Source organism: Mya arenaria, chromosome 8 (genome assembly GCF_026914265.1).
Source record: "Mya arenaria isolate MELC-2E11 chromosome 8, ASM2691426v1".
Taxonomy (NCBI): Eukaryota; Metazoa; Mollusca; class Bivalvia; order Myida; family Myidae; genus Mya; species Mya arenaria.
In genome coordinates this window covers 20263254-20407432 of record NC_069129.1, presented here as the reverse complement: position 1 = coordinate 20407432, position 144179 = coordinate 20263254, and the positions used below count along the sequence as shown (strand labels likewise).

The 144179-nt window shown below is 35.2% G+C and overlaps 7 protein-coding genes and 1 pseudogene across 9 annotated transcripts in view; 4 read left to right on the top strand and 4 right to left on the bottom strand.

Moving 5' to 3' along the window:
• LOC128243557 (centromere protein L-like) overlaps positions 1-8761 on the bottom strand; it is a 13000-nt gene extending 4239 nt beyond the window's left edge. The window contains exons 1-7 of one of the 3 annotated variants that reach the window (XM_052961400.1): positions 8708-8761; positions 5052-5211; positions 4442-4648; positions 4014-4126; positions 2338-2422; positions 1393-1440; positions 284-441 (exon numbers count right to left, since the gene is read on the bottom strand). In XM_052961400.1, coding sequence (XP_052817360.1) covers positions 284-441; positions 1393-1440; positions 2338-2422; positions 4014-4126; positions 4442-4648; positions 5052-5181 — 741 coding nt within the window. In that variant the 5' untranslated portion in view covers positions 5182-5211; positions 8708-8761. Of the gene's footprint in view, positions 1-283; positions 442-1392; positions 1441-2337; positions 2423-4013; positions 4127-4441; positions 4649-5051; positions 5212-6082; positions 6241-8473; positions 8554-8707 lie in introns of those variants that run through there. The other 2 variants (XM_052961402.1, XM_052961399.1) reach the window with 2 other exon arrangements.
• A 30785-nt stretch (positions 8762-39546) lies between these two features.
• LOC128244919 (RNA polymerase II subunit A C-terminal domain phosphatase-like) lies at positions 39547-52781 on the top strand. Its single transcript, XM_052963062.1, has 6 exons — positions 39547-39752; positions 43634-43717; positions 44372-44462; positions 45235-45360; positions 45656-45903; positions 47248-52781. The coding sequence occupies exons 1-6, from the start codon at positions 39547-39549 to the stop codon at positions 49235-49237; spliced, it is 2745 nt and encodes a 914-aa protein (XP_052819022.1). The 3' UTR covers positions 49238-52781.
• A 5616-nt stretch (positions 52782-58397) lies between these two features.
• On the top strand, positions 58398-67569 carry LOC128244047 (uncharacterized). The gene is made up of 2 exons (XM_052962064.1): positions 58398-58735; positions 66177-67569. The coding sequence occupies exons 1-2, from the start codon at positions 58398-58400 to the stop codon at positions 67567-67569; spliced, it is 1731 nt and encodes a 576-aa protein (XP_052818024.1).
• A 4524-nt stretch (positions 67570-72093) lies between these two features.
• LOC128244046 (ribosome biogenesis protein bop1-B-like) lies at positions 72094-80443 on the bottom strand. The gene is made up of 14 exons (XM_052962063.1): positions 80436-80443; positions 79792-79936; positions 79379-79501; positions 78852-78962; positions 78194-78355; positions 77909-77989; positions 76392-76600; positions 75994-76094; positions 75531-75613; positions 74852-75037; positions 74239-74341; positions 73885-73969; positions 73141-73248; positions 72094-72882 (listed from the first exon to the last, which is right to left on the bottom strand). The coding sequence occupies exons 1-14, from the start codon at positions 80441-80443 to the stop codon at positions 72729-72731; spliced, it is 1659 nt and encodes a 552-aa protein (XP_052818023.1). The 3' UTR covers positions 72094-72728.
• Positions 80444-80783: 340 nt separating this feature from the next.
• LOC128242256 (uncharacterized) lies at positions 80784-85303 on the top strand. The gene is made up of 2 exons (XM_052959348.1): positions 80784-81211; positions 83652-85303. Exons 1-2 carry the CDS (start codon positions 80874-80876, stop codon positions 85051-85053), a joined length of 1740 nt encoding a protein of 579 aa, XP_052815308.1. The 5' UTR covers positions 80784-80873; the 3' UTR covers positions 85054-85303.
• Positions 85304-93378: 8075 nt separating this feature from the next.
• On the bottom strand, positions 93379-111726 carry LOC128244045 (ribosome biogenesis protein bop1-like; annotated as a pseudogene).
• On the bottom strand, positions 110755-143077 carry LOC128243713 (ribosome biogenesis protein bop1-like). The gene is made up of 18 exons (XM_052961632.1): positions 142958-143077; positions 140220-140372; positions 137980-138207; positions 136260-136411; positions 132698-132818; positions 121639-121740; positions 121226-121348; positions 120685-120795; positions 120028-120189; positions 119484-119564; positions 117137-117345; positions 116737-116837; positions 116176-116258; positions 115411-115596; positions 115081-115183; positions 114741-114825; positions 113279-113386; positions 110755-113011 (listed from the first exon to the last, which is right to left on the bottom strand). Exons 1-18 carry the CDS (start codon positions 143015-143017, stop codon positions 112858-112860), a joined length of 2322 nt encoding a protein of 773 aa, XP_052817592.1. The 5' UTR covers positions 143018-143077; the 3' UTR covers positions 110755-112857.
• Positions 122726-131209, top strand: LOC128243714 (uncharacterized). The gene is made up of 2 exons (XM_052961633.1): positions 122726-123153; positions 127903-131209. Exons 1-2 carry the CDS (start codon positions 122816-122818, stop codon positions 129302-129304), a joined length of 1740 nt encoding a protein of 579 aa, XP_052817593.1. The 5' UTR covers positions 122726-122815; the 3' UTR covers positions 129305-131209.
• Positions 143078-144179: the final 1102 nt, after the last annotated feature.

Genomic DNA, 144179 nt, shown 5'->3' with positions numbered 1-144179 from the left:
TTATGTAATGCAAAAAAGAAGATACTGACATCTGACACTAGGCATTAAAGTGTTTAATAGATATATGCAATAGTAATGCTTTGAAATGTTCACTCAATTTATCATTAGCAGTAGATTATCCTGATGGCTCTTTTAACCAATCGACTTTAAACTTGATGTTTGGCCTTTATCAAGAGGAAAATAAGCTGAACGGCCAAACTTTTGTTTAACAGCAATTCAGGCTTTTTCTTTCAAAAAGTGTAATTTTGTTCAATAATTTAAGATGTCAGAAAGCCAAACAAACCTCTAGCCAGTTCTGCAAAGTTTCTGACAACACAACAGGCCCATGTATCAAGGCTGTAGAGAAGTATGTAAACTCTGACTGCTGCTCCTGCTTTAGTGGGTTATATTCCAGGTCCGTGCTGAACAAAACTGCTTCACACAGGACCTTCTCTTCAGTTTCTGAAGAGGATAAAGTCAAATAATTATACATCAGGTAGTGTTCAATAAATTTTCAATGCTTTAAGATCTTTTTTTAATGTAGCTTGAAGTTATTTTTCATGACACTTGTGAGAGCAAGATTTTTAATACAATTAACATATTTTGTTCTTTCTAGTACTACATGTAGATGCCAATTAACTACATGCCGAACCCACTCAATGAGCGTTTTACACAAAGATAATGCCCTTCCATGCAGTTGTTATACAGGATAGTGTAGAGTTGAGCAATACATGGAGCCTGTTATTCATAAGTAACTTTAATGTTTATTGCAAAATTTTGATACATTTAATAAAAAAACAACATATACCAGTAATATTAAACATGACTATTATTAACAAGTATGTACATGTAACATGTAGTCAGTCATCCAAATTAGAGTTTTGAAACAACACTGCCAAATTTTACATAAAAGATAATATGTCAACAAGCCCTTTTATATAAAATCCAGAAATTGAGCAAGCACGAAAAGCACTTTCATTAGGGCAGGGCTGGTGGTGTTAGTAGTTTATACTCCAGGTCCCGGCATGAGCACATTGAAGAGTCCCGGAGTGACAGTTCAACCACTGCACACCTATCCTGGGCAGACTATGTGGCGGTTAACCAGTACTAAGTGCCTTCACCTCTGCAAGGAACTGACAACTTCTGTACATGCCAGGGGCAGTGGTACAGTGTGAATGGTCATAGTTCTAAGGATTTCATAACCAATCACAACAGAAGTGACCTGGTCCGCCCGGGAATCGAACCCGGGTTGTCCGATTCAGAGTCCAATGCTCTACCGATTGAGCTAACCAGGGCAGGGCTGGTGGACTTGAGCTTATTTCAACCATAGACTTTAGTTTTACCTTTGAAGTTGTTATGGACAACTGTGTGTATTATTGAATATTTAACATACAAAATGTGAAGGTCACTTACTGTATCTTTTCTTCCCTTTAATTTGTATCAATAATGCTTTGGAGTCATCTGTAAATAAAATATTGAGATAAAATAAAGGCTTGATTCTAATTTGACAGGCTGTTATGTATAAATTCGCTCTTGGTTTTTTCAAACATTATTTTGAGATCCAATTTGTATGAATTTAAGGCAAAAACCATAATAATTTTAACCCAAGCAATTTAGAAACAGTCAGTCCCTAATTTAAAAAAAACACTTTTAAATTCAAAGTTTGAATTATACAAGGGAGTCACAGAGAGCTGCAGGCAGACACACACACTGGTATATTTATGAGTCTCATTCATACAAGGCTCATAACTTGACAATTATTGGAGCAAGAATTACATGGCTTGCTTTACATGTTGTAGGGATTTAGCTGAAGGGTTATAGAAGGGTGCTGCACCCTGTCCTTTTTCAGTAACATCCTTCTGTCCTTATAGAGACCAGCATGGGCACCCTTCTGTCCTTATATAGAGACCAGCATGGGCACCCTTCTGCCTTCATAGAATTAAATGCTCAAGACTGTCAAATATTTTGTATGGTTCAAAACTTATAAGATTATGAATACATACACACTTTACATATCTGGCTGTTGAAACCTATATTACTTCAATTAAACACATCTTTTAACATTTCTTGCCAAATTCAAAATGTTCAACTTCTTCATAGCCTGATTTAATGTGCCCTTTCTACCCTAAGCATCCTGTCCCTTTTCTGCAGCACCTGTCCTTTTTAAATCCTAGCTAAAACCCTATATTGTGTGTCTGGCAACAGGAGAGCCAAGTTTCAGCTGAATATCTTGAATGTGTTTTGAGTTATGTATAGCCAAATGTTTGCACAATGATGGTAACAAAAATGATAAAAACCTTGATTTTTTTCTAAAGTAACAGGCAAGCTAAAAATAAAACAAGGCAAGTTTATCCTTACCGATTCCTGTATCGAGTCCAGAAAACAGCCCTATTTTTGCATCTCCCGGCTCACTGACATCAATATACACACCTTTCTTTGTTTCCTGAAGAAAATAAGGGCATTGAGCACCAACCGACATTGAAAAGTCCAGGTGCAATATTCAATATCATTCTTATCCTTAGATATGCCTGAGTGATTCCATTCAGTCTATTGGCCATCTATTTATACAGTCCAATTAAACCGCTCAGACTCTACTCTCAAACCTAAGTTAGATCTGAGATGGTAATTGATTACAGCCCCAGGCCCTAATTCCTCGAACAATCTTTTTAGTCAATTACAACAGGAACAAGGTATAAAAAAGTTATTTTTGTTCCAGTATAATTAGTGTAGTATTACTCTATTGAGACTTTTAAAGGAAATTATCTAATCGAATGATAATCATGATTAACGTTTTTTTTTGTAAAATCTATGTGAAGTAAGTAATTTTCCAAAATGAAACTAGATATTTAAGCTCGTTAAGCTCAAGATTTTTCAAATAATTTGGGCCAGCATATAACTTTTTAGATAAAAATTAACTTACAATTATTGTAAGTTTATTTTTATACTACCGGTATTATTCCATTCGGAAATTGTACCGGTAATACACAGTGGCATAGTCTTTTTTTTGCACTTAAATAAAATTAAAGGAATTATTTAGTGAAGTATCTGTTTTATATTACCTCATCTGCACGCACATGTATAAGGGCTTTATTTCATTTTTCATAATGGAATTAAAGCTGCACTCTCACAGATTGACCATTTTAACAACTTCTTTATTTTTGGCTTGGAATGAGGCAATTGTTGTGCAAACATCTGGGACCCAGTTATATAAGACTGCTGATTAAAGATCAGATCACAGGTTTTCATAATAGTGTTAATTTTTTTAATTTTGATGGCAGTTTTACAAACAATTTAGATCTGTTCTACAGTGTGTGTATACCACGTGAAAAATTGCGTCATAAATGCTACGGCGGAAGGCAATATTTTGCTTCCAATAAGACTTTAAACAAAGATAACTTTAATAACTATTTCTTCACCATTTTAAATGAAACATAGCACAGTCTACGCCGCTTACGGAGCACTACCTCTGGTCTTTTACCAGAGTTTGATTGAGAGTTTAGTTTCTTAAAACACTTCGACAAACCTTTTCACAATACGGCCGTCTGACGGAGCACTGTCAAAACATTATTTTGGAAACAGGTTTGTCGGGGTGTTTGATGAAACTAATCACCTTATCAAACTTCGGTAATAAAACGAAGGCGGGGCTATTTAAGCGGCATAGACTGCCCTTTGTTTTATTTAAAATGGTGTAGTAAAAGAAAAGTTATCATGTCCAGTCTTTATTTTAAGCAAAATGTTGCCTTCTGACGTAATGTAGCATATATGACGTAATTTATCATGTGGTATACACACACTGTTCTATGACAAGCTAGCTTATATAACTGAATTGAAGGCATTGATGTTTAATTCAGTGGAATCAGACAAAAAATGTCAAAACTGTCCATTTGTGAGTGTGCAGCTTTATGGGGTATGGTAGTTAAAAAAACACATAAAAAACAACAACATACCTACATGACTGTATCCACCCTTCAAAATCTTAAGGTATTCAGTTTGCAATTTAAAGATTATAGTTCAAACAAGAGTTGCAAACTCACAGCAGATATGTGAGAAGAGAGTGTTCTTGAGAAGTGAGAGAGATCTGATGCTGCTGTCTTGAAATTGTACAGGGGTGTAAGTCGAAACACTTGCCACAGTTTGCCCATCAACTCTGTAAAAGAAAAACGATCAAAGTCAGTTGACACAATTAATATAAGGCCATAAGCCAATGAGCCTGTCACTGTTAATATATTTCCCCTAACAAAAGTTGACTTGTTATGATTGCAAAACCAGAAATGCCAAGAATTAATGTAAGAATTTGAGCTCATTGATTCAAGTCTGATTTTGATGACTGCAAAAATAATGACATCAATTTCTCTTTAATTTATGCTTAAGTATTCAAAAACAATTTTGTATTCCATTATTTACGGCAAGAACTTCTCATAATCATACTGAATTCTTCATTCTTTAAACAGCAGGATTTTACGTTTAATATTATTCTCCTCTATCTCTGTGCGTGATGTGATCTGCGAAAAGGTTTCATCTTCAGAACGCTTTGCTCTAGGATTTAAAGGTGTACTGGTTAAGGCTGAATCTCGCTGTCCCTTTGTTCTGGTATTCAGAGGCGTACTTGTTCGTCGAGCAGAGAGCTGAGTAGTTTTACTGTGTGCAGCTGAGGTCCTCCACGTGGCTCCTTACATGAAAATTTGAAATAAGTCGTGTTAAAAAAATAAATATAAAAAATGAAATGATTGAATAATGAAACAGGGTATTGAGCGATGAATTCCAACAATTTACCAACAATGATTTTTATACATCTATATTATATAACAAATATCAGACTGCAAAATTTAATGTTAACCTAAATGAATGTCTTTCATGTCAATTTTGTTTACCTTTAAAAAAACTCCCCAAAATCTTATATTGCTCCTGGAATGTATTTCCCCATAGTGAAAGTTTACATCAAATGGTCTGCTAAATCCTATCAATTTTCTCAAGTGTCAAAAAGACACTTGTCTTCCATTCATTTTTCAGAGTTAAAATTCCACAAAGCACTCCACTTTCAGTCTCTTTTATAACATAATGGTAATATTTACCTGTTGGTCCAAATCTCCTGACATTTGGGGTCCTGTATGGTGTTCCAAATCTTGAAGTGCGAAGAATGCTTTCTCGCCGAGTAGAAAGCACCAAATCAGGAGCCCCTCTGTTAATGGGTGTTTCAGTCATCGTTATGTTCTGGAGTCTCCATGTTCAAACCTGAATGATACAAGATAGCAGCAACTGACCAGCAGGTGAAAACATCTCAGTACTTTTTTAAGGAGTTTTTTGAGACGTTCACTTGAATTTAGAGGGTAAGTGAATAACTGTTCAAATAATGCGAAAGTTACTGGAGTTATATAACTTAATTTTTTATCTTTGGATCTAAATCATTTAAAGTAGAGGAAGATATTGGGTGATTTTGAGTTTATTTATATTCGCACTCCGGCATTTCTTGAGTGCTCCGATAAGACTGTAAGTCATACAAGTTTTTTTGGAGCATATACTGATAAAATTGTCTCAAGTATTTCAGTTTTCACAGCTTCATACTAGTCTAAAATAATAGACGTGTATTACAGGATTCTTCTTATCCCTAACGTCTAAACAGTTGTGCAAAAACAGTTTGTTTTTTAAAAAATACTGAAATTGTATTTAGAGAAGTATTTTATGTTTCTAATAGATAATTAAGGTTTATATAAATACATGGGTGAAAGTTGCAAATTTTCAAAATACTGAAAAATTAAGCGGGGGCCAGGACCCCTGGTGGGTCCAGGGCAAAGCCCTGGCCAGGGGTTCAGGGGGCCGGAGGCTCCAGGAAGCTCCAGGAATTAAGCATTTTAAAACACATTTCAAAGCCTTTCCTGTCTTTTAATCAATCAAATATATGTTGTATATTTATATTTCTGGCAGCTTTTGTCAAAATACATGTACATAAGGCCCCTGACAGAAACATCCCTCAATACTTGAATTCTTGCTCATTAATCAAGAATTCATTTAACTCTGTAACTCATTCAATAAAAGTTAAAAAATGAAAAACAGAATACAATTAAAGATTTATATTTAATAGTGTTTTGTATTTTTATCAAGTTACCAATCAGACCATTTCACACCCTTCGAATCGACTTTTGACAGCCTTTGCCACCTCCATTTGTTTTTCGCAGGCTGTTCAAGCTCTTTAGTATTATACCCTGGGGCTACAAACTTCATGTTCAATTTTGACAGCAGTATTTTGATTTATTTCATTGTTTATTTTTGCCTCTAATTTGCGGTAAGTCGTAAATGATACTGATCTTAAATATTCGGCAAAAAACGGCTTATTCCGCCATCGAAGTTTTTGTTGGCGCGGAAACTGCCGAGGTTATTCGGAGATCATTGGAATGACGGTGCTTTTTTAGGAAAAAAAACGACTATTTATGGAAACGTTCGGCTGATATCGCCGACAGAATTTACCGCTTATGGCAACGCTATTTATAGAACGAAATTGGGAAACCAGAAAATTTAACTTTGTTTTATCTACCTACGATTTTGAGTAGATCGCGATGTTGATGATGGGGTTTGGGGGTACCCTCCCCCCCGGATTTACACGATTTAAAAAAAAGGCATACATGTGATAACGTCCCGGACGTCCGGGATTGTCCCGGAAATCGTATCTCTGTCACGGAGTCACGGAGGGTGCATGTTTGTCCCGGAAAGTCATAAAAAAAAACGAAAAAAATAATAATCTCGGAATCGATTATCTTAATTTTACCAATGTAAGTCAGCTATTTTGCCTGTCCGGGACACTGGTCGTAAAACACAGGACATGTTGACACTAATCCGTTACGGTACGTGTGTCGTCGAGGTCATCGTCAATCACCCGATAATTGATCTATCGGCCTATTGTTGTGCTTAACGAGTGGGGGAGGGTTCTTGTATACAAATTCATTGTTTTCATATGGATTTGTTTGGTCTTATGAATGATAGCTTTTAATTGATGAATTGATATTTTTCACACATTTTACCAACAAACGAGCATGAAGGTAAGTTCAAAGAAAGTGACAAAATGAGTAAAAAAACAAAATTAAAACACGGAAAACATCCCATATTCCTTTCAAATTTCAAAGTCGATACGTCGTCATACTTTTAACAACTTATGCGTCCATAAGGAATTTTAGTGTTTTGACCTTTTTTCCGAACTATCGTGTGTATTTTTACGCCGAAATAAAACTGACGATATGGGGTTTACAGGTGGTTATATAGAGTGCTTTAATCACGTGACCATGGTAAGTCATGGATCGCTTTATACAGCCGATTGTTGACACGTCTCTATCAAAATTATATGCATCTCCAAACGGAAAAAAGCTCATCGACTGGAAAATCTTCTTTATCGTCTGAAAAATATTGTGTGTCATAAATTGCAAACGTTTTAAATGTGATGAAAAAATAAATATTTTGTAACGCATGTTCTCAAAAGCGCGGGAAAACAGGTGCCCGTATAGTTGTTTATTTCCTGTTTTGATGAAACCGAAAGTAGACTGCATATCCTCCTGGTTAGCACTTCATTTAAAGCCTGGGAAAATATCTGGTGGTTTTATTTTTTCAAGAAAATGCAGAAAAAAACAACCATGTCAAGTAAAAAATACGTCTTGGCAGTCAAAATAGGTACATTTTCCCGACGTTAAAAACGACTAAAATAGCCCCAGATATGCTATAGAATGCACCACAGACGTTCCCCATTTAAAAAAAAATCCGGGGGGGGCATGCCCCCCCCGGACCCCCCTAGTGTGCGTTGACATTACGATGGGTGTCCCGGAATCGACCCAAGAAATTATCACATGTATGCCCTGAGAAAACCGAAAATACGGAATTCCGTATTAATACGGAAAACTTTCACCCATGTAAATATGAATATAAACTTTATATTCATATTTAACCATGTAAGTGCAAATACATTTTGCACAAAACAAGCCTTAAATGCATTAAAACACAGGATTTACCTATCCACTAAAACGAAACTTGACTGACACGGACAACAAGTATACCAATCGCAACAACTCAGCCCTCGCCGGCAAGCTTCGAGATAGACCTCATAAAAACAATCATAACAACTCGGCCATCTCTGAGGTGTTCCGATTGTTGTAAAACTGTTAACACAGCCTTGCAGTTGCCCTTCATGTATATATATCAGAGACAGTATGAAGTGATAAAAACACATCATACTCATAATAATTTGTTAGATTTTTATTTGTTTGTGTCAGAACTAATATAAAATAAAATTATCTGGTTATATTTGTTGTTTTTATAGACGCAATATGCTTTAGCCTGGAATCCTGATCAGAATAACTACCCACTTTTGGTACAAAACATGTGAAGGATTTGCCATATCAAAAGTCGTAAAAAAATCAATGTCACGGTACATAAGCTTGCCATTCTCCACCCAGGACTTTCTGTTTGTGGTAGCCATGGTTGGAACAACCCCAGGGATCATCGGTAGTATACTTACATCTGAGACCCTAACATTAAAATTACTCGCCAACTTGTTTTAATGTCCAAATCAAGTTACTTTACACATCACAACCGATGGAACGAATGAAAAGGGTACGAATAAAACCTGTTAAAAGATCATTGTATACATGCGACCAATCTTATCTAAAACGAACGTTAAACTTATTAAATTATATTCAATTTTCTGGATTACAATTTTTCTTAGCAATGAATAACATGCTGATATACTTACGTTAGAAGTTCATTTTTAAGTTTATGTTTACATTTCGCGCAGTCGTGAAAATAGTCAAAACGGCCAATTTACTACGGTATGTGGCGACACAACTGCAGAAGTCCAGTGGATTTCGCCAGAAATCCAATTAAAAAGGGAAATCCACTCGCAACTCTTTTATTTTTAAAAATCTATTTTTCTTTACTATTGAACTATGCTTCATGAACGGTCTATATTTCAAATCTTAATGAATTTGATAAAAAAGTGAACAATTTATGGAAACTTTTTGAAAAAAGTACGGAAATCGTACTGTAGTGAAATCAAATTTAGGAGAAGTGAAATCCACTTAGAACTAATTTATTTTAAACATTTTTATTGAAATGTGCTTCATTATGCGTTTATATTTCAAATTTGAATGAATTTGATAAAAAAGTGACCGAATTTATGGAATCTTTGAATATATACGAACGTCGAAGTGAAATCCAACTTTGGAGAACAGGAACCAACTAATAACTCATTTTTGTATTGATTTTTCATTGTTTATATGTAAATACTGGTAATTACTTCACAAGGGGTATATATTTCAAATTTCAAATTGATAAAAAAAAATAAAGTTATAGAAAGTATAAAAATACTAATGAACGAATATAGAAGTGAAATCAAATTTCGGATGACATATTTCTACTATAATAGTTCCGTTATTTTTCTACTTTATAAATTGCAAATAACGTGTTTAATTTTAATTTAATTCTTTGAGGGTGTTCTGTTGTGGGTATAATTATTTTCAGCTCATCTATGTAACATAAGTGCGCAAACTCTCTTAATTAAAGGAAAAAGAATCAACAACACAAAATGATAGTCAATATGTATTGTTCACTTGTCGTGCCATAAAATGAATGTAACTTAAACATTTTTTCAACAAATAACCAGAAACATATAAATCCGCAATCCACAGATAACAAATATGTCCATAGGAATTAAAAACAGTGTAACAGCTAATACAACTTTAACTACTACATGTAACATGATGTCTAATTATAATCCACGGTAAATATTAACTTATCCAAAAAATGCAAAACGTCAGTAAGCATAGCGCAACACATGCATATGAAGTTAAACAGCAGTTATGTAGCTTTAACAAGATAATTCAAACACAGTACATTGCAAAATAAAACTAGGATTGGGAGGGTGTTTTTTCTTACTACTTATTTTAAAAGGCAACTGTCAGGCACGAATTAACAAAGATCGGTTGAAAATTTTAGCGCGGAAATATTTGCTACAGAACTATCACCAGATGAGGCAACCAATCAGAATTCATACAATATTAATTACTATCGGAAGTGACTACATGTAAACAAAGTCTTTAGCCATGACCTTTTCTAAGTATGAATTTAAGCCATGAATAGCGTTTTTAGGCTTAGCATCATCAACCGGTCGAAGGAGCACTGACGACACTATGACACGAATATATGGATAACGTGATCTAATTCCCCTTATTAGATCGGCAAAGGCTCTGCACATAAATGGAATGTTCTCGCCATTCGCCACATTATTGGTACCTGACACCACGGACCTATAAACCATGGTATATAGTCCGTGCTGACATGAATCAAAATAAAGCTAAATTATAGCAAACTAATTCCAGCGATTTGTCGTGCCAGCCTTGAAATAATTGTCCCCGGAAATGGATATACGTCTACTTCCTCAATCGGTGACAAATGTTTGATAATGGAATCTCCAACAATTATGCCTCTATGCACTTCTGAAAAACACATACTAGAACATATGATCTATATAATGATATAAATTAAATAATTATTGTTGCAGTATAAACATTTACATATAAACATATAAAAGCAGCACATTTTTACCAATTCAATCAAATCATAATCCCACAATTATCAATGTAAAACAGAAAAACAAGAATTTAAACCTATCTCAAATTTACTGACCAAATACAAAAAAATCCCCGAAGGCATTTGAATACCATATCTTGTCCAGTGAGTGTAACCATCCCACTGAAAACAAAGCCCCCTTTCCGTTAGGACACAAAGGATAAAAGCCATTCAGAAATCACCCTAATACTCACTAACTTCCGGATCTTCCAGTTTTTGAGATTTAAATTTTCCTATTCTTACTTAATCATACAATGAATAATGAAGATATGACTTGCATGCATCTGACCGCCAATCCCCCATTAGTTGAATAACATCGGCCGTCAGTCCTAAATGAAAAGCATAAGTAGCCATACCTCGTCTAAATGAATGAGACGAAAAGTTTTCCGCATTCAAACCAACTAACTTAATCTTGTTTTAAATACACTTAAAATTGACGTTAAAATACTGGTTTCCCAGACAGCAACAAAAACAAAGGCTTATCGGGCTTTCTCCTAATTACATCAATCCTATTAGAGTAAGCTTTAATTGGACACAAACAAGAAATATTCATTGCTTTTATAGAAACCATCAAAACACGCTCTCTTGTCTGTATGGTCTTGGTCCATCTAAAGTGAACTAACAAGCCATAATCTGTAACCACCACATCTTTTTATAATGGAAACTTAGGATCTTTTAAATCTTTATTATAAATAGGAACTAAATTTGATTTCCTTACCATTCGAAAAAGGCAAATAAAAATAAATACCAAACAACTACATCACCTGGCTTCCGACACATTAATCACATAAAACAATTTTTAAAGAATTTCAGGAGTCATAGGCTCCCCTCTCTTAACCAAATGTAATTTATCTCTATATAGTTAAACCTTTTAAGGACAAATTCAAAAGAAAATTATCAATATGATCTATGTTAGCACCTAACAAAAGATGCATGGTTTTAACACCACGTATGCAATTTCTTATGGATTCAACTGACTTATTAAAAGTGCGACACAAAAAAATTGAGAGTATAATTGTAATGTTTCTGTAGAAACTGGTAAAATGAAAAACCATAATAAATACAGAACGTTAAAAAAGACTGACACTGAATCCTTAAATTACTTCTAATGCCTGCTGCGTAAGCCTTTTTATTATAGCTGGTCAAATCCCTTCGCAGCTGCTTCCATTCAAGCTCTGTAATAAAATACATACACTAAATATGACACATGAGAACCACACATCACTTTTAAAAAATAATGTGAAGAATCAGAATATCTACCAATGATTCCAAAAACTAAAGTCTTTATCTGAAACATCATACCTCAGTAGTAGCTCCAAGTCCTTAGTGAACTTTGCAAATTTGACTACATTGTCTATTGACTAATCCCATCTGGAGAGAATGTCAGCAATCCTATTGTCACTCGAAGACAGATGTTCTCCTGAATCTCAAACTCATTTACCGAAGCAATAAAACAATTTTCACTTAAACAGTCCTGTAAGAAAGGACATCTAGCATTCCCTAAGTTTAATGCAATACAAATTGCCTGATTATCACATACAACTTTTAAAACAAACCTTTAATGATAGCATTTCTACAGCTCCAATTTGCATTTTTTTATCACAATAAATTCTGGAAATTTAGAATGAAAATAACTACCTTTCCGAAAAACTCAACAACCAGCCATACAACTATCTGAATTAAACTCTTCAACAGCCCCTGACCAAGGCACTCCTGACATCATTGAAATTCCATCATAAATTGGTAAAAAATTATCCCACCAATGTAAATCTTTTTTCACTTGCAATGGACTTTACAAACAACAACTGTTTTCCATCCGTCTCACTATATTCATGTATAATAATATACGAAAATAGAAGTGAAATCCAATTTCGGATGACATGATTCAACTATAATAGTTCCGTTATTTTATTCTAATTTAAAAATGCAAATAACGTGTTTAATTTTAATGTAATTCTTTGAGGGCGTTCTGTTGTGGGCATAATTGCTTCTTTTTTTTCTTTTTCAGAAACACACAATATCCATACACACACCAAGCCTTGCCACGTGGGAGTGCCCTCATTCATTTTCCCTCTTTAATTTTGATAGGATTCAAATAAAAACAAATTCCGTTTGTTTTCTGCTTATATGTTCACGGACCTATAATGGTTGGTAGGTTCATGATATGCTGTTGTTTTTTGTTTTGTTTTTATCTCTTTACTTTTGCTGTATGATTACATTTACATGTACATTTATTGAAATTCATAATAATGCAGTTACACCACGTTGAATCATGGGTAAGACGTTACTAATGTTGTAAGAATTTGTAACTAACCCATTCGATTTTTTGTATACTCTGTATTATTGTTGTAGAAATTGATCATTTTGAAAGAAAAGGGCAGTAAAAAATTTAAAATCAAGTTGAATCATTTGTTGTCGGTAAACAAAAATTAATAATTTCAGATTTCGATTCAAATAATGATACCAATTATTTACATGTACAATGAAAAAAATGTGTTCTTATTGACATTATTGTTGGACAATGTTTTAACTTGATTAACAACAATTAAAACGTTTATACACAAAAAATACATATTTTGATTTTAATTAGATGAATATTCAACGAGGTTCTTCAAATCCAAAACTATTTTTTTGGAAATTGGTTAGGCATGTTAAACACAGTAACATTCGGTGGTGGTTGAAGGTACTCACTCATGTTTTTGTAATGTGCACTTTTTTGTATGACAAAATAAAGTGTGGCAAATCATTAAGAGTGTTAAAACTAAGCCACCAAAAGCCCGAACCCTTCAGCAAATGTTAATATTTGCCCACATATCATTTTTGAAGACCACAACTTACTGTAAAAAGAGCGACTGATAATGAATTATTAAACTTAAAGTCACAGTGTTGAGTTATCTATTAAACTGTAATTTATCATATTGTATATGGTATTCTAGGGGAATGAAGTTGTATTGCCGTTTGCTGAGGGAAATAATTTATAATTAGTAGGCTGGCTAAACGTTGCTAATATTTTACCATAAGTACTTTTTATCCAAGTCAAGCTTAATCTTACCAATAATCTTTCCTTTCTAAATGTTTTGCGCCATGTAACGACTGTCAGTCCTTTGATTCTGTTGTTGCTGGTGTTGTTTTTGATTTCCGTTTAAAGTGACACACTTATTAAATATCAACACATACACATGTATAACAAACATGAACTTCGAGTGATGCATCTTAAACTTCTTATTGAATAATGCGTTTATGAAAAATATTATTTACCGAAAACAAGATTGTAACTGTGTATTTAATAGCTGAAAACGCAAAATATTAAATGATTGGTGAGTGCTAAAGGTTAACTGTGATCTTCTTTCGTCGCATAAGGTTGAGATACTGTGTTTGCTGCACCCTTTTTCCTTTTAAACTCGGTAACATTCATAAGAACCAGTGTTTTTGACATGTATTCATCCGTTTTGGTATATTCAAATAATTGTATTGTATAATTATATTGTATTTTGTGGTGAATCTTGTTTGGGAGTAAGAGTGCATCTTTCAAACCAATGCAATACTCCAGAAACCATTTACGGCATACGCGTACTTTAAGTATAAAACAAAATCCTCTAAGTTATGGTAATCTTATAATATCATATAACAATAAATCAATCTGAACGGTGATAAAACACAGCTTTCAGGTTACTCATACACCAGCCGACATTTTGCAACAGCTTAATCTTCGAACGAAAGACGATTTTGATATGAAACTAAGATATTGCAAAAATACAATGCAAGTTTGTGAAAACAGCATATCGAGGTTAGAGCAGGACGGACGTTACGCCTTCTGTTATACATGGTGTAACGTCTGTGATGAGTAAAGTCCTCGATCAAGTATACACATGACGGCTGTTAGCTATTGGTTTGCCTTCCAATAGGCGTCTGGTAATATATAAGCCAAGTAAAGGGTAATTACATAAATTGCAGCAATTTTGATTTTTTAGAATTGTTTAATCCCGATATCTATTAGTGTACTATATATACACCCTCAAACGCATTATTAGCAATAATTATACCAGTAATTCTGCCGTTTGGCTTACATTCGAAACGGTTCTAAACATACTACAAGGTCATAAGAAAGTCTGCCACTATGTCACTCCTGGCAGGTTTGAAATCCCTTTATATTATACGCAACATTTCAAATCTTATGCAAGACAGTGAAAATGCCAAGACAGTGAACTCCGTAGGAAAGCATAAACTAAAACAAATTAACTCACCAGAACCGAGAATGGCCCTTCATGATATAATCTAACTTTATTACTAGTATATAAAATATATAAAATATGCACGTGTTCATACTAAGTTAAAATAATTGACAAAAATCAATTACGATTAGTCGTAACATAATTAATGGTCTGATTCCCGTAACACGACCGTCCCTAAGTCCCGATCCTTAATTGTCTTTACTTATATTATGTTACATTCTTTGCATCTCTGATGTCTGAATGTGTACGTATGTAAACAATACAACGTTATACATATTCAGGGCACAAAAGAGTGATTTTCTAAAATTAAATGCGTTCTTTTCTTATCCGCATGTAACAGGAATTGCAGAATTATTTTCGTTTGACCTAAGTGTAGCGACATGCCAACATATGGCATTATTTCTCTGCAAACTCTTGCTCTACTTCACAAACCGCCATACGCATAACCATGTCCATGAATCATTTGTCGGTTTTGAGAATGTTAATGCTGTTTTTGGTGGCTTTGATTGTTCTAGTCTTTACTTTATGCATGCTGTTTTTCGTGGACAAAAACCACCCGCGCAATCCTCTTGCTGTTGTTATACCTGACACTGGACCCACTTTACGCGATATAGCTAACTTGGATGTAAACTGTTCTAATCTGGACGAATTGTACGTTGAAAGACGCATTGGGACAGGCACATCGAGACGAACTTTTGTTGCAAGTTTTCGGGATCAGAAAGTTGTTGTTAAATCTGTAAATGGAAATCCAGACCAAGAATGTATCAAGATATTCAAGCAATATCAGGACAAACATGTGAAAGAACTTCTACAGGCCATTCGAACTAATTGTGAAGATAAAGACACCAGGCATATGCTTTTGGAAATTGTGTATCATGCTATCCTGCCGTATCCAAGTATAATAAGAAACCTAGGATTTTGTATCCGCGATCCAGTGGACAGGATTTCTGGTGAATCGCAAAGCGACACTCAAATTAATGAGAAAGAAAAACTTGAAAAACTATTACCGGTATTAGACCGAACTATGGTTAGTGTTTATGAATATGGTATAGAACTGACACCAGACGACGCGGAAAAAATGTCAATGGCTGATAAACTGAGGTACTCCAAAGAATTACTTAACTTATTGGATCAAATGAATAAGACATTGGTTGGGCCGGTCGCTATGGTAGATTTTCGAATGCGACATGTTGTAATGATTGACAGTAGAATGAAAATGTTCGATCTTGGTTTATTCGAATCTGGAGACATACAATGTGGTTCGCATAAGAGCAACAACCCCATCTTCTATAGTATGCTATGGCTTCGTAAACTAAAACAAGATCAGTGCCCGCATGGTGTTCCATGTGTAAATGGTTTTTGTAGCGGTCTACATGAAAAACTGAATATTATCATTTTATATAAATTTTTCTGTGAACTACTAGGGAATAATTTTTTCGATAAAAGTCAGAAATATTACACTACTATGACAGCAGAAGAGTTTATCAAATTTATCAATGACCAAGTTGACACTGTTCAGAGCAGGACATTAAGTATTGCTAGTACTGTCCCTTCCACCCCTTCTGCTGTTGAGAGATTAAACTTTAATTAAAATGCTGTTTGTGTTAAGAGAAATGTCAATATGGATACATCAGTAACCTTTGAACTTTAGCTAGCTTAATTAGCTAGCTGATATGGATTCTTACTGCAGGACAAGGATATTGTGAAAGGTCCACAAGATGCTGTTTTGATGAAACAAAATGGGATTTTCTTCTTCATATGTTTGTAAAAAAACAACATTTATGGTTATAAATTAATAAATGAAATTCATTATATTAATGTATTGAAAAGAAATTAGAAAAATAAATTAGTATATATATAAATTATAGAAGGTATTTGTTCATTTTTCAGTGTAAGATCTATTTTATTTCACGAGTGTCATAGAAAAACTACATTTTCACGCGTGGCTCTGTATGGTTTATGTTATGATTAGTTTTGGAGATTTATGGGTATTTAAAACTATTTTTCTTAATACTTTTTTTGAAACACCCATTTGCTACCCGCTACCGTTTGGACGCCCCTCATGTACAGTTTTGATCGCCGATGACGTAGCCTTTCTTTCCTATGCCAGCTTGTGGAAAAATAGTTCTTCCAAATTATTCTTTTTTAATGTTTATTATTTTCTCGTATTTAGGTGCAAACATTTAAATAAATATTCATTAATGAACATTTATTTATGAATTTATGTTCCTAATAATAACAACAGTTACTAACTGAATTATATTTAAACTGAACTGAAAATCGAAAGTGTATACAATTAACCGATTAGCAATAGATTAAAACAGTTTTATTTATTTTTAGAGTTTGTTTTGATGATACATTGATATAAAATTACCCTCACTGTCAGAGATGAGTATGTTTTGATTGTAGACGGATTCCAAGATGGAGCTTCAACCACGCTTCGTTGTTAACTTCGACGTGTGGTGTGATATTTTACTTTTTAGTTAATCAGTTAAATGTTGTTGTTTTTTTTAATTTTCCGGGCAGTTCAAGAAGTCAGACAGTTTAAAAATATATTTAATACATGAATATAAAAGTACATCGAGTAAAGTTCTAGCATTTGTGTTCGTCTAAAATATTGTTCAAAAGCAAATGTTAGAGCACCCAGCTTAAAATTACAATTCCTTTATTAATGGTAAGTTGTGTGAATTTTCAAATAAACTTTATTCAAACATATCCATTTTTTAAAATATCAATTTATTGTTTTTGACATAATTTACTGATTCACATGTGAGGACTCGGATTTAATCAAAGGGAGGCAACTACAATTGAAAGAAGATCTTAAAACACTTTTTTCGATCCTTAGTTTTTGAGTAAATCGAAAAGCATGACATAAATAAACCATATACTATACCTTATTTCCGAATTCATGTTACCGGATATGACGTGTCATGTAACAGAAAGCAAAATTCGATTAAAGTATAATGTTTTTCTTGTAATTCTTACTGGGTATTATCTAAGAATGCATACTACATATACACAAAAATAAAACGATCGGGTGTATCTGTGGTTTTACATTATCCAAGTACTTTAATCCTACAATACTTGAAGCGCGGGAAATTGCTTGATATTTGGCTCAAGCATGTGAAACTGGTAGATCGTTTTTGCTATATTTATACTGGAAATGTATGTGATTAAAACAGTCTGACAGTCATCATGAAATAATACACACTTTTTTAAATCGTCGAGGAATTATGTTAGTAAAATCGGCAAAGTTGTATGATATCTGATCACCAAATGATTATATAACATATTATATGTTATAATCATTCTTGAAACATACTAGAGCTATCAATTAATCTGATTCATATACTCCTTATAAGTTATGGCAATTCTGAACTTACCTTAGATATAAAACCACAATGTTGTACGGCTGGGAGGCTAACAATTATTAAGGAAGGAAGGTAGTTATTACCTATCATTTGCTATCGCCTTGTTGTTTTGATTTCGCGTAATACGGTAAGATACTTTGAATGCATCAAGCCGACCATGACGTCACAATGACAACATAATTTGGGACTTCGGCCTCAAACCAGTAGAACCGCATGATGTCTATTTATTGTATTGCGTACCTGGACTTTGAAGTCACCACCACGAAGGCTTGCCACACACTGAGTTGTTCCGCCAATGTAATCTGGGTCGGAAGTGTGGTTGCTTGTGGCGGTTGGGAGAGTCGGTCTGCTAATTTCATCCGCAGACACTGATTCATGGTTTCGTTACTCCGAACATAACCGTAGATATCTAAGAACCTGGTTCTGCAGGATTTGGATATGCCAACATCCCGGTAAAACTATGCATGTGTATGAACTGGTTCATGTACATACTCACCCCATCGTGCATATAAAAATAAGTCCCCCGAATATCCATGGCGGACTTTTCGTGTCGCACGTGGAAAACCATTACATTGTCCTTGAGGACCAGAGATAGAATGTGCTGTAAAGCCAGCACTTGTTTGGCCCACGATTCGTATAGCTTTGTTTGGTCGGAGCCCACCTTTCCTAGGTTGACCACGCAATGGACTTTCTTGTCAAGCAGTATATGCTCATGCAGTGGTTGTCGAACAGGTTCGCGTGGAGTGCAGTTCTACACACATATTCACCGATTGTATCTTCAAATGATCGATGTACTCACATGACGGATTCGTTTCTAAATCACAGAAACATAACTCGCCACCATACCCATTAAAGTAACCGGTAAGGCAGGCATTTGCCTTACACTGGCCAGAAGTATCCTGGAATCCACGGTACACGCTGCGAAGAATGCAGTCGGTTCAGGAGACGATGCGAATCCATGCCCTCTGGTGAAAGAGGTCCTGACCAATCACTTATTTACTTTAATAAGACCTCTAAAATGGAACCGCTGTTACGGAAGACATTGGTCACGGCCTGTAGACATGACAGCTTACGACAGGTTAGTTCATGTGGCAATTAAGTTGAAAACATGTATATCAGGCAGTTGGTCCTAGGCTTGTGCTAAGATTATCTTCTGAGATCATCCAAATGGGTATGTTATCTTATTTGAGCTTCTCAAGCCGTGTTATCGACTCATTATTATGTCCGCATACCAGTATCCTGTCTTATCCGTTATGTTTCTATATAGACAATCCATACATTCATCGTCTATCCATGCACATGTTCATGCAAACTGTTCATTTCTTTGACAAAACGTTAGTCAATTACGTTTGCCGACAAAGAACTTACGTATGATCTATTTATGCCATCTCCTTATGGGGCTTAATACTTACTAACCGGCATACTTTCACCCTTGGACTGTGCCCTCCTAGCGGGAATACCGAGGTAGGCAGTTACATTTTTGCTCGTCACTATAGAACCCCATGTAGTCATGTTAGTAACAAAACGAACCTGGGATCACTGTACCTTTACTTACCGGTTCTGTCAATAGAACCTTAGCCTACTAAGCAGGATCACCCGCAGCTGTTCCATCACGCTTAACACAGGTTCGTCCTCATGAGCTGAATCAGCACCAATATTTGTTACACTGTCAGCAGAGTCATTCTGACTCATAGTGTTCTAGTGTAGCTAAGGCTAGTTTGGAAGAGTATGATGCATTCCACAAAATGATTGTTATATCACTTGAATAAGAAGACATATGTCAGGGATCATACTGGTTTGTAAACTGGTCATTGATGACGCAACATCGGGTTATGGCTGTAACGTTTCTGTTAATGCGTGCGTGCGTGTGTGCGTGTATGTGTGGGTGTGTGCACTTTAAAGTTATGATATATTTGCCTTGTTCAAAATCAAAGAGTCTAACTCAAAAGTCAGGACTTCATGTAGAATTTCGTGTCTAATGAAAACCGGCGGAAATGCAAAAACATGTCAGAATTCTATCTTTTAAAGAATCTCACCCCATAGAAGGTGCAATTATAAATGGCATGTATTTAATAGTGATGTGTCACACACAGAGACGTAAGTGTACGTTTGCTTACCACATGAAAGTTGAACTGTTAAATGTCATATGTTAATTAATTATGTGGCAAGCACACAGGGAAACGTCTATGAACCTTTGCTTACCACATGACATGTCATTTGTTTAATTGTGATATATAATTTCTCGGAGGTCAACAACAAGTTTGATTCCACAACCAAATTTAACCGAGAAGTTCTCCTATCATACAGGTGCTCGTTTCAGCATGGGTACGTTATATTTTGTTTACGAATATCTAGTCGTTCAATTCCGGCCAAACTGTCTCAATATGCGATTAAATTTAATCGGACACACCGAATCGCAATCCGTCAAATGAGATGAGATAAACAAATAAGAGCATTAACTGTAAACGTCATGGTCAGTCTTCTGAAACGATTCTTTTGATTAGTTTGCTTGATTCTACCGCCCAATAAAAAAACGTGTCTTTTATTACGTTGGAAACGCTCTTAATGATGTCCGACACTATTATTATTGTCGATTAAAATCGTTTGATCAGAACACAACACAGTTGTGAAAATAAAGTTTTTGTCTGCGGGCTATAACCCGGAGGACTTAGAAGAAATGCTGAATACAAGTCGAGGTTGGAATGGTTGTCTGAACTTGACAAAACAGTGATGTATGGGGAAGTTGGTTTAAAACAACCCCAATTTTGCAGGGGTTGCTTGAATTAAGTACCTCTGCATCTCATTGTACGACATTTATAATTTTACTTATCTATCATTAAGTCATATTTTAGGAAAAAATAAGACAGGCTTGATTATTGTTACAAAGTCAATTTATTCTCAGGAAAGGCGGTGGAATAAAGATCATGCTGAATACTGGTGCGTACGAACTTTTAAAAGTGTCGGCGGAACATTTTTACGCATCTGAAAACGACACGTTCCAGTTTCAAAAGATTCCAGTGACAGATAAAAAAGGAAACATTGTGGAAACGAAGTTTAAAGTTAGCAGTGGTAAGTCTCATATCTATACCTTAAATATGTACCACACGAAGTCAAGTTGCCTTGTGAACGGTAAGCAGGTGGCTCAGTTCATAGATGCCGACTTCCCAAACCTGATTCAAGGAATAGAAAGCTGCTTAGAAGTTAGCAACTCGTCTATAGAAGATGTTAACTCACAATTGAAATCCCTCCTTCATCAGTATAAAGCGATCAGTGTCCCCGAAACCCCTACAGAAGACCTGTCTATACAAGTGCGTGATTCACTCCCATCGGCAACTGCAGCCAGTAATGTTATATTACTGTCCGATCACTCCAGTTTAGATTCACAAAATGATGAAGGCAGCTCTAATGAAAATGGCCCCGATCACTGTGACGCCAATTATGACAAGTACATCGGCCTACTCCAATCAATTGCCGAGTCCGTCAAAAATCTGCACCATAGCCTTGAAAGCCATATACAAATGACGGATATAAATTTTGGCCAGATCCGGGATGAGATCCAAAGTGTGAAAAAGCAGATTATTTGTGAAAACTAGCACAACGTGTTACAAATTGATGATGTAAATACCACAGCAAATGACATTAGACAAAATGTAGTCAAAAACTTCGACAGCCTAACTAAAAGACTGCAACAAATAACAGACTTGATTAAAACTATGCCGGTCAAAAATCTCTCTACTGCCGGAAAACCAACTTCACTTAACACAGTTCCAACAGAGCGACCAGCTCAGAGTTCAATTACTAAAATACTGGAAAGGACAAAGACTCTATTAATAGGTAGCTCAATTGTGAAAGGGATACAGCCCCCTGGTTTATCTACAAACGTAGAACTCGTCAAGATCAGCGGCGCGAAAATTAGGGACGTGGCTCAGAGGCTGAATGAAATTGACACACGTCACTATAACGACGTCATCATACACGTTGGCGGAAATGACGTCAGTGACGGAAAACAGCCCGACGCGTCTTACCGCGAAATTTTGAACGTCACACAGAAACTACAGGAGCAGCGTTGTAAAGTCCACCTCTGTACCGTCTGTCCACGCAGAGACGCCGACGTTTCGGAGTTTAACAGCAGGGTGCGACAAGTAAGCCGGGAAACAGGAGCCGATCTCATCGACTGCTACCAGGCGTTCGTCTACGGAAACGGAGATACAGTGATACCATACTTTACCCGCGACGGAATTCATCTCACTGAGCAGGGATCGAGAACACTAGTTGCGACTGTAAACAGTCGAGTTCATATTATTCGTGATAGAGACGGTAACCAGAAGACACACAGAACACAGAGACACTTTAACACACCTCCAACGCAGACGTGGGGCACGTTTCCCAGACAATCTAGGAATAACTTTCATTTCAGAATGGTAAAAAATGGAAGATATTCCCAATAGGATAAGCATGACAGACACTCTATTGATTTAACTCGTTCTTGCAATAGATATCATCATTTAGCTAATATATGCCAGGAATGTAATGAGGTAATATGTTCATGCAGTTTTTTTAGGCAAGTTATGTGTGTTGACCAAATTGAAACGTGTAAAAACATCGAAAGTATACATTCTGAGTTAACATACGACGTCTGGCAAAATGAGAATAGATCTAGCACAAATTGTATCGAAAATAATGTTGCGTTATACGGTCACGTCAACTCGCTAGGAACCGATATTAAATCTGATAAAATTATTACCGATACCGATAACAACGTAAGCACCATAATAAGCCAAAAATGCTGTCAACTAAATTGCACGAGTGTGTTGGGCGGTAGTCATAATTCGCAGTGTATTAATACAAATATGGAAACAAATGGAAACACATATACTCCAGCAGCCTCTTCTCAAGGTGACACTGTGTTCATGTTTGATAAGAAGGGTGTTCGGTGTGCACACTTAAACGTATGTCATTTGCCTCCGAAACTTGAGGAAATTAAATACCACCTTTGTCAATCGTATTCGCCAAATATATTAGGTTTATGTGAAACTTTTTTACACGCAGATATCAATGACAATATGCTGCAAGTTAAGAATTACACGTTTGAAAGGAAAGACCGAGAACATAAAAAGGGAGGGGGTATTCTTGTTTACGTGAACAATAATATACAGTACCGTAGACGTCTAGATCTCGAGGTAAATCACATTGAATCGATTTGGCTTGAAATTAATGGTCTATATTGCAAATCGTTCTTAATCAATTTCATATATCGACCTCCGAACTCCCAACCAAAAATGGATTGACTTATATGATAAGCAGTTAGAAATAGCTGATAGTTCTAATATTGGGTTTCATTTAATTGGAGATTTTAATATCAATTATTCGCCGGAAAGTGGCAAATATAACAACACTAAATGGGCAGATCTTACCACGAAGTATGGCTTGGAACAATTAATCAAATCACCAACAAGAATTTCAAAAAATAACTCTACTATAATAGATCATTTATATACGAATATGAGTAATCATGTAACTGAATGGTGTGTGTCTCACTTATCACTAAGTGACCACTTTCCCGTTTGTTTCACACATTCTATTACAGACAAATTACCAAAATTGGCCCCTAATAGCCATACAGTTATACAATATAGATCTTTTAAGAAATTTGAAAAAGAAGCTTTTCAGGCAGAATTGATGTTTTCAGGACTGGATGAAATAGACTCATTGTCAAATTCCAATGATGCACTGAAAAGATTTTATGAAATTCTAAATGGCATTTTATCTAAACATGCCCCAGTCAAAGATAAACGTGTGAAACGCGAGAATCAGCCTGATTGGTTTACTGAGGAAATTATATCTATAATAAATCACAGGGATAAATGCCGAAAAACTGGCAACATAGACCAGTATAAAATACTTAGAAATAAAGTAACTTCTATGATAAAGAAAAGTAAAAAGAATTTTTTCAACAATGCAATAAAAGACAATAAAAATCCGACATATTTATGGAAAAATCTAAAAGATATTTCACATTTGAATCAATCAACTGTGACAGCATTACCTCATAAAATGACATTTAATGAAATTCCGGTTGAAGATCCGTCAAATATTGTAAACGAATTAAACAGTCATTTTGTAAGCATCTCAAACATTATAAATAAAACAAAGTTTTTGAATACAAATTTTAGAAACTTAAAACATATTCTAGATACAAAACTAGGTACAAATAGGTTTGAGATTAAACATATTACCCCTTATGAAGTCCATACTATTATTGATAAATTAAATGTTGGAAAGGCCACAGGCATAGATGGAGTAGGCCCCAAAATTTTGAAGCAATGTGGTGATACTATTACACCTTGTATAGCATCAATTATCAACAGTAGTATAGCGCATGGAGTTTTCCCTGATAAACTGAAAGAAGCACGAGTAATACCAATTTTCAAGTCGGGCAACAAAGAGGACCCCAATAATTACCGCCCCATTTCAATACTCCCAACTATATCAACAATCTTTGAAAGGCATATAGCGACACAGGTACAGTTGTACTTTGAGAAAACCGATGTCATACACAAAACACAATCTGGATTTAGAAAACACCATTCATGTAACACTGCTCTAATAAGACTTATAGATACTTGGCTTAAAGATGTTGACAGTGGTAAACTAGTTGGTGCGATATTTTTGGATTTGAGAAAAGCTTTCGATTTAGTTGATCATGAAATTCTTCTTTATAAATTGAAACTGTATCATTTTTCTGAAATAGCATTGAATTTGTTTAAATCATATCTTGAAAATAGAAACCAAATTGTAAAGATTGGCAAAATTAAATCGCAAAAACTCACTGTTACATCTGGGGTACCCCAGGGTTCCATACTGGGACCCTTGCTTTTTATTTTATACATAAATGATATTGCAGTTATGCATCCAACATTAAATATAGATCTATATGCAGATGACTCAACACTTTATGAATCTGGATATCAGTTGACGGATATTCAAAATAAATTACAACATCATTTAAATTATGTTAATAAGTGGTGTCAACTAAATAATATGTCATTGCATCCTTCCAAGACTAAATGCATGTTAATAGGGTCTGCAAATAAATTAAAAAACACTGGTAATCTTGAACTTTGTATTAATGATGTTCAAATAGTTAATGTTGTTGTGCAAAAGTTATTAGGGTTGTATATAGATAATACACTAAACTGGCATGTGCAAATCGATTATGTTTGTAAAAATCTGAATAAGAAAATTGCACTTCTAAAAAATATAATATATTTCCTCACACCTGATACAAAACGAATGTTTTACAATGCATATATTCTGCCAAATTTTGATTACGGCTGCTTGGTCTGGGGCAAGGGAACCAATTCATATGTGAATAAAATAAATAACTTACAAAAACGAATTGCAAAAATCATACTTGGTAAATCTAAACGAGATTCATCAACAAATCTATTTAAAGAACTAAAATGGCTAAACTTCTCGGATAGATGTAAATACCACGCAGCAGTATTAGTTTACAAGACGTTGAATAGCATGGCTCCATCATATATGTCAGAATTAGTAACAGTTTCAGACAATAATGTATATATGCTAAGATCAATGGCACACAAAGATATTGTTTTACAAACTAGACCTCGTACTAATTATATGAAAGCATCGTTTACATATTACAGCAGAAATGTTTGGAATAATATACCTTTGGAAATACGAGAATCAAAAAACTTTAATACGTATAAAATAAAGGTCAAACAGTACCTCATAGGAAACTTGTGATTATACAAATTGTGATGTTTTATTCATAATTATATTTAACTGAGAGTATCTGTCTAATATTGATTCAACATCATCATCATGTCATCATATGCATCATTATCGTCAGCATCAACAGCATACTTATAATCATCATCATCATCGTCATCGTTGTTAGCATCGTCTTCATGTTTGTCTTATGATTATTTGCCATATTTTCATTCTGTTTCAGAGGGCCATATCGAAAATAAGATTCTGTAGTTTTGTACATGATCTTAATATGTCACCTTCTTAAAATAAAGATATTATTATTATTATTATTATTATTATTATTATTATTATACTCACATCCACAGATAGGTCTAGTTTCCAGTGCTGTTAATTTTCAATTTGATACTAAAATATAGATTAAAATTACAATGAATGAATTCTTATACATTTCGTTTAAACTGTTTTTTGCCTCAAATCTGCAATGCATTTATCAAATTGAGGTGGACTCACTTGGAGTAAGAATGTCGGCTCTGAGCTCTGATTTCAGAATAAGAGAAACTATGCCCATAAATAGGAACAATCAATCTATTGTATTATCTTTGAGTCTAAGCTGTTTATTTTTTGTTCAGGGTCATTTAAAATCACTGGCATTAACACTAAATAATCTTGAAGCCTTATTACGATACATCAACACACTGGTCGACATATCAGAAGAGGGAACAGTTCTAGAACGGGATGCAGCTGCAGTTCTTATCCCTCCTCTACGTTGCACACATGCTTCTGTCCTGGCGTCAATATGCATAAATCAGGGTCAACCAATTACACAGGATATTCTACACTTTCATCGGATGTCTTTTGATTCAGACCTACTGTCCAGTAAACTAAAGTTTGCCTCCATGTTGTACTGCACTGGGCAGTATTATGAGGCAGCGGAAAATTGCCTGACCTTCTGTCGGCGGCTGCTTGGACCTGAGGTGTGGCAGTTATGCAAATGCAGTGAAAGAAACTGTTTAAACCCAACTGACTCGTTCCTGGAATATGCTTTGAGCCAATGCTTACAAAGCACACTGCCGTTTGTGTTAATTTTACAATGCAAGAATTATGTTTTATTCCCCAGTTTGAAATGTTTAGAACAATAAGTGAGAAGGACAGACAACAGAGATACATGTATCCACCTTTTCATTATGGTCGGACGGACCCGGCCGTAGTCGACAGTATACCTTAGCTCTACTACCTTCAGTTTCTCACATACACACAGCTCAACCAGCATGACCGAGCACAAGAGACAACGTATAAGCTTACTAGGTACATGTGGAATAACATAGGCCATGGCCACTTTGACAATACCCTAAACATAATTGGTCACTGTTGTGAACTAAAGAATTGGTTGGATAGAGCCTGGACAATCTACGGGAGATCACTGCAACTATACCCCCAAAGAACCGCCAGATGGCATTCTCGGTCTATGATATCGCTGGGGTACATCACCTGTAACTCTGGTTGTGGAATATCGTGCCTCACTCTTTGTAGCCAGCAATGCTGGGGTGGGGACTCCTCTGTCTGTAATAAACTAATAATAGAATCCTCGACCCTTCACTCCAGTCAAGTATAACAGGAAATGTATTTATACACCACAGTACATCAGTATCTGCATGCCAGGGGTCGTTGTCCCCGCACTCTGGCTGCCAAAATGATAAATTCTTATATCTGCGCCAAGAGCTGCGTTCTTGGTTGTCGTTAATGTTTGCATTTCAAGTCTCGTCCTCCTCCTTTTGGCAATCGTACACCTGTTGACCCTGATGTCCCCAAAAACCCGCGACAAACGCATGGACATCACCCTAATATCTTCACTGTCCATCTCCTGTTCAACAAAAAGTTCCTTATTATAGTATTTTTACATGAATATTAAAACAATTTACATAACGTCTTTTAAATAATGTAATTATTGTAAAATCTATTTGGTTGCAACAAAATATTGATTTAGAAAGTAGAAATACCTCTTTAATGCTTTACAAGTGTATGTTAAAATTGTCCAACTTTTATTCGAAATGTTCAGCAGTACCTTTGTGAAAATGTACAGAGAAACAAAATATTAAGATATCGTGAATTTGGTTTTTATACTTTTGGATTTTCTTCTTGTTTTTACTGCTTGGATTTACTTCCTTTTCTAAATAATGACATGGATAGTAGTTGCATTTAGGTAAAAAGTAGTTGATCTTACTGATGATATCTATTTACTACCATCAATTCACAATGTTCCAATTTACTATTTTTGCAATAATAAATTCATTGTTTTTATCAAATTTGAGCATTGTTGCCCAGGAAAACTGGCAGTCAAGACAACGTGTGAAGGCCGATCCGGTAAACCCTTAATTGGCATCGTCATTTAAATGTACCGAAAATAATTTGAATTTGTTTGATGTCACCTGTTTAATAGCCACTTTTTGTATAATTACGGGGACTGTTTATAGTTCCCGACGATATACACGTCCCATATGACGCATGTAAAGTGTATTTTCATCAAGTTCACGCCTCTGCTATTAGGGGCAAATCGTTGTTAAAACAGGATAAATGAACTTTATATACAACAAGACAGTTGAAGGCAAAAGGTTTATTGTTTAATTTATTCAACAAACAACATTGACTATTCAAATACCGATTTTGACATCCGAATACCAAACGTTTGATCTAATATTCTAATATTCATTTGCATCCCTTTGATAAAAAAATAATTTCATTACATTGTTATTCACCAAACATTTGTAACCATGGCCCCCACAGGTCCGGGGAATAGCGGGGATTTTGACTTTCGGTCCAGCCATGCCCGGGTAAAATCCTCGCCCTGCGGGGACGAACTGCTGGTAAAATCCCTGCCAAATGCCCCCGCACTCGAGAGACCCTAGGTAAGGTCCATTCCCCTCTATTTTTGGCGCTAAGACAAAACCACCGCATCCACCCGTCACTCCGGGGCCACCTGGAAAGTAAGAACACGGCTCATTTCCCCGGCTATCTCCGGTATCTCCCCGGACCTTGGGGCAGTGGTTACATATGAATGGTGCATTACATTTTGAATATAGTGGTTTTAAGTATATTTTATTGTATCTCTTAATAGTTCAAAGAAGCTCTTAGTAGCTCTAAGTGGGTTTCAGCAGGATCGTTTCTAACGGTATGAGTTTCAAATTACACATCTGTTTCTACTTTCTTTTTCATTAGTTAAGCTGATTGTCTTTATAGACTCTACCAGCGAAGTTTCTGTGAAATTGAAGTACGTCAGCTATTCTTTTACAAGAAACCTTTAACCAGACCAACCTCTGTTTATGTGTGAGACATAAAGTAACTGCCCGTAAATCAAATGCGCACTTGTGGAACTAAATTTACTTTGGGCTGCAGCTTGGGTTTTACCCTCAAACAGGAAAATATATTAATTCTACTTCCTTTTTGGCAAATTGTGTGAGCCTGAAATTATTAGAATTGTTTATTTGTATACATATAGTTTCCTGAACAGTTTAGTCACGACACGGGAATTATATCTCGCGTAACGAGTTTAACTGGTTCATAATTCCACCTCAAACGACACGTTTACCTACCACACCATATAAGTCACCACATCGGGTAAACTCGTTAACTTGTTTAAAATACTCGCAAAGTCGGTCAAAACAATTGACACAAGATCCGTTTTCCGGCAAGGACTTGTATTCACAAGAATAAAGTAGGCGGAGTACCAACTCCTGGCTCTGGTAGGGGACACGCTCGACTACCATTCCATATAGGTGTGGCACTTTCAATTTCATACGTTTATTAGACAAAGGCCACCGGCCCATAACAAAATATGTGTACATCAAAGGGCAAATATAGCATTAATGTAGCGTAGTAGTTTGCTATTAATACATAAATTATATTTCACTGAATTTTATAAAAGGTTATTTCTGGATTGCATATATCTTTTACATGTTATCATGATAAACAATAGTCCTGTTAAAACAATACTTCCACAGAATATATTTTCCTGGATTTCATGTGCAGTTACCTCAATTTCTATTATATGAGGTGATCGCCTCTTAACATAAAAGCATAATATACAAACAATGACAGATTTCGTAACAGGCTTTCTGATTTTGTACTAAGCAAATCGTAAAGTTTATGTATACTTGGGTTTTCGAAATAATTAGCCGGTAAATACTTCTTTCGTAAATCAGAATAGGCAGGGCATTTAATTACAAAATGATACTCTGATTCAACGTCCCCAAAACATAGTTTACATAGTCTTTCAGTCGACGGAGTATTTGAATATCTGCCGTATTCAATTTCTAATTTATGTGAAGAACATCTTAATTTAGCTAGTGGACTTCTAAACCTTCTAATTGTTAATTTGTCTAAAAAGTACTCATGCTCAATATTTTTTTATGTGAACATACATTTTGAGTTTAGAACTATCCGAAGTGAGAGCTATCCATTCTTGCATGTATTGGTCCTTAACACTCTGTACCACTGCTGCTATGAAACGATTCTCATTGTAAACCTTTTGCTCAATCCATACATGCCCGTAACCTCAATGGTTTAAAATGCTTTTCACACGAGATGCCCAATTATTTTGGCCCGCGTCATGAAACGTTATAAGTATCTGACCAACTTTGACCATATTTGTCATTTGGCATACTGAGAAATTTAACCCAATATTTTAACACCCGTTTTACAGCATATATGTGTAGGGGGAATCGTCCACAGTCTCCAAGAACAGCCAGGTTGTTAGTTTTCTGTGGCACACACATGTATCCCTTACAGGCATAATTTTGGATAATTTCAATAGAAGCCTGTCATTCCGTTCCCCATATTTCACTGCCGTACAAGAGAATAGGCATAATTTTTGTGTCAAATATTTTGAAATACGCTGAATTGGATTGTTGGCCGAATTTGTGTAATTTCGATAGTAATGCAATCAATACACGTTTTCCTTTAAGTTCTTGTTGACTAGCCATTTTATATAGGGAAAGCTGGCTTGCGAAGTAAACACTCACGTATTCAAATCCATTAACAGTCTCCAGATGATGTGTCCCTGAATACCATTTTTCATGCCTAGACAGAATGCCGCCGTTTTTATATACCATCACTTTAGTTTTTTGTGTGTTGACTTTAAGATTAAAATCTTCAGTAAATTATTTTAGTAAATTCTCTGTAATCCGACAATTATATCTGAGGTTAAGGCCAAATCATCCGCAAATAGAAACGATTTCTCTCCAATCCGGAAAAAGTTGTATTCCCCTTGCTCCATTCTTTTCCAACATTTTGACGAATTCATTCACGAAGAAAACAAAGAGCATCGGTGAACATAAACAGCATTGTTTAAGCCCTAGTGGGCAATCAAATTCTGCCGAATAATTATTTTAATACACTTTAATACTGTTAGTTTTTGTTTTTAACGTGAATATAGAACACCTGAAGCTTTTTGTGTATTTATATACATAAAAATAGGCACACATAACCATTCATCTAGCTCAATGTTCGTAAAGTGGTAATTTGATATGACAATGTTTATATTAAAGAACTTGCTTTAAAGATGCACTCTTACTCCCAAATAAGATTTACCAAAATTAATCATTTAGTTGTAAAATTCCAAAAAGGATGATTAAATGTTGAAACCAATGGTTCTTATAAAGGATACCGAGTTTAATATGAAAGAAATGAGCATAAAACACGGTATTTCTACGTTATGAGACTAGAGTAGACCCCAATAAATATTTTAGCATTCATCAATCAGTTAATATTTTTGCGCTTTCTTTTATTGAATACACGTTTACACTCTTGTTATCAGTTATTAATATTTTCCATAAATGCATTATTGAGTAAGCAGTTAAAGCTTTATCAGTCAAAATTTATGTTTGTTATACATGCGGTTGTATTGATCCTGGAGCGCGCCGGGTCTTGTGTATGTAAGCTTATTTATACTTATATTATAAGATTGTTAGTCATTTAAGGTTTTTTGAAGCATAGTGCACGGACAATATGTAACAGTGAATAGAGTATTTTTTAGATATGCGACGGGGAATCGAACCTGCGACCCCTGGATTGATAGTCAAGTATGTTACCACTAGACCACGGATCCGCCGGGTCCAAAGTGGGCGCTTCTTAAATAGTCCCAGTGTTTTGGGTGTGGAGACAGGTTCGTCTTGCAGCTAAACAGTATATCCCGGCCAATTTAATTGGTTTTACAGTCAAGTGTTTCAGTAAATATATGTATTCTTATATAAGATAAATAGTTTCGCTTGGTCAACACTTGGTCACGATTTGAAATATGCTGACCTAAACAATGTACTTGTTTGTATTTCTGCACTCATGACAGGATTAAATTCAATAAAGCGAAATCAGCAGTGACCATATAGTGTCACATAGGTAACCTGCAAGGGAAAACTCATTTACTTATTCAAAGTTGCAGGAGATATACACACCTACCACCCCATAAAGATCACCTGATTCGTGGAAAACGCGTTAACTTTAAAGCACTCTCAAAATTTGCCACAAAATGGCCAAAACTCGATGCCGTTTTCCGGCTGTGTCTGGTACTCACTAGAGTCAAGCAGGGCTGGATACCACCTATAAGGTGTTGTAGGAGACCTACTAACCTACCTCATATATAGGCAAGCATTCTAAGAAACTCGTTTAATCGTTTAAAGTACTCGCAAAATTGACCCAGAAAAGGTTGCTCAAGTCGTTTTCCGGCTGGGTGTGGTTCCTTAAACGAACGGTCTTTCGGCATTTGCGATTATTATCTCATGAACGCAAAAATTTCGGATATGTTCCGATCGTGTATAGATATACATTTACATTGAAAATGACTAGCTTGGTATTGTTTTAATTGTGTCAGCAGGCCATGAAAAACTTACTGACCGTTCCAAGGCGGTATCCAACAATTCTTGATAAACACATCTAGAGTTTTTATAAAGTATGTATGCACTGTCTTGTTTGTGGATTTTTGTACTGTTGTTCCATGTTTCTTGTGATTTGTTTTGTTTTTGTGTTCTATGTCTTTGGCGTTTACACTGTGCCATTAAGCGGGGTTTATGTTTAAACTATTGGCTAATGAGCTTATTCCTGTAGTTTTTCATATAAATATTGTTATAATAGTGTTGTCACTTGCATTTCAATTTTACATTTAAAACCAACTACGAAGATTTTACTGCGTTGTAATGACGTCATATGACAAACTGCTTCCGGTTACGATCGGGTCGTTTTATTTACAGAATGGGTGAGGAGGAATTACTTTAAAATTTTCTTAAATGCAATGAAGTATTTTTTTAACAATTCTTTTGGTGTTAATATAAGTAATAAATTGCGTAATTGATGTCATTATCGGGGATATGAACGCAGTTGGGCTGGTTTAAGTACGTGTTGATTCGGACTACATACACTTAAATCAGCCCAACTGCGTTCATACCCCTATACATTGATCCCGCAATTCTGTTCTTAATTAAATCATCAAACTATTATAATGGCGACAAAAGCGTTACGCAGGGTTGGTATTCAATGTGCAACTTAAGTCAATTTAAATGTCATGCATTATTGGCCCCTTTCACCGTATAGGTCCTTTATTTATAGCAAGTAATCCGATTAGCTACATCGTTCTTAGATCAAATTATTGAGACCAGTATTGATAACTTGTACCGTATATTTGTATTGGATTGTACCAGTCCTCACTCCACCATGCATGTTGGTAAGACACATATTTAGTCTTAAAATTTAAGAGTCTCCCCAGCTTATAATAAATTATACATGTTTTGTTGTTAGAGTCTTCATACATTGGTTTACCCGCGCATTCATTGACTGTAATATTGCCTTTGATTGTATTTGAAATAAATATGTTATATTGTTCTCTAACTTGTAAACTAACACAAATGGTCACATATATGATACCAAATCCAGAAGTATTAGATTTGTAACCTCTGACAGAAACTAGGACCAGTTGGAGCAGATGTTCATAGAATCAATGAATAGAAAACATTAACCAACAATTAATTCCATTGGGTCATTATTTCGTATTACACCGGAAATACAACGTGCTGCCTTCTCATTGTCCTTGTTATTCGAGAGTTTGTTTGTGTAGTTGATTAATCAAAAACTTTGTCAATGTATTATTTATTCGTTCAAGTTCTATCGCTGAACTAAATGTGAAACACCATGGTCAGGTTAGTTACTAGTACTTGGTCAATTCGAAATGCAACCGACCAGATTGACCCCACACTTCCCAATGTGCATCTCAACATTAAAATGCTAAATACCAATATAAATGCAAAAAGCTACAGAAACAAGCTCAGTAGCAAAAAGTTTAAACATAAACCCGGTTTAGTGACACTGGACAACCGCCAAAGACACATCACAAACAAGGAACATAGAAGAACTGCACAAAACTCCACAAACAGCACAGTGCATAAATACTATATATATAAGAAATAGGTATGTCTATCAAGGATTGTTAGGTACCGCCTTGGAATGAAGTTTCATTGCCATGTGCCACGCCTTCATATTTGTAAACTATTCAAAAGAAGAAAATAGTGGCATAATTGGCAATTCCTACAAATCATGACGGTATTTTTTCCTTTAGTTTTTATATGAATGTATTATTAATTTCTTAATCGAAAACATTTAAAATATGTTTATCACTTTCACATTTCTTTAATTATGACGTCATGACGTCATACAAAACAATGTGACGTCATGTTAAACTGAAAGGAAATTGAATCAATATATTCGGATAAAGTATTAATTTTAAATAATTCCGGGTACTGCATTTCGGCAATGCATGCATCGCGAGAAAATGACATTCCACTCAGCAACGGTACATTCATCCTTAATGGCATTAACCTACCATCTGACTATCGTTTATTTTTTTTAACATGCACAGATTCTTTTTTCGTCTGTATATGATATGATTTAGATGTCCCAAAAACATATACTACTTAGTGGAAACAGGATATCGAGTTTAGAGCAAGACGGACGCTTTCCTTTCCGGTACATATCAAGTTACGATTGTATTGCGCTGAGCCCTCAACAATATATACATATGCATGAAGGCTAAAAATTGTTTTAAACCTTTTAATAGGCATATACCATAATAAAAACCAAGTTAAGGGCATTTACACAATTGCACAAATTGTATGTATGTATCCATTTCTTTAGACCTTGAAATCAAGGAAAACCCGTGAAAGTGCAAGCACTTATTTCCAACGGGTACTTTGTTTTTGCTGTTCAAAGCGGATGAGACACTGGTGGGATACAAGGAGGTCCGGGTGCGATACACTAGCTCTTTTTCGAAGACACCCCTTGGTTCTTTTACCTGCTCGGTATAAAGCACCGATACACGAGGTACAACCATCCTAGGTTAAACCAGTACTGAGTACACCACTTTTCCAAGCACTACCCTTTAAATGCCGAGCGCCGGCCAAGGAAGCTACTTGTACCAACTTTTAACGTCTTACGGTTTGACGCGGCCAGGGATCGAACCCAAGACCTACCGCTCTGTAGGAGCACGCCTTAACCACAAGGCCTCGGATACACTATAAATAAATAGATGCATTAAAAATGTTTTATCCGAATGCAAACGCCTTTACAAGCGATAATTACACTTGGCCGTTTGTCAAGCGTTTGGCACAATTTCAGGTCGCATCAAGCGCTACATTGTCCTCCTTGACAATTGACGTCTTGGCAGTTTTTATGTCACATATTGAGTTTCATTTAGATAACTTTACACTAGTAATTCACTTGCGAGATGAAAGCAATGTTTATATATCCCATTAAATATAAGAAACTGTAATATAACTAGCTAACATTATTCAAAATTCATCAGTTTACATTACATATTCTTAGGTAATGACAGACACTTATCTGTTACAGCTTGGGACCACTGAAAATAATTTGATTTGATTTTTTTTATTTCGATTGTAATTGCCTGTAAATAAGTTTGCAAAGAAGGTAAAAGCACGCTTATCGCGCCTATATATAGCCTTTCAACGCTTTAAGCGCTTTTATTGTTTTGGTCAGCATGTTACATGAACCATTATTTATATGAAAACTCTTTTGAAAAAAATACCATACGCATAACCATGTATCTATCGTTGAGATCGTTCATGCTCTTTTTGGTGGTTGTGATGGTTCTGGTCCATACATTATGCACGTTGTTATTCTTGGATAAAAACAACGTGTACAATGCTCTTGTTCCATCCGAAAGTGGACCCAATTTACATGATTTAGCTAACTTGGATGTTAAGTGTTCTAAATTAGACGAATTGCATGTACAAAGACACATTGGGTCAGGCACATCAAGAAGAACTTTTCTCGCAAGTTTTCGGGATCAGAAAGTTGTTGTTAAAACAATACATGGAAATCCAGACCAAGAATGTATCAAGATATTCAAGTAATATCAGGACAAACATGTGAGAGAACTTCTACAAGCCATCAGAATTAATTGTGAAGATAAAGACACCAGGCATATGCTTTTAAAAATTGTGTATCATGCTATCCTGCCGTATCCAAGTATAATAAGAAACCTAGGATTTTGTATCCGTGATCCAGTGGACAGGATTTCTGGTGAATCGCAAAGCGACACTCAAATTTATGAGAAAGAAAAACTTGTAAAACGATTACCGATATTAAACCGAACTATGGTTAGTGTTTATGAATATGGTATACAACTTACTAAAGACACCGCGGAGAAAATTGCAATGGCAGATAAACTGAGGTACTCCAAAGAAATATTTTCATATCTTTTATGTAAAAAAAGGTTATTTAAAAACCACTTATTAATTGTTTACATCGGCTGTGACACGTGGTAACCAATGCGATTAACCCTTTAGGTCACGTGATTACTCACCCTGAGTTCAGTGATGTTCTTGATTGTTTCAGCATTAAAAATATTACAGATAAGGTTGTTACTGTTGAATGAACCAAAACTTTATCAGTCTGAGAGTATGGTTGTTGGTGTTTAATGATTCAATAGTTAATAAAAGTAAAAATTGTGTCAGCTTTCAACTTTCTTTCAAATCAATGCAGGAAACATCAACCAGCTTGCCCCAATTTCACGAAACTTCTTAAGCCTTACGGGCTTAGGTAGCTTATTTCAATCAGCAAAAATACATTCTTAAATTGAAATTCGATAAATGAAAAATGGTATGTTGTGATTATCATGAAGATAGTTTCTATTTAAAGCTGCACTCTCACAGATTGAATGTTTTGAGAACTTTTATAAAAAAAAATTGTCTTGGAACGAGCCAAGTTTTGCGAAAATCCATTTAAACCAGTTATATACGACTGCTGATAAAAATCATATCGTAGATTTTTATATTTAAGTTAAAAAAATGATGTTTAATGCATTTTTCTTAAACCGTTGGTAACGGTTTAAGCCAACGTATATTAATTTTCAAACGGATATATGAAAATCTACGATCTGATTTTTTTGTCAGCAATCTTATATCATTGGTTTGCAGATATTTACGCAAAAAGTTGCAATGTCCAGGACAAAATATGAAAAAGTTGTTTAAATGACCAATCTGTGAGAGTGCAGCTTTAATGTATAAAAACTCTAAATGAAGTAAATATTACGCAAACTATAGAAAAAAAACAGTGAGCTTAGCTTAATCCTGTTATAAGAGACTTAAGGGCATTCGAGAAATTGGGGTCAGACACATATAATTCAGACAGGTGGCCTATCATTTGAAAAATTAAACAATAACTGAGACAAATCATTTTATTTGTGAAATGATTGAGGTTTGTTATGAATTAATAAATCAATTCAAATTGTTTTCGGTTAAGGTTGGGTTGTTCTATTTACAGAATGGGTGAGAAAGAATTACTGAAATGAAATTAAGTATTTTTTTAACGTTATTTTGGAAATACATAATGAACTATTGGTGTAAATATAGGTAATGAATTGCGGTATTGTTAAAGGGATATACTAACAAGTGATCTGCAGTATTTCTACCAAGATTTGAGACAACTGCTTCTACTGTACTTGTTTATATTCAAATATGTGAGCTCATCAAACCCATCTGAGACCATTATTTTTACTATTGTATTGTGCGTAGTTCGAACACGACTACAAACTCACTATATTTACCCAATCGTAACTACATGTATGCTCGGATATCTCCGGGCAGGTCGGAATATTTCTTTAGATTATAGCCGAGTGTGTTATAATTGAATATGCACCATGATATGAGAAGGGTCTTACAACAGTTTTTTTTAGATTTTGAGCTTGACCTTTAATATATAGGGACTCGCGTCGTCTATATTCACATGATTTTACACAACCTCACAAATCCAAATGCAGCAAAACAGCCTATGCAAATGACATACTTAAGAAAAATCACATATTGCCAAACGGTTATTGATAGTCATGGCTGACGATGTACAGTGTATCGCTTATAGATAAGTCGTATTAAACTCGACGCATGCATGCACGCTGTGCAATGTGTCTTAATTTTGTATGAAATGTGGGACAGGCGTGTCCCTGGTGAATACAGAATAATGACAAGTGGTGAGATTGAAGGGCACGGTTGTGTCTTTCTCGACGAATGGAAGTAGACGATAAGATAGATCCTTGCCCAGAATAAGTGATCAATGAACACGAAGAGCCGGCGTCCTCTCTATCAGCAACAGTCGCCAGCCCCGCAGCTACGGTCTTAGAATAGTCAGTTTTATTGCTGGGTTTGTGCCTATCCCGGAGCGACAGGCAGCGCCCATTGGAGATTAATATCAATCATCAATAAATTTTTACTTGTTATATGGCATGCATGTGTACTATTTTTTTTATCACCATGCAGTGCAATTTCTGGTTAATATTATTATTATTATAATATTTGTTTGTACAATGCCTGTTTGATAAAAAAAATCAGTTTTGTTTATTTTTTCATGCATGATAAATGATTGAATGTTTAAATTATTACGTTGATTTATGTTGTATACTTTTGATCACCAGTGCTTGTAAATATTTTTTTGTAAATAATGGGAAGCCTACTTTACTTCATTTCCCAACCCATTGCCATCAATAGAATAGGTAATTACCGTCATGTTCTATTATTTCCCCGCCGATAACCATTTTACACCTTGATCACATCTTAACGCCTACATAGTTTCAATAGTTTATTTGAGTCTCATCAATACACCTTACAACAACATAATAGATATAGCTTTTTTTTAAAAAGGAAGAATTGCCACTCATTACATGAGTTATAGGAGACTATAGCACTAAACATACATATATATACACACACAACATTCAGGATCGATCATAAAAATAAAGACTAAAGAGTTATAAGAAGCCCACATATGTGGGGCGACTTCTTCGTATATGGAACGACTACGTAGTGGTGAGAGTTTGTATTGGTACGACTTCTCAAATCAATAGTGTATATTTTTAACCAATAAGTTTTTTTTATAATTAAACTGCATAAATGCATTTTTGTAGTACAGTTACACTAGCCCGAATTTGTAATAATCGTACACTACCCCTCCCCCCTCCAACGCCCATGCCCGTTGCGCCCTCTTGTTTTGTCATACGCAAATTTGCCCCGTTTCTTGTTCGCCGTTTTTTCTACAATAAATGAGTGCTATACGGCAACTGTTTCTAGATTCAAACAAACATGGCTGCGCCCGCGATGATTCGCGTTTCGGCGCAGAATTTTATGCAAATTACTAAAATTAAGATGAAATCTGGACAAAAAATATCTAAAGGAGCATTGGTTGCCATTTACAAGGACAAGAATTCCACCGTCCAGCGATTGAAAACGAATGACAATGGTGTTGTTAAGGATATTTTCGTAAAAGAAGGTGATTCGGTTGAAGCAGGGTAAGTCCAGGCTATCATTGGACGTGGAGAAATTGATTACATTTTTTAAAATAACAAAGCTATTACGTTCAAACTATTTGTTATTACAACTAGTTCATTTGTTCCTCTTGGATTTCACTGACAATGTAAATCAACCACACAAAAACCTTGTTTCTGGTCACACGGCTGACCATACTTTTGTAGTGCGAGTGCACTATTTAACCTGTTTACACATAAGGTGCTGACGTCACTGGTCTGTGAGCATATCTCGGGGATTTCTAGATCAGCTGTTGAAGAAGCAAAACGTTCTTTGATAAACTGCTTAATTAAGACCTCACGTGTTCTTTCCCTAAAGTTAATAGGGAATACTTTACTTTTTACCACGGACTGTACTTATTTGCCCCAAATTAAATTTTGCAACCCTTTATTCTGATTAAGCGTGTAATGTGTTTCAGTATTAAGAATGTATGGTACTTAAATGATATCACACTCTTAAACCTCAAACACTTCTATCAGGATAGTCAAATAACTCTCAACAGTTTTAATCTGTCAACCCAAACTTTTATCCAAGATTGCAGTCTTCATCTTGCCTTAAAACATCCTGCAAGCCCGAAATGTAGCAGACAACGGATTTGTATCACATGATACAACACTTTTCCCAACAATATTCGAAAAGCTTTTAAAAAGGTGAAATAGGAAAAATTCATCTTGCTGGAAAACTCATTTTCTCTAACTGTTTCTCCAGGAAGATAACAAGACAAGCCATCTGTGGACAGAATACAGTGTAAGCTGTCTTCAAGCATACATGCCATATCCCCCGGCGGGGGGAAAAATCCCCCGGAATTTCGACCCATCCCCTAGTCCCCCGCCGGGGGATCCATATCCCCTGGGATTTAATTTTTTTATTTTTTTTTCAAAACTTGCTTGACAGTGGAAAGCATCAATAATATTATGAGTGTGAATTTCCATGAAGGACCATGCTGACTAAGTCCAAATTTTTTTGTAATTTGAGTGTATTTCTGTATTTATTCTTATACTGTGAAATCATTAATGTTCGTGGGGCATTAATGTTCGTGGTTTTCGTGGGTTGGGTGATCCACGAATTCAAGATCCCACGAAATATAAACCCTTTATTCACTTTTCCAATTGCCTTGTTACGTACATACTCTAGTATATTCTTTACAGAGGTCGCAGTATACAGTGTTAAAACCTGTCTCACTGTATAACTTACGATCATTATTCTGTTAATATATTATAACTGCCTTTAACAAATAATCAACCAAATCAATTAAATGTGTTTTATGCAGCAAATGACAGTTATAAGCACGTGTTTAAACGTGTGCTGTTAATGAAAATCTCCAAGTTTACAAGATGTGCGTGATGAGTGTCCATACTCGATTTTTTTATTTAATAAAATAATAAATCGATTACTAGTATATTGAAGGTTACTAAGCACCGAACGTGACAATATACGCACCTTTTCGGTGTTTTCACAGTTTGCAAAATTCTTAATTGGCATTCAATGGCTTCCCCTATCTGTATTTATGATCAGGGTACATCTTCTTTTATTACCTTTAGTCCCAATTAAATCGATAAGTGACATGGGTATATGCACTAATTGGCATGTCGTACCACATTAGCGAGTGTCATAAACCGAGAGACGTAGAAGACGGAAATCACGGGCCAGCGCGTGGATATTATGCAGACGATCTGGGACGATAGCATCTTCGATTTTTTTTTTCAAAAATGAAAATCCACGAATTCAAGTACCCACGAAATTGTTTTTTTTCGGCAAACCACGAAATTTCATGCCCACGAACATTAATGATTTCACAGTATTATAAATGCAGTTATTGCGCAAATTTTCGTCCCGTAAAAATCCCCTGGTGTAATATCAAAATCCCCTGGAATTCAGACCGAAATCCCCTGGGAAGCCTCTCAGAAATATGGCATGTAAGTTCAAGCGAATACAGCATAAGCTGTCTTCCAATGAATATAGCGTAAGCTGTCTCCAAGCGAATACAGCATTAGCTGTCTTTAAATGTATACAGCATAAGCTATCCTTCCAGCAATCTGCAGCCTTTGTACTACACCCTGCTGTGCCCTTTTGTTTGACAGATTCAATTTTTAAAAATAAGTATAAAGAAATATACATATTTTTCACACTAAAGTAAAGAAAACAGTTAAGGTGTTTGTAACAATGTATGTTTTGAAAGTAGTTACAACACATGCACAATACTAATTGAACATTGGTCCTAAAAGCAAGTGCCCAATTAAGGCTCATTCAATGCGCATCAAAAGTGCCCTTTCTGACCTTAAGCACATTGCCATTTTCAAAAGTTTGCTGGAGCACTGGACTGTCCAAGTGATAAGAAATGTTTCTTGAATGCCCATAATTTGGGCTAGGATAACTTTATCAATGGTCTTATAACTTTATCAATGGTCTTATCATCATATCAGGTGTTATTTTTTACCCATGATTATTTTTGCTGTTGGGCCTAAAAAAAGGTTTGGTTGGGGTTTAATCCTTTTCAAAAATAGGTAGGGTAGGTAGGGTTTTTAATTTATTTTTTATTTTTATCTCAACTGTTCGAAGAAAAGGTGGGCTATACTACTCCCCCCAGCGTCAGCGTCGGCGTCCGGTTAAAGTTTTAGGGCAAGTTGGGATTTTCACTTATAAGTCCAATACCTTTCATTCAATTGAGTTAATACTTCACACAGTTGTTCAGGGCCATCACATGATGAGGTTGGATAACTCCATATTATTCTTTACACAGATTATGGCCCCTGATTGACTATGAAACTTAGGTTAAAATTTTAGGGCAGGTTGGGATATTTATAAATAACTTCTATACCCTTTGTTCAATTGACTTAATACTTCACACAGTTTTTCAGGACCATCACACAATGAGGTTACATAACTCCATATTGTCCTTAATACAAGTTATGGCCCCTGATTGACTTAGGTTAGGTAAAGTTTTAGGGCAGGTTAAAGTTTTAGGGCAAGTTGGGATTTTAATAAAAAATCTTCTTTACCTTTCATTCAATGCACTTAATAAAATTCAAAATTATTTACGACCATCTTACAACAAGAAACATAACTCCATTTTAATCCTTGAATTTTTTTTTTTTTTTTTTTTTTTTTTAATTTCTTTTGACAGGCACATTTTTACTTTGAATCTTAACCAGTTTTTTACCAAGGGAAAACAAGGAGGGCCATGCTATATGGCCCTTGAATTATTTTTATTATTATTTTTTTTAAAATTTTATTTTAATTTCTTTTGAAAGGCATATTTGTATATATTCGTTACCACATTTTCATAATGGGAAATCAAGTTATTTGAATGACTTGCGTCATTTTTCAGGTGGTGGGAGGGCAGCATCAAAGTCACCTTATGTATTGAATAATTTTAGTTAGGTTTGACATAAACAGACCAAACTTGGTAATATTACATTGTTATTGTATTCACTTCTAAACTTGCTGTCAAAGCGGCGAAGTCGAGCGCGCTGTCTTACGACAGCTCTTGTTTTTATTGGGCTTTATATAAGAATCTCATTTTCATCATAAGTGAATTGTGTTTAAGTAGTATTCTGTATAAAGCATTAAAGGTTTTAAACTACATATTGAAAAGCAATAAAAAAAAAAATATATAAAAAAAAATATTTTTTTTTTTTTTTCAGTTTTTCATTTTTTTTTCAAACGGACTATAAAAATGTTAGGGACAGCGCCTATTTCGTAGGTAGGGTCAGGTAACCCGAACCAAATGTTTTTTTTTTAGGCCTTGACAAAAGTATTATTCACATGAAGAGTTAACTTGAATACACAATGTACTTAAAGAACAATGAGTATAATTTCTATTGCTGAAATATTGAGGTATTTTAGGGTTGTTTATTGCTTGTAGGTTTGTGCTGTATTCAGTGGAAGGATGCCGCCATCCAACTGTCATGAAAGATATGTGTGCCGAGTGTGGTGAAGATCTGAGAGTGTAAGTTTTTACTTGTTAGAGTGAAATAATGTTACTGAACAAAGTCTTGCATAAATGTTAGAGTCAAATACACTTTTCTTTCATTTGTATACATATAACACTTAAGGCCTGCATGTAGTAAGTACACTTATTACAACATGTAGGTGTTAACAATCCATTATTTTGCATTTTTTTTGCTAAATTTTATTAAAGTGACACTCTTATTCAAAATCAATACATACACAAGTATTACAAACATCAATTTCAACTGATTAATATTTAACTACTAACGAATTTATGCATTTATGGAAAATATTTATTACGGTACTGATCAAGATTATAACCGTATATTTCATAGCAGAAAACACAAAAATATTAAATGATTGGTGAATGCTAAAAGATTTAATGTCGTCTACTTGAGTATAGTCTCATAAGGTAGAAATACTGTGTTTTATGCTCATTTCTTTCAAATTAAAATTAGTATCCTTTTATCTATAAGAAAACCTTTGATTTTGACTATTATTTTTCCGTTTTGGAATATTAATACAATATTATTTATTGTGGTAAATCTTCCCTGGGAGTAAGTGTGCATCTTTGAAACTTGTGTTATTTTAACTCTGTCACATATTGAATAAATTTATCTATACAGACTTATGAAACATTGCATTCATTCAGGGAGAACTCTACAGCTGGAGACCGGAAGGAACAGTCCAGTGCTACGGTTGCCATGGTACACAGTATCCCTGAACTGATTGTCAGTGAAGAGGTAAGCTGGCTAAGAGTTTTTGTAACTTATTCAGTGTAGTGGTCAGTTGGCTAAGAGTTTCTGTTACTTGTTTGGTGCAGTGGTCATTTGGTGTTTCTGTGACTAATTCAGTGAAGAGGTCAAATGGTTAAAAATTTCTGCAACTTATTTGGTGCAGAGGTCAGTTGGCTAAGAGTTTCTGTAACTAATTCAGTGAAGTGGTCAGTTTGCCAAGAGTTTCTGTAACTTATTCAGTGAAGTGGTCAGTTTGCCAAGAGTTTCTGTAACTAATTCAGTGAAGTGGTCAGTTTGCCAAGAGTTTTTGTAACTAATTCAGTGAAGTGGTCAGTTTGCCAAGAGTTTCTGTAACTAATTTAGTGAAGTGGTCAGTTTGCTAAGAGTTTCTGTAACTTATTCAGTGAAGTGGTCAGTTGGCTTAGAGTTTCTGTAACTGAATCAGGAAAGAGGTCAGTTGGCTAAGAGTTTCTGTTACGAATTCAGTGAAGAGGTCAGTTGGCTAAGAGTTTCTGTTACTAATTCAGTGAAGTGGTCAGTTGGCTAAGAGTTTCTGTATCTAAGTTAACTTTCAGTTAGTTTGGTAAAATGGAAATAATTGATAAATTCCAAGAAGCATCAAGGAAAACATCGTTGGAACATACAGCATGTTTGTGGAATAGCCAAAATCATTGCAAAAATGTTTACTATGACTAATAGTGATGATTGTGTAAATATATTACTAGTACATTGTATTACATTAATTATATATGTACAAAACAGACATGATGTCTTTCAGCAAGCTAAGGAGATTGGACAAGCTGATGAAGATAGGCTTTTGAAGACCAGGAAACTTGTGCTACTTGTTGACCTCGATCAGACCCTTGTGCACACCACCAATGATAACATTCCTGCAAATTTGAAGGTACGTAGGGCTGTCTCTCACCTCTAGGAGAAACTGGCATTTGGAATTAACACAAATAATAATTACAGAAAAATAAGTGTGAGTGTTATGTCATACATACAAACTTTGTAATTTAATGAACTGGAATCTGTCAGATGGGCTTAAAAGTTTTGTAATAGATTTTCGGCTCGTTTACATCATATCTCAAAACATGATAATGCAATGAACAAACGACTTCACCCTATTGTTCAAGGCCACAACATAAAAATGATCCTTGCTACAATATGTAAGTGAAAAGTCTTATAACCATTTTCAGGATGTCAACCATTTTCAACTTCCACATGCAAACCAAATGCTCTGGTACCATACAAGACTGCGACCTGGAACCAAAACTTTCTTGGAGAGAATCTCAAAGCTGTATGAGTTACATATCTGCACGTTCGGGGTCCGCTTGTATGCGCATACCATTGCTACGATTCTGGACCCCAAGTTAAGCCTCTTCTCTCATCGTATTTTGTCGAGGGACGAATGCTTCAGTCCACAGTCAAAGACTGCTAATCTCAAGTATGGCTTTCGTTTGTTCAACTTCATACACAGATTCTGGCTTATTTAAATTTGGCAGAATATTATTACATTCACACATTTTCTTTAGGACTTTTTGATTATTTTTTATATTAGATCAGATAAGATTATTACCTTATACTTATTTTTTGAAATTTGCTTTCGAGTCACTTTTTGTGTCTCCTTACAAGCCGACATATAAGGGTTACTTTTGTCGGCGGCGGCAGCATTGGCATCCGCGTCATGTTGTCGCTTGTCCAGGGCATATCTCGTAAACTATTAGTGGTATCAGCTTGAAATTTCATATGTATATAGATCTCATTGAGGGCAAGTGCAGTGCACAAGAACTGTTACTGCTCCATGTTTTTAAAGGTATTTCCCTTAATTAATTTTCATGCTTAAAGTTTTGTCCGGGACATATCTTTTAGAATATAAGAGTTATCAACTTGAAATTTCATATGAAGATAATTCTCATGGAGGGCAAGTGCAGTGCACAATAACAGTAACTCTTGCTTTCTTAGTTTTAGAGTAATTGCCCTTTAATTTTCATGCTTAAAGTTTTGTCCAGGGCTTATCTTGAAGAATATAAGTGGTATCAAATTGAAACTTCATAGGTAGATAGATCTCATTAAGGGCAAGTGCAGTGCACAAGAACTGTAACTCTTGCATCTATATTTTTAGAGTTATTGCTGTTTGTTAATTTTCAAGCTTAAATTTTGTCAGGGGCATATATCGTAAACTATTAGAGGTATAAACCTGAAACTTAATAAGTAGAAAGATCTCATTGAGGGCAAGTGCAGTGCATACGAACCGTAACTCTTGCATCTATATGTTTAAGAGTTGTTGCCCTTTGTTAATTTTCAAGCTTACATTTTTATTCCAGAGCATAATTCGAAAACTTTAAGAGTTATCAACTTGAAACTTTATAGGTAGATAGATCTTACTGATGGGGAGTGCAGTGCACAAAAACTGTATCTCTTGCTTACATATTAGAGTTATTGCCCTTTGTTAATTTTCATGTCATTGATTTCAGTATTTATTGTGCAAGTTTTTGCTTATATAACCAATTGCTTGGTCCTGGTTTAACATTGTTACCTTCAGTTCAAATGCCACCTACACTTGAAAGCTAAATGGCAACATCATTGTCTATAAATGAATAAAATGCCAATCTAACAGCTATAATGTCTACAGTAAATAATTCGTCAGGCGACACATCCGGCTCGCTGAGTTCTAGTCTGTTTCAAGTGTGAATCCTGCTAAATCTCAAGTATTGGCTTTTGTTGTTTGTATTGAATGTAATTGTCATAAATTTCATTATTAAGATGACTTATATCTTTCTTTTTATAGGGCGCTTTTCCCATGTGGAGATTCCATGGTGTGCATCATTGATGACCGCGAAGATGTTTGGCATTTCTCCCCCAATCTTGTCCACGTAAAACCATACAGGTTTTTCCAGGGAACAGCAGATATAAATGCCCCTCCTGGTCTTTCTAAGACTGAAGATGATAGTAAACCAATTGTGCACAGGGTGAGAAGAGTTTCACAGTCCTCCACTGGCAGTTTTGAGGAAGAGCACTCAGGGGAGAAAACTACTGTTGGTAAGGGAGATGATGAGAAAACTGTTGAAAACTCAGCCAAGGGCGTGAAGGAGGGAACTGCTTGTGAGGGAGGTAATCCAAAAACTGATGAAGAGATGGCCATGGGAGATAAAAGTGATGGGAAAACAGAAAATGGTAAAAAATTGGATGAAGAGATTAAGGGTGAAAAAACCGAAGATAAAGAGGAAAAAAAGGAAAACGTTAAAAGTAATACAACTAAGGGTGTTGAAGTAAATGAAGGAGCAGGTGATGAGGAAATTGCTATGGAAGTAGACAGCAGGAAAGGAGAACGTGAGTCAGATTACAAAACTGTTGAAGATTTTGATAACAAAGGCACACCAATAAAAGCAGATGAGATTAAAACTGAAGACAATAAAGCAGGGAATGGAAATGAAGCCAAACAAGATGACAAACTAGATACAGAAAAAAAAGGTAAAAGTAACCCTGAATTGGGAGATGGTGAACAGTCATTAGATCAGGACGGAAACAAAGTTGAAAAAGTTAAGGACGGAAATAAAGATGAAAACAAACCTCAAGACGAGAAAAACGAAGAAGAACTCATAGAATGGGATGACGGTGATGATTATCTGTTATATTTGGAAGAGATTCTAAAAACGATTCATGCCACTTTCTTTGAATTCCATGATCACTTGAATGAGAAAGACAAAGGTGATAGTCTTGAAATTCCGAAAATGGAAAAGCCAAGTTTGAAAAACATTATTCCATATATTAAGAAAAAAGTTCTGAAGGGGTGCAATATTGTATTTAGTGGAATAATACCTACAAATATGAGCCAGGAAAAAAGTAGGGCCTATCTTGTGGCAAGGGCGTTAGGTGCAAATATTCAGCAGGACTTGAGGCATAAGGGAAATGAAACTGATCGTAAAAACTTCACAACTCATTTAGTTGCTGCTAAGCAGGGTACAAATAAGTACAGAACTGCCCTGATGATGAAGCATGTTAAGATTGTGAATGCGGATTGGCTATGGTGTTGCTCGGAAAGGTGGGAAAAGGTCGAAGAAATGTTGTTCCCTCTTACTGAAAAGCAGGATGATAGTGGGCGGGACAGTCCTGATCCTGCAAAGCTTAAAAAGGATCTCAAACGGAAGATGGGTAAAGGATCAAATATTCGAAGTTCTAAAAGACAAAAACGAAGTGCAGGTGACAAAGACAAGGATGGAAATGGTGATGATGATGATGGTGATATGAAGGATGATGAACAGCCATCTGGTTCAAAAGATGAAAAGGCTGATAAAGAAAACAAACCGGGTACTTTCTCAATGTCATATAATCCTATGTTTGCTTTCTCAGATGATGATCTTGCTTTCATGGACAAGGAAGTTGATGATGAGATGGATGAAAATAATGATGAAAGTTCGGAAGATGAAAATTCTAGGGATGTTAGATTAAGACATCAGGTACTTAAAACTGAAGAGTTTAAGAATTTACAGGTCTCAGAAAGTGAGGACAGTTTGAGTGGAGAAACACCAAGAGGTTGGGGACTAAAGAAGATGTCGCCAAGACATTCATCAGATGATGAAATAAGCAAGTCTACAAGTTCACCGGAAAAAGAAGAGCTTGGTCCAGAATATGAAAGTGAAACAGACCAAGACAAGTTTGATAAGATCATGGATGCATTCGGACCAGAGACTGAAAATTCGGACGACGAATACCAGGAGTCCATTGGTTCAGTAGATGATGAGATCGCTGATGCAGTTATGAAGGAGTTTTTGTCATAAACTGGCAGAGTTTGGCAACAATTAATAAAAAGTTTTTTTGACCTTACCCAAAAGACAAGGGATGACAATGATACTCGATTGTCCATGTATTCCTGATAAAAACATAAGTATTATTTCAAATTTCACTAAATGCATGATATTCAGACGACATTCAGTCAATGTAACAGTACTTGCGCATTGCCAATAAGACCCTCTAATCCCTGCTACATGTAGGTACATTACTGACCCTATCAAGTTTAATGAAAGTTGTTGTGAGATTATACAAACCTTCCATCTAAGGCCACAATTTGCAATAATCACTGATGTCAATTGGCGAAGTTCTGATAGCATTATATCTCCTACATAATTCTAATGTTTAATTAGTGACTTTTCAACAACTGTTACACTCATTGACGTGCATTTATGAAGATTGATTAAATAATTGGCATATATTTGCAATGATCATCACTATTACCGGTAATTGATGGGTGTCAGTGATTTTTTTTGGTGCAATTTTCTGCCTTATAAAGGCCATTTCCCTTGCGATAAAATGTCCATTTTTCCCAAAATTTTATATTTTTTCCCCAATTTGATTACCGTAGATTATGTTAATGAATAAAAAAAGCAATGAATTTCTGGAAATATTAACAAAATCCTGACAAAACTTATTCTTTCACAGCATAACGTACGCATAAAAAAAGTTAAAACGTATATTTACCATTATATTAGCTATGTTGGCCTGATTTTGTACTTTTCCCAAAGTCAACTTTTTTCCCAATTTGCAAGGCACAGGCGGTAAAAAAAATTCCAAAAAAAATCACTGGGTGTCTTTAAATGAGAATTATCAATAAACCAATTAAGGATTTTCTGAGTCCTTGATCGGAAAATTATTTGAGTACTAGAGTACTGATTTAACTACTCATTGCCATCCCTCCAAAGGCTCACAATAATAACCCTAAACCAGATTTTTTTGTTTTTTGTTTTTCATTACGAGTTAAGGGGTAAAGAATTGATATTTTTTTACCTACTCTCACCTAATAATGTGGGTCCAATATGACCAAACAAGGTGTTTTAATTGTCGCCTATGATTACCATTATTGAAAACAATCACTGAACAAGTTCATTTATTATTGGCATTTGTATGTTATATGTAAACACTGCTCAGGGGCTGTATTCACAAATCATCTAAGTGAATATTTACAACTTAGTGAATATTTTCGTAACTTTTGACAACGATAATTATAAAGCTGTACTTTCACAGATTGACTGTTTGGACAACTTTTTTATCTTTGGCTTGGAATAAACCAATTTTTGCTTCAATGTCTGTATTAAGAGACTACTGACAACAGATCAGATTGCATTTTATATTTATGTTCAGGAAATGATGTTTATGCCGAAAAATTCATTTTGCTATAAGCGTTTGTCTTATATCACCGGTTTCCAGACCTTTCTGCAAGAATTGGCTTATTTCAAGACAAAAAATAAAAAAAAAATCTGTGAGAGTGCAGCTTTAAATAGTTACTCTGTACTTTTCAAGAGATATATCTATATGCGTATATTGTTTAGACCATTTTCTTGCTTATTTCCATTTTTTTTTGTATACAAACATTCTTCATTTTCTTGAAATTGCATCTAGAAAAAAAGCAATTTTTCACATGTTGAACATGCTTAATGAATAAGGCCCCTGTTGTTATCCCCCGTCGATTCGAAGATTTCGGGAGGGGGATATTGTTTTGGCTTTGTCCGTCCGTCATTCCGTCCGTCCGGTACTATATCGTCCGTACTATATCTTGGTAGGCATTGATCAGAAAATGTTCAAACTTGGTCAGAATTTTCCCCTTGATCACATCTCGACCTATTTTAAAAGTGGGTCACATGGGGTCAAAAACTAGGTCACTGTATCAAATCTTAGAAAATTCATTTGAACATACTAGAGGCATTATACATGGTCAAATATTCTTGAAACTTTATCAGAATGTTTTCCTTGATGAACTCTTGGTTGTAAATAAAACTGGGTCACATATGATCAAAATTAGGTCACTAGGTCAAATTTTAGAAAAATCTTGTCCAGAACCATATCATGGTAATATTAGTCATGATGTACCCCTTGAAGAAATATGGACCACTTAAAAAAGTGGTTCACATGGGGTCAAAAATTAGGTCACTAGGTCACATCTTAGAAAAATCATTGAAACACATTAGAGGCAATATGTATGGTCTTAAATTCATTCAACTTGATCAGAATGTTTTCATTGATGAACTCTTCGACATATTTTAAACTGGGTCACATGTGATAAGAAATTAGGTCACTAGGTCAAATCTTTTAAAAATCTTGTCAGAAACTATTTTATGGTGGTGATTGGTCTGATTAAGTTCAAACATGGTCGGAATGTTCTCTTGGGTTAAATTTCGACTGTGTTTTATAAGTGGGTCATATGGGTCAAAAAATAAGTCACTAGGTCATATCTTACAGAAAACTTGGGAACACTCTAGAGGCAATACATCTGCTCTAATTTCTATGAAACTGTATCAAAATGCCTCCATGAAATCTTGGAATAGTTTGAAACTAGTAGGTCATGTGGGGTCAAAAATGATGTCACTAAGTCAAAACCTTGTGGACACTCTAGAGGCTATATTTTTTGCAATATATCTGGACCAATCTTCATTAAACTTGATCAGAATGTTTGCCTTGATGAAATCTTAGATAATTTTGGAACTGGGTAACATGAAGTCATAAACTAGGTTTCTTGGTCAATTCTAAATGTTACATTATATACATTTTTTTTTTAATTTCAAACAGTTGCAATCAAACTCAAACTCATATATATATATATTCATCAACAATTGATTTCCATTCCTTGATTTAGCTTAATCAGGCAGGGGATATCAATTCAACGAATTTGCTTGTTATACATTATATTTGGTGCAGCTATTACCATATTGTTATTTGGTTCATTTCGATTTATTAGTTCATGTTTTTGTTTCACATTGAAATGTATGACTTCATTATATCAGTATAGTGAAATAAAATGTTCACTGGTTGGTAGTTTTACTCAACACATTTATAATAGATGACTTAGAAAAGAGTAACAGCTCTTTATGTACAGTCGAACCCCATTTGCTCGAACTCACAGGGACCGACGAAAATACCTCGAGCCAAGCGGGAAAACTTACCTTTAGTATAAAGAAATCGGTCATTAACATCCAGTTGGACCAGCATGGAAATCCTGCCAAGCGAGTTTGAGCCAATGGGGTTCGACTGAATAAGAATTACAGACTTGTCTGAGTTTCGGAGGTATGGTCACATCTTTAGTGTTATGCAAAATTAAGCTTTATTATTGACCATACCACAACAAGAGTGCCAATAAGTGATGGGCAATTGGCTGGATTTTCATCATTGATTAATAAGACAGCCTGACTAATTAATCGGAGAAATCCATAATTATTAGAAAATTTTAAAGATACATTTTGTGTCACTTAACAACTATTTAGTAGTACTGGTTAATAAAATCACAATTTTTGCATGGCTTAAGAATAAAATAAAATAACGTCTATTATTGATGTAGTTTGTTACTTTGTATCTTTTTAGCTCACCAGAGCACAAAGTGCTGCTCAAGGTGAGCTATTGTGATCGGTCTTTGTCCGTCGTCCATCCGTCGGTAGTCCGTCCGTCCGTCAATTGCTTAAAAAACATCTCTGAAACTACCTGGCCAAATTCAATGAAACTTCACTGGAAGTTCATTTGGTGACCCTCTACAAATATACAACAAGGGGTCACGATTGATTAACAACAACAACAAAATGGCCGACATCCTGTTTTGCTTTAAAAGCCATCTCCTCTGAAACTACCAGTCCAAATTCAATGAAACTTTACAGGAAGCTTCATTGGGTGACCCTCTACAAAAATACAACAAGGGGTCACGATTGATCAACAACAACAGCAACAGCAACACAATGGCTGACTTCCTATTTTGCTTTAAAAAACATCTCTTCTAAAACTACCGTTCCAAATTCAATGAAAGTTTACCGTAAGCTTCATTGGGTAACCCTCTACAAAAATACAGCAAGGGGTCACGATTGATCAACAACATCAACAAAATGGCTGACTTCCTGTTTTGCTTTTAAAAAAACATCTCTGAAACAACTACTCCAAATTCAATTAAACTTTATAGAAAGCTTCCCTGGGTAACCCTCTACAAAAATAATACAAGGGGTCACGATTGATCAACAACAACAACAACAAAATGGCAAACTTCCTGTTTTGCTTAAAAAAACAACATCTCTAAAACTACCAGTCCAAATTCAATGAAACTTTACAGGAAGCTTCCTTGGGTTACCTTCTACAAAAATACAACAAGGGGTCGTGATTGATCAACAACAACAACAATCTGGCCAGCTTCCTGTTTTGCAAACAACATCTCCTCTGAAACTACTAGGCCAAATTCATTGAAACTTTACAGGAAGCTTCATTGCATGACCCTCTACAAAAATATATCAAGGCATTGATATTGATCAACAACAACAACAAAATGGCCGACTTACTGTTTTGCTTTAAAAAAAATCTCTGAAACTACCAGCCCAAAGTCAATGAATCTTTACAGGTAGCTTCATTGCATGACCCTTTACAAATATAAAACCAGGCATCGTCATCAGTAAAGATATGTTTAAATTGCAACATTTTTATTAATGCTTTATCACAGAGTTGTGGCCCTTTGCTTAGGTGAGCGTTTTAGGGCCATCATGGCCCTCTTGTTTCAACAAACTCTCGAGCACATATATGTCAAATTGTCAACAAAACAATCCTAAACAAACATTAGATAAACTCTGTGTGAACTTGATGTAAAGTCACAAAACTGGTTGATCTTTACATCATGACGACCTACTGTCAGTCCCAGACTTGAATACAATGATTACAAATTCATAAAATCATAAGCGCATTTACGCTCTTAGCAATTATGACTGAACATGTATTCTAATAGTAATAACCAATGGAATTGCAGATAGGCAATCATTAAGTACTAACCTAATCTTCAGGAATTTGCGGGTGTTTACAGGTCCGCCTACTGCCATTCATCCGTTCGTCTGATACACACTCCCTGCGTCAGATTTTTGGTTGACATGTATCAGCCAATTATGTTGTATTCTTAGTCAGTTAGATGTCTTGAAGTAATATCTTAATGATTAAGAAGGGCTCATTCACTACTTTCACTCCACCCCTTCTTAATCATTAAGAATCTACAACATGTTATCTAACTATAACGCAGTACTAAGGACTAGAAGTTAAACAACATAATCTCAAGAAAATCTCAAGGAAATGAAATAATCACTGACAAATTGTCAAATACTTTTAATTACTAGATAATATATTATTTAAAAATCACAACTGAGCGCTCATTCTGCCTCATTTTCCAGAGTAATGGAATATAACTTCATTAATTTTGTAATCATCCGCTTGCTATTTCGGCGTCCAATGCTTTTTCTAGTCAATTAAAATGATTTTCCTTGTGAATTAGGTAAAATATATTTGAGTGGGAAGAAAAAAAAGAATAAGAAAAAAATGAAAAGATATTGCAGATTCTGCTGTCAGACTACATGACATCAATTTTTCGATAAATAGATAATAGCTAAACATCGTTGCGGTTTGTTGACCTTGAGCCTGCAGTGAAAAACAATCAACTATTGCCGACAATCCGTCCACCACTAGCGCCAACTATTGCAAAGTATGCCTGTGCTCATCCAGTTTGGTCAGTGTGTGTATACCACGAGATAAATTACGTCATATAATTATGCTACGTCGGAAGGAAGACTTAAAACAAAGATATTTTTTTCTTTTCCTACACTATTTCAAATGAAAACAAAGGGCAGTCTTTGTCGCTGAAAGAGCCCCGCCTTCATTTTATTACCGGATTTTGTTAAGTGGATTAGTTTCATGAAACACTTCGACCAATCTGTTTCCAAAATAATGTTTTTGACGGTGCTCTGTTTAGGTGGCGAAATCCAAATGATCTGGTGAATATGCTACTGCTTTAACACGTATCGTTTGATTCCCAACTTGGAATGCTTTAGTTTTCAAATAAGTGCATTGCCTTTTAGACCACAGAATTGCAAGAGTCCTGTTTACAGCTAAGTAGTATATGGCAGTTCTTATAATATACTACTCAAAATTTGATAGTGATCATGTTTTTTAATATAAAGTACATACGTAGTTCAAGAAACCGATATATCAACACTAATTGTTATCAATTGGCATTGTTTCAGGTTTCAAATGTCATAAGATAACAGTACCAAACCAATTATGTTCAAGCGCAACGGACTCCTAAACATGATAGGGGTCAAAAGCAGGCGTATATCAGGTTGTCAACACCTTTGGAAAGTCAACAGAATATCTTTGAACTTTTCTTAAACCAATGTTAGTAGCGTGTGTGATGTCCACGAGCGTCAATAACAGCTTGACATCGCTTCCGCATGTTGCTGATAAGCCTCCGGAGCTGTTGCTGAGGGAGTCTGGCCCATTCCTTCTGAAGCGCTGTTCTAAGCTGAGGAACCGTTGTTGGCTGGACCGGAAGAGCAGAAACAGCTTTCTGAAGCATGTCCCAGGCATGCTCGGTCGGGGGAATGAGCCGGCCAGTCCATTCTCTCGATGGTAGCATTTTCCAGAAATTGGTTTGTGATGTTTGCTCTGTGTGGGCGCGCATAATCATCCATGAGAATGAAATCGGAACCGATTGCACCTGCATACGGACGAACATAAACGTCCAGGATCTCGTTACAATAACGAACAGCCGTCAACGTACCGTTTTCAATTACGTGTGACTGTTTTCCCGTCCATGCTGATTCCGGCCCATATCATAACTGAGCCCTTGCCATAACGGTCATGTTCGGCGACACAAACTGGAGCAAAACGTTCATTACGTCCCCTCCACACTCTGGAACGTTGATCTGTAAAGTCAATACAAAACTTTGACTCGTCTGTAAAAAGCACTGTGGTCCATGCGTTTAACGTCCATCCTACGTGTTGATGTGCCCAGTCCAAACGCTCCTGGATGTGGTATCGGGTCAATGTGATGCGAATTGCCACATGTTTAAGTTGTTACATGTATGCCAAAACGCCTTATTTCGTGGGTATGCATTTTTCCGTGCCGGCCGTGCACGCGCTGGTAGCAATACAATCAATATCATCGAACATTCTAGAGGCCTACGAAGGGATAACACTAATGCTTTGAAATTAAATAAGCGTGCTTATTTGGTTAAGTTTTTACAAATAACTAATCAAGTGATCCTTATCAAATTTTGAGTAGAATACTAATTTTATTGCGTTGCTGTGCGTAATTTGTGCAAAAGTTTCGCTTTGTTGAATATTCACGTTGTGATATAGAACAGCAATACTTAATATATAGATGCTTGTTATAGCGCACGCAAACGTATTATAAATGTAAATGACCAGGATGGTAACTGCAGCTGCCACTCAATGCATGACCAATCCAATGACATCACACTCGACCCACTGCAGTAAATACACCAGTGCTAGCAGATTGTATGTGTTGACTGTAAAAAGATATCGAAACTTAGCACAATATTTAGCAGATACATTTTTAATGTAATATTTAAGGCAGATATATAGAGGATATTTATTGATTTCACAAGGGCAATGCAAACATATCCAAACAAGCCTTATTTTATGGTAATAAATCACATCAAAACATACATCACCAACTATAAACGTATAATTTACTTTCAAGGGTCCGAGCTGTCAGATCACTAGGCTGTAGCTGATAGAAAAGTATGTTCAAAACGAGTACACTTGAGGTAGTCATTGAAACTGTGTTCCAACTCTAAATCTGTGAAAGCAGTTTGTTAGACAACTTTTTGTAAATTTACCCATATCTTCCTCTCATCATAGGTAGTCATTTAGAGAAGAGATGATGATTTTTTTTTATAATTGAATTTTACATTTCTACCATGTTTACCCTTCAAGGCAAGTGATGTTATGACGTTATTACTTGAACATGTCAGACAGGTTTTTTTGGAGGAAAGGACCAAAACATTTGTTGAGACCTTTTAACCTATATGAATATGTCGTGTATATGATTATATAAGTTTTGATATAATCTTTGCTTCAAAAAGCCTAGATTTTTTTAAATATAAACTAGAGCTGTTACTGGAGTACCCCCGAATACCCCCAAATGTCGCCTGGACACAGGAACGGCAAAGTATTTCATTGAGAAGAAGCCACAACTTCGAGGTTATTGAACACTGTATTTGCACTTGTCATGCTTAACAAAAGTGTATTGTTTAATTTAAATCTGTTGAGTAATTAAGAAGTTATAGTCCTGACAAAATAATTGAAGGTTTTTTATTGTGGTGAAATGCATAAGCTTACTTGGCAATCATTTAACGGTTAAGTTATTCATTTATGTTGAGTGACAAAAGTAGAGAAGTAATTAAAAGAGCAGTATGTATGTCCATTAAATGCTATTATACCTTCTTTGCTTGAATTTTAGGTAATGTGAAATCGTTATCGTACTAAAAATCGAGAATTAAATACCCTGAAATTTGTAATAATTGAAGAGTTATGGTTCTTTGTACACTGCACAATTGTCATTGTGCTTCAAGTTTTCAAGTTATGCTCCGGACAAGATAAAGTTACATAGGACAATGACTTTGTGTTTAGCTGAATTATAGTTACGGTCATTGTACACTACACTTTCTCTTATTGTGCTTCATCATTGTACGAAGTTTAATTAAATTCCGTAGTTTTCAAACTTTGCTCCGGACAAGAAATTTAAATTTAAATTACAGGAGTATCTTAAGAAATTTTTATGATCTCATGAAACAGTCATGCAAATTGTTGAATTTAGAAGAAGGTACAATTTTAAATTAAGATGCTTCTGTAGAGCCCTGTTGGGTCAAAAGATTTTGAATCTAGGTAACATTTTTAAACGCAGTAAATGGCCTGTTTGAATCAATATTCTTATCTCCGAACCTTTGGTAGGTTTAAATTTACGGTGATAAACATTCAATATTAAATAACTCAACTTCAAGGTGATGTTCACAGCTAACAGATATCAACGAAGATATTTTACTTCAATCCTAAGCATTGTTGATGCAAAGACTATTGGAATCTTGCTTAAAGTTGTGACATTTAAATATTTCATGAAATACTCAAACTTTCTAGTTTGAAATGGCTTCAAAGCTCACAGGGTCCGTGAAAGACCCAATGTCAATGGCATCTGATTTGATCCATGAGTTTGTTTGCTCGCCGTGTGAAGAGGACAAGCTTAATACTGAGGCCAAGTATTTCTGTGGGGAATGCTCGAAGTACTACTGTGACCAATGCCTGACATTTCACTCCAAAATCCTTAAACAGCATGCTGTTGTGGGCTGTGATGATGTGGACAAGTGGGTGGGGCAGGGCAACACTCTCATTTCATGTGACCTTCACCCTCGTAAGGTCATTGAACTTCTGTGTGAGGACCACGATGAGATGTGCTGCCACCTCTGTGTGAGCTTGAATCACAGGTTTGTGATTTACTTAATATGATCAAAGAATTCAGACAAAGTAATATTAACAAGTTATTAAATCTTTGATAATTATAGGATTTCAGCCGTTCTCCCATCAGTTACGCACATTTGGGGCATTTTTTTTTTCTGACTTTCTTATATAACGATGTCTTTACTTTGTTATTAAAGTTAAATACCTCTGACAAATTGTGTAGAAATTTAACCCACACAATTCACTCCGTTTGTCTACAGAAACCTTATGAAGTTACCCACTAAAATGCGTCGTTACGGAACATATATTAATCATCGGAATATCTTTGGAAATACTATTTTACTAACACATTAGATTGAATGATTTGATACAAAGGTATTGGGAAGATAAAGACAAATGGTTAACTTTAATAACAATAGTATATACCATATCTCTTTCTGAAACTTGTATATCCGGGATGTAAAAAGCTTGTATTATAAGCAAAGATTTAAAAAAAAAAATATTGCCATTGTTTAGATGTAATGCACAAACAAGAAATGTCGTCATTAAGGTGGTCAATTAATATTTTAGATAGAAGCAGAACACAAATAAAGCATAACTTTTAATTAATGTAACGTTGCCAAACAAATGTTGCTTCACAAATGTTAAACCAACAATAATCACATTCTGTTACGGAACATAAGTTACTGTAAATGTTGCAAATGTGTGAACAATGCATTCAAAAAATTATAATGTTTTTGATTAGCCGTTTAAGCTTCATTGAAGCATCATTGTCACAATTTCACATAATCTAAGAAACCATAAGTAACTGATAACAACAACAACAGGGGTATATATATATCTTCGCTGATCTTGTTGTTGCAGCTGTACTTCGTCAATATCTGGGCTAATATTTGAAAATGAATGTCTTTCTTTGATTTCTTCTTTCTAGCCCTTTCCCTGATTGCATGTTTCTAGTAGTCCTCTCTACATTTTTGTCGCTGTTGCTCTTTCTTTTCACCAGATAACTCATAAGTGGGGACATACTTTTTCTGTTTTCTTCTTCTCTCTTTTCTAAAGTATGATTCGTAGTTTTCCTCTCTCTGCTTTTGTCTCCATTTTCAATGTCTTTCGGCATTTGATAGTGCCATTCTGAAATAGAAAACCAGTGCAATTTATAAACTTAGTATTAATAATCATCTTAAACTTTTTAATCATGATTCATCATCATGATTATTAACTTCAATATAATGATCATTATAACTATTATCATTATCATTATTATCATAAACAAACTGTTAAATAATTTAAAGGACATTACGATTTAATTTTGGGATTATACAATTAAAAAAATCATTCTAAACAGAGCATTTATTAGTACTATGTTCCGTAACAAATTTGCCATGTTCCGTAACGGAAAGCTGCAACTTTACAATGCACAATGCAAAACATGTTAGATTTCCAGGTCATATTGAACAACATTTGCATACATCTTACTCTTGAAAAACTCATTTGAACCTGTTTAATAAACATTCTGAATATTAGTTTTACGGTGCACAAAAAAGCTAGTAAAATGCTATGCTTCCGTAACATTTTTTTTGTGGCTGTTTGTTTATCGGGGCTTTCTTTTGTCATTAAAATATTTATTCCATGTCTAAAACCAATAATATATTTCAAATTGTCAACTGCCTATGGATAAAATGCATATATCACATCAACTTATGATGTCACAATAATAACCTATGTTCCGTTACGGATATTTAAAACGGGTAAAATTCTATATAAACATCGTCATCTTACGACTTTCAACCCTTTTCTTTTCTGCAAATAATGTTTGCAATCGAATTCACCAGTTAAACTGCTTATACAAGTAAAATATATTTCAACTTATCATAATACAAAAAGTACAGTGATTTTCACTTACCTTTATTTACGGAATTTTATCACAAAAAGTCGATTAACAATTTTTTTGCAGACAAAATTATGACGTGTCAGCGGAGGCGATGAAGAGGTAAACAGTCACGCGGTTATTTGAACCATATACTGTACCGCATTTAGGATAATCGATTCGTTGCGGAAAATAGTCGTTACGGAAACATAGTGAAATAAGGCTTCTGCGGGAAACACTGGTCACTTTTCTATGCCGATAGCATTTATTTTACTCTGTTTTATTTCAAGAAATACAAATCAATATTTTTCAATCTTTATTTGATTTATATAAAGTACATTGGAGTATATGCGGCTGTTACGGAGGCATAGCATTTTAAACGCGACATTCGTATTTTCTAAAATAAAATCGTTTGTGTTAAATTGTTTTACCGTAGGAGTTTTATTTATTAATTTTAAACCAAATATAGTATTTGGACATTATATTGGATACGGATTTAAAAGAATATAACACACTTTAGCATTGTTGTATCATGATTCATCATCATGATTATTAACTTCAATATAATGATCATTATAACTATTATCATTATCATTATTATCATAAACAAACTGTTAAATAATTTAAAGGACATTACGATTTAATTTTGGGATTATACAATTAAAAAAATCATTCTAAGCAGAGCATTTATTAGTACTATGTTCCGTAACAAATTTGCCATGTTCCGTAACGGAAAGCTGCAACTTTACAATGCACAATGCAAAACATATTAGATTTCCAGGTCATATTGAACAACATGTGCATACATCTTACTCTTGAAAAACTCATTTGAACCTGTTTAATAAACATTCTGAATATTAGTTTTACGGTGCACAAAAAAGCTAGTAAAATGCTATGCTTCCGTAACATTTTTTTTGTGGCTGTTTGTTTATCGGGGCTTTCTTTTGTCATTAAAATATTTATTCCATGTCTAAAACCAATAATATATTTCAAATTGTCAACTGCCTATGGATAAAATGCATATATCACATCAACTTATGATGTCACAATAATAACCTATGTTCCGTTACGGATATTTAAAACGGGTAAAATTCTATATAAACATCGTCATCTTACGACTTTCAACCCTTTTCTTTTCTGCAAATAATAGTTGCAATCGAATTCACCAGTTAAACTGCTTATACAAGTAAAATATATTTCAACTTATCATAATAAAAAAGTACAGTGATTTTCACTTACCTTTATTTACGGAATTTTATCACAAAAAGTCGATTAACAATTTTTTTGCAGACATAATTATGACGTGTCAGCGGAGGCGATGAAGAGGTAAACAGTCACGCGGTTATTTGAACCATATACTGTACCGCATTTAGGATAATCGATTCGTTGCGGAAAATAGTCGTTACGGAAACATAGTGAAATAAGGCTTCTGCGGGACACACTGGTCACTTTTCTATGCCGATAGCATTTATTTTACTCTGTTTCATTTCAAGAAATACAAATCAATATTTTTCAATCTTTATTTGATTTATATACAAGTACATTGGAGTATATACGGCTGTTTACGGAGGCATAGCATTTTAAACGCGACATTCGTATTTTCTAAAATAAAATCGTTTGTGTTAAATTGTTTTACCGTAGGAGTTTTATTTATTAATTTTAGACCAAATATAGTATTTGGACATTATATTTGATACGGATTCAAAAGAATATAACACACTTTAGCATTGTTGTGTTCTAGTTTAAAATCGTTACGGTAGCATAGTCACATTTCGGCGACAGCCGTATTTGATAAGATTTGCGGACAATATTGATCTCTTACTTAAACTTCTGCTGCAATCCTTATCATGTATGGGTACTTTATTGATTATATACGAAAATCGTCTAAAAACACTATAATAGTTTTTTTTATTAAAAAATCTCAAGCGACAGGTTTTTGTGGTTATAATCGTTTTTCAGATAAATTTGAAAGAAAATCGTCGAGTATTTAAACTACAAAATTTAGGCTAAGCAGCTAAAAACATCTCAAAGTACTTATTTAACTCTTAATTAGATATGTTTAAGCTTTTTTGTACATTTTATAGCTCTTGAAATGTTGGAGACAGGAATTTTTCAAAATTGCGTCAATTAATTGAGAATCGCTGTTATGTGGCTAAGATTAAGAGAAAAGCAAGTTGTAACTTCTGCAAACATAACTGAATGTTAAAAACCTTTGTGATGAGTCTAATCTTGTTTTATTTTCATTGTTTATAACTTGAAGAAATCATAAATCAAATTAAATCTAAAGCAGGTCCTCGCCAACAACCAAATCTAATCTACACAAGCTCTAACTTAAAGTTCACAGAAATACAGATTGTGATCAAAATGAAAAGCAATAAGCGGGTGAAATAAGAATATACATATAGTTTTCCATATTTGAGCATAAAGAATGATAACCTTGAATCATTATAACTTAATTAATTGTCCCTTGCAAGTGTGTTATAAAGGAAATACCACAAAGATAATTCATTTTATACAACTGTGTCAGTCTCTCAGAAGTGTTTAGACATAAATAGACGTCATATGATACACAATTGAACTCAAAGAGTTCAGGAAAAAATGTGAGTAAGCGAGCCTTTGGTAAACTAACTAACACATTTCATGGATGAGTTGAATACAATTGTGTATGATATGATGATGAGTGTCAGATTCTTTATATCACATGCTTTTCCAGAAGAAAATAGAAAGATCGACCTACTAAATTTCACCTGTTCTTGTGACAATGAGCCGAATGCCATTTCCCGTGCTATGCATTCCAGAAATGTAGTGCCCCGAATGATTCAAAACAACATATCAATTTGATCATTTAAAGTGAAATACAAAAGGATATCCAGAAAAATTACAATGAAAAAAATAATTAGATTTTCATATCCAGTAAAATTGAACTGAACAACTGCCTGAATGGTGATCACATCATTAAATCTTAACAGCAGTTCTATATTGATCACAATTATAAAGTTTTATTTAAATTGTCACATGATAGTTAATACTGACTAAAAACTGTTCACAAGCTCAATTGATTTGGTCCCAAAATGACTTTCAAACTCCATTTCAGACCAAACCATGAGTCTGAATCCTATTATTAGATGGCCATGCTAGTGCTCCGCTGGTTGTGCGTTCAAATCCCAGGGCACACTTTTCTTCCACGGTTTATACACAGCAAGGGTCATTGGCATAGGCACAAAAAACATTTAGTCAAAAACTGCCAGAATACATACTTTTCAGAAGGTACCCAATCAAATTTCTTTGTCGTGGACATCATTATATCAAATGCATTGACAGTCTTTGTAGGTGGCACGTATTCTTCCTCTGTTTTTGACTAATTCTCTATGACAATGCATTTGACCCCGAATTGTATCAACAGGGTGCCCGGAATGTCATTTGGTATGACGATTTTCCTTAATGTTTACCTGCATTTCCAGCCTTTCCATATCCACAAACATTCTTTACAAGTGTATTAGAGGGAATGCTTGTGTTAATAATATGGGAGACAGTATCATTTTCATTTATTTTAACAAATGAATTTACTGTTTTGCTGTCCGAGAAATAGCCATGTTTCTTCAAGCGTTGTGGTCCAATCAATCGTCTGGATACAAAAATCAGAGCTTACGATTGGATGACATTTAGACACTGGCTATAAAAACGGTAAAAAGTTTAAGTGGAAGGAGTTGTCTTTCTTTCCCCGACGTTTTATTTTAATCGACAGGAAAAATTCGGAGCTGAGGGAATAAAAAGTTTGGGATTTCCAATTTTTTTTCTGAAATCATGTTTTATTAGCGGTGGGTTTGTTTAACGAACAATCAAAAAGCAGTGGCCCAAATTTTGTTATGTGTTCATGACATAATTTTCTGTTTATACACAAGAAGTACTGTACGTCTTTCAAAATGTGTTTACGAACTCAAGACAATATGTCACCATTGTACTCTGAAGATTCAGATGAAAAAAGTAATACTGTTTTCAAATAAACCCCAATCATAAATACAAAGTTAGAAATTAACGCATGACTTGCTAGAATATTGCATTTAAAGCAATCATTACTTTTGCAAACTAGTTATATAAATAAATTTTCTGACCAATAGAAATAGTGTTATATTATAAAATGTGTAATACAGAAAAATATGTGATGGCTATATTAGCATGTGATAAGTAATACCATATTTCATGTTTTTCTGTTTGATGCATCATGGATTTACACGGATTTGCTTTTTATCATTTTTTATAAAAAGATCTTAAAAACAGTTAAGTTGGCAAAATAAAAACAAGAACGTCACAGGAGTGTGACAAATGCTCCTTAAAGACCCCGTAGCCATTAGTATTTGAGACTACACATGGACAGACAGCCTTGATTATGTAACATATTTTCATGATGAACTAACCTACCTTCTTATAAAGTAACTGAAATATTGATTTGTAACAATAGCATAGTAATGTACATGGAAAAGATAAGTCACTGCAAGTTCTAGTGCGTGTCAACTCTTCTCTTTGCCTTCATGTTCTTCAGTTATTGATCAGAAACAGCTTAAAACCATCATAAACTTGACTTTCACCCACTGACCTCAAAATCAAAATGGTTAATCTGCTGGTATTTCCCACCTGCCTACCAAGTTTTACATTAATTGGTCTAAGCGTTCTTCATATATTGATCAGAAATGGATTTTCACTTGGAGGTCACCATAAACTTAACCTTTTGACCAATGACCTAAAAAACAATGTGACTGATCTGCTGGTCATTACCAACCTGCCTACAAAGTTTAAGGTGTATGTGCCAAAGCGATGTCTGTTATTGATAGGAAATGGATTTTCAACTTGAGATCATCATAACCTTGACCTTTGACTTACTGACATCAAAATCAATATGGTTAATTTGCTGGACATTTCAAACCTGCCTACAAAGTTTAAGATTACTGGGTCTAAGCGTTCTTCAGATATCATATTGATCAAAAACGTATTTTCAGCTTGAGGTCACTAAGACCTTGACCTTTGAAACATCAACTTTAAAATCAATAGGGTTCATCTGCTGGTCATTACCAATCTGCCTACCAGGTCTATGAAAAACAGCTTTCCTCAGTTATTGATCGGAAATTGAGTTTTAGCTTGATGTCACCACTATCTTGACCTTTGACCAATTGACCTTAAAGCATCTGCTTGTCATTACATACCAAGGTTTAGGTCCCTTGATTCAGTTATCGATCGGATACAGTGGGGACAGACAGATGGATGCCTGATTACTATTTGCCACTTCAGAGGCATTAAACTAAAACAAATAGGTATGGTAAATCTTTGGAACCAAAAATTAATTTGGTGTGGCCTAAAGAAAAGTTGAAAGGCACCAAGGCCATATCATGGAAAAACCAAGAGACAACAAAATCATAATTTTAGACAAAATAACCCTTGCATACTCATGATTAGGTATAATTCAATCAATGGCCTGTTGATGAAAGTATTTAAGTTAACTTGTTTATCTTTTCACAGAATCCAAAGACAGGTCACACATACAATTTTTTATTCTTTAATATGACCTCCCATCACGCATTCACTACATTTATTTATCTCAACAACAGGATGTGCAGAAGCATCAGCTTGATCTCAGACCTGGCCAAGGGCATACACAAGATGGCAGACTTCAAGCAGCTTCCATCTAAGGTTGCTAATGTAACAACAAGTCTGAACCAGGTAAGAGAGGTCAGAAAGAAGAACCAAGGCTCCTTGAAGACCTCTGGCAAGTCCATGCTGACAAAGATCAAGGACCTGAGGAAGAAACTGAACCAGCTGCTGGATGCACTGGAGAAGAAGACAGTGGAACAGATGGACATCGTCCTGGCTAACCTGAATGACACACTAGAGAAGGACATTGACTCCTGTACAAGCATACATGACCAGCTGAAGGCCTTGATGGACACCATCCAAGCCCAGTGCAAGGACGATGAACCAAGCTCCTACATTAGCTTCAGGAAGTGTGAAAAGAAGATGGCAGAGGCCAAGAGCCTGCTCCAGGAGTTGTCCACCAAACCTGAACTGACTGCAACATTCAAGTCTGAAACCACAATTACACAACTGCTGTCTGATTTTAACATACTAGGCATCGTCCAAGAAATACAGATTGGACATCAGCTGTCCGAAAATAAGTCCTCTAAACATACTCATATCTCCAGGATTTTCAAGACTGAGAAGAAATCAACATTCAATGTGAAAATCAAGCCGGAAACAAATGTCTGTTCTATTATTGGTATAACGGAACTTCCAACAGGAGAGATCATTCTTGCAGATAAACGCCATGACAAGGTGAAGGTATTAAACAGGGAGTATAAGGTAATAGCCCAGTGTGAAGTTCCTATAGAGCTCAAGGACATATGTCATATCACAGGAAATCAGGTGGCTGTAGCAGTAAACTGGCCTGAAGCTGTCAGGCATGAGGTCCACTTTCTCACTGTGTCAGCTGGCACCATTACGATGACAAGAAAGTTCTCAGTTGACCATGACTGCACTTCCGTCAGGCACCATGGGGATAAGCTGTATGTGGGCTCCATAACAGCCCTGTACATCTACACTAAAGCCGGCAAGCAAGTCAAGAAGATACTTGAAAACAGATCAGGCGGCCAGACAGTGATTCACTTTGCTTTGAACCAAGATGGCAATAAAATCTACATCTGTAACCATTACGATCCAGAACTATTTACAATTGATATGAATGGCAGCGTTCTAGCTACACTGAAGGATCCAGACATTCGTTTTGCCTATGGTGTACATGTGAGTGAGGATGGCCATGTATTTGTGTGTTCATGGCACAACAACATGGTGGTACAGGTTGATCAGGAAGGCAAGAAGAAGCTGGCCACACTGGTCAGAAAAGAAGATGGTATCAACTGTCCAAAGGCAGCTTGGTACAGCCCATACACTGGCAGGCTCATTGTTGGGGGAAAGCAAGATAATATTCTGGTGGTGGAACTTCAGTAGAGAGACAGAGGGAAAAGGTCTACAACATGAATCAGTTGTGAATAGAGATCTAGTTGATGATGTGTTGAATGGAAACACTGTTACACAGAAATCAGATATAACCTACTATCATTGTAATCATGTGTGCATTGTGTGTGTTACATTTCATTTTTAAGTGTATTGATGTGTTAGCTAAGGAATTTGTTTTTATTTTATTGATGTTATTGGAGAGGGTTTTATTTTATGATGATAGAAGAAAATACAAAATGATCAGGATAAAGTGATTTTTTATACTATGATCATTGTTTCAACAATAACTAATCATTTGTATTGTTTCCTAAATTAAGCATTATGCTTAAATAATCGGTTATTTAATATGCACTATTTATTTCAATAAACCATAATGTGAATAAACAAGCTTGTTATGTTTAATGTGAAAATAGTACAACATGTCTTCCCTAGTAGAACCATTGCCTTCAACCAGTAAATCATCTTCGGAACCTACGCTATGATATACCAGTAACTCTACAGAATATGTAGAGGTAAAATAGGCTGAATAGAACATTTATTATCAGCTATATCACATTGCATGAGGCACAACTGAATAATTAGCATAGTCAGAGTGATGGACCTTGCTGTTCATATGCGTGTAGAATCTGACAAAATGTGTATCAAGTACAATTTGATTACTTTGCAACAGTCCTTAAGTTATGGGCAAGGTTTATATTTTTACACGAAGTAGCTGATGCCGCCACTGTCGCCAAAGACACCAAGGCTATTACAACAGCCCAACAGACAAGCTAAAAATCAATAACTAGACAGTTATTTTTGGACAGAACATAATGTCTCTTACCATGCACTGTTGTCACTATCTTGCCTACAACACATTATTTACAAATACATGACTGCATAAATAGCCAAATGAGCATTAAAGTCACCCACCTGAACCAGGTAAATTGCTTCCCCCGCCACATTACATTATAATGGTTTTACGTCTTAAGAGAATGATCAATCACTTATCTCTTCCTTTTCCCCTACACTGAACTGTGGTATTGATTTTGAGATGGCCTGACTGGAAAACATGTTTCATCCGATGTCCTTACGAGATTTTTTATCCCATATATCATTCAAACCTTCAAGGAGTTTAGGAGATACACAGTAGATATCTATAACTTGACCCTGCAGTGGTGCAACTGGAATATGGGATCTGCACATCATCTGTGTGGTAAACATTCGAGTTTCATGAAAATCCTTTACGGGATTGACGAGATACAGAGCAAATACCAAAACATTAAGCTAAAAACAATGTCTCCCACTGCATAGCATGGGGGAAAAATCTATGACCTTTTTCACCTCTACGTATGACTTTAAAGCAAGCTAGTTTTTACTATATACCCTCTGCACATTGTAGTTAGCCTGTATTTCAAACGGATTTTAAAATAAAAAAAACGTCAAACAAATGAAAAGAGTGTTAAACTGTGACATAGCCCTGGATAAACCACAAACATGTTCACTTCCAAAGCTGTTTCAATCGAATCTTTTGGGAAACAAACTCCTTCGTTGCTGAGGGCATGCTTGAATAAGACTTTACAGCATCATATCAAAAATGGACTGGTACACAAAGCGCAGTGTGTTTTGTGATTGTGTGTCTTAATTCAAATCTCAAAATGCTAAAGAGGAAATAGCTTACCTCATATTGTTCCTCATTAGCGAGTACTGGATGTTTCTTTATCTGTAGATTCTGTATCAACTCGACATATTCCATGCTCAGCACAATGTTCTGACCGGTCAACTTGTTTTAAACTGTACGCCTGATAAAATGAAAGCATTTATTAGCTACCAGTCAGTGGAAAAACACACCTGCCCTAAGGTAAAAGGCTAGTAATAATGCTGATGGGCTTGTACTTTTTGGCATTCATACAAAACAGTTTTTTTTATAAAAATCATGCCAAACACCAGTGTTAGATTTACAGCTTTCTTATCCAATAGTTTAAGGCCTACGAATGATTTATAAACAGGCTCTAATGTCATTCGCTTAAAAATTCTTTTTCGTAGGCTAAGTGATCAAACACCATATTCAAGGATTTGCCTTGGCTTTAGTTTATGTTATTCAGTAAGGTTATTTATCATTTATTCAATTTACACTTATTTATATTACTTAATTTCTCATTTCCGAGGTAGAAACCAGTTCAGGGCCCATGAATGCGAACGGTCGCAAGTCCGAGTCTAGACTCAGGCGCAGAAAAGCAGTTTCATTAAATCACAAAAAATAACTTTACTCCATATGTTTGACAAAAAAGAAAAAAAATTGACAATTCTAAAAATTAATAAAATTCAGAAAATTTTATCATAAATTATGAATTATAAAAAAGTTACAATTAAATAAAAATTTGTAGATTTGCCTGCTGAGTCTGACTTTGGACTTGAGACTGTATGTAATCATGTCCCATTATGTCCTATTTAGCAGGCCAAGAGAGTCCATGTATTGGCTTCAAATCCATTTCTCTTCTAAACCATACATGTCATAACTATACATGCAGAGGTCATAAAAATCGCCTGACCCACGAACCAAGTAATATTTTCGTGGGTTTGATAAGAAAATTGCCAAGTTCTAAACAGACAAATAACAGAAAGTATAGAAAATGAGTTTTCAGCGCGTTAAAGCTTCAAGTATTTTGCATGGTCCTTGTAACTTAAAATGGATATATAATATATGTTTACAATGAATTGTACCTGAAAGTAACCTTAATACAATTAATACAAGAGAGACAATCCAAATCTTCCTACCAGTAGTTAGGATTATCAACTTTATTCAGGAAGTCATCCAAGTTATCTCCCTGCTGTGGTTTAATCAGGCGTCGTCCCTCAACATCGTAGCCAATGTGTTTGTAATTATTGTACCATTCCATTGGGATGTTACCAACAGTGTTACGGATATCCTGTAGTAGAAATTAAATATAGGATGTTGAGCTGTTGAAGTTAAAACTAAAATGTGCAAAGTCTTTCTAAAACATCACCAAAGTCACTGTTGTCCTTTTTCATTATAAATCATAACAACATCTATAAGTTAACATATTTTAGTTCAGTAGATAACATACATTACACACAACGAAATTAATCAAGGGTCAGTGTTTGAAACAACATGTTTTACATTCAGGTTTTATTCACGTATACCTCTAGCCTATACTCTCCTACACTCTAACGTCTTCATCGATATCGCTGTTAACAATCTTCCTCAAAGGATATTTTGGCCGATGCCAGTTATTGAACAATTCCTATAATAGGTGACCCTTAACTTATTTGGCTGAATGTTTCCTTAAACAATTCTACATAACAGTTGTAGTGTATTGTTCAACAAGAGTTTGCAATCATAATTTAACGTACAAACAACATACAAGAATTACCAACCATTTTCTTTATGTTGAGGAATCCGACCAACAAATATGTTGTTATTAGATGCGTGTTGATCTCATATTATTTTGGCATCGTTTAAAGGGGTTTTGTGTGCAGGAAAAGAAACCCAAATCATAACAGAATTTTAACATAACAAATTGATATTTTGGACCTTGTAAGATTGCAAATAGCTCATTTTCTTTCCGTTTCATTTGAAATATATAACAAAATGAAAAAACTAAAACTATATGTATACCTTGTTTTTGTTATTCAGTTATCAGCAGTCATATATCTCCTAAATTATACCAAATTTATATGGGATCACCAGGCATCGAAATGTTACATTAAGGTTAATGGAGCTATCAGAGATCTAGCTGATCTTAATTTTAAAGTTGTTTGATTTAACAGCAAACAAGATCACATAAAACAGCATCAGTGGCAATAAGACATTTTCATAATACATTTTCCTCGAACTGTTTATAATTATATATGTATATATATGTATATGTACAACGAGGTCCTTTTAAAGATGAGTTTTTTACCTCTTCATCTGGCGTCTATTCGGCATACTCATCAAATTTAACTTTCGAGGCAGATGGTTTACTTTCATCGTTGTCCAAAAACATGGTCGGCTTTGTATCAGCTAAGTCATCATCATTGTCCAACATGGTCGGCTTTTTATCGACATTATTATCTGTAGTATGTGCCATTGTTTGTATAGGTTTGATTAGCTGAATGTTTAAATTTAGCAGTTAGAAATCCTTTTAGCAAACTAGGAGTTCTGGATATTAACCTTTCACGTGTCAACTTATTTCAAAATACTGCAGTTAGCCCAAAAAATTTAATGCAGGCATAAAATTGAAATGGATGAGTGGACAAAAACATGGATTCTTCGAGGAGCAATACAAATAGCACCTTATTCTGACTGGCAAAACAAAGCTGGTTTTAACCCAAATTGTTAACATGGTTGTGCTAGAACGTTAACACTGGCTATGACTCAAAACTCATTACAAAATTATGAAACCATTTTCACATTTTACCAGTGATAATGTATTGACTAGTGACAATATATTGTCCTATGGGCAGAAAGCCAAAAACTCTGGATATGCTAATTGTCGAGTCATGCCCTTGTTCGGCTTAAATCACACAAAGTAGTTCTCCGCAGTGCTCTTGTTATTGCTGATGCAACCAGGACCATATATATTGTTCAAGTCTTCATCAATATATAGTACAAGACCTGTTTCACAAATGAAATGTTTATTACTTGGAGCGTAGCTATTACATGTACGTCATTGTAACAAGAACAGGTTGAATGCTGATGAAAGTGACGCCTTGATTCTCAAGTCGTCTAGGGTTCCAGCAAAGTAAAGGTATACTATTAATTGCTGATAAAAGGACGTCTTGATTCTCTTGGTTGTGCAAAATGGCATCTTACAATTTATTACAAACCAAATTTACACAGAATGAATTTATCAACCTGGTCGTTAATGTACAAATCTGATTATTCTGTACTTTTTCATCATTTAATTCTGAAACTGTTTTGTTTAGAAGCATAAGAGTTCAAAACAATTACAGTACTCTATATAACGCACATAACTAACAAGGATAAAACATCCGCAATATTCACCATTTTATCCCTCGAGAGTTCAAAACGACAACAGTTCATATTTTCTATTTACAAAATGAACCAACCGAGAGCATCTGAACACAATTTTCATCTTCATCCCAGCAAAAATTTACCGGTAAAATAACAGTTCATATTATATAACACAGTAAAACAGCCAATCTCAAGTAAACAGTCTAATGGTTGAGTCTGCCCCTGCAGAGAAAATCCAGGGTTGTGTCGGGTGGAACACACAGTCTAGGATGCCAACGTCTTTTTCTGGCGTGTGTCCTCGTAAGACCTTCACTGGTACAATCAATGGGTTTTGTAGCATATCACTGCAAAGACAGAATATATTTTGAAGTCCAAAGAAATGAAAGTAGGTATATATTATTACAAATAATATATTACTAAAACTGGAGATGTAGCATGTTTGTATATTTGTATTATTTGTTCATGGCAGTATTTCGGCAATCGAGAATACTACATACAAAAATGTCAATGTATGTAACATCATTCCTTTATACAGCCGTCTTGCATCAACTGTGAAGAAATATCAGCATAAAAAAGACAAACAATATGTAGAAAAAACTTACTTGTAGACCATTCCGTGACACACAATGATGGAGCAGTCATCGCTGACAGAGGCAAACAATGGGTAACGACGGTGATAACATACTTGACGGATCGCTTTCTTGTGGTGTCTACAGATCAAAGAAATTACAATAGACATGTGCATAATGGAGCAGTTATTGCTGATGGAGGAAAATATGTGTTGCCACTATGGTAACACACAGGACGAAAGACCTTTTAGTGTTACCTAAGTTTATTCAATTTACTTTGTAAACCTTCTTTCTAAGCCATTTGAGGTTATAAAAATACACATATTTGTTATGTCTGTTTATTGTAGAACAGGTTATTTGTGACAGATACAACACCCTTTTACATTTTTGGTATAGCAATAGCATTTATACAGCCAAGTTAAAATTTTGCTTTTCTGATTCTGAGTCTCTTTAAATACTCAGTCTTAAGACTTTAGTGACTATAAGTCCAGTGCAGTGGAAAAGCAATTGGAAAACAGCCAACACGTTGGCGGTTAATACTTAATATTTATATTGTCTGTTTCTGTAGATATTGTCTGTTTCTGTAGAGAACCTGGTGTTTCTTTTAAATGAACTGACTGACCATTATGACATTGTATTAAGCAATGGTAAGTGAAGATTCGAATATGTCAACAGCCCGGTGTTTGTCACCAGGCTCCACCTCTTTGGTACACCTTGAAGTTTTTCAAGACTATATTATTAAATTTCTACAAGATTTTTTAACTTTTTAAAACTTACTTGAGAGTCTGGTACGGTTTGGTGGAAAGGTCCAGGTCAAACCAGCTCAACCTGCTATCATAGCTGCCAATTAACAGATTATCACCTAAAACAAGAAAAAAAACTTAAAACTAAATTAAGAAATAAGTCTACATATCTAGGTCAATTTCTGTTTGTTTAAGAAAGGTATATGAAAATGCCACCATCTACAAAGTGAAATAAGTTTTAGTGTTAATAAGTGTAAATAACTTTTACATAATGTACAAAATGACTAACTGCTGTATACAGCTCAATGTATTAAATTACATTTTGTCCCTTTGGAAACAACTCACTATTCTAATAAGTAGATTTTTGTTAATGGTCAAGCTAGCCTACCTTCAGGGTGCACTGCAAGACTGGACACCCACTTGCAGTTGGTCATCAGCTTCTTGCTCAGCTCTTGTTTCAGCAGATTGTAAACTCTCACAAACCTCTGTGTCTGGAAAGTCGATAGTAATGATTTTAACAGTATTCAAACAAATATTCAAACTCTTAGACTAACAAAGGAGCTCGTATTGGGCATAATTTGACAATAACATATAGGAGTTATGGGAATTACTTAACAAATGCATATTGTCCCTGGCGACGTGTGTACCAAGTTAAATAACTTAAGTCAACTTTTTAGTCCTGGCCAAAGAAAATGTTTTTGCACTATCAGGGGTTCTAACAACTGATAATTGTCAATCCAGAAAAATATCCTGAGGTCTGTTCCAGTATGGGAAAATCATGTTCAAAGTAGGGTACATGGACTAGCCCTTTCATCTTTACACATGGTATAGATAGTGGAATGACCAAGACCCAAGCGTATATACACAACTATTTCAATGCTAAACACATTACATATATCATAGAGGTAGTTTAAATACAGATAAAAAAGATACCATATTGAGCATTTTACTGTATGTTGTTTAACGCAAACATCAAAGCTAGTAATAGTAAAACAGCTTACTGCAACAAACAGGAAAGGTCTCAGTGGATGGAATCTCACACACTGTACAATGCCCTTGGACTTGGAGAACGGGTTTTGTGAGCGTTTCCGTGACAACTGGTGTATAAGCACTGATCGCGATTGTCCTTGGGGCATTACCGTGGCGAAGTAGTCTCCCTTGGAATGCCATGTCACCTGGGAGACGTCCTGGAAAATAAGACAACACATAGTTAATATTCTACAAAGTGAATGCAATATCTCACAAAATGCTGCAAATATTTTATTGCCAAAGTTTGTTTTCTCAATAGCTTTTAAGAACAGTGGTACGTGGGAGTGAGGTCTTCTTTTGCTGCAGTGACCAGAGCATTTTGAGCAAACTTATTTGTCTGACATGGATGCCAATAACCAAACTCACAAGCACCCATGCTATGTTTATACTGATTATTTTTGGGCTGAAAGCTTATAGAATCTAGCTTTAGTCGATTTCCTGGGCAGAAACCAGTACTAGTTTTGAAAGGCCATTAACAAAATTCCTGATGAGACTTGAACCACATCTTATCAGGTGAGAAACAATTAACTTTTCGGCTAGACCACTCCCACCCTAAAATTGGTGTAAGTGAGTACCCTAATCACTGGGCAAAGCAAAATAAATACAAATTTACTTTCATTTTTTACTACGTCAACAGATGAACAGACTTACATGTCCGTGTGAGAGATTCAGTCGAAAGCCTGCTTCAAACTCTTTCCCTTCACACACGTTCCATGCAACAGGAACCTTGGCATCTGTAAAAGAAATATTTCAATAGTCAAGGCTGTTTTCTAAAAATATTTCTATGGTCGGTCAATGGCAAATTTCAAAAATTTTACATGGCCAATGGCAGTTTTATCTAAAATATTTCCTTGGTCAGTCAATGGAGTGTATTTGAAAAATCTTTTTCTTTTTTTAAAAACATCATATTGTTAATTGAAGTTCAAGTTGATGATCAAAATTATGAAGCTAAAACCTATTACAATGACACATCGGCATTTACAATACCAAAACTTCTTTTGACAAAAAAACTGACAAACTAAAAAGGGGCATAACCCAGATTTTCTAGTAGTGAAAATATCGAACACTTACAGGTTCCAACTCTATAATATCGCAACCTTACTGCTTTACGTACCTTGGTTGTCAACAGGCTGTGTCTGTTCCAGCATGGTGTCTGTATTGGACAGCTGGAGTTTATCTCCGACTCCGGGATTCAGCAGCATTACGCTTCGGTCGCTGGTTAAAGAAAATTTCAATATAAACATGTTATGACAGCCCTTATGCATTTCTTTTATGGTTTGTATAAAACTCAAAGAGCAAACAAAATTTCTAAAGCCACTGGTTTATCCTTCATAACTTATCATATGAGCCTTAAGTTGAATGATTAAAACAACTGTGTTTCGCAAATGTAAACACAAATATACTGAATGTCTGGCGACTATAAGCATAACTGAAAAATGGACTTCTATGACATTTGAGACAACAAATCCATGGACTTGTATACATTCTGAAATAAATTGTTGAATGACTAACCTCACAACAGCAACCAGGCATACAGCAGGGTTTGGATTCCATGCTATACACTTGACTTTCCCTCCTCCATGGACAAGCGTCGTCTTCAAGCACCGGGCTGTTGAAACTTCCCAAACCCTAACAGTTCCATCGTCTCCACCGCTCGCTATCCATTGACCGCTAGGGTCAACTGTCACACAACGTACCATGCCTGTGTGTCCCTTGTAGATCTGTGGGACAGAAGTAAACATTCTTTACTAATTGCTTTACGTTTAACATCGTACCAAAATTCTGGGGTCTGCGGCACATAAAAGATCATATCATTGGTGACCCTGGTAACTCTTATGTGGACAAAATATGGAAACATAACGAGAATATGCTCCTTTTTTATTTATCATAATATCTTGCTGACTGTTTGGGTCAACAGTCACACAACATACTTAGACATTTGTAAATTCTTGGATTAGATATACCATGTTTGTACGTTTGTCAGGTTCATATCCACCCAAAATCTCGCTGCCTGAAATGAACCATGCCCGTGTATGACCCTTGCATATGTTTTGTCAAGATAAGACTGAAACTTAGTTTCTGTTAGCTTCATTTTTTTTTTTTTTGTATTTTGACTTACCATTCATATAAGCCTGACAATATATTCATTTTTTATGGTTTATTTAGACTTTTGTTTCAGGAAAAAATGATCAGGAGCTATCACAGGAATGTGGCAAATGACCCTAATTGGCCTTGTTGGCATGGTAAAATTAACCATTGCATAGTATGAAGTTACTGGGCGCAAGCGTTATTCAATTATTGATCGGAAACCATTTTTCAGCTAAAGGTCATTGTGACCTTGAACTTTGACCTACTGATCACAAAATCATTAAGGATCATCTACATGACCAAATTGCATACCAAGTATTAAGTTCTTGGGTGCAAGTGTTCTTTAGTTACTGAGCGGTAACCGTTTCTTCACCTCAAGGTCACGGCAGCCTTGACCTTGGACCTACTGATCTCAAAATCGATAGGGGTCATCTATTAGTCATGACCGACTAGCATACAAAGTATGAAGTTCCTTGGTGCAAGTGTTTTTTATTCATTGAGCGGAAACAAAGTGTGACGTACGGACTGACGGACTGACTGACTGACTAACGGACTGATCACAAAATCAATAGCGGTCATCTACTAGTCATGACCAACTTGCATACCAAGTATGAAGTTCCTGGGTGCAAGCGTTCTTTAGTTATTGAGTGGAAACCGTTTCTTCACCTCAAGGTCACGGCGACCTTGACCTTTGACCTAGTGACCCCAAAATCAATAGGGGTCATCTACTCATTATGACCAACTAGCATACCAAGTATGAATTTCCTGGGTCTAAGCGTTCTATAGTTATTGAGAAGAAAACAAAGTGTGACGTACAGACTGACTGACGGACTGACTGACGGTTAGGGCAAAAACAATATGTCTCCTTATGAATGGAGGAGACATAATTACTGTGACTACTATATGACTCCCTTTGTGGGCATAGAAATTGATAAACTTACCAATGACTGTGTGGTAGGGAAAGGCTGAAGGTCTTTGGGTTTGGGCAGTTTGGGTATCAAATCTTCTGGATCAACATTCATCTGCAAAAATATTAGAAAACGTTTACAATATGGTAAATCATAAGAGACATAAATATGTGTTTTGGTATTAGCAATTTGTTTTTATTGGGTATGTCTTATAAATTTCTAAAACCATTTTCACAAGGAAATTCTGGCCACTAAGATTTAAGATCAATCCCTGGAGATTAGTTTACAGAAAACCCACTATCTCTCTATGGCACTTGCCCTCATTTTCCTCTGTCTTGGACACAGGTACAGATCCAGGCATCGCTCAAACCTCTCCTGTATAAATGTGGAGTAACCAGGAACAGTGCGTAGGTTGGAAAACTTCTTGGGTATGAAGTTGACTCTTCTATCCTCTGGGTCTTTGTCTTTCCAACGCTCTTCCTGAAAGTATAATGAAAGTATAAATATCGTTAGAGTAAAAGTTACTAAAATTACACCAATCGGATGTGTCACCTGTCAGGCGCACACATATTTGTTTCTGGAAAAGGTCACTGAAAAAAAGATATAGATAATTTAGATAACATACTAGAATGCCAAAACAACCCCCTCATTCCTGTGAAAACAATCCCATCTTCCCTGTGAATCTATGTTGCAACAGATTTTGCATGACAGTACATTCATTACCTTTTAACAGAAATTATTGTACTTGTAATTGCACTTAGATACACGTGTATACATGTAATAAATGTTCAACATTTTTATTTAAGGTAATAGTTATATGGGACAAAGTATGCTTGCTTTTGCCCGTTCCCCATTTAAAACTAAAAACTAAATAATGAGAAATTGTAGTTTAAAACATTTATTTCGAACAGTTTTTTGGTTACATATATATAGTGCAACCTTACTGAAGCATGTGCTCTTTAAAGCCATAACAAACCTCTTCTTTAGTGAGGAGGTACTCTGGTGGAGGATTGTAGCTCTCTGCGTGCCCAGGCAGTGATGTCTTTGGCGCCGGGATATGCTGGCGGTATCGCTTGTTCATCTCAGACTGTAAACGAAAATGATTTAAATATCTTCCTTTTTGTTTAAGGTATTAAAACTATGTCATCAAACATTTACGAACTACTTTGAAGGGTTTAAAGAGAACCATGAAATAAATATTCATTTAAAGAAAGAAATCTACCAGAATGCAAATCTATAACAAGAGAACTCAAGAGATAAGAATAATGCTTGTCTGTCTTTTACCATAAAAAGGGTTAACTCAACAACTATTAAAGTCAGCAGTGTTTTGCATGTGGGAAATATCAGTGGAAACATGTGTTCCAAGTGTCATCAGAATATCTTCAACGGATTCTGAGTAATTCGCTAAGACAATATTAAGGCTATCATACTTCTTGAAAATCAGATAAGCTGAAAATGATTTTCCTCAATCTACAAAAGAATTATTGTGTAATCTCGACTCACGTCATCGTCATCATTCCAGATCATGTAGAAATTTGGCTCGTCATCCTCCTCCTCATCTTTTTCATCATCTGGCTTGCTAGGTTTCATCCAGCCCATCTTCAGGGCATGCACCATCTGACCCACCTGTAAAAGAGAATGTTCAATATTATGTCACTGAAAAGAATAATACTCCCAGGTATTGCTTTCTCATCATACTTGTAGGCTTCCTCCAGTTCAACCTTTTTATTTCAACTTCTTTTATTTTTTGAGAAATGAATCTCATTTAGAACTACCTACCCTGATTTTCTATGAATTGGAGAGTATGAAACTCCTGTGTTGCTGGCAGTTGGATCAGAGATAATTTATCATTTCATTGAAAAATAAGTCAACCCATGACCAAGATACTTCCTGAGTACCAAATAAGAATTACCAACCTTGAGTTTTTCCCATTTGGAGGGTATAAAGCTCCTCTTGTGTTCGGGTTGGTTTGAAAGGGGGTGAATCATCACTTCACTGGAAAACCAGTCTACCCACGACTGAAACACAGAATTAGATACACATTCAGATAATTCAAAAATACTGTTATGAATGTATTATTTATGAAATGCTACCAAAAGAATAGTATCAAAACAAAAATAATGATTACAATAGCCGAACAGTAGTGTATAAGTTTGTATTTGTTCAGGTGTATGTTTGGTATCTTTTGGGGGACTTCCTGTCAAATATAAGTTCCAGGGGCCAGGCATCATAATATACTACATGTATGAAGGTCGCTCAAGCAAAAAAATAAAATGATTTGGTTAGGGTTACATTCGTTTCAAAAACAGGTAGGGTAGGTAGGCTTTTTATTTTTTTATTTTCCTTATTTAAACAAATCTAAAAAAAAATAAAAAAAATCAAAAGATTGGTACCAAAATATGCATGTATTCATTGTATTGTACATTATTTCTGAAAGTACAAAAAGGATACAGGGGATCCTAGGAGGCCCTTTAGAACAAAGATGGAAATTTTTATAACTAAATTAACATTTCATTCATTTTCACCTTTCAAGGAATTAGTTATGTTATGTGGTTATTACTTGAACATTTCAGCGAAAACATTGTTGGATACCTTCTTATCTATATAACTATGTAAAGAGTTATATATATTGTTTATTTAATCTCTGCTTCAAATAGCATTCTATGCCTCTTTCTGGATATTTAGTTAGAATCGGTAGAGTCAAAAGAACATGTTGATTTTGATGATAGCTAATATTTTTATTTGCAGATAATAGCCTGTTTGAATAAAAATATTCATATCTCTGCACCTTTGGTTAGGTTAAAATTTATGATGATAAACATGCATTATAAAATGACTCTCCTTCAATGTGATTATTCACAGCTATCAGATATCAACGAATGCATTTTACTTCCTTGTTAAGATTTGTTGACGCAAAAGCTTCAATACTGAAATCTTGCTTAAAGTTGTGACATTTAACAGAAATATTGCATGGAATACTCAAACTTTCTGGTTTAAAATGGCTTCAAAGCTCACTGGGTCCTTGAAAGGCTCAATGTCAATGGCATCTGATTTGATCCATGACTTTGTCTGCTCTCCGTGTCAAGAAGACAAGCTAAATACTGAAGCCAAGTATTTCTGTAGGGATTGCTCAAAGTACTACTGTGACCAATGCCTGACATTTCACTCCAAAATCCTGAAAAAGCATATTGTGTTGGGCTATGAGGATGTGGACAAATGGGGAGGGCGGGGCGACACCTTCATTTCATGTGACCTTCACTCTAGTAAGGTCATTGAACTTATGTGTGAGGACCACGCTGAGATGTGCTGCCAACTCTGTGTGACCTTGAATCACAGGTTTGTGATTTACTTAATATGATTCAAGAAGTCAGACAAAGTAATATTGGTAACAAGTTATTAAATCTTTGATAATTATAGGATTTATGTGGCCAAGATTAAGAGAAAAGCAAGTTGTTACTTCCTTAAACATAACTGATTGTTAAAAACCTTTGTAATGAGTCTAATCTTGTTTTATTTTCATTGTTTATGATTGTTGTAGAAGTCATAAATCAAATTAAATCTTAAACAGGTCCTCACTAACAACCAAATCTAATCAAAATGAGCTCTAACTAGGTCCACAGATATATAGATTGTGATCAAAATGAAAAGCAATAAGCAGGTGAAAAAGCAATAAGCAGGTGAAATAAGAATATAAATATAGTTTTCCATATTTGAGCATTAAGAATGATAACCTTGAATCATTATAACTTAATTAACAGTTGTAAGTGTGATATAAAGGAAATACCACAAAGATAATTCATCTTATACAACTGTTTCAGTCTGTCAGAAGTGACATAAATAGACGCCATATGATACACAATTGAACTCAAAGAGTTCAGGAAATAAATGTTAGAAAGCGAGCCTTTGGCAAACTAACTAACACAATTCATGGATGAGTTGAATAAAATTATGTATGATATGATGATGAGTGTCAGATTCTTTATATCACATGCTTTTCCAGTAGAAAATAGCAAGATCAACCTACCTATTTCACCTGTTCTAGTGATCATGAGCCAAATACAACAAAGCAACGCCATTTCCCTCGCTACATGCATTCCAGAAATGTTGTACCCGGAATGATACACAGAAACCACAGAAAAAATCTGATCGTTTAAATTATGTTAATACACAATAAAACGATATCCAGTAAGAATAACAAAAACAATATACTTAAACAAAATCTGATTCTCATATCTGGTAAAATAACATCATAATGTGTTATATGTTTATGACATCATTTCCTGTTTATACAAAGCAAGTACAGAAAATGTAATATTGTTCTCAAATAAACCCCTATCATAAATACAAAATGAGAATTTAAGGCATGACTTGCTAGAATATTGCAAATTTAAGCAATTATTTTTGCCAATTAATTTGTTTACAAACATGCGGAGTAAAACATTTTCTGACTAAAAAAGTGTTAAATTACACATGTGTAATACATAAAAATATGTGATGGCTAAATAAACTGCAAGCAGCAACCAAGGTATAGCTTGTGATCAATAATATTATTACATGTTATTGCTTTTGATGCATCATGGATTTGCTTTTTATAAAAATATATAAAGTTCTTTTGTGAAAAACAGTTTAGTTCGCAAGAAAATATAAACAAGAGATGTCACATGATAATATGTGACATATGCTCCAGATAGACCCAGTAGGACCGACTTTTGAGACTGCATATGGACAGATAGCCTTGATTATGTAACACATATGCATGATGACCTACCCTACCTTCTTATAAAGTAATGGAAATATTGATCTGTAACAAGAGCAATGTATGTTCAAGGAAATGACAAGTTCGAGTTCTTCAGTTATTGATGAAGAACAGATTTTAAGCTTGAGGTCACCTTAACCTTACCTTTCACCTACCGACCTCAAAATAAATATCACTGATCTGCTGGTCATTACCAACCTGTGTACCAAGTTTGAGGTATATGTGCTGCAAATTGATTTTCAGCTTGAGGTCATCACAACCTTGACTTTTGTCTAACTGACATCAAAATCAATATGGTTAATATGCTGCTGTTTTCCAACCTACCCACCAATATTTTGAATACTGGGTCTTAGTTTCTTCGGATCTTTATCAAAAACAGATTTTCAGCTTCAGGTCTGCAAGATCTTGACCTTTAACTCATGACCTTTAAAATCAATAGTGTGCATCTGCGGCTCGTTACCAACCTGCCAACCAGGTTTGAGGTATATGGGCAACAGCCTTCCCCAGTTATTTATTGGAAAATAATTTACAGCTTGATGTCACCACTACCTTGACCATTGACCAATTGACCAAAAAATCATCTACTGGTCATTACATATCAAGGTGTATGTCTCTAGGCCTAAGCATAATTCAGTTATTGATCGGAAACCACTGGGACATTGGATGGACAGTCCGATTACTATTTGCAACTTCAGAGGCATAAACTATACCAAAAAGGTGTTGTATATCTGTGTAACGAAATATCAATTTGGCGTGGCCTTTAGAAAAGTTGAAAGGCACCAAGGCCATATCATGGAAAAACAAAGAGACAACAAAAACATATTCTTAGACAAAAAACACTTGCACACACATAATAAGGTATAGACTATAGTTCAATCAATGGCCTGTTGATAAATATTTGGATTAACTTGTTTATCTTTTCACAGAAATCAAAGACTGTTCACACTTATAACTTCATTTTTGATTCTATGATATGTCCTCTCGTCACTAATTTTCTTTATTTCATTCTCTCTACAACAGGATGTGCAGAAGCATCAATTTGATCTCGGACCTGGCCAAGGGCATACACACGATGGCTTACTTCAAGCAGCTTCCATCTAAGGTTGCTAAGGTAACAACAAGTCTGAATCAGGTAAGAGAGGTCAGAAAGAAGAACCAATGCTCCTTGAAGACCTCTGGCAGGTCCATGCTGACAAAGATCAAGGACCTTAGGAAGAAACTGAACCAGCTGCTAGATGAGCTGGAGAAGAAGACAGTGGAACAGATGAACAGTGTCCTGGCTAACCTGGATGACACACTTCAGAATGACATCGACTCCTGCACAAGCATACACGACCAGCTGAAGGCCTTGATGGACACAATCCAAGCCCAGTGCAAGGACAATGAACCAAGCTCCTACATTGGTTTCAGGAAGTGTGAAAAGAAGATGGCAGAGGCCAAGAGCCTGCTCCAGGAGTTGTCAACCAAACCTGAACTGACTGCAACATTCAAGCCTGAAACCACAATTACACAACTACTGTCTGATTTTAACATACTGGGAAATGTCCAAGAAAACTTAGAAATAAAGATTGGTCATCAGCTGTCCGAAAATAAGTCTTCTAAACAGACTCATATCTCCAGGGTTTTCAAGACTGGGAAAAAATCAACATTCAATGTGAAAATCAAGCCAGAGACAAAAAACTGTTCTATCATTGGTATAACAGAACTTCCATCAGGAGAGATTGTTATTGCAGATGACCGCAACAACAGCGTTAAGGTATTGAACAGGGACTATAAGGTAATAGCCCAGTGTGATGTCCCTATAGAGCCCCAGGACATATGTCATATCAGTGGAAATCAGGTGGCTGTAGCAGTAAACTGGCCTGAAGATGTCACTCATGAGGTCCACTTTCTCACTGTGTCAGCTGGCACTATCACGATGACAAGAAAGTTCTCAGTTGACCATGACTGTGTGTCCATCAGGCACCATGAAGAACAGCTGTATGTGGGCTCCATAACAGCCCTGTACATCTACACCCACGCTGGCAAGCAAGTCAAGAAGATACTTGAAAACAGATCAGGAAGGCAGACAGTGATTCACTTTGCTTTGAACCAAGATGGCAATAAGATCTACATTTGTAACTATTACGATCCCAAACTATTTACAATTGATATGAATGGCAGCATTGTAGCTACACTAAAGGATCCAGACATTAGTACAGCATGTGATGTACATGTGAGTGAGGACGGCCATGTGTTTGTGTGTTCATGGTACAACAACATGGTGGTACAGGTTGATCAGGAAGGCAAGAAGAAGCTGGCCACACTGGTCAGAAAAGAAGATGGTATCAACTGTCCAAAGGCAGCTTGGTACAGCCCATACACTGGCAGGCTCATTGTTGGGGGAAAGCAAGATAATATTCTGGTGGTGGAACTTCAGTAGAGAGACAGAGGGAAAAGGTCTACAGCATGAATCAGTTTTTAACAGAGATCTAGTTGATGATGTGCTGAATGGAAACACTGTTACACAGACATTCGATACAACCTAGTGACATTGTAATTATGTGTGCATTTTGTGTTTGACATTTTATTTTATAGATTATAGTTAGGCCACTACTTTTATATAAATTGGTTTACAAAACCGGCGTGTCTAATTTTCCGAAAAGTACAAAAAAAATAAAAAATGAATTTCACTTTTTTTCAAAATTATTTTCCCGACCGTATTGAGTTTGGTGCGAAAGGAAAATAAAACGAATTGATAAGAGTACGAATGCAGTAAGATCTCGACTGGTTTGTTGTTCCGTAGCCGTATTCGCCAATTTATATTGATAGCATGTGAGCCAGTCAACTGTTATGGCAGTGCCGTTGGTAATGGCGGAATTGACGATAGCAGTCATTCTTTGTATGGCATAATTAATTAAAATATGCAGGAGTTGTTAAACTAACAATAGCAATAAACATTGGCAAATTTAACAGCCAACACAAACAATAACTGTCACGTGGTTGTTGTTTTTCACCGCCAATTTAGGTCATGAAAATATTGTTGTTTATAGATGAACAAGAGATGTTTGTCAAACATTATGCCCCCCCCCCCCCCTGAGCGCCATGTTGTCAGGATTTTATGGACAATTGAATGAAATTTGCATGGACCAAAATGACAGCTGATTTGTCACTGACATTGGATGCCGTTAAGGTAGTTTTAGGATTATGACCATTCAAAGTGTGAGAAAAGTGTGTGTTATGACCATGACCTTTGACTCTATGACCTCAAAATCCAGGAATCAGCTGGTCACCAAAAATCTATATGTCAAGTTTGAGGGCCATGGGTGCAGGCATTGACAAGTTATCACACAGACAAGCTTTTTTCGTTCAAGGTCACCGTGAAAATCATAAGGGGTCATCTACAGGCCAGACGCAACTCCAAGACAAGTTTGAGAGCCATGGGTGCAGGCTTTGTCGAGTTATCACTCGAAACATTTTCGCACTCAAGGTCACTGTGAACTTGACCTTTGACCTGATGACTCTTAAATTCAAGGTCATCTTCCATGTCAAGTTTGATGATCATAGGTTCGGGCATTGTTGAGATATCACTGGGAGAAGATTTGTTAACTTTTTTAGCGTTAAAGGTTACTGTGACCCTGACCTTGCCCGATGACCCCCAAAGTCAAGAGGGGTCATCTACTGGTCAGGCCGAACCTTCATGTTAAGTTTGATGACCATACGTCCAGAAATTGTTGATTTTGTTTTCAAGGTCACTGTGACCTTGACCTTGGCCCTATGACCCCCAAAGTCAAGAGGGGTCATCTACTGGTCAGGCCCAACCTTCATGTCAAGTTTGATGACCATAGGTTCAGGAATTATCAAGTTTGCTTTCAAGGTCACTGTGACCTTGACCTTTGACCCCCGAGAATCAATAGGGGTCATCTACTGGTCGGGCCAAACCTCCAAGTCAAGTTTGAGGGCCATGGGTGCAAGTATTGTTGAGTTATCACTCGGACAACCTTTTATCATTCAAGGTATTTTTGACCTTGACCTTTGGCCCAATGACCCCCCCAAAAAACAACAACAACAACAATAGGAGTCATCTACTGGTCAGGCCAAACCTCCAAGTCCAGTATGAGGGCCATGGGTGCAGGCATTGTCGAGTTTTGACTCGGACAACCTTTTACCATTCAATATCACTGTGACCTTGACCTTTGGCCCGATGACCCCCAGAAACAATAGACGTCATCTACTGGTCAGGCCCAACTTCCATATCAAGTTTGATGAACATAGATGTAGGCATTGTTGAGTTATCACTCGGACAAGCTTTAAAATTATTTTACCATTAAAGGTCACTGTGACCTTGACCTTTGATCCGATGAGCCCTTAAATCAATAGGGGTTATCTACTGGCCAGGCCCAACCTTCATGTCAAGTTTGATGACCATACGTTCAGGCATTGTTGAGTTATCAGTCGGACAAGCTTTGGTCTACCGACGGACCGACCGACCGACATGTGCAAAGCAATATACCCCTCTTCTTCGAAGGGGCATAAAAATAAAAGTGTCAGCGGCTGCCATTGAATTAGTAGACACAAACATCTGTAAATTATGTGTGAGAAAAATATTTTATAACATTTTATGGTTAAATATCAAATACTAGTAACAGTGCACTAAGAGTGAGTGGTGAAATCAAAAGTAAAATTTCTAAGTTGACACCGGTGACCTAAATTCACAAGTTCGGTCGGTGGTGTTTTTGGATTTTAAATCACAGAATGGTTTGGAAATACTTGTCATTGAGTCAATGTAAAGCTTGTGTTTATTCTAGATTACATGTTTATTCATGTTTGGGTTAATAGTAGAGTAAAAACAATGAAAGAGTTGAACACATGTGTCAATGGCATTTACTTATGCCGGGAGTTGTGTGCAAAACATTTAGATAAAACAACACAGAAAACTATTTTGAATAAGTCCATTTCAATTTGTAATAAACTTGATATTTCACTATAAATGAGATTTGTTGTTGTAACCAATGAATACTCTTTAAAATGAAAAATAAACAAGCATGAAGTATAGATGCCCTGTGGACGCATGTATACATAAAAATGGCGGAGTTGGGAGAAGATGAAAATATCCAATACATAACTATGGATTTCTCTGTCAGTTTGCTATCATTGGTACATTAAGTTAAGTCACATGCTAGATTTATTATTTTGCTATGTGATTTTTATGTACTGATGTGGTAATTTGCTGCAAGATTTGAATTTGAAATGGATTTGCACTCCTACGCGCAGGGTACAGAAGGTAGAAAATTCAGCTCTCTATGAGCTTATCAAATAATGCTCACACTGAGCCAATTTCTGACCACTGCGCGCAAGAGTGTTTGGTGAACATCCCATGGTAAATATCCCGGTCCGAAAATACACAGACTTAGCATGGATCGGGTTAAACACAACTAGGACCCCGCGTAATAAGGGATATTAAAACTCAAATCTAGGTCTAGTTTGGTTTTTAGTTTTTCAGGAATTGTTTTCACAATATTAAAGCTCAAATGTCTTCATAAAATGTTACTTCCTTATTTGGTAATTATTTCACTTTATTGACATTTTCCAATATTGAAATAACTGAAACAATGTTTAGAAAATGTAATGTATTGTTTTAATACAGTGCAATTTTTGTGTATTTTAATGCGTGAAATCCGCCTTCTCTTTTTTTCAATTTAATATTGATCAGTTTTTAAGTGTTCTGCATTCACTTTTGCTTTAGCATACCCTTAAAGATAAACAAATGTCTTGCTGAGTGATATTCAATGTATCTTTGATAAAAAGTGTAGTTTATACATGTAAACATGTTTTATAGTCAATTTCATTGATGTTTTATATGCACAGTATGTAAGATTTAAACTGTGTGTTTGATTAGAACTTTGAGTGTATTAAAACAGGCATTAATAGCAGTTTAAAAATTTAAAATGTTAAGTAAATGATATAAATTATCAATGTTTTTATGTTGTTCTCTGATTTTCACCCTTAATGAGTATGACTTTTTTTCTTCTTTTTTTTCCTTTTTTTTCGACCTTCCGCATACATGCCATATCTCCCGGCGGGGGATTTTTTTTCGATCCATCCCCCGGTCTCCCGGCGGGAGATAAAAATTATTATTTTTTTTAGAAATTTTACATCAGGCAATAATGACAAAGTAAGTGAAACCACAGTATGTGGGTGAAACTGTATGTAAAGAAACAACTCCACAAGGGTGAAATTCCAAAAGGAAACTTTTACAACAAGTGATCAATTAATTTGTAGTAATTATCAAAGGCAAAGAAATATTACTATTTTGGAAGGAAGAAATTAATAATATTTATTCTATACTCTTATTGTCTGAAAGTCATCAAGCTGATAGAATTAAGCACATTTTTTTAAGACTTTGGAGGAAGGTAAATTTAATTTAATTGTCTCGAAAACATATTTTTCCAATGACATATTTTGTTCTGCAAGTGCATTACAGTATGACATGACAGTGTATCATAAGAATATGATAAATCATGACATAAAATAATTCTGTATAATGAAAAAGTTAAGAGGTTTTCAAAGCAAACTATATGTGAATACATTTTTTCGTACTTGCGTCTAAAAATACTTTAAAATTTCGCCAACTTAGACCTGCTAAAAAAATCCCCCTGAATACAACCAAAATCCCCCTGAATTTTCAGCCTTTTGAACAAATCCCCCTGAATGGTCTCCAGAAAATATGGCATGTATGCACCCGGTGGACATTTTTTCCAAAAATTCTTGAAAAATAAAAAATAAAAAAGGAGTGGCCTTAGCTATAAAAAATGTAATTTAATTGATGTTATTGGAGAAGGACTCATTTAATGGTGATAATAGGATATATATACAAAATGATCAGGATCAAGTGAATTTTCATATTATGATCATCTTTTAACAATAACTAATTATGTGTATTTTTATCCTTTATTAATCAAATTAATCATTATGTTATATAAAACTGGGACATTTCATATGAACTATGTATTCCAATAAACTGGACACCTAAGTCATACTCAAATGAGTCTATAAATTAAATATTTTAACACAAACAAGAACATATTTTATTATGAACATATATATGAAACAGAGAGAATGCCAACACTTGCTTGTTGTTTTTTTATTCTACCAAGGCGCATCAAATGCAATCCCGTGGAAGTCCTCCATAAACTCTTCCTACATACCAAGTAAGGTCAAGATATGTCAACCCTAACTAAAGTAATTAAGTTTCAACTGTTTTTTTCTATTTTAAGTAACAGCGACCTTGACCTTTGAGGGCTCAAATGCAATCCCTTTGAAGTCCTCAATAAACTCTCCCTCCAAGTTTTGTCAAGATATGTCAACCCTAACTAAAGTTAATCATTTCTACTTTTAGTAACAGTAACCTTGACCTTGACAAAAGAGGCCCCAAAAGCAATCCCATAAAAAGGTTCCATAAACTCTTCCTATGTACCAATTTCAGTCAAGATATGTCAATCCTAAGTTATTCAGTTTCAACTGTTTTTCTATTTTATTAACAGTGACTTTGACACTAGGGGCCCAAAACGGAATCCCATGAAAGGTATTCTTAATTTCTTCCTATAAATTAAGATTGGTCGAGATATGTCTACCCAAACTAAAGTAAATCAGTTTCATAGGTGTTTTTGAAACTGGCCGCCTGCCCTTTGAGCAACAACAAATGTCATTCTTTCGCTATGAGAAAACCTGATTAAAAACCTTCAAACAAAAGAAAAGAGTGTGATGAAGCCCTGAATAAACCACATACTTGTTCACTTGTGAACTCGGATTCAATCAAACCTATTGTGAAGCAAAATCCTTAATTACTGAGGGCATGCGTGAATAATACTTTTCAACATCATGTCAATAACAAAACACAATTAGCAGTATGGTTTTGTGCCTTAATTCAACTCTCAAAATATTAAAGGGAAACTAGCTTACGTCATATAGTTCCTCATTAGCGAGTTTTTGATGTTTCTTTCTCTGTAGAATCTGTATCAACTCGACATCGTCCTTGCTCAGCACAATGTTCTGACCAGTCAACTTGATAAAATAAAAGCATTTATGAGCTATCAGTCAGTAGAAAATGCACTTGCCCTAAGGGGAAAGGCAAGTAAATGCCAAGGGGCTTTTACTTAATGGCATTCATACAAAACAGAATGGACCGAGTAAGTTTCCGAGGTAGAAACAATATCAGGGCCCATGATAACGAACAGACTCAAGTCCGAGTCGAGGCTTACACGCAGAAAAGCATTTTTGTTCAATCACAAAAAACATCTTTACTCCATATTTTTGACAAAAATAAATGTAAAGAATTGGACAATTTTCAAAAGTAATGAAGCTCAGCAAATTTTATCATAAATTCTCAATTAGAAAAATATTTACAATGAACTGTAGTTTTGTATATTTACTTGCTGAGTCTGTCTTTGGATTTGAGACTGTATGTAATCATGGCTCCTTATGTCCTATTTGACAGACCAAGAGAGTCTAAGTATTGGCTTCAACTCCATTTTCCCCTCTAAACCATAAATGTACATAAATATACATGCAGAGGTCACAAAAACCCGCCTGACCCACGAACCAAGTAAAATTTCAGTGGGTCTGATAAGAAAATTGCCAAGTTCTAAACAGACAAATAACAGAAAGAATAGAAAATGAGTTTTCAGCGTGTTAAAAGCTTCAAGTCTTTTGCATGGTCATTGTAACTTAAAATTAATATGTAATATCTGTTTACAATGAATTGTGTTTGAAAATAACCTTGAAACAAGGGAGACAATCCAAATCTGCCTACCAGTAGTTAGGATCATCAACGTTGTTCAGGAAGTCATCCAAGTTATCTCACTGCTGTGGCTTAACCAGGTGGCGTCCCTCAACATCGTAGCCAATGTGTTTGTAATTATTGTACCATTCCATCAGGATGTTACCCACGATGTTACGAATATCCTATTATAGAAATTAAAAACAGAATATTGAAAATTCTGTTGGAACAGTTAAAATTAAAACTTAAATGTGCAAATCCTTTTAAAGACTTTATCAAAGTCACTGTTGTTCTTTTTTATTATAAATCATACTAACACCTTTATGTAAGCATATTTTAGATAATTAGCTGTAAATAGCAGACATTAAACTCAACAAAAATAATCAAGGGTCAGTGTTTTAAACAACATATTTTACATTAAGATTGTGTTCACATACTCTGGCCTATACTTTGCTACACTTTCATTTCTTCATCGATATTTCTGTTAGCAACCTTCCTTAAACTTTATTTTTTTGGCCGATGACAGTTATTGAACAATTTCTACAATAGGTGACCCTTAACTTATTTTGTTGAATGTTTCATTATACAAACAGTTGTAGTGCATAGTACAACTCTCGAGTTTGCAATGATAATTTAAAGTACAAACAACATACATGAATTACCATCTAATTTCTTTATGATAAGGAATTCAAAGAACAAATTTGTTATTATTAAATGCCTAATGACCTCATATTATTTTGATATCGTTTTAAAGGGTTTTGTGTGCAAAAAAAGAAAACCCAAAAAACGTGGGTTTTTTTTTATAGCAAAACAGTTTTTTAGGACCGTCAAAGATTGCAAAATAGCTCAATACATTTTATTCCGATTAAATTTGAAATAAAGAACAAATATAAAAACTTGTAACTTAATATATACCCTGTTTTTGGTTCATATATAATCAGTTATCAGCAATCATATATCTCCTAAATTATACCAAAATTATATGGGTCACCAGGCATCGAAAGGTTACATTAAGGTTAATAGAGCTATCAGAGAGCAAGCTGATCTTAATTTTAAATTATGTTTGATTTAGCAGAAAACAAGATCACATATAACAGACATCAGTAGCAATAAGACATTTTCACAATACATTTTCCTCGAAAAGTTTATCATTATATATATATGTTCAACGAGGTCCTTTTAAAGATGAGTTTTTTACCTCTTCATCTGGCGTCTATTCGGCATACTCATCAAAATTAACTTTCGAGGCAGATGGTTTACTTTAATCGTTGTCCAAAAACATGGTCGGCTTTGTATTAGCTAAGTCATCATCATTGTCCAGCATGATTGGCGTTTTATCGACATTAATATTTGGAGTATGTGCTATTATTTGTATATGTTTGATTGGCTGAATGTTTAAATTTAGAAGTTAGAAATCCTTTTATCAAAATAGGAGTTCTGGACATTAACCTTTAACTGACGTATTACGCATGTCAACTTATTTCAAAATACTGCAGTTGGTCCAAAAGATTTAATGCAGGCATAAAATTGAAATAGATGAGTGGACAAAAACATGGATTCTTCGAGGAGCAATGCAAATAGCGCCTTATTCTGACTGGCAAAACAAAGCTGGTTTTAACCCAAATTGTTAACATGGTTGTGCTAGAACTTTAACACTGGATATGACTCAAAACTCATTACAAAATCATGAAACCATTTTCACATTTTACCAGTGACAATGTATTGACTAGTGACAATATATTGTCCAATGGGCAGAAAGCCAAAAACTCTGGATATACTAATTGAAGTCATGCCCCTCGTTGGGCTTAAATCACACAAAGTAGTTCTCCGCAGTGCTCTTGTTATTGCTAATGCAACCAGGACCATATATATTGTTCACGTCTTCATCAATATATAGTACGAGACCTGTTTCACAAATGAAATGTTTATTACTTGGAGCGTAGCTATTACATGTACGTCATTGTAACAAAAAAACAGGTTGAATGCTGATGAAAGTGACGCCTTGATTCTCGCGTCGTCTAGGGTTCCAGCAAAGTAAAGGTATACTATTAATTGCTGATAAAAGGACGTCTTGATTCTCTTGGTTGTGCAAAATGGCATCTTACAATTTATTACACACCAAATTTACACAGAATGAATTTATCAAACTGGTCGTTAATGTACAAATCTGATTATTCTGTACTTTTTCATCATTTAATTCTGAAACTGTTTTGTTTAGAAGCATTTGAGTTCAAAACAATTACAGGACTCTATATAACGCACATAACTAACAAGGATAAAACATCCGCAATATTCACCATTTTATCCCTCAAGAGTTCAAAAAGACAACAGTTCATATTTTCTATTTACACAATGAACCAACCGAGAGCATGTGAACACAATTTTCATCTTCATCCCAGCAAAAATTTACCGGTAAAATGACAGTTCATATTATATAACACAGTAAAACGGCCAATCTCAAGTAAACAGTCTAATGGTTGAGTCTGCCCCTGCAGAGAAAATCCAGGGTTGTGTCGGGTGGAACACACAGTCTAGGATGCCAACGTCTTTTTCTGGCGTATGTCCTCGCAACACCTTCACTGGTACAATCAATGGGTTCTGTAGCATATCACTGCAAAGACAGAATAGCTATTGAAGGCCAAAAAATATGCAAGTAGATATATATTATTACCGTAATGTATTTCTAAAACTGGAGAGGTATCATGTATGTATATTTGTATAATTTGTTCATGTCGGTATTTCGGCAATCTGTAAAACTACACACAAAAATGTCAATGTATGAAACATCATTTTTCTTTATGGCCTTCTGCGATTATTCTTGCATCAACCGTGGAGAAAAATCAGCATAAGAAGATAAACATTATGTAGAAAAACTTACTTGTAGACCATTCCGTGACACACAATGATGGAGCAGTCATCGCTGACAGAGGCAAACAGCGGATAACGACGGTGATAACACACTTGACGAATCGTCTTCTTGTGGTGTCTACAAAATACGGAAATTACAATGTACATAATGGAGCAGTTTAATATGGCTGACGGAGGAAATGATGTGCTACCACTATGGTAACACACACGACGAATGACCTTCTAGTGTTACCTACAATTGATTCAATTAACATTGTAAACATTTTTTCTAAGCCATTTCAGGTTATATAAATACAAATATTTTTTTTATATCTTTTTACTGTAGAACAGGTTATTTGTGACAGATACAACACCTTTTAACATCCTTGCTGTAGAAATAGCATTTATACAGCCAACCTAAAATTTTCCTTTTCTGAGTCTCTTACTATACTTTGTGGTATATCAATTGGAAAACATGTCGGCGGTGAATACTTTACATTTATTTTGCCCTTGTCTTTTTCTGCAGAGAAACCTGGTGTTCCTTCTTAAAGATGCACTATTACTCAAAAATAAGATTTAACACATTTTATACAATTGTTCTAATATACCAAAAAGGATGTACAAATGTCGAAAACAATATATCTTAGGAAGGATACCGAGTTTAAGTTGAAAGAAATGTGCAGAAAACACGGTATTGCTACCTTATGAGACCATAGTAGATAGCAGTAAATCTTTGAGCATCACCAATCATTAAATATTTTTGCGTTTTCAGCTATTAAAAACACGGTTATAATATTGTTTATAGGTATTAATATTTTCCATAAGTGCATTATTTAGTAAGTATTTGAGGGTGTATCACTCAAAATTTATATTTGTTTTGCATGTGTTAGTATTGATTTTGAACAAGAGTGTCACTTTAATGAACCGACTAACCATTATGACATCATTATTTTTTCATTTCTGCAGTTTGGACAAAAGCAACGTCATTTAATTTACCAATTGTAAATGAAAATTCGAACACAGATGTTAAATGCCAATAATTTCCATTATACTTACACTTTCATAACACTTTTACCTACAGGAGAAACCATAAGCCATTTTTTTCAGGAATAAGATCTATAAAAAATTCAACATTCCAAAACTTACTTGAGAGTCTGGTATGGTTTAGTGGAAAGGTCCAGGTCAAACCAGCTCAACCGGCTGTCGTAGCTGCCAATTATCAGATTATCACCTATAACAAGAAGAGAACTTGTAAGAAATTAAGAAACAATTCAATTTTAAGTAATGTTTAAATATACTGTCCAAGATCAAAATATATACATTTATTATTTATTACACATATATGTTTACATATCTAGGTCAATTTCTCATTGTTTTTAAATAGAAAGGAAAATATAGGAAAATATAAATGACACCTTCAAAGAAGTGAAAAAAGTTTGAGTTTAAATAATTTTTTCATAATGTACAATTTTTTTTTTAAAACTGACGTATTCAGCCCAATTTATTAAATAACAGTCTGTCCGATTGGAAACAGCTCAACTATTCTAATAAGTAGAGTTTGTTAATGGTCAAGCTAGCCTACCTTCAGGGTGCACTGCAAGACTGGACACCCACTTGCAGTTGGTCATCAGCTTCTTGCTCAGCTCTTGTTTCAGCAGGTTGTACACTCTCACAAACCTCTGCGTCTGAAAAGTCGAAAGTAATGATTTTAACAGTATTCAAACAAATATACAAACTCTTCGACTAACACGGGAGCTCATAAGGGGCATAACTTGACAATAATTTATAGGAAGAGTTATGGAAATAACTTGACAAATGCATATTGTCCCTGGCGACATGTGTACCGAGTTGTATTTAAATACATTAGAAAGTGGAATGGCCAAGACACAAACGTAATAGTAAAACAGCTTACTGCAACAAACAGGAAAGGTCTCAGCGGATGGAATCTCACACATTGTACAATGCCCTTGGACTTGGAGAACGGGTTTTGTGAGCGTTTCCGTGACAACTGGTGTATAAGCACTGATCGCGATTGTCCTTGGGGCATTACCGTGGCGAAGTAGTCTCCCTTAGAATGCCATGTCACCTGGGAGACATCCTGGAAAATAAGACAAATAATGTGAATGCAATATCTCACAAAAAGGCTGCAAATAAAGCTTATTTTCTTCTTAATAAATTTAGGTTAATCCCTCTTTATTTTTAAACAATAGATGACAGTCAAACATAATAATAATTATCACACTTTTAAGAACAGTGCTAGTGAGAGTTAGGTCTTCTTTTGTTGCAGTGACCAGAGCAGTAAGAGGAAACTCATTTGTCTGATGTGGATATCCTGGAAAATAAGACAAATAATGTGAATGCAATATCTCACAAAAAGGCTGCAAATAAAGCTTATTTTCTTCTTAATAAATTTAGGTTAATCCCTCTTTATTTTTAAACAATAGATGACAGTCAAACATAATAATAATTATCACACTTTTAAGAACAGTGCTAGTGAGAGTTAGGTCTTCTTTTGTTGCAGTGACCAGAGCAGTAAGAGGAAACTCATTTGTCTGATGTGGATGTCAATAATCAAACTGACAAGCACCCATGCTATGTTTATACTGATTATTTTTGGGCTGTTAGCTCATAGAATCAAGCTTGAGTCGATTTCCTGGGCAAAAACAAGTACTGGTTTTGAAAGGCCATTTAAAAAATCCTGACTGGACTTTATACACAACTTATTGGGCGAGAGGCAGATAATATTTCCACTAGACCACTCCTACCCTAAAATTGGTGTGAGTGAGTTCGCATCACTTTGCAAACCTAAATAAATTAACTTAAAAATTCAATAGTTTCTTACGTAATCAATGATTTTAGCAAAATATAAATCGACTTACATGTCCGTGTGAAAGATTCAGTCGGAAGCCTGCTTCAAACTCTTTCCCTTCACACACGTTCCACGCAACAGGAACCTTAGCATCTGTAAAAGAAATAGTTCAATAGTCAAGGCAGTTTTCTAAAAATATTTCCATGGTCGGTCAATGGCAGTTTTTCAAATGTTAAAATGGTCAATGGCAGTTTTATCTAAAATATTTCCTTGGTCAGTCAATAGAATCATGAATGTATTTGGAAAAAACCTTTCTTTTTTAAAAAACATTCCATTATTAATGGAAGTTCTCTTTATGATCAAAATTATGAAGCTAAAACCTATGACAATGACATGTCAGCAATTATAATACCAAAACTTCTTTTGACAAAAAAAAATGACTAAAAAGGGGCATAACCCAGATAATTATTTCTAGGTGTGAATGTAATTTGAATTTTACAGTTTAATTCCCTGTAATTCTTATTCTTGCTTCATGCACAGACCATCTCACAAACCTTGCAGTATAGAACACTTACAAGTGCAAACTCTACAATATCGCAACCATATCACTTTATGTACCTTGGTTGTCAACAGGCTGTGTCTGTTCCAGCATGGTGTCTGTATTGGACAGCTGGAGTTTATCTCCGACCCCGGGATTAAGCAGCATTACACTTCGGTCGCTGGTTAAAGAAAATTTCAGTATAAACATGTTATGACAGTCCTTATGCATTTCTTTTATGGTTTGTATAAAACTCAATTTCTAAAGCCACTGGTTTATCATTCATAACTTATTATATGAGCCTTAAGTTGAATGATTAAAATAACTGTGTTTCGTAAATGGAACACAAATATACTGAATGTCTGGCGAGTATAAGCAATAACTGTAAAATGGACTTATATGACATTCGAGACAACTAATCCATGGACTTGTATACATTCTGAAATAAATTATTGAATGACTAACCTCACAACAGCAACCAGGCATACAGTAGGGTTTGGATTCCATGCTATACACTTGACTTTCCCTCCTCCATGGACAAGCGTGGTCTTTAAGCACCGGGCTGTTGAAACTTCCCAAACCCTGACAGTTCCATCGTCTCCACCGCTGGCTATCCATTGACCACTAGGGTCAACTGTCACACAACGTACCATGCCTGTGTGTCCCTTGTAGATCTGTAGGACAGAAATAGACATTTTTTGCTAATTGCTTTAGGTTTCACATCATGCCAAATTCTAACTGCTGGGGTGTGCGGCACATTAAGGATCATATCCTTGGTGATCCTGGTAACTCATATGTGGACAAAATACGGAAACATAACGAGAATATGCTGCTTTTTTATTTATCAGTCAACAGTCACACAACATACTTAGACATTTGTAAATTCTTGGATTAGATATACCATGGTTGTACGTTTGTCAGGTTCATATCCACTTAAAATGTCACTGCCTGAAATGAACCATGCCTGTGTATGACCCTTGCATATGTTTTGGCAAGATATGACCGAAACTTAGTTTCTGTTAACAAGCTTCATATTTTTTTTTGTACTTTGACTTACCATTCATATAAGCCTGGCAATATATTATTTTTTAGTTAATTAAGACTTTTGTTTAAGTAAAAATGATCAGGAGCTATCACAGGAATGTGACAAATGCCCCTATTTGGCCTTGTTGGCATGGTAAAAGTAACCAATTGATCTGAAAGTTTGACTATGAACTTAAGAGACGAGAGCACAAATGCTATGCGCAACACATTTCTATGCTACAGTACTTTTCTGTGAAGTTTGATTGAAATTCGAATCAATTTGGGTTAAGTTACAGCTAAGACTTGATTGTTAAGAAGAGACACAAATCATTGTGAGTACTATATGACTCCCTTTGGGGGCATAAAAATTGATAAGCTTACCAATGACTGTGTGGTAGGGAAAGGCTGAAGGTCTTTGGGTTTGGGCAGTTTGTGTATCAAATCTTCTGGATCAACATTCATCTGCAAAAACATTAGAAAACGTTTACAATATGTAAAATCATAAGAGACATGAATATTTTTTGTTCATGCTTAAGATGTCTCAACATTGACACTGCATTTTAGTATCAGCAATTTGTTTTTACCAGGTATGTCTTATAATTCTCTAAAACCATTTTCACAAGGAAATTCTGGCCATTGTGTACTGTGTCTATCATGACTGCCTTAGGATAAAATAATCTAAATTGAAGTAAGAAAAGTCAGAAATTGTATATAAAAAGATCAGGGATCAAGCTAGAGGGAGATGCAGGAGTCCCTAAACTATCAGACTTATCCTTCTTAGCAAAAGGACAAAGCAATGTTTAATGAATTTGGGTCCATCTTCCTATTGATTTCATGCCAGATTAAGATTTAAGATAAGTTTACTGAAAGCATAGTATCTCTCTACGGCACTTGCCCTCATTTTCCTCTGTCTTGGACACAGGTACAGATCCAGGCATCGCTCAAACCTCTCCTGTATAAATGTGGAGTAACCAGGAACAGTGCGTAGGTTGGAAAACTTCTTGGGTATGAAGTTGACTCTTCTATCCTCTGGGTCTTTGTCTTTCCAACGCTCTTTCTGAAAGTATAATGAAAGTATAAATATGGTTTGAGTAACAGAGTTACTAAAATTCCACTTATCGGACGTGTCATCTTTCAGGCGCACACATATATGTTTCTGGAAAAGGTAACTGAAAGTAAACGTTATATGGGAAAAAGTATGCTTGCTTTTGCTCGTTCACAATTTAAACCTTTAATAATGAGAAATTGTAGTTTTACATTTACATGAATTTCGCAAAAAAGAGCCTTACTGAAGCATGTGTTCTTTAACCATAGCAAACTCCTTCTTTAGTGAGCAGATACTCTGGTGGAGGATTGTAGCTCTCTGCGTGCCCAGGGAGTGATGTCTTTGGCGCCGGGATATGCTGGCGGTATCGCTTGTTCATCTCTGACTGTAAACGAGAAATGAAACATTTTTTTCTTTTTGTTTGAGGTAACTATGTCAAACATTTACATACTACTTTGAAAGGTTTAAAGAAAGCCGTGATTTAAATATTCATTTAAAGAAAGAAATCTACCCAAATGCAAATCTGTAACAAGAGAACTCCAGAGAAAACAAAAATGCTTGTCTGTTTTTTACCATTAAAGAGGGTAAACTTAACAACTATTGAAGGCAGCAGTAAGGGCATTGTTTCGCATGTAGGAATTGCAACTAGAAACATGTGTACCAAGTGTCATCAGAATAACTTTAACAGTTTCTGTGTAAATCGCTAAGAAAACGCCAAGCCTAAAATACTTCTTGAAAATCAAATAAGCCTAAAATGCTTTTCCTCTATCTTTGAAAGTATTGTGCAATCTCGACTCACATCATCATCGTCATTCCAGATCATGTAGAAGTTTGGCTCGTCATTCTACTCCTCATCTTTTTCATCATCTGGCTTGCTAGGTTTCATCCAGCCCATCTCCAGGGCATGCACCATCTGACCCACCTGTTAAAGAGAACAATATATATGTCACTGAAATGAATAATACTCCCAGGTGTTGCTTTCTCATCATACTTCGCTAGGCTTCCTTTAGTTCATCCTTTTTATTTCAACCTATTATTTCTTGGGAAATAACATTGATAAAGAAATCTCATTTAGAGATACCTCCTACATTGAGTTTCTACCATTTGAGGCGTATTAAACTCCTGTATAATGGACTGTTGCACCAAAGATAATTTATCATTTCATTGAAAAATAAGTCAACCCATGACCAAGATACTTCCTGAGTACCAAATAAGAATGACCAACCTTGAGTTTTTCCCATTTGGAGGGTATAAAGCTGCTCTTGTGTTCGGGTTGGTTGGAGAGAGGGTGAATCATCACTTCACTGGAAAACCAGTCAACACACTGCTGAAACACAGAATTAGAAACACATTCCGATAATTCATAAATAATGTTATGAATGTATTCATTATTTATGAAATGCTGCCAAAAGAATAGTATCAAAGCAAGAACAATGATTACAATAGCAAAACAGAGGTAGATAAGATTGTACATGTTCAGGTGTATGTTTGGTATCTTTTGAATTTTGAAGGCCTGCATCATTATGCACAACATGTATGAAGGTCTCTCAGTAAGTTTTAAAATTGTGTTTAACAGGGTTTCCAATACATTTTAGTTGAACCGTCTCAAATAACAAGGTAATCAACCAGCTCATACTTATTCTACTTAAAATTCACATATTTTTGCTAATTAAAACTCGACCAATTGTTATTTGAACATTTTGGTTGGCAGCTGGTGCCTATTGACATCACTGATGTTTTAAACGACTTGGTGAACGAGGTGCGATCAAAATATGCATGTACTGTACATTCCGGAACATATACAGAAAAGGATACATTGGAACATTTTAGTTACTCAATATACATTCATCGAAGGGTTATATAATTATGTTTTATCTTCACACATATTTCGGTTGTTTTGTATACATACTGTTTATGGAGTAATGTCACTCAGGATGATTCTCCCATCAAACACATTTATGTTGAATGACATACATGTATAAATGAAAGTAAAACAGTTTCAATAATTTTTCAGCTGAAATTTCACTAATGAAGCTTACATTTAAGATAAACCAGTATAATCAAGTGCTTTTATTTTGTTGGGAATGAATAAGACTGCCTGTTTACCAGAAGAAGCATGTTTATACTCGTTTACAGGGTTGAACTGTAGCCAAAAGCCAGGGAGCTTAGGCCAACCTGACTAAATGATGTTATAAACAGTTTTCAGATTCTAGGACATTAAAGCCAGAAAAGTTCCTTTACATACTTTTCTACATGCAGCATAAACAATAATGCAAAACATATGTAACCAACCATAAACATATAATTTACTTTCAATGGTCCGTAACTGTCAGAAGACCAGGTTGTGGCTGATAGAAAAATATGTTCAAAATGAGAACACATGATCATTGCAACTGTGTTCCTAGTCTAAATCTGTTGAATTAGTTTGTTGGACAACTTTTTGTAACATATCACCTGTCTATCCAATAGTTTACTCATTCATAAAGTTACTTTTATCTTTCTCTTATCCTTTAGAAAAAGATGGTTATTTTAAATAACTAAATTTTACATTTAATCCATTTTCACCATTCAAGGCTTTAGTTAAGTTATGTGGTTATTACTTGAACAATTCATTTTTTTTTTGGTGAAAAAACCGAAAACATTGTTGGAGATCTTCTTATCTATATAAATATGTAAAGAGCCTAGAGTTATATATATTGTTTATATAAGGTTTGCTTCAAATAGCCATCTAAGCCTCTTTCTGTATATTAAGTAAGGATCTGTTGAGTCAAAAGAATAGTGTTGATTTTAATGATAGCTAATATTTTTATTTGCATATAAAAGCCTGTTTGAATAAATATTCATATCTCTGTACCTTTGATTAGGTCAAACTTTATGATGATAAACATTCATTATAAAATGACTCTCATTCAATGTGATTATTCACAGCTATCTGTTATCAATGAAAGTATATGTTTTAATTTAAAAGGTTTGTTGACACAAAGACATATTGAATTCTTGCTAAAACTTGTGACATTTAACAGAAATATTTCATGGAATACTCAAACTTATTGGTTTAATATGTTTTCAAAGCATTCTTGGTTCTTTAAAGACTCCATGTCAATGGCATCTGATGTGATCCATGACTTTGTCTGCTCACCGTGTCAAGAAGAAAAGCTAAATACTGAGGCCAAGTATTTCTGTAGAGACTGCTCAAAGTACTACTGTGACCAATGCCTGACATTTCACTCCAAAATCCTGAAACAGCATGCTGTGTTGGGCTATGAGGATGTGGACAAGTGGGGAGGGCGGGGCGACACCCTCATTTCATGTGACCTTCACCCTCGTAAGGTCATAGAACTTCTGTGTGAGGACCACGCTGAGATGTGCTGCCAACTCTGTGTATCCTTGAAACACAGGTTAGTGATTTACTTAATATGATTAAAAAATTCAGACAAAGGATTATTGGTAACAAATCTTTGATAATTATAGGATTTATATGGCCAAGATTAAGAGACATAACTGATTGTTAAAAACCTTTGTAATGAGACTAATCTTGTTTTATTGTCATTGTTTATAATAACTTGTAGAAGTCATAAATCAAATAAATCTAAAACAGGTCCACACCAACAACCAAATCTAATCCAAACATGCTCTAACTAAGTCCACAGAAATACAGAGTGTGATTAAAATGAAAAGCAATAAGCAGGTGAAATAAGAATGTATATACAGATTTCCATATTGGAGCATTAAGAATGATAACCTTGAATCATTATAACTTGCAAGTGTGATATAAAGGAAATACCACAAAGAGAATTCATCTTATACAACTGTGTCAGTCTCTCAGACATAAATAGATGTCATATGATACACAATTGAACTAAAAGAGTTCAGGAAAAAAAGTTAGTAAGCGAGCCTTTGGCAAACTAACTAACACATTTCATGGATGAGTTGAATAAAACTGTGTAATATATGATGATGAGTGTCAGATTCTTTATATCACATGCTTTTCCAGTAGAAAATAGCAAGTTACCTACCAAATTTCACCTGTTCTAGTGATCGTTTGCCGAATACTAAAGAGCAATGCCATTTCCCGTGCTATGCATTCCAGAAATATAGTGCCCCGAATGATTCAAAACCACATATTAATCTGACCATTTAAAGTAAAATACAAAAGGTCTTATATATCCAGAACAATTACAAATAAAATAACTAATTCGATTTTCATATCCAGTCAAATTACATCAAGGCTTTTTATTTTTTATTGTTTGTTTAACGAACCACCATGATTGAATATGTTCGTAGGAGGAGGAACAAAAAAATATACTTTTTTTTCAAAATCTTGTATTATTTTTTGGTAGGAAATAAAACATTACTTAATGAGCTACTTATTAAAAACTTTATACTTTAAACACCAAACAGGGTTGAATCTTACCACCAGTGCTATATTAAAAAATATTTTTCTTCCAATCACTGAACAATTACTGCCTGAATGGTGATCACATCAATAAATCTTAACAGCAGTTCTATATTGATTATATTGATCACTATTATAAAGTTTTATTTAAATTGTTACACGATAGTTAACACTGACTAGATACTGTTCACAATCATAACACTGTTCACAATCTTAGCACATGTTAGCTCAATTGATTTGGTCCCAAAATGACTATTAGATGGCCATGCTTGTGCTCCATTGGTTGTGGGTTTGAATCCCAACCAGGGCACACTTTTTTCCCAGGTTTATACACAGCAAACAAAAGGAAAAACTATTTTGAACTTATTATGTGAAGAGTTTTTTGGTATGGCACAAACATGGACCTAAAATAGGTCCGTAGCACTGGCACAAAAAAACATTTCGTCAAACACTTCCAGAATACATACTTTTCAGGAGGTACCCAGTCAAATTTCTTTGTCGTCGACATCATCATATCAAATGCATTGACAGTCTTTGACAGGTGGCAAGTTTTCTTCCTCTGTTTTTAACAAAACCTCTATGACAATGCATTTGACCCAGAATGGTATCAACAGGGAGCCCGGAATGTCATTTGGTTTATATAATGACGATCTCCCTTGATGTTTACCTGCATTTTCCAGCCTTTCCATATCCACAAACATTCTTTACGAGTGTATTAGAGTTATTAATATGGGAGACAGTATCATTTTCATTTATTTAAACAAATTAATTTACTGTTTTGCTGTCCGAGAAATAGCCATGTTTCTTCAAGCGTTGTTGTCCAATCAAACGTCTGGATACGAAATTCAGCGCTTACGATTGGATGACGTTTAGACGCCTGGCTATGGAAACAATAAAAAGTCTATGTGGAAGTAGTTGTCTTTCTTTCCCCAACGTTTTAATTATATCGCAGGCAAAATTCGGAGCTGAGGGAATAAAAGAGTTTGGGATTTCCAAATATTTTCTTTTTCGGAAATCAGGTTTTTTTTAGCGGTTGGTTTGTTAAACGAACAATAAAAAAGCAGTGGCCCAAATAGTTCTGGCTTCCATAGCTTTAATGTTGATATTTATTTTTTTGATGTTTACAGCACATTAAGATTGAACACATCCAAAAAGGTAATATATAACGTGTTCGCTGACAGCTATGGCCCAAATTTTGTTATGTGTTCTCGACATCATTTTCTGTTTATACATACTAACTACTTTACGTCATTCAAAATGTTTTTACGGACTCAAGACAAAATTTCACCTTTAAATTCTGAGGATCTCGATGGAAAATGTTATACTGTTATCAAATAAACCCCTATCAAAATACAAAATGAGAAATTGACGCATGAGTCGACTTGCTAGAATATTGAAAATTAAGCAATTACTTTTGCAAATTAATTATACAAATATATTTTCTGACCAATAGTGTTATATTACACATGTGTAATACAAAAATTATGTGATGGCTATATTAACTGCAACCAAGGTATAGCATGTGATAAGTAATATCATATTGTATGTTTTTCTGTTTGATGCATCATGGATTTACAAGGATTTGCTTTTTATCTTTTTTTATAAAAAGATGTGAAAAACAGTTAAGTTGGCAAATAAATACAAGAAGTTATTTAGCGTTCTTCATATATTGATCAGAAACGGATTTTCAGCTTGAGGTCACAATAAACTTGACCTTTCGACCAATGACCTAAAAAACAACGTGACTGACTAATGACCTTTAAAAGCAATGTGACTGATCTGCTGGTCATTACCAACCTGCCTACAAAGTTTTAATAGTATGTGCCAAAGCAATTTCTGTTATTGATAGGAAATGGATTTTCAGCTTGAGGTCATCAAAACCTTGACCTTTGACTTACTGACATCAAAATCAATATGATTAATCTGCTGGACATTTCAAACCTGCCTACCAAGTTTAAAACTACTGGGTCTAAGCGTACTTCAGATATCATATTGATCAAAAACGGATTTTTTAGCTTGAGGTCACCAAGACCTTGACCTTTAAATCATCAACTTTAAAATCAATAGGGTTCATCTGCCGGTCATTACCAACCTGCCGACCAGGTTTGAGGTCTATGAAAAAAAGCTTTCTTCAGTTATTGATCGGAAATTGATTTTAAGCTTGATGTCACCACTACCTTGACCTTTGACCAATTGACCTCAAAATCATCTGCTGGTTATAATATACCAAGGTTTAGGTCTCTGGGCCTAAGTTTGATTCAGTTATCAATCGGACTGACAGATGGATGCCTGATTACTATTTACCACTTCAGAGGCATTAAACTGAAACAAATAGGTATGGTAAATCTTTAGAACAAAAAAATACATAATTTTAGACAAAATAACACTTGCATACTCATGATTAGGTATAATTCAATCAATGGCCTGTTGATGAAAGTATTTGGGTTAACTTGTTTATCTTTTCACAGAATCCAAAGACAGGTCACACATACAATTTTTGATCCTATACAATTACCTCCCGTCACTCATTTACTATATTTAATTATCTCTACAACAGGATGTGCAGAAGCATCAGCTTGATCTCAGATGTGGCCAAGGGCATACATAAGATGGCAGACTTCAAGCAGCTTCCATCTAAGGTTGCTCAGGTAATAACAGGTCTGAACGAGGTAAGAGAGGTCAGAAAGAAGAACCAAGGCTCCTTGAAGATCTCTGGCAAGTCCATGCTGACAAAGATCAAGGACCTGAGGAAGAAACTGAACCAGCTGCTGGATGAGCTGGAGAAGAAGACAGTGGAACAGATGGACATCGTCCTGGCTAACCTGGATGACACACTTCAGAAGGACATTGACTCCTGCACACACATATATGACCAGCTGAAGGCCTTGATGGACACCATCCAAGCCCAGGACAAGGACGATGAACCAAGCTCCTACATTGGCTTCAGGAAGTGTGAAAAGAAGATGTCAGAGGCCAAGGGCCTGCTCCAGGCTTTGTCAACCAAACCTGAGCTGACTGCAACATTCAAGCCTGAAACCACAATTACACAACTGCTGTCTGATTTTAACATACTAGGCAACATCCAAGAAAACTTAGAAATACAGATTGGACATGAGCTGTCCGAAAATAAGTCTTCTAAAAAGACTATTAATTGCAGGGTTTTCAAGACTGAGAACAAATCAACTTTCAATGTGAAAATTAGGCCAGATACAGAGGTCTGTGACATTGTTGGTATAACGGAACTTCCAACAGGAGAGATAATTCTTGCAGATAAAGGCAATGACAGAGTGAAGGTATTGAACAGGGACTATAAGGTTATAGCCCAGTGTGATGTCCCTATAGAGCCCCAGGACATATGTCATATCACAGGAAATCAGGTGGCTGTAGCAGTAAACTGGCCAGCAGATGTCACTCATGAGGTCCACTTTCTCTCCGTGTCAGCTGGCACCATCACAATGACAAGAAAGTTCTCAGTTGACCATGACTGCATGTCCATCAGGCACCATGGAGACCAGCTGTATGTGGGCTCCATCACTGCCCTGTACATCTACACCAAAGCCGGCAAGCAAGTCAAGAAGATACTTGAAAACAGATCAGAAAAGCAGACAGTGATTAACTTTGCTTTGAACCAAGACGGCAATAAGATCTACATCTGTAACTATTACGAGCCAGAACTATTAACAACTGATAGGAATGGCAGCATTCTAGCTACACTGTCGGATCCAGACATTAGTTCAGCATGTGGTGTACATGTGAGTGAGGATGGCCATGTGTTTGTGTGTTCATGGCACAACAATACGGTGGTACAGGTTGACCAGGAAGGCAAGAAGAAGCTGGCTACACTGGTCAGGGAGGGAGATGGCAACTATTATCTAAGGGCAGCCTGGTACAGTCCTCACACTGACAAGCTCGTTGTGGGAGGAGATCAAGATGATATTCTGGTGATGGATCTTCGGTAGATAGGCAGAGGAAAAAGTCTACAGCATGAATCAGTTGTGTACAGAGATCAATTTGATGATGTGCTGAAAGGAAACACTGTTACACAGACATTCAATAGAACCTTGTGAAATTGTAATTATGTGAGCATTTTGTTTTTGACATTATATTTTTTAGATTATTTATGTGTTTGCTATTAAAAATGTAATTTAATTGATGTTATTGGAGAAGGACTCATTTAATGGTGATGATAGGATATACACAATGATCAGGATCAAGTGAATTTTCATATTAAAATAATCTTTTAACAATAACTAATAAGGTGTATTTTTTCCTTTATTAAGCATATTAATCATTATGTTATATAAAACTGGGACATTTAATATGTACTATGTAATCCAATAAACTGTAATGTGAATAATCAAGCTGGTTAAGATTTATGTAAAAAATAGTTCAAAATGTCTTCCCCGCTGTACAATGGCCTTAAACCAGTAAATCATTATAAGAACCCACACTTTATTATACCTATAACTTTACAGAATAAACAGTCGGAAAACAGCACTTCATAATGCATTAATACTCATAGTGAACCATAGCTTCTCAGCTTGTTCAAATTGCCAGAGGTGTGTCTCTGGCGTCTTATCAAACGTCCAAAATTCCACCTCTTTAATTATTCATGAACACGAGGCTTTTGCAGAAAATTTACTCCGGGTATTCAATCGAGGTATGCTTTATGAATAAACTGGAAACCTAAGCCATACTCAAATGAGTCTATAAATTAAATATTTTAACACAAACAAGAACATTTTTTTAATTATGAACATATATAAGAAACAGAGAGAATGCCAACACTTGCTTGTGTTTTTCTTATTCTACCAAGGCGCATCAAATGCAATCCCGTGGAAGTCCTCCATGAACTCTTCCTACATACCAAGTAAGGTCAAAATGTGTCAACCCTAACTAAAGTAAATAAGTTTCAACTGTTTTTTTTTATATTTTAAGTAACAGCGACATTGACCTTCGAGGGCTCAAATGCAATCCCTTTGAAGTCCTCCATAAACTCGTCCTCAATACCAAGTTTTGTCAAGATATGTCAACGCAAGCTAAAGTTAATCAGTTCTACTTTTAGTAACAGTAACCTTGACCTTGACAAAAGAGGCCCCAAAAGCAATCCCATAAAAAGGTTCCATAAACTCTTCCTATGTACCAATTTCAGTCAAGATATGTCAATTAAGTTATTCAGTTTCAACCGTTTTTCTATTTTTATTAACAGTGACTTTGACACTAGGGGCCCAAAACGCAATCCCATGAAAGGTATTCTTAATTTCTTCCTATAAATTAAGATTGGTCGAGATATGTCTACCCTAACTAAAGTAAATCAGTTTCATAGGTGGTTTTGAAACTGACCGCCTGCCCTTTGAGCAACAACAAATGTCATTCTTTCGCTATGAGAAAACCTGGTTAAAAACCTTCAAACAAATGAAAAGAGTGCGATGAAGCCCTGAATAAACCACGTACATGTTCACTTGTGAACTCGGATTCAATCAAACCTATTGTGAAGCAAACTCATTAATTACTGAGGGCATGCGTGAATAATACTTTCCAACATCATGTAAATAACAAAACACAAATAGCAGTATTTTTGTGTGCCTTAATTCAACTCTCAAAATATTAAAGGGAAACTAGCTTACGTCATATAGTTCCTCATTAGCGAGTTTTTTATGTTTCTTTCTCTGTAGAATCTGTATCAACTCGACATCGTCCTTGCTCAGCGGTCAACTTGATAAAATAAAAGCATTTATGAGCTACCAGTCAGTGGAAAAGCACTTGCCCTAAGGTGAAAGGCTAGTAAATGCCAAGGGCCTTTTACTTAATGGCATTCATACAAAAAAGAATGGGCCCAGTAAGTTTCCGAGGTAGAAACAATATCAGGACCCATGATACCGAACAGACTCAAGTCCGAGTCGAGGCTTATACGCAGAAAAGCATTTTTGTTCAATCACATAAAACATCTTAACTCCATATTTTTGACAAAAATAAATGTAAAGAATTGGACAATTTTCAAAAGTAATGAAGCTCAGCAAATTTTATCATAAATTCTCAATTAGAAAAATATTCACAATGAACTGTAGTTTTGTATATTTACTTGCTGAGTCTGTCTTTGGATTTGAGACAGTATGTAATCATGGCTCCTTATGTCCTATTTGACAGACCAAGAGAGTCTAAGTATTGGCTTCAACTCCATATTCCCCTCTAAACCATACATGTACATAAATATACATGCAGAGGTCACAAAAACCCGCCTGACCCACGAACCAAGTAAAATTTCAGTGGGTTCTAAACAGACAAATAATAGATAGAATAGAAAATGAGTTTTCAGCGTGTTAAAAGCTTCAAGTCTTTTGCATGGTCATTGTAACTTAAAATTAATATGTAATATCTGTTTACAATGAATTGTGTTTGAAAATAACCTTGAAACAAGGGAGACAATCCAAATCTGCCTACCAGCAGTTAGGATCATCAACTTTGTTCAGGAAGTCATCCAAGTTATCTCACTGCTGTGGCTTAACCAGGTGGCGTCCCTCAACATCGTAGCCAATGTGTTTGTATTTATTGTACCATTTCATCAGGATGTTACTTACGATGTTACGAATATCCTGTTATAGAAATTAAAAACAGAATATTGAAAATTCTGTTGGAACAGTTAAAATTAAAACTTAAATGTGCAAATCCTTTTAAAGACTTTATCAAAGTCACAGTTGTTCATTTTTTATTATAAATCATACTAACACCTTTATGTAAGCATATTTTAGTTAATAAGCTGTAAATAGCATACATTAAACTCAACAAAAATAATCAAGGGTCAGTGTTTTAAACAACATATTTTACATTCAGATTGTGTTCACATACTCTGGCCTATACTTTCCTACACTTTCATGTCTTCATCGATATTTCTGTTAGCAACCTTCCTTAAACTTTATTTTTTTGGCCGATGACAGTTATTGAACAATTTCTACAATAGGTGACCCTTAACTTATTTTGTTGAGTGTTTCATTATACAAACAGTTGTAGTGCATAGTACAACTCTCGAGTTTGCAATGATAATTTAAAGTACAAACAACATACATGAATTACCATCCAATTTCTTTATGATAAGGAATCCAAAGAACAAATTTGTTATTATTAAATGCCAAATGACCTCATATTATTTTGATATCGTTTTAAAGGGTTTTGTGTGCAAAAAAGAAAACCCCAAAACCGATTTTTTTTTATAGCAAAACAGTTTTTTAGTACCGTCAAAGATTGCAAAATAGCTCAATCCATTTAATTCCGATTAAATTTGAAATAAAGAACAAATATAAAAACTTGTAACTTAATATATACCCTGTTTTTGTTCATATATAATCAGTTATCAGCAATCATATCTCTCCTAAATTATACCAAAATTATATGGGATCACCAGGCATCGAAATGTTACATTAAGGTTAATGGAGCTATCAGAGATTTAGCTGATCTTAATTTTAAAGTATGTTTGATTTAACAGCAAACAAGATCACATAAAACAGACATCAGTGGCAATAAGACATTTTCATAATACATTTTCCTCGAAAATTTTATCATTATATACATATGTACAACGAGGTCCTTTAAAAGTTAACTTTCGAGGCAGATGGTTTACTTTCATCGCTGTCCAAAAACATGGTCGGCTTTGTATCAGCTAAGTCATCATCATTGTCCAACATGATTGGCGTTTTATCGACATTAATATTTGGAGTATGTGCTATTATTTGTATATGTTCGATTGGCTGAATGTTTAAATTTAGCAGTTAGAAATCCTTTTATCAAGCTAGGAGTTCTGGATATTAACCTTTAATTGATGTATTACGCATGTCAACTTATTTCAAAATACTGCAGTTGGTCCAAAAGATTTAATGCAGGCATAAAATTGAAATAGATGAGTGGACAAAAACATGGATTCTTCGAGGAGCAATACAAATAGCACATTATTCTGACTGGCAAAACAAAGCTGGTTTTAACCCAAATTGTTAACATGGTTGTACTAGAACGTTAACACTGGCTATGACACGAAACTCATTACAAAATCATGAAACCATTTTCACATTTTAACAGTGACAATGTATTGACTAGTGACAATATATTGTCCCATGGGCAGAAAGCCAAAAACTCTGGATATACTAATTGTAGTCATGCCCCTCGTTCGGCTTAAATCACACAAAGTAGTTCTCCGCAGTGCTCTTGTTATTGCTGATGCAACCAGGACCATATATATAGTTCAAGTCTTCATCAATATATAGTACAAGACCTGTTTCACAAATGAAATGTTTATTACTTGGAGCATAGCTATTACACGTACATCATTGTGACAAGAACAGGTTGAATGCTGATGAAAGTGACGTCTTGATACTCAAGTCGCCTAGGGTTCCAGCAAAGTAAAGATATACTATTAATTGCTGATAAAAGGACGCCTTGATTCTCTTGGTTGTGCAAAATGACACCTAACAATTTATTTCACACCAAATTTACAAAGAATGAATTTATCAACCTGGTCGTTCATGTACAAATCTTATTATTGTGTACTTTTTTCATCATTTAATTCTGAAACTTTTTGTTTATAAGCATTAGATTTCAAAACAATTACAGTACTCTATATAACACAAGGAACTAACAAGGATAAAACATCCACAATATTCACCTTTTTATCCCTTAAGAGTTCAAAACGACAACAGTTCATATTTTCTATTTACACAATGAACCAACCGAGAGCATGTGAACACAATTTTCATCCTTATCCCAGCAAAAATTTACCGGTAAAATGACAGTTCATATTATATAACACAGTAAAACGGCCAATCTCAAGTAAACAGTCTAATGGTTGAGTCTGCCCCTGCAGAGAAAATCCAGGGTTGAGTCGGGTGGAACACACAGTCTAGGATGCCAACATCTTTTTCTGGCGTGTGTCCTCGTAACACCTTCACTGGTACAATCAATGGGTTCTGTAGCATATCACTGCAAAGACAGAATAGCTATTGAAGGCCAAAAAATATGCAAGTAGATATATATTATTACAGTAATGTATTTCTAAAACTGGAGAGGTATCATGTATGTATATTTGTATAATTGGTTCATGTCGGTATTTCGGCAATCTGTAAAACTACACACAAAAATGTCAATGTATGAAACATCATTCTTCTTTATGGCCTTCTGCGATTATTCTTACATCAACCGCGGAGAAAAATCAGCATAAGAAGATAAACATTATGTAGAAAAACTTACTTGTAGACCATTCCGTGACACACAATGATGGAGCAGTCATCGCTGACAGAGGCAAACAGCGGGTAACGACGGTGATAACACACTTGACGAATCGCCTTCTTGTGGTGTCTACAAAATATGGAAATTACAATGTACATAATGGAGCAGTTATGGCTGATGGAGGAAAAGATGTGCTACCACTATGGTAACACACACGGCGAATGACATTCTAGTGTTACCTACATTTGATTGAATTTACCAGATAAACCTTCTTTCGAAGCCATTTCAGATAATAAAAATATATATATTTTGTATCTGTTTATTGTAATACAGGTTTCTTAGCATCTTTGCTGTAGTAATAACATTCATACAGCCAAAATAAAATTTTGCTTTTCTTATCCTGAGTCTCTTACTCAGACTTAAGACATAAGTGAGTATGGGCCCAGTATAGCAATTAGAGAACATGTTGGCGGTCAACACTGAACATTTATTTTGCACTAGTCTTTTTCTGTAGAGAATCCTGGTGTTCCTTTTTAATGAACCAACTGACCATTATGACATGATTGTTATTTTTTTTTTCATTTTTGCTGCAGTTTGGAAAAGAGCAACATCATTTAATTAAACATTGGTATGGAAAGATTCGAATATGTCATTTTTTCACAGGTATTCAATGCGAAAAACAGATCTAACTTAAATTTCAAACAACTATAACAGTCAAACATGTTAAAATAAGGATTTCAAACAATGACTGCACCTATCTTTGAAAAGTTTTTGCATTAGATGCTCTGAATTGTATTCCTCTGTCTGCAGATAGAGTTGGTATCTCTTATCATTGAGTACTTGGGGTTTACCTATAAGTTTATTATTATTTGTTTTATTATTAAATTTCCTCTAGTTAATGCATACTTTGATAAGATTTATCTTTTAAGTTTTTTCTTTATTTAGGATTGTTGGGATGAGAGTGAGGTTTGTGAACGTAAACTGGTTTAAACCCTTAGTAAATTTACATTTTACTGACGGCTCCAAGGCAGTAACTAACATGCCTTGATAAACATACCCAGATTTTTTATAGATAGTATGTATGCACTCTGCTGTTTGTGGAGTTTTGTGCTGTTCTTTCATGTTTCTTGTTTGTGATTTTTTTGTGTATGTTCTATGTCTTTGGAGGTTACCCAGTGCCATTAAACCGGGTTTACGTTTAAACTTTTTGCTACTGAGCTTGTTTCGGTAGATTTTCACGTAAGTATTAATTTAAGGTGCTAGATGAATTTGCAAAGGCGAGCATTCATACTGCATGCATACATAACAAATATTAACCAACCCTAACAAAATCTAATTCAGATGGTCATAAGAAATATTACAACAGTTTTTAAGTTTTCCATCATACTTACACTTTCATTACACTTTTACCTACAGGAAAAACCTTAAGCCACAATTTTTCAGGACTTTAGATCTATTAAAAATTTAACATTTCAAAACTTACTTGAGCGTCTGGTATGGTTTAGTGGAAAGGTCCAGGTCAAACCAGCTCAACCTGCTGTCATAGCTGCCGATCAACAGATTATCACCTATAACAAGAAGAGAACTTGTAAGAAATTAAGAAATAAGCCAATTTTTAAGTAATGTTTTAATACACTGTGCAAGATCAAAATAATTTTTATATACATTTATATATTGTATTACGTATGTTTACATATCAAGTTCAATTTGTCATTGTTTTTTAATAGAAAGGTTAATGAAAATGGCACCTTCAACAAAGTGAAATAATTGCAATTGTAAACATTCTTATTAGTAGATGTTGCTTAATGGTCAAGCTAGCCTACCTTCAGGGTGCACTGCAAGACTGGACACCCACTTGCAGTTGGTCATCAGCTTCTTGCTCAGCTCTTGTTTCAGCAGGTTGTACACTCTCACAAACCTCTGCGTCTGGAAAGTCCATAGTAATGATTTTAACAGTATTCATACAAATATACAAACTCTTAGACTAACACGGGAGCTCATAAGGGGCATACTTTGACAATAATTTATAGGAAGAGTTATGGAAATAACTTGACAAATGCATACTGTGCCTGGCGACATGTATACCAAGTTGTATTTAAATACATTAGAAAGTGGAATGGCCAAGACACAAACATAATAGTAAAACAGCTTACTGCAACAAACAGGAAAGGTCTCAGTGGATGGAATCTCACACACTGTACAATGCCCTTGGACTTGGAGAACGGGTTTTGTGAGCGTTTCCGTGACAACTGGTGTATAAGCACGGATCGCGATTGTCCTTGGGGCATTACCGTGGCGAAATAGTCTCCCTTGGAATGCCATGTCACCTGGGAGACGTCCTAGAAAATAAGACAAATCATGTAGTTAATATTCTACAATGTGAATGCAATATCTCACAACAACGCTGCAAATATTTTATAGCCAAATCTTGTTTTTCTCAATCAATTAAGGTAAATCTCTCTTTATTTTTTAACATAAGATGACAGTCAAACAAATTACTACTAATCACACTTTTAAGAACAGTGCTATGTGAGGTCTTCTTTTGCTGCAGTGACCAGAGTATTTTGAGGAAACTCATTTGTCTGATGTGGATGCAAATAACCAAATAACCATGCTATGTTTATACTGATTATTTTTTGGCTGTAAGCTTATAAAATCAAGCTCGAGTCAATTTCCAGGGCAGAAACCAGTACTGGTTTTGAAAAGCCATTAAAAAAATCCTGACTGGACTTAAACCACAACTTATTGGGTGAGAGGCAGATAACTTTTCCACTAGACCACTCCTACCCTAAAATTGGTGTGAGTGAGTAGGCTAATCACTGGGCAAACCAAAATAAATACAAATTTACTTTAATGCAATAAAAATTCAATAGTTTCTTACGTAATCAATGCTTTTAGCAAAAGATGAATCGACTTACGTGTCCGTGTGAGAGATTCAGTCGGAAGCCAGCTTCAAACTCTTTCCCTTCACACACGTTCCACGCAACTGGCACCTTGGCATCTGTAAAGAAATATTTCAATAGTCTAGGCTGTTTTCTCAAAAAATTTCCATGGTTAATATGGCAGCTTCCCAAATTTTTCCATGGTCAATGGCAGATTTCCAAATATTTCCATGGTCAATGGCAGTTTTTCTCAAAATATTTCCATGGTTGGTCAATGGCAGTTTTCCAAAGTTTTCCATGGTTAATGGCAGTTTTCTTTTAATGGAAGTCTTTGATATGATAAAAAATAATGAAGCTAAAACCTATGACAAAAACATGTAGGCAATTACAATACCAAAACTTCTTTTAACTAAAAACTGACAAACTAAAAAGGGGCATGAACAAGTATTTCTAGTTGTGAATGTATTTTAAATTTTTCAGTTTAATTTCCTGTTAATTTTATTCTTGCTTGATGAACAGACCATCTTACAAACGTTGCAATATCAAACTCTTACAAGTTCCAACTCTATAATATCGCAACCATTCTATTTTACGTACCTTGGTTGTCAACAGGCTGTGTCTGTTCCAGCATGGTGTCTGTATTGGACAGCTGGAGTTTATCTCCGACCCCTGGATTCAGCAGCATTACACTTCGGTCGCTGGTTAATAAAAATTTCAGTATAAACATGTTATGACAGCCCTCATGCATTTCTTTTATGGTTTGTATAAAACTCAAAGAGCAAACAAAATTTCTAAAGCCACTGATTTATCCTTCATAACTTATCATATCCTTCATAACTTATCATATGAGCCTTAAGTTGAATGATTAAAATGTAAACACAAATATACTGAATGTCTGGCAAGTATAAGCATAACTGAAAAATGGACTTATATGACATTTGAGACAACAAATCCATGGACTTGTATACATTCTGAAATAAATTGTTGAATGACTAACCTCACAACAGCAACCAGGCATACAGCAGGGTTTGGATTCCATGCTATACACTTGACTTTCCCTCCTCCATGGACAAGCGTCGTCTTCAAGCACCGGGCTGTTGAAACTTCCCAAACCCTGACAGTTCCATCGTCTCCACCGCTCGCTATCCATTGACCGCTAGGGTCAACTGTCACACAACGTACCATGCCTGTGTGTCCCTTGTAGATCTGTAGGACAGAAGTAAACATTCTTTACTAATTGCTTTACGTTTAACATCGTACCAAAATTCTGGGGTCTGCGGCACATTAAAGATCATATCCTTGGTGACACTGGTGACTCTTACGTGGACAAAATATGGAAACATAACGAGAATATGCTGCTTTTTTATTTATCATAATATCTTGCTGACTGTTTTGGTCAACAGTCACACAACATACTTAGACATTTGTAAATTCTTGGATTAGATATACCATGGTTGTACGTTTGTCAGGTTCATATCCACCCAAAATTCGCTGCCTGAAATGAACCATGCCCGTGTATGACCCTTGCATATGTTTTGTCAAGATAAGACCGAAAGTCTAAGATATGACCTTAGTTTCTGTTTGCTTCATTGTTTTGTATTTTGACTTACCATTCATATAAGCCTGACAATATATTCATTTTTTATGGTTTATTTTGACTTTTGTTTAAGTAAAAAATGATCAGGAGCTATCACAGGAATGTGGCAAATGCCCCTAATTGGCCTTGTTGACATGGTAAAATTAACCAACAGACCTGAAAGTGTAACTATGAACTCAGTGACGGGAGCACATGTGCAACACGCCACTCCATGCTTCTGTACTTTTCTGTGAAGTTTGATTGAAATTCGAATCAATTTGGGTTTAGTTACAGCTGAGACTTGATGGTAACGAACAGACACAAACTAGAGATTGCTTTTTTGAAAAAGTGCTTGTCTCCCCTATTGTGTGGTCTTAGCTGACGAAAAATAAATGATGGACATGAAATTTGTAATTTTGGACTGGAGACGAACCAACAGTGAAGTTTGGTTTATTCACCCGTATTAAATAGTGAAGAGAAAAAAGTGTTGTTGATTAATCTTGGAAAATGTAAACTAAGTTTGCATAGTATGAAGTTCCTGGGCGCAAGCGGTATTCAATTATTGATCAGAAACCATTTTTCAGCTCAAGGTCATCGTGACCTTGACCTTTGACCTACTGATCACAAAATCATTAAGGATCATCTATATGACCAAATTGCATACCAAGTTCTTGAGTGCAAGTGATCTTTAGTTAATGAGCGGTAACTGTTTCCTCACCTCAAGGTCACGGCAACCTTGACCTTTGACCTACTGATCTCAAAATCGATAGGGGTCATCTACTAGCATACCAAATACGAAGTTCCTTGGTGCAAGTGTTCTTTATTAATTGAGCGGAAACAAAGTGTGACATACAGACTGACGGACTGACTGACTGACTAACGGACTGATCACAAAATCAAAAGGGGTCATCTACTAGTCATGACAAACTTGCATACCAAGTATGAAGTTCCTGGGTGCAAGCATTCTTTAGTTACTGAGCGGTAACCGTTTCTTCACCTCAAGGTCATGGCGACCTTGACCTTTGACTTAGTGATCTCAAAATCAATTGGTGTTATCTACTAGTCATGACCAACTAGCATACCAAGTATTAAGTTCCTGGGTACAAGCGTTCTTTATTTATTGAGCAGAAATCATTTTAAGCATAAGGTCACCGCCAACATATTGTTTTTTTACCAGAAGGTTACCTTGACCTTTGACCTTTTGATCTCAAAATCAATAGGGGTCATCTACTGGTCATGAACAACTAGCATACCAAGTATGATGTTCCTGGACCCAAAGGATCTTTAGTTATTGAGCGGAAACCGTTTCTACACCTCATGGTCACGGTGACCTTGACCTTTGACTTACGGATCTCAAAATCAATTGGTGTCATCTAATAGCCATGATCAACTAGCATACCAAGTATTAAGTTCCTGGGTACAAGCATTCTTTATTTATTGAGCAGAAACCATTTTTAAGCATAAGGTCACAGCCAACATATTGTTTTTTACTAGAAGGTAACCTTGACCTTTGACCTCAAAATCAATAGGGGTCATCTAATGGTCATGAACAACTAGCATACCAAGTATGATGTTCCTGGACCCAAAGGATCTTTAGTTATTGAGCGGAAACCGTTTCTTCACCTTTATTGAGAAGAAAACAAAGTGTGACGTACAGACTGACTGATGGTTAGGGCAAAAACAATATGTCTCCTTATGAATGGAGGAGACATAATTACTGTGACTACAATATGACTCCCTTTGTGGGCATAGAAATTGACAAACTTACCAATGACTGTGTGGTAGGGAAAGGCTGAAGGTCTTTGGGTTTGGGCAGTTTGGGTATCAAATCTTCTGGATCAACATTCATCTGCAAAAACGTTAAAAAACATTTACAATAAGTTTAATCACAAGAGACATACATGTACATTTTTTGTTCATGCTTAAGAAGTCTTAACATTGACACTGTGTTTTAGTATCAGCAATTTGTTTTTACCGGGTATGTCTAATAATTCTCTAAAACAATTTTCACTAGGAAATTCTGGCTACTGTGTACTATGTTTACCATGATTGCCTTAAGATAAAATAATCTTAATTGAAATTAGAAAATTCAGAAATTAATATATATAAAAAGATCAGAGATCAAGCTAGAGGGAGACCTTTAAGGATGCAGGAGTCCCTAAACTATCAGACTTATCCTTCTTAGCAAAAGGACAAAGCAATGTTTAAGGAATTTGGGTCCATCTTGTATTAATTTCATGCCAGATTAAGATTTAAGATCAATCCCTGGAGATAAGTTTACAGAAATCCCAGTATTTCTCTATGGCACTTGCCCTCATTTTCCTCTGTCTTGGACACAGGTACAGATCCAGACATCGCTCAAACCTCTCCTGTATAAATGTTGAGTAACCAGGAACAGTTCGAAGGTTAGGAAACTTCTTGGGTATGAAGTTGACTCTTCTATCCTCTGGGTCTTTGTCTTTCCAACGCTCTTCCTGAAAGAATAATGAAAGTATAAATAAAGTTAGAGTAAAAGTTACTAAAATTACACCAATCGGAGAAGCACACATATTTGTTTCTGGAAAAGGTCACTGAAAAAAAGATATAGATAATTTAGATAACATACTAGAATGCCAAAACAATCCCATCATTCCTGTGAAAACAATCCCATCTTCCCTGTGAACCTATGTTGCAACAGATTTTGGATGTGTACTTCATGACAGTACATTTATTACCTTTTAACAGAAATTATTGTACTTGTAATTGCACTTAGATACACGTGTATACATGTAATAAATGTTAAACATTTTCATTTAAGGTAATAGTTATATGGGACAAAGTATGCTTGCTTTTGCCCATTCTCCATTTAAAACTAAAAACTAAATAATGAGAAATTGTAGTTTAACATTTATTTCACACAGTTTTTTGGTTACATATATATATAGAGTGCAACCTTACTGAAGCATGTGCTCTTTTAAGCCATAACAAACCTCTTCTTTAGTGAGCAGATACTCTGGTGGAGGATTGTAGCTCTCTGCGTGCCCAGGCAGTGATGTCTTTGGTGCCGGGATATGCTGGCGGTATCGCTTGTTCATCTCAGACTGTAAATGAAAATGATTTAAATATTTTTCTTTTTGTTTAAGGTATTAAAACTATGTTCAAACATTTACAAACTGCTTTGAAGGGTTTAAAGAGAACCATGAAATAAATATTAATTTAAAGAAAGAAATCTACCCAAATGCAAATCTATAACAAGAGAACTCCAGCGATAAGAATAATGCTTAATAATTCTTGTCCATCTTTTACCATAAAAAGGGTTAACTCAACAGCTAATGAAGTCAGCAGTAAGGGCATTGTTTTACTAATGGGAATTGTCAGTTGAAACATGTGGTTCAAGTGTCATCAGAATATCTTCAACAGTTTCTGAGTAAATTGCTAAGGCAACACCAAGGCTTTCATGCTTTTTGAAAATCCGATAAGCTGAAAATGCTTTTCCTCAATCTACAAAATTATTGTGCAATCTCGACTCACGTCATCGTCATCATTCCAGATCATGTAGAAATTTGGCTCATCATCCTCCTCCTCATCTTTTTCATCATCTGGCTTGCTAGGTTTCATCCAGCCCATCTTCAGGGCATGCACCATCTGACCCACCTGTAAAAGAGAATGTTCAATATTATGTCACTGAAAAGAATAATACTCCCAGGTAATGCTTTCTCATCATACTTGTAGGCTTCCTCCAGTTCAACCTTTTTATTTCAACTTCTTTAATTTCTTGAGAAATGAATCTCATTTAGAACTACCTACCCTGATTTTCAATAAATTGGAGAGTATTAAACTCCTGTGTTGGTGGTAGTTGGAGCGAAGATAATTTATCATTTTAATGAAAAATAAGTCAACCCATGACCAAGATACTTCCTGAGTACCAAATAAGAATTACCAACCTTGAGTTTTTCCCATTTGGAGGGTATAAAGCTCCTCTTGTGTTCGGGCTGGTTTGAAAGGGGGTGAATCATCACTTCACTGGAAAACCAGTCTACCCACGGCTGAAACACAGAATTAGAAACACATTCAGATAATTCAAAAATACTGTTATGAATGTATTCATTATTTATGAAATGCTACCAAAAGAATAGTATCAAAACAAGAATAATGATTACAAAAGCCGAACAGTAGTGTATAAGTTTGTATTTGTTCAGGTGTATGTTTGGTATCTTTTGGGGGACTTCCTGTCAAATATAAGTTCCAGGGGCCAGGCATCATAATATACTACATGTATGAAGGTTGCTCAAGCAAAAAAAAAAATTGATTTGGTTAGGGTTACATTTGTTTCAAAAACAGGTAGGGTAGGTAGGCTTTTTATTTTTTTATTTTCCTTATTAGGCTTTATATAAGAACAGTATTGTCATCGTTGGAAAATGGTGTTAAAGTAATCTTCTGTATAAAGCATTAATGGTTTTAAACTACATATTAAAACAAATCTAATTTTTTTTTTTAAAAATCAAAAGATTGGTACCAAAATATGCATGTATTCATTGTATTGTACATTATTTCTGAAAGTACAAAAAGGATACAGGGGATCCTAGGAGGCCCTTTAGAACAAAGATGAAAATTTTTATAACTAAATTAACATTTCATTCATTTTCACCTTTCAAGGAATTAGTTATGTTATGTGGTTATTACTTGAACATTTCAGCGAAAACATTGCTGGATACCTTCTTATCTATATAACTATGTAAAGAGTTATATATATTGTTTATTTAATCTCTGCTTCAAATAGCATTCTATGCCTCTTTCTGGATATTTAGTTAGAATCTGTAGAGTCAAAAGAACATGTTGATTTTGATGATAGCTAATATTTTTATTTGCAGATAATAGCCTGTTTGAATAAAAATATTCATATCTCTGCACCCTTGGTTAGGTTAAAATTTATGATGATAAACATGCATTATAAAATGACTCTCCTTCAATGTGATTATTCACAGCTATCGGATATCAATGAATGTATTTTACTTCCTTGTTAAGATTTGTTGACGCAAAAGCTTCAATACTGAAATCTTGCTTAAAGTTGTGACATTTAACAGAAATATTGCATGGAATACTCAAACTTTCTGGTTTAAAATGGCTTCAAAGCTCACTGGGTCCTTGAAAGACTCAATGTCAATGGCATCTGATTTGATCCATGACTTTGTCTGCTCTCCATGTCAAGAAGACAAGCTAAATACTGAAGCCAAGTATTTCTGTAGGGATTGCTCTAAGTACTACTGTGACCAATGCCTGACATTTCACTCCAAAATCATGAAACAGCATGCTGTGTTGGGCTATGAGGATGTGGACAAGTGGGGAGGGCGGGGCGACACCCTCATTTCATGTGACCTTCACTCTAGTAAGGTCATTGAACTTCTGTGTGAGGACCACGCTGAGATGTGCTGCCAACTCTGTGTGACCTTGAATCACAGGTTTGTGATTTACTTAATATGATTCAAGAAGTCAGACAAAGTAATATTGGTAACAAGTTATTAAATCTTTGATAATTATAGGATTTATGTGGCCAAGATTAAGAGAAAAGCAAGTTGTTACTTCTCCAAACATAACTGATTGTTAAAAACCTTTGTAATGAGTCTAATCTTGTTTTATTTTCATTGTTTATGATTGTTGTAGAAGTCATAAATCAAATTAAATCTTAAACAGGTCCACACTAACAACCAAATCTAATCAAAATGAGCTCTAACTAGGTCCACAGATATATAGATTGTGATCAAAATGAACAGCAATAAGCAGGTGAAATAAGAATATAAATATAGTTTTCCATATTTGAGCATTAAGAATGATAACCTTGAATCATTATAACTTAATTAACAGTTGTAAGTGTGATATAAAGGAAATACCACAAAGATAATTCATCTTATACAACTGTTTCAGTCTGTCAGAAGTGTTAGACATAAATAGACGTCATATGATACACAATTGAACTCAAAGAGTTCAGGAAATAAATGTTAGTAAGCGAGCCTTTGGCAAACTAACTAACACAATTCATGGATGAGTTGAATAAAATTATGTATGATATGATGATGAGTGTCAGATTCTTTATATCACATGCTTTTCCAGTAGAAAATAGCAAGATCGACCTACCTATTTCACCTGTTCTAGTGATCATGAGCCGAATACAACAAAGCAATGCCATTTCCCTCGCTACATGCATTCCAGAAATGTTGTACCCGGAATGATTTAAACCACAGAATAATCTGATCGTTAAATTATGTTAATGCATAATAATTCGATATCCAGTAAGAATAATAACAAAAACAATATATTTAAACAAAATCTGATTCTCATATCTTGTAAAATAACATCATAATGTGTTATATGTTCATGACATCATTTCCTGTTTATACAAATCAAGTACAGTACCGTATGTCATTCAAAATGTTTTTCACAAAACAGTGATTTTTTTGGAAATATTTTTACCGCCTGTGCCCTGCAAATTGGGAAAAAAATCCAGATTGGGAAAAATACAAAATCAGATCAAAATAGGAAATATAATGGCAAATATACATGTTTTCACCTTTTTATGCATACTTTATTCTGTGAAAGAGTTAATCTTGTCAAGATTTTGTTTATTTATTAAGAAATTCATTGCTTTTTTATTCACTATTGAACATAACAGGCATTTATCAAATTGGGAAAAACTCTATTTTTGGGGGGAAAAATGGACATTTTTTTGCAAGGGGAAACAGCCTTAAGGCAGTAAATTGCACCAAAAAAAATCACTGCAAAATCAAGACCAAAAAATCACCTTTAACTCTGAAGATTTAGATGGAAAATTATTATACTGTTCTCAAATAAACCCCTATCATTAATACAAAATGAGAAATTAAGGTATGACTTGCTAAAATATTGCAAATTTATGCAATTATTTTTTTCCATTAATTTGTTTTCAAACATGCGGAGTAAAACATTTTCTGACCAATAGAAAAAGTGTTATATTATACATGTGTAATACATAAAAATATGTGATGGCTAAATTAACTGCAACCAAGGTATAGCTTGTGATCAATAATTTTATTACATGTTTTTTGCTGAAAAACAGTTCAGTTCACAAAAAAATAAAAACAAGAGATGTCACAGGATAATATGTGACAAATGCTCCAGAAAGACCCAGAAGGACAGACTTTTGAGACTACATATGGACAGATAGCCTTGATTATGTAACACATATTCTTGATGACCTACCCTACCTTCTTATTGATCTGTAACAAGAGCAATGTATGTACAAGGAAATGACAAGTCACTGCAAGTTCGAGTTCTTCAGTTATTGATAACAACAGATTTTAACCCTTTACTTCATAGATACGCAATTTTACTTATCTATCCATAGCTTTATAGATACGGATCTTTATGTTTTATCGATAGCTTCATAGATACGTAATCCTACGTATTCGTAATGTAGGGGCATTTATTTTCATACCTGATGCTTGTTTATTCGCTATAAATTCATATTCATGAAGTATAAACATGGATAAATACAATGCACTAAAAAAACACTATGTTACTATTCGGAATTTCGGAAAATCGCGAAATAAGGTCACTGGTATCAAAGATGCGTAAAACGTTGACTGCGCAGGTTTGTGGGCATTCCTGTCTCGTTTTCCTCGTGGAAATTTACACAATACTGCAAGTTATAACTATAACTATACCTGGACTAGCTAAAGAACTTCAGCGAACACGTTATATATTACCTTTTTGGACGTGTTAGCTGAAGAGAACGCCGTATCCAAACCCTACCAGAATTCGTGACATTTTTATGTCACGCTGTTATTTCACTTGTATGCATTGTACAGACAAAATAACTATATCCTCAGGTAAATGAAGTAAAATGCAGTTCACAAACACATTTTAAAAACCAAAAAACGCTTTATAGATAGTTAATTTATCATTTTAATAAATCCGATTATAAGCATTCCTTAACTAGGTCATAGTTGTTTTCAAATTTAATCACGTGATAACAAGATTTTCAGAAAATACCCATGTGACCTACATTTGACCTCACACATGTAGTGTTTATTTTGCTGTTATTTTTTCTATTTCGAATAATAAGTAAATAACTAAAAACAAAATTGGAATAAATAAGCTGTTTTTACTTATCAAAAGGTATTTTCAACCTTACTGCAATTGGTTTCAACTAAATGAACAATGTGAATCCGATGCTATAAATAGAATCCAGCGACGTCATCATGGTCATGTGATTGCAGAGTCATCATCTTACTTAGTTGATTCTGGTTGACTTTTATATGGGGGTTCCGCCATAACTTTAATGTGTTGTAAACATCAAAAAAATAAATATCAACATTAAAGTTATGGAAGCCAGAACTATACCTGGACAGGCAATAAACGATATAAATTTAGTAAACAACAACATGAAGGCCTCATTTAGTAGTTGAATAATAACTTTATTTGTACATTGTAGTGTTAATAACCGAAAGTTATATGTACTGTGACTGTTGATCAACTTTTCTTTTTTTTTCTTCTGTTTCATATATATAAATATACCGTGCTTCTTTGTTGTGAATTATTTTTTAATTCTGTCCATCTTGGTTTCAATTCAGGTTGCATTAAATGAATTATAAAAATATGTTGTTTATATAATATTTTGTGTTAAATAAAAGTGTAATAAAAATTAATTTTCATCAAATTTGACATATTTTTCTGTTTATTTATGAACATCATGCGGAAATAATTTAGATAACAAAATAAAATTTATATGAATGGATTGGAAATTTAATTCTCTATAAACTTTACATTGATGACTTATTGATTAAACCAAAAGAAATACTAAGAAAATAGGTTTGTAATACAAGAGGGTTAAAATTCCAATAATATCAATAATCTCCTATGAAGTAGGGGTACTGATATGAACTGATAAGCCATACACTGGCAGCCTGAGATGGCTTAGGTTTACATGAAGTAAAGGGTTAAGCTCGAGGTCACTCACCATAAACTTGACCTTTCACCTACCAACCTCAAAATCAATATCACTGATCTGCTAGTCATTACCAACCTGTGTACCAAGTTTGAGGTACATGTGCTGAAAATTGATTTTCAGCTTGAGGTCATCACGACCTTGACTTTTGTCTAACTTTGTAACGAAAGCCAATCAATGGTAAGGGTAGTTTCTCAGGAACATAAGAAATGCGTAAAATTAAGAAAGGGCAATAACTCTTTCAAAAAAGGTCAAATTGCAAAAGCCTGACAATATGCGCTGCGTCACTATATAGTCATAAACATAAGAGGAGTTGCGATTTAGAAACCAATATTAAATGTAAAATAAAGAAAGGGCAAGAACTCTTTAAAAAATGGTCGAATCGCAAAAGCCCGACAATATGCACTGCCTCACTATATAGTCATCAATCTGTGAAAGTTTGGGAGTTGTGAAAAAGACAATTTTAAATGTAAAATAAAAAAAGGGCTATAACTCTTTCAAAATGGTTGAATCACGAAAGCCCGACAATATGCGCTGCGTCACTATATAGTCATCAATCTGTGAAAGTTTGGTAGAAATCGCATGTAAAACGTAAGAGGAGTTGCGAAGAAACCAATTCTAAATGTAAAATAAGCAAAGTGCAATTACTCTTTCAAAAATAGTCAAATCGCAAAAGCCAGACAATATGCGCTGCAACACTTTATGTTCATCAATCTGTGAAAGTTTGGTAGAAATCGCATGAAAAACGTAAGAGGAGTTGCGAAGAAACCAATTTTAAATGTAAAATAAAGGTAAAATAAGCAAAGGGCAAGAACTCTTTCAAAAATAGTTGAATCGGGAAAGCCCGACAATATGCGCTGCTTCACTTTATGATCATCAATCTGTGAAAGTTTGGTAGAAATATCATGAGAAATGTAAGAGAAGATGCAAAGAAATGAATGTGGGACGGACGGACTGACGCACACGCACGCACGCAAACGTGCCTACCATTACTATATCCCCTCGCCTTTTCAAGGCGGGGGATAACAAAGAGACAACAAAAGCATATTCCTAGACAAAAAACACTTGCACACACATAGTTCAATCAATGGCCTGTTGATAAATATTTGGATTAACTTGTTTATCTTTTCACAGAAATCAAAGACAGTTCACACATACAACTACATTTTTGATTCTATGAACTGTCCTCCTGTCACAAATTTTCTTTATTTAATTCTCTCTACAACAGGATGTGCAGAAGCATCAATTTGATCTCAGACCTGGCCAAGGATATACACAAGATGGCAGACTTCAAGCAGCTTCCCTCTAAGGTTGCTAATGTAACAACAAGTCTAAACCAAATAAGAGAGGTCAGAAAGAAGAACCAAGGCTCCTTGAAGACCTCTGGCAAGTCTATGCTGACAAAGATCAAGGACCTGAGGACGTCACTGAACAAGCTGCTAGATGAGATGGAGAAGAAGACAGTGGAACAGATGGACAGTGTCCTGGCTAACATGGATGACACACTACAGAAGGACATTGACTCCTGCACAAGCATCCATGACCAGCTGAAGGCCTTGATGGATACCATTCAAGCCCAGAGCAAGGACGATGAGCCAAGCTCCTACATTGGCTTCAGGAAGTGTGAAAAGAAGATGGCAGAGGCCAACAGCCTGCTCCAGGAGTTATCGACCAAACCTGAACTGACTGCAACATTCAAGCCTGAAACCACAATTACCAAACTGCTGTCTGATTTTAACACACTGGGCAATGTTCTAGAAAACTCTGAAATACAGATTGAACATCATCTGTCTGACATTAAGTCTTCTAAACAGACTCATATCTTCAGGGTTTTAAAGACTGAGAACAAATCAACATTTAATGTGAAAGCCAAGCCAGATACAGATGTCTGTTATATTATTGGTATAACAGAACTTCCAACAGGAGAGATCATTCTTGCAGATAACCGCCATAACAGAGTGAAGGTATTGAACAGGGAGTATAAGGTAATAGCCCAGTGTGATGTCCCTATAGAGCCCAAGGACATATGTCATATCACAGGAAATCAGGTGGCTGTAGCAGTTAACTGGCCTCCAGCTGTCAGGCATGAGGTCCACTTTCTCACCGTGTCAGCTGGCACCATTATGATGACCAGGAAGTTCTCAGTTGACCACGACTGCATGTCCATCAGGCACCATGGGGACCAGCTTTATGTCGGCTCCATCACAGCCCTGTACATCTACACCAAAGCCGGCAAGCAAGTCAAGACGATACTTGAAAACAGATCAGGAAGGCAGACAGTGATTCACTTTGATTTGAACCAAGATGGCAATAAGATCTACATAAGTAACTATTACAATCCCGAACTAATTACAATTGATATGAATGGCAACATTCTAGCTACACTGCATGATCCAGACATGTATTTTGCATATGGTGTACATGTGAGTGAGGATGGCCATGTGTTTGTGTGTTCAGGGCACAACAACACAGTGGTGCAGGTTGACCAGCAAGGCAAGAAGAAGCTGGCCACACTGGTCAGGGAGGGGGATGGCATCTTCCATCCAAAGGCAGCCTGTTACAGTACTCACACTGGCAGGCTAATTGTTGTGGGAGAACAAAATGATATTCTGGTGATGGAACTACAGTAGAGAGACAGAGGAAAATGTCTACAACAGGAATCAGTTGTGAACAGAGTTGACGATGTGCTGAATGGAAACACTATTACACAGAGATCAAATACAACCTAGTAATATTGTTATCATGTGTGTATTATGTGTGTTACATTTTATTTTAAGTGCATTTATGTGTTAGCTATAAACAAAATTGTAATTTAATGGATGTTATTGGGGAGGGTTTTATTTAGTGATGATATAAAGGATATTTGTTTATTTCAGTGTAAGATCGTATTTTATTTAACGAGTGTCATAGAAAAACATATTTTCAAGAGTGGCGAAGCCACGAGTGAAAATGTAGTTTTTTCTATGATCACGAGTGAAATTAAATACGATCTTACACTGAAATAAACAAATTTTCTGTTTCTTTTATGCTTATTTTCGGAGTTTTATTTGTTTTTTATTTATTTCTGAATTACCCCCCTTTTTTGAAAAGGGTGGGCTTTACGCCGCTACCCGTGGGGCGCCCCTCGTGCATAATTATAGCTGTCAACTTTTCTACTGTCTGTTTGCTGAGAAATAGTTCTCTGCTATTCATTCTTATAGCTTAATTTTCGCTCGTTTTTTATTGCAAAGCTTTATGAACAGTAAACAATGAAGTATTATTAGTGCACATATGTTCCAAAAAATAATGAAAACACTTTTTATTTTAAGATGGGCATGAATACATAACCAAATTACTACCCCGCTATTTAAAGAATGAAAATTTGGAAGGTCAAATGTGTTAGCAAAACAAATGTGGATACTCATTGGATTTTAACCATTTTTCTTTGTTTAAGACTGCATGTACGCGTGTTTTTATAGTAAGTTAATATTCAGTCATCTTACTGTCAGAGACCAGTCTGTTTCGCTTTAAAATGTTTGTTTTCCAGATAAAGAGAAAATGCCACGCTAGTTTGTTGGCACATTTTGAGGTGTGGGTGGGGTAAAAAATATCGGATCTAAATTGTTGTGTGAATTCTCCAGGAAGCTCATTTTACGTACTACAACGGTTAACAGTTCAAAATACATTTGAACGATGATATAAAATTTTATTTATGTTCGAACAGTTGTTTTTGTCTGTAATTTGTTTGGTATGAAAGCAAATGTTCGAACATTCAACTTCAAAGATCAGTAAAATGTTTGATAAACGGGATAACCGGTAATAAGCGGTAAGTTGTTAATTTCCAATTATATATTTATTTAAATTTATAAAATATTTCTTTATTTTTTTAAACATTTTTTTGACATAATTTACGGAAGTCCAGTGTTCTGTTTTGATCAAGGCAAGTACATGTAACAACAAAGGAATTTCAAAGTAGTTCTGAAAGTTGATATTTTCACTCCTTATTTTGCAGTGAAAATATCAAATTGATATTTTCACTGTTGTTATTTCACTGTTAAAACCCCATATTTCATCGTAAAGCATGAAAGAAAACAGGATATACAAAATGATCAAGATAAAGTGAATTTTCATATTATAATAATTTTTTATCAATAACTAATCATGTGTATTTTTTCCTTTGTTAATCAAATTAATCACTATGTTATATAATACTGGGTAATTTAATGTGCACTACGTACTCCAATAAACCGTAATGTGAATAAACAAGCTGGTTAAGTTTTATGTGAAAATAGTACAACATGTCTCTCCTACTTGTACTATTGCCTTCAACAAGTATTAAAATCATCATCGGAACCTGCACTATTTTATACCAATTACTCTACAGAATAAACAGTGGAAAAATAGGCTAGCAGAACTTCATAATACATTAATATTCATATTCAACCTTAGCTTCTCACCTTTTCTAAATTGCCGGAGGCGTTCAATCAAACATACAACATTTACATCTTTAATAATTCATGAGCACATGGCTTCTGCAGTAAATATACTCAGGGTATTGACCTTTGAGACCTCAAATGCAATTCCTTTGAGGTCCTCCATAATACAAAGTTTTAGCAAGATATGTCAACCCTAGCTAAAGTTATTCAGTTTCAACCCTTTTTCTATTTTTAGTAACAGTGACCTTGACCTTGGCCACAAAATCAATTCCATAAACAGGTTCCATAAACTCTTCCTATGTACCAATTTCAGTGAAGATATGTCAATCCTAATTAAAGTTATTCAATTTCAACTGTTTTTCTATTTTTATTAACAGTGACCTTGATCGTAGGGGCATAAAACGCAATCCCATAAAAGGTATGGATCCTTAACTTCTTCCTATAAATTAAGATTGGTCGAGATATGTCCACCCTAACTATAGTAAATCAGTTTCATAGGTGGTTTTGACACTGGCCGCCTACTCTAACAACAACAAATGTAATTTTTTCGCAATGAGAAAACCTGGTTAACAAGAGCCGTCATAAGACAGCCCGCTCCACTACGCCGCTTTGACTTAGAAGTGAATATAATAACGGTGTTATATTACCAAGTTTGGTCTCTTTATGTCAAACCTAACTAAAATTATTCGATACATAAGGTGACTTTGATGCTGCCCTCCCATCAGCCCACCCGAACAATGACGCAAGCTTAACTTGATTTCCCATTATGAAAATGTGGTTAAGAATATACAATATGCCTTTCAAAAGAAATTAAAAAGAAATTCAAGGGCCATAATTTGTATTTGGGGTTAAAATGGAGTTATGTTTCTTGTTGTAAGATGGTCATAAATAATTTTGAATTTTATTAAGTGCATTGAATGAACTGTATAGAAGTTTTTTTATTAAAATCCCAACCTGCCCTTAACTTTTACTTGCCTAAAACTTTAACCTAAGTCAATCAGGGGCAATAACTTGTATTAAGGATATGGAGTTATGTAACCTCATTGGGTAACGGTCCTGGACAATTCGTGAAGTATTAAGTCAATTGAATGAAGGGTATAGAGGTTATTAATAAATATCCCACCCTGCCCTAAAACTTTAACCTAAGTTCCATAGTCAATCAGGGGCCATAATTTGTATAAAAGATAATATGGAGTTATCTAACCTCATTATGTGATGGCTCTGAACAACTGTGTGAAGTATTAAGTCAATTGAATGAAGGGTATTGGACTTATAAGTGAAAATCCCAACTTGCCCTACAACTTTACCCGGACACCGACGCTGGGGTGAGTAGTATAGCCCACCTATTTTTCGAATAGTCAAGCTTTTTAAAAATCTTCAAACAAATGAATAGAGAGTGATGAAGCCCTGGATAAACCACATACAAGTTCACTTGAAAGTTGTTTCAATCCAATCTATTGTGAAGCAAACTCGTGAGCGATTATGCTTGAATGATACTTTTCAACATCATGTCAATTACAGGACTTACATGTAGGACACAACCAGCAGTGTGTTTGTGTGAGTTTGCCTTAATTCAACGCTCAAAATGTTAAAGGGGAAAAAGCTTACCTCATATTGTTCCTCATTAGCGAGTGTTGGATGTTTCTTTCTCTGTAGATTCTGTATCAACTCAACATCCTCCTTGCTCAGCACAATGTTCTGACCGGTCAACTTGTTGTAAACTGTACGCCTGATCAAATGAAAGCATTTATAAGCTACCAGTCAGTGAGAAACACACTTGCCCTAGTATTAATGCTGATGAACTTGTATTTTTTGGCATTCATACAAAACAGCATATACGCAGCTAGTTGTCAAACCCCTGCACTGTTTAAATGCTCTCAAGGCCTGATCAAATAATATATTTAGTATAAAACCGGTTTTGATAAAAAATATCATGCCAAGCACAAGTGTTAGATTTCCAGCTTTCTTATCCAGGAGTCTGATTGAATATTTTCCATTTTGGCCTACAAATGATTTAAAAACAGGCTCTAATGGCATTCGCTTAAAAGTTCCCTTTTCAAGGCTGACTGATAAAACATCAGTTTCAAGGATTTGCCTTTACTTTGTGTTATTCAGTAAGGTTATTTATCATTTATTCTCTTTTTTACCTTGATAGTGTAGACAGCCATAATAATAATAATGATTGGAATTTCTCTGTTAGAAACCATATCAAGGCACATGATTACGAACAGTCTCAAGTCCGAGTTTGAATCAGACTCAGAAACGCATTTTAATTAAATAAACAAGAGCTGTCACAGTATGTGACGAATGCCCCCGAGTGTGACATTGACCTACGAACAAGGTCAGTACATGAAAAGTTGATCTTGCCTTTACGTGTCAAATACATATGGCAAGTTATTTTAAATTGCCTCTGAACATAAAAAAATACCACCCATACTTGACAACCTACACTGTTAAGTCCTTATATTCAGAATTCCCTTGTGAATAAACACTGTATCTTTCACCTTAGAGGTAGGGACATGGGTCTTGCACAAGACACGTCGTCTTCGTATGTGGAACACATGTAGCAAGTGATTTTAAAATCTGTCCATACAAGGGAAAGTTACAGCCCGGACACGACAACCTATACTCTATGTCCTTATATGCAGCACTCCATTGTGAATAAACACTAAGTGTGATCTTGACCTTTGAGGTAGGGACACGGGTCTTGCAAGTGACACGTCGTCTTGGTATAAGGAACACATGTGGCAAGTTATTTTAAAATCTGTCCATACAAGGGAAAGTTACAGCCCGGACACGACAACCTATACTCTATGTCCTTATATGCAGCACTCCATTGTGAATAAACACTATGTGTGACCTTGACCTTTGAGGCAGGGACACGGGTCTTGCACGCGACACATCGTCTTGGTATGTGGAACACATGTGGCAAGTTATTTTAAAATCTGTCCATACAAGAGAAAGTTACAGCCCGGACACGACAACCTATACTCTATGTCCTTATATGCAGCACTCCATTGTGAATAAACACAAAGTGTGACCTTGACCTTTGAGGTAGGGACACGGGTCTTGCACGCGACACGTCGTCTTGGTATGTGGAACACATGTGGCAAGTTATTTTAAAATCTGTCCATACAAGGGAAAGTTACAGCCCGGACACGACAACCTATACCCTATGTCCTTATATGCAGCACTTCATTGTAAATAAACACTAAGTGTGACCTTGACCTTTGAGGTAGGGACACCGGTCTTGCACGGGACACGTGGTCTTGGTATGTGGAACACATGTGGCAAGTTATTTTAAAATCTGTCCATACAAGAGAAAGTTACAGCCCGGACACGACAACCTATACTCTATGTCCTTATATGCAGCACTCCATTGTGAATAAACACTAAGTGTGACCTTGACCTTTGAGGTAGGGACACGGGTTTTGCACGTGACACGTTGTCTTGGTATGTGGAACACATGTGGCAAGTTATTTTAAAATCTGTCCATACAAGGGAAAGTTACAGCCCGGACAAGACAACCTATACTCTATGTCCTTATATGCAGCACTCCATTGTGAATAAACACTAAGTGTGACCTTGACCTTTGAGGTAAGGACACGGGTCTTGCACGCGACACGTCGTCTTGGTATGTGGAACACATGTGGCAAGTTATTTTAAAATCTGTCCATACAAGGGAAAGTTACAGCCCGGACACGACAACCTATACTCTATGTCCTTATATGCAGCACTCCATTGTGAATAAACACTAAGTGTGACCTTGACCTTTGAGGTAGGGACACAGGTTTTGCACGGTACACGTCGTCTTGGTATGTGGAACACATATGGCAAGTTATTTTAAAATCTGTCCATACAAGGGAAAGTTACAGCCCGGACACGACAACCTATACTCTATGTCCTTATATGCAGCACTCCATTGTGAATAAACACTAAGTGTGACCTTGACCTTTGAGGTAGGGACACGGGTCTTGCACGCGACACGTCGTCTTGGTATGTGGTACACATGTGGCAAGTTATTTTAAAATCTGTCCATACAAGAGAAAGTTACAGCCCGGACACGACAACCTATACTCTATGTCCTTATATGCAGCACTCCATTGTGAATAAACACTAAGTGTGACCTTGACCTTTGAGGTAGGGACACGGGTCTTGCACGCGACACGTCGTCTTGGTATGTGGAACACATGTGGCAAGTTATTTTAAAATCTGTCCATACAAGGGAAAGTTACAGCCCGGACACGACAAACTATACTCTATGTCCTTATACGCAGCACTCCATTGTGAATAAACACTAAGTGTGACCTTGACCTTTGAGGAAGGGGCACGGGTCTTGCACATGACACGTTGTCTTGGTATGTGGTACACATATGGCAAGTTATTTTAAAATCTGTCCATACAAGAGAAAGTTACAGCCCGGACACGACAACCTATATTCTATGTCCTTATATGCAGCACTCCATTGTGAATAAACACTAAGTGTGACCTTGACCTTTGAGGTAGGGACACGAGTCTTGCACGCCACACGTCATCTTGGTATGTGGAACACATGTGGCGAGTTATTTTAAAATCTGCCCCTACAAGGGAAAGTTACAGAGCCGGACGGACGGTGCGATTTTAATATGCCCACCTTCGGGGGCATAAAAATCATCTTTTCTCCATATGTTTGACATAATTGGACAAGTTTAAAAGGTTAAAACTCAGCAAATTTAAAAATAAATTCTCAATTAGAAAAAAAGTTACAACGAAAATGAAGATTTGTAGATTTGCCTGCCGAGTCTGACTTCGGACTTGAAACTGTACATGCATGTCATCATGGCCCCTGATGTTGTACATAACAGGCCAAGAGAGTCCAAATATTGGCTTATACTGCATTTTTGCCTTTTAACCATACATGTAGATAATTTTACTTCCAGAGTTCACAATACTCGTCTGACACACGAACCAAGAAAAAAACGAGTGGGTCTGATAAAAAATTGCCAAATTCTTAAAAATAATAAAAAGAGAAAGTATAGAAAAGGAGTTATCGGTTGAGTAAAAGCTACAAGTCTTTTGCCACATCCTTGTAACTTAAAATTGATATATTTAGTATCTGTTTATATTGAAATGTACTAAAAAGTAACATAAAATTTGATTAATACAAGGGAGACAATCCAAATCTGCCTACCAGTAGTTAGGATCATCAACTTTATTCAGGAAGTCATCCAAGTTATCTCCCTGCTGTGGTTTAATCAGGCGTCGTCCCTCAACATCGTAGCCAATGTGTTTGAAATTCTTGTACCATTCCATCGGGATGTTACCCACGGTGTTACGGATATCCTGTGATGGAAATGAAATATAGAACGTTTAACTGTGGAAATAGAAACTTGAGTGTGCAAAGCCTTTTAAAGACTTTATCAAAGTCACTGTTCTTCTTAGAAATCAGTCCATCAACATGTTAACATTTTTAATTCTATAAAAAAGGCATGTATTACACTCTACGAAATTAATTAGAGGTCACTTTTTGAACATCTCTTTTAACTTTTACAAATACCTCTAGTCTCGAGAGCCTTGCATTCTTATTAATAAACGTCTATATCAATACCCATAATTACATTTCTATAAGCAACCTTCCTAGAATGTGCTTGGCATATGTCAATTGTTCTATTTCAATAGGTGAACAACTGTAAATGAGACCCTTTATTTTGTTGAGTGTATAATTAAGTCTACATAATAGTTGTAGGGCATTGTACAAGAGTTTGCAGTGATGACATACATATTACCATCCGTTTTCTAAAGAAATAAATGTATGCAATACACCAAGATTGTGTTAAAGCTGCACTCTCACTGATTGTTTTACAATTTTTCTAATATTTTGTCTCGTAATGAGCCAATTTTTCCATAATTTTTTTTAATGTCTTAAAACCAGTGATATAAGAAGGCTGAATAAAGATTAGATTGCAGTTTTTCATATTTACGATTGAAAATTGATGTTTTATGGCTTTAATCATAACTCACTCTTGAAGAAATTGAAATTTTTCGAATGAATGTAACTGGTTGATTGAAAGTTACATTATATGACTAACTTGAATGCCAAAATAAGCTGATTCTGAGACAATTTTTTATAAGAAATGACAAAACTGTCAATCCGTGTGAGTGCTGCTTTAAAGATGCACGCTTACTCCCAGATAAGATGTACCACAATTAATCATATTGTTTTAATATTCAAAAAAAGATGAATAAATGTCGAAATCAAGGGTTCTTATGAAGGATACCTAGTTTAATTTGAAGAAAAATGAGCATAAAACACGGTATTTCTACCTAACGAGACTATAGTAGATCACAGTACATCTTTTTTGACATTCACCAACCATTTAATATTTTGACTCTTTCTGCTGTTAAATACACGGTTACAATCTTGTTATCAGTAGTTAATATTTTGCATAAATGCCTTATTAAGTAAGTAGTTAAAAGTTTATATGTCAAAATTGGTGTTTGTTATACATGTGTATGCTTTGATTTTGAATATAAGTGTCACTTTAAGGAATCTGACCCACAAATTTGTTTAATTTATGATGCCTGGTGACCTCATATTGTTTTGGTTTCATTTGAAAGGGTTTTCTGTACACACAAAAAGGAAATCTTAAAAACTTTATGAAAAAGGTTTTTTTAACAAAGATTGCAAAATCGGTCATTTTAAGTGTGATTTTATTTAAAAAAGGGGGCGGGTCAAATATAGAAACTGTAATTACTTAATGTAAAATGTACTTAAATTCATTTATGATACAGCAAACAAGATCACATGAACCAGAATTCAGCGGCTTTCAGACATTAGCGTATTACCTTTTTAATCAAACAGTATATATATATACAACATCTGAGGTCCTTTTAAAGATGAGTTTTTTTACCTCTTCATCTGACGAATCTTCAGCATACTCATCAAAATTAACTTTCGAGGCAGATGGTTTACTTTCATCATTGCCTAACAACTTGATTGGCTTTATATCAGCTAAGTCATCATCATTGTCAAACAACATGGTTGGCTTTGTATCAACTAAGTCATCATCATCATTGTCTTCTTCGTCACTTGAGTCTTCATCATCACTTTCATCCCCATCTTCATTGCTGCTCTCATCCTGTAAAGTACCGAAATGATATATGTGTCCTTATTTATCTAGTTCTCACAATACCTATTTGGGGATTTTAAGCATTAATGAGTGCTCAAAGCTGTGAAATCTTACCGAGACTAAGTCGTTTTAACTAGCCCGAAATTTATCTCACCTTTATTTTGTGCTTAATCTTTATAAAACATCAATCACAGACAAAACATATATGCAAATAATAATTTCGAGTTTAATACTGTACATGATTGATGAATAAAAATACAATTCAGGTACTATCTAGTTTTTAAAAAAAAATGATTGTACTATCTATGGTCAGTTACTTGAGTGGAACTGATTATCGATAGTAAAACTGGAACCGATTCCCAACACTAGTGTCAACTCAAATCACAACAACCCATCTCACAACAAGGCAAAGACAATATCTCAACCTTTTCAATCACTGAAATCAGAATTATGGATGAAAACGCCCAAAATCTTACACTAAGTGCTTGCTGTTTGGCATCAATTTTTTCTAACAAACCCTGCTAATGCTACATAAAATCCCGATTTTCAGCAAGGCTAGAAAGTATTTTATATGGCTTGCAGGCTTGTTATAATTTTGACCGCTGCCTTCTTCTTTCAATTATCAAGATAGAACAGACAAGAATTTTAAATAGATAATAATAAACACTTTTTTATAAGTAGGCAACATATTAAGACAAAAGCATCACATTCTATTATACATATAAAACACATATCTTATTTCAAATGTGGCTGTCATAATAAGCAAAGCAATAATAATTAATCCTTATAATAAAACAGAACAAGCAGGGACACACACATAAATAATAAGACATTGTATCAATTAAGATGATTTATTCAGGGTTTCCGCCAGCCCTTTATGGCTTGTCGGGCCCGACGTGCCTTCCGCTGGCAAGGCTAATTACCGACACGCGTTAATTATGCCGACATGCTTTAATCCGCGTAGCGACAATCCTTATCAAAACAATCAACAGTTTTGACAATACACAGCGATTGCAACGGTTGACTGACAGCCAGAAGGCGTGTCGGAACTATTACGGCATTTGTATCAGCCATTCAGAATCGACGACAGCATGAAGGCGTGTCGGTGAGGTTCAACAGTGCAATTAACCAAACTCCTCCTATTCTTTATCAAAATGGGAATGAGTGAAAAACACCACTGTCGTAATTGCGACCTTCATCCCTATAATCATCTATGAACGCAAAGTAAACAATAAGTGTTAATTGATTTCGGTAACATAAATCATGTGTCGTTTTATTTTGTTTCTTAATCCAGAGTCCGTTTGTTAACCAATTATTAAATTGTAATTGAGCACCGTGTTAAGATATCGGTGTTATTATAAACAAGGGTTATGCTATGTCGTCGTATGTAATTGAGTCGCGTTCCCGTCTTTAGTTTAGTGTAAAGTTATATTTTGTGTTGCTTATTATTCTTCGATTATTTTATCGTACTTTTAATTTATTTAGAAAAAAGATAAATAAATCTGAAAATACACATTACATTCCCTTTAAGTTATTATTTAGCTGACCCGGCTTTAAAAATATTAGCTGTTGCAGCTTTAAATACAAATAATAATAATAAACTCGCTTTGCTCCGGGCTCTTTTGTGTTCCAGCATGCAGCGTGCTTTACACGTTTTGCTGTGACGTCAACGGTGTCAATATAAATAATACCCGCACTAAACGAAACATGAGTCGAATATTGTATTGTCGGAAAACTTGAGAAATACCAATAATTAATGAAGAGAAACCATTACACCTTTTCACAAATATTTTTAATGTTAATCGGACTTGAGTTGGTAATTCTAAATCATAGGGAACATAACTGTAAACTTGTTTAAAATGCAGAAAATTGCACCATTTTGGATACGAAAATAAAAAATAATCGACGTCAGGAGGGGACACCCCTCCCAAACCCTCCCCTTCCGACATGCCTTATGAAATTCCTGGCGGAAACCCTGTTATTTGTAAAAGCGAATTGTGAAAAACTGTTTCCTGACTTACTGACATATCCTCCTCCTCCTCCTCCTCCAACTCTGAATACTGGCTGGAGTCTGAGTCATCTGACCCCTCACCAACCTTAGCATCTTGATCATCCACATCACTGTTTTCAGAAGCATCCTCTTCATCTGCCGGAGCATCCACAAATAAATCCACCTGTTTTATAAAACCAATAGTTAATATCACTGGCAGTTCATCTGGCAACAAATGATATGAAATACAACCGGAAATTTAAAAAAAAAGAGTTTGTAAGATGAACTCATTTTATAACAATTTATTTTAAGCTTTTTATTACACTTTTGGCAATCAAATGGGCGATAGCAGTTCTCTTCAGGATAATATATTTAATCTTATTGCCCCTAAATATTCCGGTAGGAAGCTGTCCAAACCAATTTGCCCAAAGCCATTGTTAACATGATGTTTGTCGAAAAAGTTAAAAACAAGACCTGTTTTCTAACTAATTGTATTTACAATGAGAAGATAAGGCTAGCACGTTCATCGCTTAAATTAAGGTACAAAGCCTGGTATCATTTTTATTTTATTTTTTTGGCCTGCACCAAATTTGACTCAACCATTTGGACAAGCTGACTGAATTTTAAACACATTATTTTTTTTTCCCCAGACTTTTGGACAAGTGGTATCAGAGAATTTTTTGTTAATTTTACTGCCAATTATGGGCTTTGTGTCCTTGCTAAATAAGTTCATATTTTCCAAATGTTTTTGTTTTTTTATTAATTGCTTTTCCCTTACTAACTGAATTTCTTTTTATCTTGTCCATTTCCCATTTTAATTGAAGATATTCCCAATATAGACATTCGTGTTTCATGGACAAATCCTCGTTCTTAACATTGTACAAGTCTCTTGTTCGTTCCCACTTGGACTATGGAAATTTAATATACTTCCCATACACGAAGAAATGTAAGCAAGTTCTGGAGAATGCACAACGTAGAGCCACAAGACTAGTACCTGAATTTCGTGGACTTTCCTATCAAGAACGATTGAATGAACTGAATCTCCCAACATTGGACTACCGTAGAAAAAGATTTGATATGATACAAGTTTTCAAAATTATTCACGAAGTTGATGACATCAATGCAAGTGTATTTTTCAATTTTGCAGACAATAGTGGAACAAGAGGTCACTGTTTGAAGCTTGCAAAGCCTAAAGCTCACAAGTCTATTCGATTAAATTCTTTCGGACATCGTACTATATCCACTTGGAACGGCCTTCCACATAATATTGTTACATGCAGCACCGTGAACAGTTTTAAATCACAACTGGATAAGTTATGGCACACAAACGTTTTGATCTAAGTGATGTGTATTAATTCATCAATAAATTCATCAGTAATTAATCAGACCGGAGTGAATTCAATATTTTCATTGATAAACAAAATCAGACTGGAGTGGAGATTTGCATAGAAGAAATCTAAAGGGATCAACTAGCCTAAAGGGCTAAACATTTCCCTAGAAGACACAAGGTAGACAAAAGGTAGGTAATGAGGACTGGTAATAAAAAATTCAAAGAATATCTTTCATCTTGTCAGAAAACCGAAAAATAGCTGATATTAATTTTGTTAACAGTTTTTTTTGTCAGGATTACTTTGCAGGACTCCTGTTCTAATTTTATGTTTGTCATACAAAGTGTAATTCAAAAAACAGGTTTTACAGAAAATTAGTGTTAAAGTCTTCAGTTACCAACAGCAGTTTCTCTGTGTCCAAGCAAAGAATAATTTATATATATTTCAAGTATCTCAATGTTCCCTAACATTTAGTTCTAAAAAATGACTGAATCATACTTTGAGTAAAAAACTTATTCGATTACCAATACACACTAGTGCCAAACATGATTTTGTGAGTGATTTGTTTAATTCAAAAATCCATTTCTCAGTATTTATGTAATGTTCATCAGTATTGTATTAAAAAGGACAGTTCATTTATTTACAAGATGTTGTTTTGTATATTATAAAGAAAGTCTATTTACACATTCAATACATAAAAAAACATATGTGAAAGCAGATAATTAAACCATCTATCATACAAGTGAGATAATAACTATATTCTTATTTTCCCTATTTTGCGATTTTTAACACATTTACTTGGTATTTGGACAGCATTGTTTGGCCAGTCGAGCAATTGGTCCGTTAAGGATGATCTCTTGGACTGAGAATCATAAAAAAAAAATGTGTTTGTACTCTTATGATACACATAATAAACAAATAATCAACTTTTTGTCGTTTTTTTTTACATATTAAATATTATACAATTCCATACAATCTTTATCATTCACAAGTTATGAAGATTAGCAGATTTCTGGTTGAGACATGTGCGGAAACGAGCTCAGATCTACAAGAATTTTTCGATAAAACAACTGTATATGTAGCATGCATGTTCAGAAGGAAGTTATCTTCAAGGTGCAATCGTTCAACAAGCACAAACTAGTAGCGTTTTCACAATGCAGTCCAAATACCAAGTATCAGTGATTTTTAAGGCTTATTTTCCAAAAAATACTTATCATAAGGAATACAGAAGAATCTCAAGTCTGTGATGAAAAGCGGTTAAAGTCACGGTAAAATTTTACCAAAAAAACTTTGTAGTAATTAAGGTCGAATTCTTGCACGAAAAACCAGAAAAGCAAATAATAAAATGAACATGTAAAATGTGTGCTGTCTCGAAAACACATTACATTTGCTTATGAACACGAGAGACAATAAAACATAAATATAAAATTTCAACACTTACACCGCTGGTCAATATTTCTTCATTTTTGTTCACATCGGCTCTCTTTCGTTTAGACGACATCGCTAAAATATAACAAAAATATGCGAAATCCAAAAACGTGTGGGTCTGACAAGACGGAGATTGAAGAGTTGAAAACTAGTAGACTGGTACCCTTCGTTACTTTTTGATAAAAATCTAACGACAGGTATGCGCCAATCAGAAAAGAAAAAAAGGGTACCAGTCTAAAAACTAGGGCGCAGTCATTCGGAACTCCTCGGCCATTTTTTTTCAAAAACAACGTTTTTGAAAAAAATGGCCGAGGAGCTCCGAATGGGGCGCAGTATGAAATGCATACAACAAAGAAATAGAGTAATGCATACAACATAGGCAAAGAAGGGTTTTCACATTTGCATACAACATACACAAAGAAGGATGGTGAGAAACGCATACAATATAGAATATGAACAAAAATATTGACATTGAAATATAATTGTTTAAATCAATAAATTAGTATGTTTATGAGGTTAGTCAAGTGAGAAATAGTTTATTCACTTTATTTTTGAATTTTGCTTTTAAAACTAAAACCTAATTGATTAGTTTTTCAAACTTTTTGTTTTGTTTGAATAGGGAAAAGAACCTTAAATGAAATCATTAAAATTGGTTTAATAGCTTGAATGAAACAAAAAGTTTATGAAAACTTTGCAATTGGATGAAATAAAGATTGTATTCATTGTGTATACTATATAAGCACATTCATGAAACAGAAACATATCATGTCACACTGCATGATTACAATACATCAGATATAAAATAAATAGATATAAATAATTTCTCATAAGTAAAGTAAAGCACCTGGTACTTGATAAAAGACATACATGTATTTTCAAGAATTATTGTAAATTATTGTAACAATTATAAATTGTATCCAAAATGAACAACACATTTGCATAAATATATTATATAAAAAATGATGAATACAACAGAGAAGCATGTGGGATGGAAAGAGTTTACACATGATAAATGTACATTTATTTGTTTACTATACTGAGTAATTTTTTACTTAAATATTGCATGAAAAACATAGAAATTCCTCAGTGGTTGTTGAATTATCTGAAGGTGTGTTAACACAATATTTGTTGGTCTTGACGGGTGTGGTGAATTTGACATGCAGGCGAAATTGTTGGGTCCATTTTAAAATTATATCTCCACCGTTCTTCATCCTCATCGAAAAGGGGAGACATTA

Coding starts and splice junctions, on each gene's coding strand:
- LOC128244919 (XM_052963062.1), top strand. CDS start 39,547: ATGGCTGCGCCCGCGATGATTCGCGTTTCGGCGCAGAATTTTATGCAA. Junction 44,463..45,234: donor AACTGATTGTCAGTGAAGAG/GTAAGCTGGCTA, acceptor GATGTCTTTCAG/CAAGCTAAGGAGATTGGACA. Junction 45,361..45,655: donor ACATTCCTGCAAATTTGAAG/GTACGTAGGGCT, acceptor AACCATTTTCAG/GATGTCAACCATTTTCAACT.
- LOC128244047 (XM_052962064.1), top strand. CDS start 58,398: ATGGCTTCAAAGCTCACAGGGTCCGTGAAAGACCCAATGTCAATGGCA. Junction 58,736..66,176: donor TGTGTGAGCTTGAATCACAG/GTTTGTGATTTA, acceptor TCTCAACAACAG/GATGTGCAGAAGCATCAGCT.
- LOC128244046 (XM_052962063.1), bottom strand. Junction 75,614..75,993: donor ACAGCCTGTTGACAACCAAG/GTACGTAAAGCA, acceptor TTTCTTTTACAG/ATGCCAAGGTTCCTGTTGCA. Junction 74,342..74,851: donor GACCTTTCCTGTTTGTTGCA/GTAAGCTGTTTT, acceptor TCGACTTTCCAG/ACACAGAGGTTTGTGAGAGT.
- LOC128242256 (XM_052959348.1), top strand. CDS start 80,874: ATGGCTTCAAAGCTCACTGGGTCCTTGAAAGGCTCAATGTCAATGGCA. Junction 81,212..83,651: donor TGTGTGACCTTGAATCACAG/GTTTGTGATTTA, acceptor TCTCTACAACAG/GATGTGCAGAAGCATCAATT.
- LOC128243714 (XM_052961633.1), top strand. CDS start 122,816: ATGGCTTCAAAGCTCACTGGGTCCTTGAAAGACTCAATGTCAATGGCA. Junction 123,154..127,902: donor TGTGTGACCTTGAATCACAG/GTTTGTGATTTA, acceptor TCTCTACAACAG/GATGTGCAGAAGCATCAATT.
- LOC128243713 (XM_052961632.1), bottom strand. CDS start 143,017: ATGTCGTCTAAACGAAAGAGAGCCGATGTGAACAAAAATGAAGAAATA. Junction 136,412..137,979: donor AAGATTCGTCAGATGAAGAG/GTAAAAAAACTC, acceptor TTTCCATCACAG/GATATCCGTAACACCGTGGG. Junction 116,259..116,736: donor ACAGCCTGTTGACAACCAAG/GTACGTAAAATA, acceptor ATTTCTTTACAG/ATGCCAAGGTGCCAGTTGCG.